General features: G+C 35.7%; 24 protein-coding genes and 1 non-coding gene across 42 annotated transcripts; 11 read left to right on the plus strand and 14 right to left on the minus strand.

Moving 5' to 3' along the window:
• Positions 1-5,435: 5,435 nt before the first annotated feature.
• Positions 5,436-9,526, plus strand: LOC111213936 (extensin-2-like). The gene is made up of 3 exons (XM_048775804.1): positions 5,436-6,817; positions 7,127-9,090; positions 9,179-9,526. Exons 1-2 carry the CDS (start codon positions 5,587-5,589, stop codon positions 9,052-9,054), a joined length of 3,159 nt encoding a protein of 1,052 aa, XP_048631761.1. The 5' UTR covers positions 5,436-5,586; the 3' UTR covers positions 9,055-9,090; positions 9,179-9,526.
• Positions 9,527-15,813: 6,287 nt separating this feature from the next.
• LOC125574859 (clathrin interactor EPSIN 2-like) lies at positions 15,814-21,185 on the plus strand. Of its 3 annotated transcripts, XM_048775807.1 has the most exons (15): positions 15,814-16,010; positions 16,396-16,498; positions 16,567-16,618; positions 16,798-16,877; positions 16,965-17,043; positions 17,146-17,229; positions 17,343-17,488; positions 17,688-17,999; positions 18,195-18,236; positions 18,333-18,431; positions 18,503-18,774; positions 18,971-19,197; positions 19,296-19,418; positions 19,500-20,226; positions 20,329-21,185. In XM_048775807.1, exons 2-15 carry the CDS (start codon positions 16,464-16,466, stop codon positions 20,850-20,852), a joined length of 2,802 nt encoding a protein of 933 aa, XP_048631764.1. In that variant the 5' UTR covers positions 15,814-16,010; positions 16,396-16,463; the 3' UTR covers positions 20,853-21,185. The 3 variants fall into 3 exon arrangements, with proteins under 3 accessions (XP_048631764.1, XP_048631762.1, XP_048631763.1); XM_048775805.1 differs by having other exon boundaries at positions 15,815-16,010; positions 19,296-20,226; XM_048775806.1 differs by having other exon boundaries at positions 15,816-16,010; positions 16,403-16,498; positions 19,296-20,226.
• Positions 21,125-23,413, minus strand: LOC125606864 (2,3-dimethylmalate lyase-like). Its single transcript, XM_048775808.1, has 7 exons — positions 22,999-23,413; positions 22,238-22,716; positions 22,038-22,160; positions 21,823-21,964; positions 21,540-21,745; positions 21,423-21,459; positions 21,125-21,342 (listed from the first exon to the last, which is right to left on the minus strand). Exons 1-7 carry the CDS (start codon positions 23,327-23,329, stop codon positions 21,224-21,226), a joined length of 1,437 nt encoding a protein of 478 aa, XP_048631765.1. The 5' UTR covers positions 23,330-23,413; the 3' UTR covers positions 21,125-21,223.
• A 565-nt stretch (positions 23,414-23,978) lies between these two features.
• On the plus strand, positions 23,979-27,103 carry LOC111198109 (probable serine/threonine-protein kinase PBL8). Its single transcript, XM_048775809.1, has 5 exons — positions 23,979-24,742; positions 24,829-25,242; positions 25,737-25,873; positions 25,951-26,074; positions 26,355-27,103. The coding sequence occupies exons 1-5, from the start codon at positions 24,670-24,672 to the stop codon at positions 26,831-26,833; spliced, it is 1,227 nt and encodes a 408-aa protein (XP_048631766.1). The 5' UTR covers positions 23,979-24,669; the 3' UTR covers positions 26,834-27,103.
• A 754-nt stretch (positions 27,104-27,857) lies between these two features.
• LOC111215391 (probable methyltransferase PMT19) lies at positions 27,858-30,319 on the plus strand. Its single transcript, XM_022718874.2, has 6 exons — positions 27,858-28,633; positions 28,719-28,929; positions 29,001-29,289; positions 29,377-29,739; positions 29,822-29,899; positions 29,990-30,319. Exons 1-6 carry the CDS (start codon positions 27,911-27,913, stop codon positions 30,189-30,191), a joined length of 1,866 nt encoding a protein of 621 aa, XP_022574595.2. The 5' UTR covers positions 27,858-27,910; the 3' UTR covers positions 30,192-30,319.
• Positions 30,320-30,697: 378 nt separating this feature from the next.
• Positions 30,698-32,841, minus strand: LOC111215100. The gene is made up of 6 exons (XM_022718336.2): positions 32,086-32,841; positions 31,840-31,895; positions 31,636-31,745; positions 31,389-31,548; positions 31,209-31,301; positions 30,698-31,098 (listed from the first exon to the last, which is right to left on the minus strand). The coding sequence occupies exons 1-6, from the start codon at positions 32,810-32,812 to the stop codon at positions 30,952-30,954; spliced, it is 1,293 nt and encodes a 430-aa protein (XP_022574057.2). The 5' UTR covers positions 32,813-32,841; the 3' UTR covers positions 30,698-30,951.
• A 138-nt stretch (positions 32,842-32,979) lies between these two features.
• LOC111215101 (CMP-sialic acid transporter 2) lies at positions 32,980-37,869 on the minus strand. 3 transcript variants are annotated; one of them, XM_048775812.1, is made up of 16 exons: positions 37,164-37,869; positions 36,778-37,084; positions 36,412-36,588; positions 36,174-36,290; positions 35,790-35,846; positions 35,400-35,477; positions 34,921-35,025; positions 34,697-34,819; positions 34,492-34,569; positions 34,267-34,336; positions 34,040-34,147; positions 33,770-33,903; positions 33,594-33,673; positions 33,430-33,475; positions 33,254-33,323; positions 32,980-33,171 (listed from the first exon to the last, which is right to left on the minus strand). In XM_048775812.1, exons 3-15 carry the CDS (start codon positions 36,577-36,579, stop codon positions 33,273-33,275), a joined length of 1,215 nt encoding a protein of 404 aa, XP_048631769.1. In that variant the 5' UTR covers positions 36,580-36,588; positions 36,778-37,084; positions 37,164-37,869; the 3' UTR covers positions 32,980-33,171; positions 33,254-33,272. The 3 variants fall into 3 exon arrangements, with proteins under 3 accessions (XP_048631769.1, XP_048631768.1, XP_048631767.1); XM_048775811.1 differs by having other exon boundaries at positions 33,260-33,323; positions 37,164-37,866; XM_048775810.1 differs by having other exon boundaries at positions 33,260-33,323; positions 36,412-36,686; positions 37,164-37,866.
• A 5,298-nt stretch (positions 37,870-43,167) lies between these two features.
• LOC111215099 (calmodulin-like protein 5) lies at positions 43,168-44,261 on the minus strand. Its single transcript, XM_022718335.2, has one exon. It carries the CDS (start codon positions 44,117-44,119, stop codon positions 43,475-43,477), a length of 645 nt encoding a protein of 214 aa, XP_022574056.1. The 5' UTR covers positions 44,120-44,261; the 3' UTR covers positions 43,168-43,474.
• Positions 44,262-51,418: 7,157 nt separating this feature from the next.
• On the minus strand, positions 51,419-51,490 carry TRNAT-UGU. The gene has a single exon. It is a non-coding gene; the product is annotated as a tRNA-Thr (tRNA).
• A 1,123-nt stretch (positions 51,491-52,613) lies between these two features.
• BNAC03G24100D (histidine protein methyltransferase 1) lies at positions 52,614-55,542 on the minus strand. Of its 2 annotated transcripts, XM_013828359.3 has the most exons (9): positions 55,328-55,499; positions 55,096-55,146; positions 54,550-54,719; positions 54,392-54,454; positions 54,089-54,155; positions 53,904-54,004; positions 53,710-53,754; positions 53,153-53,632; positions 52,614-53,032 (listed from the first exon to the last, which is right to left on the minus strand). In XM_013828359.3, exons 3-9 carry the CDS (start codon positions 54,676-54,678, stop codon positions 52,862-52,864), a joined length of 1,056 nt encoding a protein of 351 aa, XP_013683813.3. In that variant the 5' UTR covers positions 54,679-54,719; positions 55,096-55,146; positions 55,328-55,499; the 3' UTR covers positions 52,614-52,861. The 2 variants fall into 2 exon arrangements, with proteins under 2 accessions (XP_013683813.3, XP_013683811.3); XM_013828357.3 differs by lacking the exon at positions 55,096-55,146 and having other exon boundaries at positions 55,328-55,542.
• Positions 55,543-59,979: 4,437 nt separating this feature from the next.
• Positions 59,980-60,979, plus strand: LOC111215098. The gene is made up of 2 exons (XM_022718334.2): positions 59,980-60,615; positions 60,699-60,979. The coding sequence occupies exons 1-2, from the start codon at positions 60,150-60,152 to the stop codon at positions 60,776-60,778; spliced, it is 546 nt and encodes a 181-aa protein (XP_022574055.1). The 5' UTR covers positions 59,980-60,149; the 3' UTR covers positions 60,779-60,979.
• On the minus strand, positions 60,941-62,907 carry LOC111198514 (probable glutathione peroxidase 3, mitochondrial). 4 transcript variants are annotated; one of them, XM_022718332.2, is made up of 7 exons: positions 62,656-62,907; positions 62,152-62,228; positions 61,968-62,029; positions 61,772-61,890; positions 61,507-61,674; positions 61,355-61,407; positions 60,941-61,085 (listed from the first exon to the last, which is right to left on the minus strand). In XM_022718332.2, the coding sequence occupies exons 1-6, from the start codon at positions 62,788-62,790 to the stop codon at positions 61,375-61,377; spliced, it is 594 nt and encodes a 197-aa protein (XP_022574053.1). In that variant the 5' UTR covers positions 62,791-62,907; the 3' UTR covers positions 60,941-61,085; positions 61,355-61,374. The 4 variants fall into 4 exon arrangements, with proteins under 4 accessions (XP_022574053.1, XP_022574052.1, XP_048631770.1 ...); XM_022718331.2 differs by having other exon boundaries at positions 60,941-61,089; XM_048775813.1 differs by having other exon boundaries at positions 60,941-61,148.
• A 72-nt stretch (positions 62,908-62,979) lies between these two features.
• LOC111215097 (biotin synthase, mitochondrial) lies at positions 62,980-65,185 on the minus strand. The gene is made up of 6 exons (XM_022718330.2): positions 64,888-65,185; positions 64,456-64,635; positions 64,122-64,228; positions 63,783-63,988; positions 63,532-63,671; positions 62,980-63,444 (listed from the first exon to the last, which is right to left on the minus strand). Exons 1-6 carry the CDS (start codon positions 65,095-65,097, stop codon positions 63,145-63,147), a joined length of 1,143 nt encoding a protein of 380 aa, XP_022574051.2. The 5' UTR covers positions 65,098-65,185; the 3' UTR covers positions 62,980-63,144.
• Positions 65,186-65,270: 85 nt separating this feature from the next.
• On the plus strand, positions 65,271-67,225 carry LOC111215096 (U11/U12 small nuclear ribonucleoprotein 35 kDa protein). 2 transcript variants are annotated; one of them, XM_022718328.2, is made up of 8 exons: positions 65,272-65,496; positions 65,596-65,693; positions 65,761-65,812; positions 65,894-65,964; positions 66,053-66,143; positions 66,234-66,309; positions 66,432-66,510; positions 66,651-67,225. In XM_022718328.2, the coding sequence occupies exons 1-8, from the start codon at positions 65,349-65,351 to the stop codon at positions 66,999-67,001; spliced, it is 966 nt and encodes a 321-aa protein (XP_022574049.2). In that variant the 5' UTR covers positions 65,272-65,348; the 3' UTR covers positions 67,002-67,225. The 2 variants fall into 2 exon arrangements, with proteins under 2 accessions (XP_022574050.2, XP_022574049.2); XM_022718329.2 differs by lacking the exon at positions 66,432-66,510 and having other exon boundaries at positions 65,271-65,496.
• A 3,352-nt stretch (positions 67,226-70,577) lies between these two features.
• Positions 70,578-73,760, plus strand: LOC111215095. Its single transcript, XM_048775816.1, has one exon. It carries the CDS (start codon positions 70,878-70,880, stop codon positions 71,046-71,048), a length of 171 nt encoding a protein of 56 aa, XP_048631773.1. The 5' UTR covers positions 70,578-70,877; the 3' UTR covers positions 71,049-73,760.
• An 82-nt stretch (positions 73,761-73,842) lies between these two features.
• On the minus strand, positions 73,843-76,492 carry LOC111197781 (hydroxyacylglutathione hydrolase 1, mitochondrial). Of its 2 annotated transcripts, none has more exons than XM_022718326.2 (8): positions 76,153-76,492; positions 75,710-75,892; positions 75,423-75,626; positions 74,964-75,087; positions 74,661-74,761; positions 74,449-74,523; positions 74,253-74,351; positions 73,843-74,179 (listed from the first exon to the last, which is right to left on the minus strand). In XM_022718326.2, the coding sequence occupies exons 1-8, from the start codon at positions 76,210-76,212 to the stop codon at positions 74,033-74,035; spliced, it is 993 nt and encodes a 330-aa protein (XP_022574047.2). In that variant the 5' UTR covers positions 76,213-76,492; the 3' UTR covers positions 73,843-74,032. The 2 variants fall into 2 exon arrangements, with proteins under 2 accessions (XP_022574047.2, XP_048631772.1); XM_048775815.1 differs by having other exon boundaries at positions 76,275-76,415.
• A 703-nt stretch (positions 76,493-77,195) lies between these two features.
• On the minus strand, positions 77,196-78,040 carry LOC106385486 (60S ribosomal protein L38). Its single transcript, XM_013825398.3, has 3 exons — positions 77,918-78,040; positions 77,486-77,669; positions 77,196-77,368 (listed from the first exon to the last, which is right to left on the minus strand). Exons 1-3 carry the CDS (start codon positions 77,918-77,920, stop codon positions 77,346-77,348), a joined length of 210 nt encoding a protein of 69 aa, XP_013680852.1. The 5' UTR covers positions 77,921-78,040; the 3' UTR covers positions 77,196-77,345.
• Positions 78,041-78,603: 563 nt separating this feature from the next.
• On the minus strand, positions 78,604-81,339 carry LOC106384010. 2 transcript variants are annotated; one of them, XM_022718325.2, is made up of 9 exons: positions 81,158-81,324; positions 80,720-80,765; positions 79,937-80,362; positions 79,745-79,847; positions 79,586-79,654; positions 79,385-79,463; positions 79,176-79,279; positions 79,042-79,103; positions 78,645-78,961 (listed from the first exon to the last, which is right to left on the minus strand). In XM_022718325.2, the coding sequence occupies exons 3-9, from the start codon at positions 80,134-80,136 to the stop codon at positions 78,847-78,849; spliced, it is 732 nt and encodes a 243-aa protein (XP_022574046.2). In that variant the 5' UTR covers positions 80,137-80,362; positions 80,720-80,765; positions 81,158-81,324; the 3' UTR covers positions 78,645-78,846. The 2 variants fall into 2 exon arrangements, with proteins under 2 accessions (XP_013679492.3, XP_022574046.2); XM_013824038.3 differs by having other exon boundaries at positions 78,604-78,961; positions 80,720-81,339.
• A 6,849-nt stretch (positions 81,340-88,188) lies between these two features.
• On the plus strand, positions 88,189-93,608 carry LOC125607145. The gene is made up of 6 exons (XM_048776971.1): positions 88,189-89,557; positions 89,705-90,850; positions 90,906-91,382; positions 91,482-93,191; positions 93,264-93,356; positions 93,451-93,608. Exons 1-6 carry the CDS (start codon positions 88,189-88,191, stop codon positions 93,606-93,608), a joined length of 4,953 nt encoding a protein of 1,650 aa, XP_048632928.1.
• A 3,082-nt stretch (positions 93,609-96,690) lies between these two features.
• On the plus strand, positions 96,691-101,158 carry LOC111197782 (protein NLP8). Of its 5 annotated transcripts, XM_022718324.2 has the most exons (8): positions 96,691-96,886; positions 97,318-97,386; positions 97,466-98,431; positions 98,893-98,931; positions 99,028-99,723; positions 99,807-99,927; positions 100,018-100,335; positions 100,415-101,158. In XM_022718324.2, the coding sequence occupies exons 3-8, from the start codon at positions 97,481-97,483 to the stop codon at positions 100,975-100,977; spliced, it is 2,688 nt and encodes an 895-aa protein (XP_022574045.2). In that variant the 5' UTR covers positions 96,691-96,886; positions 97,318-97,386; positions 97,466-97,480; the 3' UTR covers positions 100,978-101,158. The 5 variants fall into 5 exon arrangements, with proteins under 5 accessions (XP_022574045.2, XP_022574041.2, XP_022574043.2 ...); XM_022718320.2 differs by having other exon boundaries at positions 96,699-96,886; positions 99,807-100,335; XM_022718322.2 differs by having other exon boundaries at positions 96,713-96,886; positions 97,504-98,431; positions 99,807-100,335.
• Positions 101,159-102,095: 937 nt separating this feature from the next.
• LOC111215388 (defensin-like protein 193) lies at positions 102,096-102,717 on the plus strand. 2 transcript variants are annotated; one of them, XM_022718872.2, is made up of 2 exons: positions 102,096-102,192; positions 102,328-102,717. In XM_022718872.2, the coding sequence occupies exons 1-2, from the start codon at positions 102,123-102,125 to the stop codon at positions 102,537-102,539; spliced, it is 282 nt and encodes a 93-aa protein (XP_022574593.1). In that variant the 5' UTR covers positions 102,096-102,122; the 3' UTR covers positions 102,540-102,717. The 2 variants fall into 2 exon arrangements, with proteins under 2 accessions (XP_022574593.1, XP_022574591.1); XM_022718870.2 differs by having other exon boundaries at positions 102,117-102,192; positions 102,325-102,717.
• Positions 102,718-103,604: 887 nt separating this feature from the next.
• LOC106386368 (defensin-like protein 2) lies at positions 103,605-104,277 on the plus strand. Its single transcript, XM_022718319.2, has 2 exons — positions 103,605-103,760; positions 103,918-104,277. The coding sequence occupies exons 1-2, from the start codon at positions 103,694-103,696 to the stop codon at positions 104,121-104,123; spliced, it is 273 nt and encodes a 90-aa protein (XP_022574040.2). The 5' UTR covers positions 103,605-103,693; the 3' UTR covers positions 104,124-104,277.
• Positions 104,278-106,546: 2,269 nt separating this feature from the next.
• Positions 106,547-107,885, minus strand: LOC106388327 (endochitinase CHI). The gene is made up of 2 exons (XM_013828377.3): positions 107,399-107,885; positions 106,547-107,127 (listed from the first exon to the last, which is right to left on the minus strand). Exons 1-2 carry the CDS (start codon positions 107,835-107,837, stop codon positions 106,718-106,720), a joined length of 849 nt encoding a protein of 282 aa, XP_013683831.2. The 5' UTR covers positions 107,838-107,885; the 3' UTR covers positions 106,547-106,717.
• Positions 107,886-110,385: 2,500 nt separating this feature from the next.
• LOC111215094 (endochitinase At2g43580) lies at positions 110,386-112,523 on the minus strand. Of its 2 annotated transcripts, none has more exons than XM_022718317.2 (2): positions 111,562-112,523; positions 110,386-110,923 (listed from the first exon to the last, which is right to left on the minus strand). In XM_022718317.2, exons 1-2 carry the CDS (start codon positions 111,815-111,817, stop codon positions 110,520-110,522), a joined length of 660 nt encoding a protein of 219 aa, XP_022574038.1. In that variant the 5' UTR covers positions 111,818-112,523; the 3' UTR covers positions 110,386-110,519. The 2 variants fall into 2 exon arrangements, with proteins under 2 accessions (XP_022574038.1, XP_022574037.1); XM_022718316.2 differs by having other exon boundaries at positions 111,424-112,353.
• A 5,725-nt stretch (positions 112,524-118,248) lies between these two features.
• On the minus strand, positions 118,249-119,812 carry LOC106388328 (basic endochitinase CHB4; the record flags this gene model as incomplete). The annotated part of the gene is given in 2 exon segments (NM_001315926.1): positions 118,249-118,883; positions 119,391-119,812. Coding segments are annotated over 2 exon segments (807 nt in total). The 3' UTR covers positions 118,249-118,479.
• Positions 119,813-121,896: the final 2,084 nt, after the last annotated feature.

Below are 121,896 nucleotides of genomic sequence, written 5' to 3' on the forward strand. Positions count from 1 at the left end.
GCTTTGAAAAAAATATTAGACACTATTTGACATATAAATAAGAGAGTTTTATCTTAAAAAATTGAAACCGTGATTAACGTCATGAGAATATTAAGATACATGTGGTGTTTACTTTTATTCTATTTTTTTTTTGAACACTAAGAAGAATTCTTTTGTCGTTAAGGGTTTTGATTGTAGTTTTTGTCCTTAAAGCAATCATATTATATTCATGTTTATGTTATGGAAAATAGTTTTTAATCTACACAACATTTCCCTTTCTTAATATTAACGACTTTGACTATATGTGTATGTCACATTTAAAGTAAATATTCAAGGAGAAATAATAATTACAAACTTTTCTCCTATTTCCTCTAGTTACTGTAAAAGAGTATATAATACACAATAAATTTATTTCAACTCAAACAAAATGAAATATATTTACTCCACTTTATTCCTTTTCTCATTTTTATTTGTCCTCACATTTTCACCTTTTTTAGTTTCCTTCCATTTACTCCATATTTCGCAATCACATTTGTTATCTTTGGTGATGTGAAATTTATTGATAAGTAAGAAGTTTTTTTGCGGAAGTACAGAAAATTTTAATTTAAGTAAAGAAGAATGATTCATTTACAAGAAGATGATTACCGAATACGGTTCCAATAATGAAGTAGGCCTCCGTATTTACTGACTTCTTCAATGTAGTGCAGGAAAATACTCATTTTAGACAACATTTTCAATATCATTAGTTCCTTTTTGGTAATGTCAAATTTATTGATAAGTAAAGGAAAGTTTAGGTATAGAAAAATTGTGTTATAAATAAAGAATAAGATGATGAACAAATATTATTTGAATAATGACCATTGTTTAATTATAACAGACATTAATTTTGAGTGTGGTCTACTAATATTGAAGAGTTTTGCAAATCTGTATCTTTAATATACATCTTCATTTCAGTAAAAAAGAAATACATCTTAATAAAACTGAATTGTAATTAAAATGACATAAACAAAATAGGGTTGTTGGCACGAACATATTAAATAAACACCACTACTCAATCCCAAAACTACTTTATAACAATACTTAACTATAGAGTTCTTTCGTGGCACGACATTGACTAACGACTAGAGAATCCTAAAACAATTTGGTCCTAATTGTTTTTTTTTACATAATTGGTCCTAATTGTTATAGGGAAGTTAATCTTATTAAAAATGAAAGGGTAATAATACTCTATATTAATACCAATATCTATATATGAAGATACCTAGAACATTTTAGAGTTTGGCCCTTACTGTGGGGTAACTAACTAGCGAATAAAATTACAAAGCAAACATATATGTTAAATAATAATTAATAATATTATCATGGTATCAAATTTTCAACATTAATTTTTCTCTGATGTGACTTTAAACTTACCAACGACGACTAATGCTACCAACGAATCTTTTTTACGAGATATTCATTATAGATTTTACTGAAAAGTGTGTTATATGTACAATTTTACATGAACATTTCTTGATTGATACATGTGAGCAATTATCAGTGCATAGAAAACCCATGATTTAAACGTAAAAGAAGTTTTGAAATTTATTTTGGTCTAGACTTGATTATGGGAATCGTTGGTGTATAACAATTTATCTTTTTGGAAAAGAAGTGTTAATTTCCATGTGCTTTATCGCTAATTCTTTGAAAGTTCTAACCACCCTTCAACTTTAATGAGTTGATGTTGTTAAAATTCTAGAAATATCACACTTTTGCGAATAGAAGAAATCAATAATGTAATTTGTTCAAAATACTAATATATACCGCTGCGGTCAAATATATAAATCGTCCCACTAAAATATATATGATTTTAGTTACATGTGTATTATATACAAGCATTGTTCGAACTAACTATATGAGCTCTAACTAATTGACCAGTCAGTCTATAGCCTTTTATTTAGAAAATTCCAGCATATATATATATATATATATATATATATACTTTTGTAGGGAGAAACAGTGGCGGATGCAGCATTTTGTTTTACTAGGGTCAATTTGACAATAGCTAAATTTTACAGGGGTCAAACATGTTAAATGTGCATAATTCCATTATATTTTAAATGAAATATACAAGTAATTTTTTTTGTAGAAGAATCCATGTGGGTCATGTGACCCCCCTGGTTACAATGTACCTCTGCCACTGGGGAGAAATACATGATACCTAATGATCTGAGAAAGTTTGAAAACACTTTAAAATATAGAGAATTTGTATTTTCTACACACAATTTTCCTTCAATTCAATGGTATCTCACTCTTTTTAGTATATTGAGCTAATTTGCTCTAAAATATATCCAAGATATGGGTCCAAAACATGATTTTTTAAATTAGTATTGTTTCTTTGCATGATTTAATATTTTCAACCTACATTTATGATTACAGTTTCGTAATTACTTCCCCCTTTCTGTTCATATTTACTTCTGTCCATTCTTGTCTTATCTATATAGAAATATGTGTGTTTCTGTGTTACTAATCTTGAATCATGTGGACATCTGGAGTTTTAGCTACTTAAAGGTTCATATAGATGGATTAAATTACAGTAGAAATATCAAACCCTAATTCTTAACTAATAGAATGGTTTGATTCAGTTTCGAATTACCAGTTACGTTACAATTTTATGTATAATATATAAATATACGTACTTTAATGACAAAGAAAATATTACATGTCTGAAAATATATACGTACATTTTTACTTGTGTTGGTAGTTCAGCTCGTGTAGTAAACCGTGATGTGCCATAATGCCATTAAAATAGCTGTAGTTTAAAAAAAACTAGCTGTAGCTTATTATGTATCATTATGGCATGAGTAAAAAGATTCATATTTCGTCAAAAAGGTTCATATTTTTTTGTTTCTTACATATGACCATGTCTAGGTCTCATATTAGTACTCCAACCGCAAGACCAGGAAAAAAACCAGAATGCCACTGAGGTTGATCCCACATGCTATAATTCTCATAATTGAGATCTCACATGCACCCTATAGTTATAATCGTTATGTACACATAATGGATAAATTGTACATACTGTATACATCGACTATTCGAAATAAGGATTAAGAAAAAACAAAAAAGAATGAAGAGGAAACAAAACATACGACATAGAAACTTGCAAAATGATTTAAACGGAAAATAGATATGGATAATATGGATAAATGGAGTAGAATAAGTACTAGTGTCAGATTAGTGCGGTCGAATCAAATAAAATGAATGTGGCATAGTATGATTGCTATTTACGATCAGATTGGATTATTGTTTATTAAAGTCGAGAAGTGTGAAGCTAGTAGACGCGGTTTTATACACCGAGTCACAATACGCACCCTAGCATATATTAAATCGCAGTCTAATATTCAAAGTCGTTCTTGTTAATTTGGTCTATAGTAGTTTAGTTTTTTTGAACTTGGTATCACTCGGTTTCATCTTCAACCAGCTGTCTTCCTATTGATGGCGAAGGGTTCTTATGTCAGCCATTTTAGGACATAATCTGACTTTACTTATAATCATCCTTTTCTATACAAAATTTTTTGCTTGGGAACGTTTTAAATACCTTAATTATATAAATTATCTCTTTCTATATTAAATGTCATTTTATCTTTTAATGTTTGCTTCATTATAAATGTCGTTTTAGATTTCTAATGCATATTTTAAACATTTTTTTTCAAAATTTACCCTTATTTTTATTCATTAATTAATAAAACCAAACAAAAAAATTTATATTAAATACGAATAAAACATAAATTTTTTAAAAATTTATTAATTCGTGTGTAAAAATCTTAAACGATTCTTTTTACTAAAAGGATGGAGTATGTTTTAATTTAGAAACATTAAGTTTTTGTTAATGGTGTGTGGCATTAATTTTTGTTAATGGTGTGTTTTTCAGTTGCATTAATTTTTTGTTAATCCCCTATATATTATTTGAGAAGCATTACAACTTCTTTTTGTAGCCACATGTCATCACTAGGATGATTCTTAGAATTATTAGAGAAATATGTTGGTCCATCTAATTATATAATAAGTTTTTTTTATTAAACTAACAATAAATTCATTATTAATGTACTTCATTATTTCCTTAAATAAAATTTACGAAATTGCCTAATGTGGCTAAAGTATATATGACAATTAATGATTTTCAATAATAAAGATTTGATAAAAATTAGTGTATCTTCTATCATATTTGTTTAATTTTAAACTATTAAATAAATTAAACAACCACAATAACCATATAATAAAAAAATTAGATTTTTTTGTATATGTTATATTTTGAATTTTGAAAAACGACTATAAATTACTAAAACTGTTTAAAGTCTTACATTCAAATGATTACAAAATTATATAAGTGAAAAATATAATTTAATTAATTATTAAGATTGATATATATATATATATATATATATATATATATATATATATATATATATATATATATATATATATCGTTTTAAATTAAACTATAAACCATATAAAATACATAAATCTTTTAGTTTCAAAATTTACTTTGAACAACGTTTTGGTAAAAGTTTTGAACGAACATTGACAACTTATTTTTTTTTAATTATAAATTATTAAAACTATTAATCTCACCATGAAAATTTTGTTATCAGTAATTTAAATTTTTCTCTATAAAAGATACAAATGATCAAAAAAAACTATATGAGTAGAAATCATCATTTAATAGACATTAGTATTAAAAATATACTATGTATGTTAGTATCATTTAAATTTAATTACATATCCTATCAAATATTAAAAAAAAATTGGATTAATAAAATTGATTTATATGTTCACACCAATTTAATTATATATTTAATAGTTACTGACTTTTAATTATTCAATATATATTTATTATTTCATAATATGTAAAAATATTTAATACATAAAATAATTTTTATATATAATGTTCATTCCGCGCAAGGCGCGGATCTTAACCTAGTGTATATTAATATAACTTCCGCTTATATGACATTGAAAAATTTATAAGAACGTTAGAGTATTCTATAATGTATATATGCATGATCGGTGAATACTTAATGGAGTAGTAGCTTTCTTTGACTAAGTAAAATTTACATGACAACATTTACAGAATGTCGGTGGAAAATAAATTATACTTAGGTAGATGTCATTGTGATTAACATAGCTTAACAAGCAACTAATATAATAGCATTTCTTTTAAAGAATGTCTGGTTAAAATTAAAATTGTCAATTCGTATTTTGGATTATTTCAGTCGAGTGGTTGAAGATTAGTTTTCTAGACCGTGGAAAGTTCCAAATCATTTTAATTTTTGATTATAAAAATAACAAAACCAATAATTGCCAGCTAACAACGGAATTTAAAATAACTAAACAATTAGGAGAAAAAACGTAGGTATTTAATCGGTCCCTTATAAGTTATAAACAAAGGCCACCTCAAACGACTAGTTTGTCCACTATAAAAACAACTCTTGTCCATGCAGAAATACAATCAATCACTTCTTCTTCATCTTCTTCAAACACTAACCATTTTCAAGGCTTTTTTCTTTAATAATTTGGACACAAAAGGCCTTAGCAGCCGGTGAAAATTATCCGGTGATCTAAACAATGGCGACTCCTGCATGGAGTCATGCCAGGGGTCAATGGGTAATAGCCATGTTGGCGTTACTCGTTGGCTCGGCAATAGCTACCGAACCTTACTATTATAGCTCTCCTCCACCACCGTATGAGTATAAATCTCCACCGCCTCCGGTTAAGTCTCCTCCACCTCCTTATGAATACAAATCTCCTCCCCCTCCGGTTAAGTCTCCCCCACCACCTTATTACTATCATTCACCGCCGCCGCCGGTGAAATCCCCTCCCCCTCCTTATGTATACCAGTCTCCTCCTCCTCCGGTGAAGTCTCCACCACCACCTTATTACTACCACTCTCCGCCACCACCTGTGAAGTCTCCTCCCCCTCCTTATGTATACAACTCTCCTCCTCCTCCGGTGAAGTCTCCTCCACCACCGTATTATTACCACTCTCCTCCACCACCAGTAAAATCTCCTCCTCCTCCTTACTATTATCATTCTCCACCACCTCCGGTGAAATCTCCGCCACCACCATATTACTATCACTCACCACCTCCTCCAGTGAAGTCTCCCCCACCACCATATTACTACCATTCTCCACCACCACCGGTTAAATCTCCACCACCACCTTACTACTATCATTCTCCACCTCCTCCATTGAAGTCTCCTCCACCACCATACTACTATCACTCTCCTCCTCCTCCAGCCAAGTCTCCACCACCACCATACTACTACTACTACTCTCCTCCTCCTCCAGTCAAGTCTCCTCCACCACCGTACTACTACCACTCTCCTCCTCCTCCGGTCAAGTCTCCTCCACCACCGTACTACTACCACTCTCCTCCTCCTCCGGTAAAGTCTCCACCACCACCGTACTACTACCACTCTCCTCCTCCTCCGGTTAAATCTCCACCACCACCTTACTACTACCACTCTCCTCCTCCTCCGGTTAAATCACCACCACCGCCATACTATTATCACTCTCCACCTCCTCCAGTGAAATCACCACCCCCACCTTATTATTACTCATCCCCACCACCACCAAAGTCTTATCCTCCACCATACTACTACTCATCTCCACCGCCACCACCAAAGTCGTACTCGCCACCGTACTACTACTCATCGCCACCACCTCCGATGTCATACCCTCAACCTCACCCACAGCCACATCCACTTGTCTTCAAAGTTGTTGGTAAAGTGTATTGTTACAGATGTTATGACTGGACTTATCCTAAAAAGTCCCACGATAAGAAGCATCTCAAAGGTAACTATGTCTTCCACGTGTTCAATAATTAATGTTTTAATCTTAGCTAACTTAATTACAGAAAATATGATCCTGATGATTATAGAATGATTAAAGGCTTATAGGATTTAAATAAACTAGCATATGTGTATTGTGAAGTGGTAGTTGCAAGTCTGGATTATTTATTTAGTGGAGAAAAGAAAACGATCAAGTCAAGAAAAAAACAAAAATCTGTTATTGACTAAAACAATCGAGAGAGATAGAACAAGCAAAATCGATTTAAATGACATAAAATGATACTTTAAATTTAAATAATTTGTTGTCATATAGGTGCTGTGGTGGAAGTGACGTGCAAGGCCGGTGACAAGACAGTGAAGGCATACGGGAAGACCAAAATCAACGGTAAATACGCAATAACCGTTAAGGGATACAACTACCGTAAATACGGTGGCGAAGTTTGCACAGCCAAACTCCACTCGCCACCTAAGGGATCGCCGTGTAACATTCCTACAAGTTACCATTTGGGTAACAAAGGTGCTAAACTCCATGTGAAATCAAAGACAAAGTACGAGGTTGTGCTTTATGCTAAGTCCTTTGCTTATGCACCTAAGAAACCTTACGGAGAATGCCACAAGCCGGCTCCTTACCATCCTCCTTACTACTACAAGTCTCCACCACCACCTTCTCCGGTTTACTACTACAAGTCTCCACCACCACCAACTCCAACTTATGTCTATAAATCACCGCCTCCACCAACCCCAGCGTATGTCTACAAATCGCCTCCTCCTCCTACCCCAACATACGTCTATAAATCTCCTCCACCACCAACTCCGACTTACGTCTACAAATCACCACCACCGCCTACTCCAACGTATGTGTATAAGTCTCCGCCTCCACCAACCCCTACGTATGTCTACAAGTCGCCCCCACCACCAACTCCAACCTATGTTTACAAATCACCGCCTCCTCCTACTCCGACCTACGTCTACAAGTCGCCGCCTCCTCCTACCCCAACTTATGTTTACAAGTCGCCACCACCTCCAACACACACTCCTACACCATACTACTACCATTCTCCACCACCACCAGTTAAATCTCCTCCACCTCCATATTATTACCATTCGCCACCACCACCCGTAAAATCTCCACCACCGCCATATTATTATCATTCACCACCCCCTCCGGTGAAATCTCCTCCTCCTCCTTACTACTACCACTCTCCACCCCCTCCGGTGAAGTCTCCTCCTCCACCTTACTACTACCAGTCACCACCCCCTCCCGTAAAGTCACCACCACCACCATATTATTACCATTCACCACCTCCTCCGGTCAAATCTCCTCCTCCACCCTACTATTACCATTCACCTCCTCCACCGATGAAATCTCCACCACCACCATACTACTACCACTCACCACCTCCTCCAGTCAAATCTCCTCCTCCACCGTACTATTACCATTCACCTCCTCTACCGGTGAAATCTCCACCACCACCATACTACTACCATTCACCACCTCCTCCTGTCAAATTTCCTCCTCCACCATACTATTACCACTCACCACCCCCACCGGTCAAATCCCCTCCACCACCTTACTACTACCACTCACCACCCCCACCGGTCAAATCTCCTCCTCCACCATACTACTACCACTCCCCACCCCCACCGGTCAAATCTCCTCCACCACCTTACTACTACCACTCACCACCCCCACCGGTCAAATCTCCTCCACCACCCTATTACTACCACTCACCACCTCCACCGGTGAAGTCGCCACCACCGCCATACTATTACCATTCACCACCCCCACCGGTCAAATCTCCTCCACCACCCTATTACTACCATTCACCACCTCCACCGGTGAAATCGCCACCACCGCCATATTATTACCACTCACCACCCCCACCGGTCAAATCTCCTCCTCCACCATACTACTATCACTCACCGCCCCCTCCAATGAAATCTCCTCCACCACCATATGTTTACCATTCACCACCTCCACCCATGAAATCTCCTCCTCCACCATACTACTATCACTCACCACCTCCACCAGTAAAGTCTCCACCACCACCACCATATTATTACCATTCACCACCTCCTCCAGTAAAATCTCCTCCTCCACCATACTACTACCATTCACCACCTCCTCCGGTGAAGTCTCCACCACCGCCATACCATTACAACTCTCCACCACCACCAGTAAAATCTCCCCCACCTCCAGTATACATCTACGCCTCTCCTCCACCTCCTACCCATTACTAGGCTCATCAAATTCAACCAAATTTCCCCATTATTCAAGTAAAGTCCCAACGCTTCAACATTTTCAATATGCTTCATATCCATATCGATAGAACTTTGTCTCATTATCTCAATTTCTTCTTCGCAGGTTTTCTTTTCAAAAATGAAATAAAGGAAGGGTCAATGTCAAAGAGGAGTGAACCAAATAAGGATTGTCGCGTGGAAACGAGAAACAATGCATCTCTTACAACGATCCACTTCACTTCCTCTTCTTCAATGTCGCTCATCTTCCACTTGTGCATCATCTTCTTTGCGTCTTCATCAAGTCTGTTTCCAAGACCCTTTTAGATCGTATCATACTCTTCTTTGTTCCCTTTTGTTGTTAAGTGAAAGAAATGGTTTTGTTATTTATTGGTTGTGCAATGTGCATACACTTTCAATATTATTTCTGTAATGTAATGAGAGAGTTGTTAGCAAATAAAAAAAGCGTTCATCAGTTTCTTTTTTTTATTAAAATTGTTTGATTCTTTTTAGCAAAAACAAAAGATTGTTTGATTCAGTGACATTTTTCTATTTTTAAAAGTTTGAAAGACAAAAAAAGTTTACATTTTTTTGAGTAGGACATGACATCGTTTAGTTTCTAGCAGAAAGTTATAGCTGCTTCAATGTTTTTTTTTTTTTTTGACATGGAAGTAACAACATGTTTGCGATCTTAAAGGCGGCTTATTGATTAATTGGGTCATGTAACGACATGTATATACTTACAGAACAAAGATTTCAATAAAATCGTTGACAAATTTGATTGCCTCAGTGATGCATAGAGTTAAAAGTAAGTAAATACAGCGCGGATATTGTTTTGCTAAATTTTCATTAAATTATTTGGATGATATCATATGATTTTCAAATTTTTGGTTTATATATTTTGTTTATAATATGTGGATATATATATATATATATATTATTGACATCTATATAATATTTTTTTTTTAAACAGTTGTAGAATTTTTTGGGCTATAATATAGGGATGAGATTTTTAACCAAACTCGCCGAACTAAACCGATCCAAACCAAAATTTGGTTAGTTCGGTGAAAAGTTTGGTTCAATTTAACATGTTTATATAAAACTTTGGTTTTCAGTTCGGTTAGTTGAGTTTTCAAAAAAAAAAAAATTGTGAACCAAATTTCTAATTGAAGTAACCAAAATTTTGAAATGAAGTAACCTTTGTAGGAGTGCTTCTCTTTTAATAAAAAGAGATGTTATCATCAATTTTGAAAAAAAAAGAAGTTATGATCAAATGAAATAGTAAGAAAACGAAGAAGAAACAGGTGAGTGATTTTGGGAGCCTCTCCTTAACATTCTGCGTGTTAGATGCGCTACGCTGTCTTAATTATTCTCTTTATTTTATTTTCATTTATTTATTAATCTATTGAATGGGGAAATTTTACTTTTACACTTTGTTGGATACCACTTTTCAACTTTACCATAAGGCTAAGGACATTTTCAAAAATACCACTTTCATTAGTGAGCAAAAGACAATAATATCCTTACCTTATCTTCTTCTCCACCATCAGTTTCTCTCCCTCTCTCCGAGCCCCGTCGTCTCTCTCTCACCGTCGAGTCACCGTCGTCTCTCTCTCCTTCTGGCGTCTCTCTCTCTCACCGTCTAGTTCCGGTGTGTCTCTCTCACCGTCGATCTCTCTCTCACCGTAGACTTCCGGCGACGAAATCGATTCAAAATCTCCAAGATGTTGACTCCTATACGTGATTCACAACTTGTATGTCTCTAATTTTTGTATTTGTTTGTTCTCTAATTTCTGTATTTTTTGTTTGATTCGATTTTGTGATTTCTCTTATCGAAAAATCAAACAAGGTTTTCTTAGATATCTCATTTAAAGAGGTCGATCTAAGAGAAACTGATTTGATAGTGAAACGTTGAGAGTGAAAACATTGAGTATTTGAAAACTTAAATCTGGTTTTGGAGTCATATTAAGATTGATCTGAATGGTTTCGGCTAAGAAAGAGATTTCCCGATAGTGAAAACTGCATATTAAAGAAGAGATAATTTACGATAGTGAAAACTGAATATTAAAGAATTATAACCCCTTATAAATCTGGGTTTCATGAGATTGTTGATAAATACAACTCAATGATTTATAAGTAAAGAAAAAAGATGCATGAAACAAAAGTCATAGGTACAAAAGTCACAAATCAAGAAGCCATGGCAAACATGAAGACTAAGTTTATGGCTTTATGGGATGGGTTTTCTACTGATCGTAAGTTGAATCCTTCACCTTTCAGATCACTCTAGTGCAGTCTAGAGCATGCTCTACTTGGATACAGTAGTTTTTAAATGAGTATAATGGTTGCTTTGTAGCGAATGCAAGGGTGATGGTACTTGCTGCAACAAACAGACCATCAGAGTTTGATGAACCAATAATGAGGAGTCTTCCTCAAGCCTTTGAGATTGGAATGTCTGAACGTAAGGAGAGAGCTGAGATATTGAAAGTGACGCTGAAGGGAGAGAGGGTGGAGCCTGATATTGACTACGATCACTTAGCTTGTCTATGCGGAGGCTACACCGGATCAGACATCTTTGAGCTCTGCAAGAAAGCAGCTTACTTCCCTATCAGAGAAATCCTAGAGGAAGAGAGAAAATGGAGACCATGTCCTCTAAGTTTCATATGAAAATGTCCAATGCTGTTGCATTCACCAAATTTGCAAGTGTTGATGTTGTGAGTTGCTATCATTTTGTTTGTCAGGTACCTAGGACATTGTCACAGTTGGATTTGGAGAAAGTTCTTGCTACGTCGAAGAAGACGCTAGTTGCAGCAGGCGAGTATTGTGGATTGAGATGGTCAAGGGAACCAGATGAGGTGGAAGCAGCTACTTTGTGTATTTTTTTTGTTTGAAGAAATTCAACGAAGGTAGGTTTAGAACATGTCGATTTAAGGGAAAGAGTTTCAATAGTAAACATTGAATTTTCGAAAAATTATAAACCTTTATAAATCTGGGTTCAAGTAATTTTAGGATTTTCGTTCCTCTGTTATCCAAAAAACAAATAAGGTTGATTTAGACTTGTCATTTGAATAGTTCTAGTTAGAAAAAATATTTTCGGATAGTGAACATTGCATTTTAAAGAATTATAACCTCTTATAAATCTGGGGTTTAGGATATTGTCGATAGTACAACTCAATGCAATACAAGGTTTTATAAATAAAGGTTGTAAACAGGAGTTGATCATATATGTCTATAAAAAACATATAAATGTGTAAATTTGAAAACTCTCGTATTTTATTATTATATATTCTTTGTAAGGCCGTTATCGAAATACATGAACATTATGATTGGATAAGGTATTTTTAGACCGTGATTAAAAGTTAACATCATCTTTTTATTGTGTCTTACAGTTAGATAGCAATGAATTGCACATCTTTGAGATTGCCTCTGAGGATTTATGAAGCTGGAACAGAACCAGTAGACAATTTAAAAGTGATTATCCAATCGATGTCTTTGTCAATAATGAGAAGTGTTTATAAAAGATTATAAATGTAGTTTTATAGGAGTTTATAAAATTATAAGTAGAGACTTATAAAACGTTGTTTATTCTTTGTTACATCTTGTGGTTAATACAGTGTTTGGATTCCCTGAGGAATACAAACATTTCATGAACCCAACACCTCCTGATCTTGATAACATGGATCTTAACAGTGAAGAAAAGCTAATGGGAACAAGGATTTGTGAATTTACATTTTGTAACGTATGATATAAGGCAATAACACATGAAAGAAGATAAAAATGAAAAGCAAAGGAATGATAAAGAGCAAATAAGAGTTTATAAATCATTTATAAAAGTTTATAAAACAATTTGTAAAGTTTATAATCTTTTTATAAAGGTTTATAAAACAATTAATAAAATCTATAAACCATTTATAATTGTTTATAAAAATGTTATGAAAGTTTATAAACAATTTATAAGGGATATGCATACAATTTATAAGGTTTATTGGTTTTTGAATCACTTAGAAAGTCTCTGAAATTATTTATAAGAGGCTATAACAATTTATAAAGACTTGTAAAATAATCTTTATAAGGATATATAAATAATTAATAAGAGTTTATAAATCATTTATAAAATTTTATTAAAAACAATTTATAAATATTATAAACCTTTTATAAAGGTTTACAAATTATTTGTAAGAGTCTATAAACCATCTATAAAGGCTTATAAAACAATTTATAAAGTATATAAACTATTTATAAATGTTTATTACAAAAATTATAAAAGTTTATAAATCATTTATAAGGGGTATGTATATAATTTATAAGGTTTATAGAGGTATATACAGGTTTAGAAATCAATTGGAGATCTTAAATCAATTATAAGAGTCTATAACCATTTGAAAAAGCTTATTAAACAAGTTATAAGAGTTAATAAAATAATTTTCTAGGATTTATAAAGGTATGTAAATAATTTATAAGAGTTTATAAAATATTTATAAAAACAATTTATATGAATATGTTCTAAACAACCGACTTCGTCAACTCTTTAATGTTGTTCAATTCAGTCTTAGAATGTGTGTGAGTTTCTCTCTACAACATTAATCATGCAGTTATTTACTAAAAGTTAAATTTGTTGCAATTTTTTAGACCTTTATAAAATATAAATCTGGATTTCAGGAAATTATCAAAAGTACTACTCGACGATTTATAAGTCTTTATGTTTTTTTTTTCAACAATCTGACGAAAACCTAACCTATGAAAAATGTCAAGCATGTGGTTTGAACCCGGATTTATAAGTCTTTATAAAAAAATTTTAAATAAGATTTCAAGTAATTTTAGGATTTGCTTCCTTCTGTTATCCAAAAAGCAAATAAGGCTTAGTTGGACTTGTTATTTGAATAATTATGGTTAAGATTAAGATTTTCGGATAGTGAACACTGCATTTTTACAGAATTATAATTCTTTATAAATCTGGATTTCAGGATATTGTTAAAAGTACAACTTGACGATTTATAAGTCTTTATAAAGAAGTTTTTAAACAAGAGTTGATCGGATATGTCTATAAAAACATATAAATGTGTGAACTTGAGAAGTCTTGTGAGGAATGCTAGGCAGAATAAGTATAAAGAACTCAAAAATGATTTATAAACGTTTATAAACTGATTTATAATGGCTTACAAGTTAATTTTTCTAAAGTCCCTCAAAAAGATAATCAACACAAAAAGATATATCTGGTGAAAGAGCCACGTCCTTCAGCAAGGGATATACTGCTTCAACCCTCTCTGTAGACTGTACAGCGACCATGCTTGTGATCATAATCAAACAAGCTCATTTCATGGTTTAGTTTTATAAATACTACTACTTACCTTAACTCCTGTGGATGGAGAACAGAATGTGAGAAGCACCAAGATCTCAAGTGAAGGAAGTGGAATCAGCAGTTCGCCCTCCCTAAGAGCTCCATCTACAAGTACTGTCTGAGCCCTTGGACGCGACAGCATCCTAATTAAGAGATGTCTGAAGAAGATGAGAGAGAAGAATGTATTAACAAGCCAACTCTGCAACTTTTATAAAGCGTTATAAATATGTAATTCTTTGATCGCACAAACCACGTTCTTGTTCAGAGTCCCTCTTGCTTCATGAAAACCGCTCACCAACCTCGTCGATCTTCAAAATCTGAACGCAAGCCAATCACATATTATTTCTACGCATCAGCACTAGCTCACTTCCAAAAGCAAGATTCAAAAATAATATGCTTTCGTAACTCAACAAACTCATCTCCATCTCCACTGTTTCTTTAGATATTATACACAAAACAAGACATAAAAAATGAATCTCATACAGTACCAAACATAACTTTACATTACCAAAATACCAGCCTTCTACCTCATATATTGCACATACTAAACTTTGCTAGTCAAACTACAAATAGTAGCATTGTATTACCTCAAGAAAGTGAGGTACTTGATATGCATATCACCATACATATTCTCCACATCATCCTATAAATCCAAAAGCTCACAGCACACCTTTGTAATTCCCTGCAACATTACCAGATCAACCAAGAGAAGAAGTAATCATAGAATAATATTACTCTGAGGTTAGAAATTAAATATATGTTAAGCTCTATGTCTTTTGATTGCTAACAAATCAACAGTAAGATTCTAAAGGACTCAATTTATAAGGTCTTATAAATTTGAGATTTGAAAACTTCATGAGAAATTTTTTGTCTTCCTTTCGAGAAACAGATCGATTTTGATAAACCAACCTACAATTACAGAAAGAGACGAAAATCACCATCGATTATCCTCTTACCTTTGTTAGCGTTTCTTAGACGTAGGGAAAGAGATCGTCTCGTTCGTCTAAGCTTGTAGAGTCTGTCAGCTTTTCGGAGAACTCGTTATCGTTAGATCTCGCCGGAAAACTCGTCGTCAGATCTCGTCGGAAACTCTTCAGTGTTCGTAAATCTCGCCGAGAACTCGTCTTGTTCGTTTGAGCTCATCAGCATCGTCGGATCTCGCTGTACAACTAGTCAGAAATTTTGCCGGAGAACTCCTCAGCGCCGGAGAACTCGTCAACATCGTCTGATTCGTCGGATTTGATTACTGGTATCGTTCATTTTGGATCTGAGATTTGAAGAAATCTTGGAGAAGAAAAGAATAGTTTTAGGTTTAATTAGTTAGGGGTATAATGGTATTTTGCCTATTAAAATTTTAATGGTAAAATTGGTTAGTGTAAAGTTGAAAAGTGGTATTAGAAAAGTGGTATTAGTGGCAATTCCCCTTGAATTTTCCGCTTCTGGCTTCTCTTTCTCTCTCGAAGGATTTGATTGAATCTAAAACGCAGGACGTAGAGAGAGAGAGAGAGATCATAAGCTTCGCGTCTTTGTTGAATCTCTCTCTACATCGGCGTTTCTTCTTCTTCTTCTTCTTCTCCGTCCCTCACAGATTCGCGATCCGATTTCGCATCAAGCGCACATTTCCGTACGTATTATCGCTTAGCGTTCGTTTCGATTTGATTAGATCTATGTGTTTGAGAGATTCTCGCGACGAGCTGGTTCTGATCACTATTCGTGTAGAGGCGATAGATTTGCTTAAGATCTGTGGTAGTTGGCTGCATTTTGAATGTCAATCTTCCCGAATTGATCGATTTTGATTTGATTATAATGTGTTTTTAATGGTTGAATCTGAAGGAAGAAGCAGTCAATCATGTACACGTCATTTTTCCTGATTGATTTGTGTGTCCCATTCCTTGCTCAATTATATGATTTTGATGCATGTTGCTCGCTTACGTCTTGTGTTTTGCTGAAGAACGATTCACTTTGATATTCATCTTCTATTCGTTGTGATATATGTTTGTTTGAAACAGTTGGCAGCAAAGGGTGATCATATAAGTTTTGCAACAGACTTCTTAAAGGGCGTTTAACACATACGCAGATGAAGAAAGTCTTCGGTCAAACTGTCAGAGACCTGTGAGTATTTTATAATCGCTGTGTGAAATATTTTTCTTTTCATTAACCATGTTTGTTTGTTTTTGTAGCAAGAGAGAGGTCAACAAGAAAGTGCTCAAAGTGCCTGGAATAGAACAAAAGGTAAAGGATACTCTTTTAGCTCCTTCTTTTCTGATCTCTTTTGGTTGAGTTTAAGCTTAAAGTAAATAGAGAAGCTTATCTTGGTACAACTCCTCGTCTGGCTAATATGGTTACCAATTTAAAGCAATATATACAACATAGTTTCATGTTGTTTCTCACCTCTGGTTTTTCCTCTTCAGGTTCTAGATTCTACTAGCAACGAGCCATGGGGTCCTCATGGTTCTCTTCTTGCTGATATTGCGCAAGCTTCAAGAAATTAGTAACTACTACCACCTTCCTACTGCTCTGTTTTTTTCTGTGATGAGGATAATGCACAGCAATAACAGAAATGTTACTTCTCCTGCAGCCATGAATACCAGCTGATCATGGGGGTCATATGGAAACGACTTAGCGACACTGGAAAGAACTGGCGGCATGTCTATAAGGTAAAGAAAATAAATCGCTTGTTGGTTTATTTCTTGTTTGTATTGCTGTAGCAAGTGAATGAAACAATTTCCTGTTGGTTTTTCCCCTCCTATCCACTTCAGGCTTTGACAGTTTTGGAGTACATGGTAGGCCATGGGTCAGAACGTGTTATTGAAGAGATTAGAGAGCGTGCATATCAAATTTCGGTAATGACCATGCTGAGTACATTATATTATAAGTATTCAGCATCGAAAGAATCCTTTCGTTCTGTATCTTAGCAGTTGACTATCTGACATTTTATCCATTTTCCATGTGGTAGACATTGTCCGATTTCCAGTATATTGATTCCGGTGGTAGAGATCAAGGAACCAATGTTAGGAAGAAATCACAGAGCCTGGTGGCGTTGGTCAATGACAAAGAGAGAATAGCTGAGGTCAGAGAGAAGGCTTCAGCTAACAGAGATAAGTAAGTTCGCTTGTAATTGTATCTTTGTTTTTTAATTGCTGTAGTTTCCTCTTTATTTTAGCCTCGCTGGACACGTGTTTGATTTCTGGTTGCTAGTGGCCTCACAACTGTTATTATGCCTTCTAGTAGTCTATAAATTTGTAGTTTAAAAATATGCTTCAAGAGCTGAACATATTAACCTGACATATTTTCACTACAGGTATCGCAGCTCAGCACCAGGTGGGATGCATAAGCCTTCAGGAGGATATGGGGACAAATATGATTACGGATCCCGGGATGAAGAGCGAAGTAGTTATGGAAGAGAAAGGGAATATGGTTACAGGGATGATGATAGAAATAGCCGTGATGGAGATCGTCACTCCAGAGACTCTGAAGACCGGTATGGGAGAGATGGTAACAGGGAAGATGATTACAGAGGAAGGAGCAGAAGTGTTGATAACTACCAAAATGGGTCACGAGGCAGGAGTTCAGAAAGGGAACGGACGTTTGAGGATGATGGCCATTCATCAAGGTATGTTGATCTTAAGTTTCAGCTCTCCTTTGAACTTGAGCTAAAAAAGGAGCAGTTTTGAGATTAAATATATACACTGGATAAAATATCTGATTGTGAATAGTAGCTAGCAGTACTTGATGTCAAAAGCATGTTTCGAGCCTCTTCTTAGCCGAGTTCCACTTATACAATGAAACATTCATCTTTATCGTGTAGGGGTAGTGGTGCTCGAGCTGATGACAGTTCTCAGGATGGGAGGTAACTAAGTTCAGGCCTTTTTCTTATTGTATTAAGTTTTGTGGACTTGTGTCAACTCATATGTCTTAACTTCCTTCTTTCGGGATTATATGATAGAGGGCAGCTCCAGAGGAAGTTTTCTGAACAAAATATAGGTGCTCCACCTAGTTATGAAGAAGCTGTCAGTGACTCAAGGAGCCCTGTATATAGTGAAAGGTGATAATTCTCTGCTATGCAGATCCAGAGCTACCTTGGTTTTATTGGTTTTGATGAAACTTATTATGCAGGGATGGTGGGGAGACCCCACAAGCTACTGCTCCAGGAGCTGGTTCTCCTCCTCCCCCACAAGCTGTTGCTCCAGGAGCTGGTTCTCCTCCTCCCCCACAAGCTGTTGCTCCAGGAGGTGGTTCTCCTCCTGCCCCACAAGTAGCTGCTCCAGGGGATGCTTCTCCTCCTGCTGGAAACAGCACAGACAATAAATCAACTGGTTTCGTTAATGAATCTTCTCCTCAGAACTTTCAGGATTTTGATGAATTTGATCCACGCGGTGCGTTTGCAGGTACAGAGTTCTTGAAGTTTGCGATTCTTTTTTCCTAGTTTGTAACATCTTTGGAATTTTCCTTAGTTTTTTTTTTTTTCAAACTCCTCTGCTCCATAGCGATAAATTTTCATTGTTAGTTTGGCTCTTATATTGGTATCCAATAAACCTCTCTGCTCGTTCTGAGTGTGAACGTTGTGCTTCATTTCTTTCCCAGCTGGCCCTCCAGCATATGCATCTGTGGACGGTGTTTCAGCTCCTCCAACAGTGGCTTCTACATCTGCTCCTCCCACTTCAAACAATGTTGAGATGGACTTGCTTGACTCCCTTGCAGACGTATTTTCATCAAACGCATTGGCCGTTGTACCGGCTGAATCTACCTCTGTTGAAACCAATGGACAAGCAAATGCTCCATCGTTTTCTACACCTCAGCCATCAACTCAGGTATTGACAGAGGGCTTAAGCAGTTGTACTTATGGATGCCTTCTTTTTATTTGTAACATTTTGATTATTGCTGACTAAAATCATCACCCATTATACAGCCATTTGACGACCCATTTGGTGAATCTCCTTTCAAAGCCTTCACTTCTAGGGACAGCGACTCAAACCCGCAGCAAAGCTTTGGTGCTCCTTTCCAGCCAACACCACCAGCCTTCACCTCGGAGGTCTCTCATCCTGATACTTCTCATAACTTTGGCTTTGGGGAATCATTTTCCGCCGTTGCTAATCCTGAACCTGGTGTTCAGAATGTGCAGTCTCCATCAAACTCACCAGGTTTTCCTCAAGAGCAGTTCGACACATCTGAGAATGATTTTGATATTCTTGCTGGCATACTCCCACCATCTGGTCCTCAAGTTTCAGTCCCTCAACAATCGAGTGCCTCAGTACCAACATCTCAGTTTCCTCCCAGTGGAAACATGTACGAGGGATATCACCCTCAGCCGGTATCTACAGCTCCAAACATGCCTGGACAAACTCCATTTGGGCAAGCTGTACAACCATATAACATGGTTCCTCATTCACAAAATACGACGGGAGCCACACCGTTTCACAATGGAGGCTTCATGCACCAGCCTGGCTCAGCCGTTTACAATCCTGGAGTTGTCACTTCACACCCTACAAGCGAAAGCTTCCATCCACGGCCAGTTGCTGCCACTTCATCGAGCTCGCAGACCCCTTACTCTACCCCAAGTGGGCCAGCTGGTCAGTTCATGGCGCCTTCTCATGCTCCACAAAGAACTCAATCCGGGCCTGTTACTATGCAAGGGAACAACAATTTCATGGGAGACATGTTTACACAACAAGCTGGACCAACAAGCGCAGTGACTTCATCGTCATCATCCTATTCAGATCTCACACCTATAACAGGAGCGATTGAGATCGTTCCTCCGCCTCAGAAAAAGTTCGAGCCAAAATCATCAGTCTGGGCAGACACATTGAGCAGGGGACTTGTTAACTTTAACATATCTGGACGTAAGATAGATTTCCACCACAACATGTGAATGAAAACAACCAAAAACCCCTGTTTTAAGCAATATTTTCTAACATCTTTTTCTGTTTTCTACTTATGTGCAGCTAAAACAAATCCATTGGCAGACATAGGAGTTGACTTTGAGGCGATCAACAGGAGAGAAAAACGGCTAGAGAAACCGACAAATACACCACCAGCAACATCGACTATCAACATGGGTAAAGCAATGGGATCAGGCACTGGCTTAGGTCGTGCGGGTGCAACTGCTATGAGACCTCCTCCAAATCCAATGGTAGGCTCTGGCATGCCCATGGGCGGTGGTTATGGGGGTATGAACCAAAACCAACACATGGGTATGGGAATGGGACCAGGCATGAACCCAAATCAACCAATGGGTATGGGAATGGGACCAGGAATGAACCAAAACCAACCCATGGGTATGGGAATGGGACCAGGCATGAACATGAACATGAACATGGGAGGAGGATATGGCCAAGGTTATCCGATGCAACCACAAAACCAAGGAATGGTCCCTGGTCCGAACATGCCAGGCAACAACAACTATAATCCAATGATGGGTCAAGGCGGTTATAACCCTCAACAATCCTATGGTGGTGGATACAGGTAAGATCAAGCCAAACCATTACTGACAAGACCCTCCACTTGTAAAATCAAGAAGAGAACACTCTGGTTCCGTACCTCTCTGCTTCTTTTCATTTTTACCTGGGACATGTAATATCTATCAGGCGATAAAATAGTCGGATTGGTCAGCCGCTTCACGGAAGTACTCAGGTTACATTATTCATCTCAGCATCAGGATTTTCTACACTCTTCGTTTCCTTTGTTATATGCGTATAAATTGATATATACTACACAGATTCTATTTTTGAGGGTTTCACGTATTGAATGTGTACAACATTTTCCATTCACGGAACAAATAAAATATTTTGTCTTTCTTGCATGTTCTCGACTTTATATACTTTATTTATATATTCATTGTCATTCCAAAAAGACTTGGATTTTATCACCAGCAGTGTCTTTAAAGTCCAACAGAAGTTTCCCTCCGACTTCATCAGCTGCATCGTCCATCAATTGCTTCAGGTTCACGCCTCCTAAAGCTACAAAAAGGCCCCAGGCTCTGTCATTGTCACTTAAGCAGAAACTGAACAAGCAGACAACGAATAAGACTAACTATTACCTGGTACAATGTTGGTGACACCTTCCAAGAATCCGGCCTGCTCCAACCATAAAGACACGTTTTGCTTACATCAATCAGTTCAGAGAAACACACATTCGGAAAAGTTATTACACGTACCGGGATCCTGACGTCGAGTTTCTCAAACCCATCACGTCCAATGATTTTGATCCTCAGAGACCTTGACCAGATTCTTGAAAAAGGGTTTCTTGATTCATTAGAAACCACTTCAGGTACCATGACTTCAACAACCGGATCCTCCACTCTCTGTTTTGACTCATCTTGCGCTACTCGTTGGTTACCATATACGCTACTACTGCTAGATCCTTAAACATGGTAAAAAAATGATATAGTTACTCTTGACTGATATTTCCTCAAAGATGATATCCTTCATGTTTCTCACCTCTATTTGATGAGGATGATATAGCATACCGCTTCTCTTCCTCACGGTATGTGTCATAGCCAAGAATCCCCTCAATTTCTTCTAAAGACGGCATGCTTCCTGGTGGAGGAATCCTACCACCCTTTATCGCCAATAGAGCGTCCTGCAATGCTTCTACATACTATAAGTCTCTTGGCCAAGACACATTATTGACAAAAATACTGTCACTCACTCACCTGCATTGCTTGAATTGATACCCCAATCAAGGAAAGTGGATATGCAACTAGCTTATATCCAATCTCTTCTATCTCAAGCGGGTTTAGCATCGGAATTTTCCCACCAGTCTCAAGCATATTAGCCTACACAAACAGCACACAAATGTAACTTCATATCAAGACTAGAGTAATCTTTCTAAAGGGGCAAAGTGAAGTGTTACCAGTTTAGGAACTAATGGATAAACATTGCAGAATGATTTCATCTCTTCTCTAGACACAAGAGAATCAACGGAGAGAACATCTGCTCCAGCATCTGTAAAAGCTCTCGCCCTACTAAACGATTCCTCCAGAGACACCGCTTCTCTAGAATCAGTCTGAGCAACAATGACAATGTCTGAACCACACTCTCTACGTGCATCAACCGCAGCTTTAACACGCATCACTGCTTCCTCTCTAGAAACCACTCCTCTCTCGCCGCCACTAGAAACCTGATCGTTGATAATGATTCCAGCAAATCCAGCTCTGATATACCCCTTGACTGTTCTCTTAACATTCATGGCGTTACCAAACCCATTACCACCGTCTCCAATCACCGGAATAGACACAGCCTGAGTGATCTGTTGACCTTGGTCAATCATTTCTCCGTAAGAAATGAGTCCTTTATCAGGTAAACCAACCCTAGCTGCTGAAATTGCGAACCCTAACTTGCATAGAAAGATATATCATCAATACATATATACATAAAAGATCAAAAAGCAAACATCTTTCTTAAATTTTAAGCTAAAGTCTTCAACTTTAAGATTGACTTCGCAATAACCAGTGCTGAAACTGAGAACCCTAACTTGCACAGAAAGTAATCAGCAAAAGCAATACACATACATACATAAAGATCGAAAGCAAACATCTTTCTTAAATTTAGCTAAAGAAAACTGTAAATTCTACAAATTTTAAGAATTGGGTTATCAGATTGATAGATCATTACGAGTGGTGAGGCAGTAAGGAAACCCAGCTCGTTCGACGAGCTTAGCACTAAGAGCATCGAAGCAGCAAGGACCCTGAAGGACACCAGGGGATTGCATGATCTCTCTTAGCTTCTTCGCCGGAGAAGACGGGTTTGAGTTTCCAGAGGAGTCAGAAGCTGCTGCGGTGGCGTTAATGGCGACACGGGATCGTCTCGAGAAAGAGATGGGTTTTGTATATAGCTGTCTGATGGAGGGAGTGGAATCTGGAGGGAAGAGGATTGGTTTAGATTGTTGACGATGGAGAAGGAGAACTCGAGGAGGAAAAGAGGTGTAAGAGCTTAGTGACGCCATCGAAAAGGATTCACTTTGATTCGGAACAAAATGATTTGATTGATTAGAGAAGAAGAAGAGTAGTTGGAACAAACCGAACCGAGAGAAAGTTTTCCACTGACTCCGGTTTACGCGCGTAAGGCTTTAACTCTGTACCGAAGTAGGTTTATTGAACCAAAATCCAAACCGAAAATAAAATAACCTGAATCTTGATCCGTAAAATACCGGAATAGAGGTGCAATTGGTTTTTGAGTCCTTTACCACCTGTCACATTTTAAAAGTTTAAAAGTCTTCAAAATTCTCCTAAAAAGATTTCACAGACTATTTTTTTTTTTTTGATAAATTCTATCAGCTGATCCGGTCGATCCCGGAAAAAACATACTTAGTGCTACAAAATGGATTATCCCAAAAGCATACCACACTGTCTGACCCAAATTTAGAATACTTTCGACTAATGCCAAGGGGTAGACCAATCATCTGTTATGACAATTTTTATTTTGTTATTTTCATTCTATGGTAGTTTTTCTTAAAATCAACAATTTTGTAACTTTAAAATATTTCTATAAACTTGTTTATTATAATTTTAACAAGAAGTTCAAACTTCAAACTAATCACAATTAAATCTTGTAAAACAGTATATCCAAAAATACATAAACATTTAAAAATATCTAAAATATTTGAATATTATCAAAATCTGATATGACCTTGAATACATATCAGAAAAAAAAATTGACAACTAAAACAATAAAACTAAACAAATTTCGAAATCCGATTCCAAATATTAGAATTAGTATCTAAAAACAATATTTGAACTTAAATATTAAATTTCATGTTTATTTTAATATAACATAAATATACATAAAATAAAAATATTATTAAACTCGGATTCAAAAAATTATTTGATAGAGTTGCAAAATTTATTTGAAGTATTATTGACAGAACAGATTCTAAGATATAGTATAAATTTCAAATGTAGCATACATAAACTGAATTCACCCAATTTCAAATTTTTTTTATCCGAACCTAGAACCAGTAACATCCCTGCGTAGACCGAACCAAGTGAAAGCACGCCACGTGAGTGTGTTTAGGGCTCGCGGGGGCGCGTGATCATCTCCTTCTTCTTCTTCCTCAACACCATCATCTCTTCTTACATCGTCCCGACTTCAGACACACCCCCAAACAAAAAAAAAGTAGTATCTTTTTAACCTTGAAGCCGATTATAAACTCACTTGAGTAAGCATCAGTTTTCTCAATCCACATGTGAAGAAGCTTCCTTTTGTCATCTTCTCAAATTGCCAATTAGGGTTAAAAATGTCAGCTTGAAATCTAAAAATGAGATCTTTTCCACTCCTACATTGACAATGGGCAATTGCAACACTAGAGACGAAGCTTCCGTCTTGACTCCTCAAGCTCAAGCTCAAGCTCAAGCTCAAGGTCTCTCTCTCTCTCTCTCTTTCTCCTTCTCTCTCGATCTCTCTAACTTAACTCCCTTGATTCTGATCTATCTTTCCACCTCGCAGCTCAACAGCTACAGAGAAAACACTCACGCTCCGTCTCAGATCTGAGCGATCCATCTACTCCCGACTCTCGCACTCCTCCTTCCGTCATCCCCTTCACCCTCTTCGAGCTCGAGACCATCACCAAGAGCTTCCGACCCGACTACATCCTCGGAGAAGGCGGCTTCGGCACTGTCTACAAAGGCTACATTGATGACAATCTCCGCCTTGGCCTCAAGTCTCTCCCTGTTGCCGTCAAGGTTCTCAACAAGGAAGGTCTCCAGGGACACCGTGAGTGGCTTACCGAAGTCAACTTCCTTGGCCAGCTCCGTCATTACAACCTCGTTAAGCTTATTGGTTACTGCTGTGAGGATGATCATCGTTTGCTTGTTTATGAGTTCATGCTGAGAGGCAGCCTTGAGAATCATCTCTTTCGGAGTAAACCCCATTTCTCTGTTCATATTCTTGTCTAGTTTATAAGGCAGACCATACTGATGATGAGAAACCAGACATGTGTTCTTAGCAATGTCCTAAACATTGGTGCCTAAGCCCTGTTTATGTCTAGGCGCCTACCTAAGGCATTAATCTTCTAATAAAGGTCTAATTGTTGTATAGCGATTTCTTGAACTTTGATTATTAGAGATGTGTCATTCCGTTAGCTCCTCTCTAATCTTGTCTAGTTTATAGGTCAGACCGTACTGATGAGAAACCAGACATGTGTTCTTAGTAATGTCCTAAAACTCGGTCTTAGCATCCTGTTTGTGTGGCAAATCAGTCGTAAACTAAACGGTTTTACTGGTCTAGGTGGGAGCCTAAGCAATGCTCTTTTATAAAACATCTAATTATTGTCTAGCGATTTCTTGAACTATCGTTGGTTACTATCATGGTAGTGTATAATTAACCAAGTTAGTAATCATGGCCTCTCTCTTCAGAAACAACAGCTCCGTTATCTTGGTCTAGAAGGATGATGATTGCTCTTGGGGCTGCAAAGGGCCTTGCTTTTCTCCACAACGCTGAAAGACCGGTTATTTATCGGGATTTCAAGACTTCCAATATACTGCTTGACTCGGTAACTAGTGCTATTCTCTTCTTTCAGTGCTGCAAATACCTTTCCACATCTAATATAAGCTTGTGCTGAACCTGCAGGACTACACAGCCAAGCTTTCGGATTTTGGCTTGGCTAAAGCTGGTCCCCAAGGTGACGAAACCCATGTGTCAACTAGAGTGATGGGTACTTACGGCTATGCTGCCCCTGAATATGTGATGACTGGTATGACATGCATAACCATAGCTAGATGTTTCCCCCTTAAACATGGTCTGTGATGGCAGCAATGCTCAACTGTTTATATAAGTCCTAAAAATAGAGTAGTTGCTTAAGTTGTTAACTAGATGTCATGTGGGAGCTCGCTTGCACCTCTACCTCTCTCTTTCACTAGATTGCTATTGTTTACCACATAGTATGTGGTATGTAAGATGTCGAACCATGCATCTAAAGACTCTCAAGCATTACACAAATACACACTGACTTGATTTTGTTACTAATGAACAAGGACACCTGACGGCCAGAAGTGATGTGTACAGCTTTGGAGTTGTTCTTCTAGAGATGTTGACTGGAAGAAAGTCAGTGGACAAGACGAGACCTAGAAAAGAGCAGAACCTGGTAGATTGGGCACGGCCAAAGCTGAACGATAAAAGAAAACTGCTGCAAATAATAGACCCGAGGCTGGAGAACCAATACTCGGTCAAGGCAGCTCAGAAGGCATGCAGCTTGGCGTATTACTGTCTGAGTCAGAACCCCAAAGCTAGGCCGTTGATGAGTGATGTGGTTGAGACTTTGCAGCCTCTGCAGTGTACAAGCGATTCCCTAATCCCTGGTGCAACAACAGGAGCTGCGTTTGCAATGGGAGGGGTGCCTGACTATAGAATGCACAGAAGGTTTGCAAAGAATGTTGGGCCTGGTGCTATTTGCAGGTCATCACCTAACCAAAGTTGTTCTCCGGGTGGACCTGCAGCGTGCAGAGTGCGGTGATAAGTGTGTGAAGTGTACATAATCTCGGTTCGCAGTGTCTCTCGTCTTTTGGTGTAATTTCTCGCTGAAAATAATGGATACGGTTTGCTTCATGTTGTTTTTGTTGTTGTTGCTGCTGTTTGTTTGTTGCCACCACTTGATCTAATCTAGAATGTTGTATGATTATGATTGAGCGTGGTTCTTTGTTTGTATCCGCTCTCTGATGTAGTGCTTTGTATTAGTCTCTTGACATTTCTCTAATCACTCTTAATGTGAATTTTGTGTGTGTGTGTGTAAGCATTATTGGTTTTCTTGGTATCACCATCACCCGGGAAAACTGTGGAGCCTTTTGTTCTGAATCTCTTTACCTCTCTTATCAATTGATTTCAGACGTTAGAAAAACATGTCAAGTGAGTGTTTCTAGGCTTATCACACATGGTTGGTTCATGATCCCAAAAGACGCTCAATGGATGCTTATCCAACAAAGGCTTGAAAAATATCAGCTTTGTCAACAATAACGCAACTTGTGGTGCTTAAAGATCATACCTACAAAGAGATCAATTACAAAAGGTTTTGTTTTTTGATGGTTGAGTTTAAAACACAGGACTGATTCACTAACTTTTTGCTATTTTGGCTTTGTAGATCCTAAGGATGATGATGTGTTTTGCATATACAAGATTGTTCCATCCGAGTCTTGCTGGTAACCAATGCTAAGGTAAACCACATTGTTCTTCTGAATGGTTTGCTCAATGTGTTTCTTTGCTTTGGTTTTCTAGTGGGAAGAAGAGTAGAGCTGACAAGGTCTTGCATAGTAACCTTCTTCTCATTGTTACTTGGCAAGTACTTTTGAGCAGTGTATGCAAGACCTTGTCAGCTCCACTGTCCTCCATTGTGTATACTGTTATTTTAATGTTTATTAGTGTATGAATTATTGATTCCAAAAATAAATAAATAAATCCATGTTCGTGACCATTAATGAAGACAAAACTACAGTTGAAGATTCCATTTCAGTAAACGAGGTGAGTCTTTGACTTGTTAACTAAATGTTACTCGCACATTTGTCTTCTCTTTTCTTAGAAACCTAAATTGCAGAAGAAGATGAATCCATCACAACTACAGTTACCAAAGCTCTGTTCTAAACGTAGATTCTTCTTCACTCTAGTCTTACTCTTCTCTCTCTATTACATCTTAACCACTATCAGAACCATCACCATCTCTTCTTCTTCTTCTTCCCAAGATCCTCACCCTCATCATCCACAGCTTCAAGAACCTTCCATGCCCCATCATTCCTCTCTTCAAGAACCTTCCATGCCCCATCATTCCTCTCTTCAAGAACCTTCCATGCCCCATCACTCCTCTCCTCCAAAACCTATAGAAAACCAATCATCACCATCATCATCATCAGCATCATTGTCTTACTTTCCACTATGTCCCAAGAACTTCACCAACTACTTGCCCTGCCACGATCCATCTACAGCAAGACAGTACAGCATTGAAAGACACTACCGGAGAGAGAGGCACTGCCCTGACTTATCCCACGAGAAGAAGCTCAGGTGTTTGGTCCCAAAGCCCTCTGGCTACAAAACACCTTTTCATTGGCCTGAGAGTAGAAACTACGCTTGGTTCAAGAATGTTCCGTTCAAGAAGCTCGCTGAGTTTAAAAAGACTCAGAACTGGGTTAGGCTTGAAAGAGACCGCTTTGTTTTCCCCGGAGGTGGGACTTCATTCCCTGGTGGCGTGAAGGACTATGTTGATGTGATTATGAAGGTTTTGCCATTAGCTTCTGGGAGTATAAGGACTGTTCTTGATGTTGGATGTGGAGTGAGTTCACTTACATGAGTAGAAACCGTTACTAGATTATTATTGATATTTGACTGCAGTGTTTATGGATTAATCATTGTGTCAGGTAGCGAGTTTTGGAGCTTTTTTGCTTAACCATAACATCTTGACAATGTCAATAGCACCTAGGGATGTACACGAGGCTCAAGTTCAGTTTGCATTAGAACGTGGACTCCCTGCTATGCTCGGTGTTCTTAGTACTTATAAACTTCCTTACCCATCAAAGTCTTTTGACATGGTTCATTGTTCTAGGTGCCTTGTCAACTGGACTGCCTATGGTAATGTGTTTATAATAACTACGCATCTGTGTCAGTTTACTGTGTGTGTTTTAACCTTTTGGTTGATTCAGATGGGCTTTACTTGATGGAGGTTGATCGTGTTCTACGTCCTGATGGATACTGGGTGCTTTCTGGACCACCTGTGACATCAATGGTTAAAGCCAAGAACCAGAAGAGAGATTTGCAGAAGGAGATGGAGAAACTAAATGATGTTTTCAGAAAACTTTGTTGGGAGAAGATTGCTGAAAGATACCCAGTTGTCATATGGAGAAAGCCTTCTAATCATTTGCAGTGTATAAAAAGACTAAAAGCTCTTAAGTTTCCTGGTCGCTGCTCTTCTGGTGACCCTGACGCTGCATGGTGAGTTTACTTACTAAAAGTATATACCTTCTTCTGCATCTTCAGAAGTTAAAGCTTGACTCAGTTAGATCTTTTTTTTAACAATAGGTACAAAGAGATGGAGCCGTGCATCACTCCTCTTCTAAATGTTAATGACACACACAAAAGGGTTCTTAGAAACTGGCCTGAGAGACTAAATCACGTGCCTGAGCGACATGGAGTGACCATTTCGAGATTTAAAGCTGACACTAACCTGTGGCAGAGAATAGTTGTTTACTATGACACTAAGTTAAAGTTTCTCAGTAATGGAAAATACAGAAACATTATGGATATGAACTCTGGTTTAGGCGGTTTTGCTGCAGCATTGATTAAATATCCAATGTGGGTGATGAATGTGGTGCCGTTTGATCTTGAACCGAACACACTCGGTGTTGTGTTCGACCGTGGCCTCATTGGAACTTACATGAACTGGTAAAAACACTCAAAAACTTGTCGGATGTCATCTACTTGTGATCTCTCTTATACCGTCGTTTTCGTTTTCGGTTTCTTGTAGGTGTGAAGCTTTCTCTACATACCCTAGAACCTATGATCTGATTCATGCCAATGGTTTGTTCAGCTTGTACTTGGACAAGTAAGATCTCTTTCTGTAGCATGAAACTTTGGTTTACATTTCTTGTAATAAATGTGTAATGTGGTATATTTTTGTTGGTTATTGTGATAGATGTGACATTGTTGATATACTATTGGAGATGCAGAGAATTCTTAGACCCGGAGGAGCTGTTATAATTAGAGACGGTTTTGATGTCCTTATGAAAGTGAAGGCTATAACCAATCAGATGAGATGGAATGGTACAATGTATTCAGAAGCAGATAATAGTTTTGACCATGGAACAATACTAATTGTAGATAAATCATTTAAATAAAAATAAAAAAGCTTTTTGGGGGATAAGTTGAACAACCTGACATGGACTAATGCATGGTAGGTTTACTCTTGTTTGTAATTTTCATTCTCAGTTACACTGAAACTGCAATCAAGGTCATTTTTCATTCTTAACATTGTCGTTCTTTTAGTGGTAAGCAATAAGAATATGTCCTAAAGCAGTTTCAAAGGTATAAAAGTTAGAAACTCCCCATTCTATAATCAGTTGAGCATTTTGAAGATAAAACTTGGGTGCTTGATATAAACCTAGCTTGCAGCGTTGTGTGTGAAATATGAAGCAGAGTTTAGACCAAACATGAGCATTGTAGTACAAGCTCTTCAACCGCTATTGAGGTCTTCAGGAACAGCTACTGCACCTCATAGACAAGCTTGATTTTCTTCTTTGTGGTTCTTGCATATTGGAATCATTCATGGCTTCAAACGCTTTTGAAAGAGATGGTGATTTGAGTTATGGAGATGGATCTGCTGATTCATGGAAGACAGTTCGAATGTACACAAACTTATGACAGATCTTTTTGATTCATATGAATTAGTTACAATCCATAATTATACATAATCTTGTAGGCTTTTGTTCTTCAAAGAGTAACTTCAAGACACTATACTAGGACTAAAAAATGTTTCTATAACTTGTGTCATCTGATTAAAAATCACTCTGTTAAGTTGATTAGGACACAAGTATATGAAAAGGGTTGTTTTAAATTGTCACTAAGAAGTTGAAAAAAATGGCGTAGAAGAAGTTTTAACTATGAGGGAATCAAACCAAGAGCTTCAGCAGCACTTCTCTGACTCTCTTCACTGCAACACATTCCAACAAACGTTCTCATTAGAGACTGTCTCTCTTCCAGCTTCATGAGTTTCTCCAGCCCTCTTGCCACCATTTCCATCTCAGCCTGATGGATAAGTAAACAAGCAGAGGAAGTTTAGTGAAAACAGTGGGAAAGTGAAGCAGAGACTGAATGGTTAAAACTACAACAGAAAGAAGAAGAAGAAAAAGACATACAGAGTACTCCTCAGGAGGAAATATGCGATGAATGAGGCATATTTTCGATAGTTCTGCCACCGATTCAGAATGTTTACCCTGTATTTCCAGAGCCTTTGCACAGGACACAAAGTATACTTCAGTGTTTGATTCTGATCATAATACCATCTAAGTTAACTAGAAGAAGGAATAGGAAGCTACCCAAGCTTGTAGAAACCATGAACGTGTGCGTGCAGCAACAGCAGCAGAAACCATCCTAGCAGCATCTATCTTTGCAAGCCCAATGTTCTCAGCAAGCCCAGCTATGAACTCCCGAGCATCTTCACTACAAATCTCCACAGAAGAAGACTCCCAAGGAGCTCTACATAGAGTTTTCAAACACTTTCAGCACCACACCACACAAAAAAAGGAGTAAAATCACCTTAAAAGACCAAAGAGAGTCAGAGACCTGCTGCAAGCATTTAGGACAAAGTCAACAGATGTTCTGTAAAAGGAATCTCGAGTATTTGTTGGCTCAATAGAGACTTTTACTCCAGCAATCCTACATACTCTACGCAGCTGTATATACAAGTAATCTAATCTAGTTAATTCAAGATAGTTATTAGTTACACACAATCTAGTATGAAAAGAAGAAAGTAAACAGATACTAAACTTGAATGATATCATTCTCCGTGATGTCCCTTCCACTGGTTCTGTTATCCACGATTGCTGGAAACTAAAACGATAAGTTACATTTGTAGAATGAAACCATAAACACACAACTCATACTAATACCATTGCAAAATCAAATCTTTCAGCTATTAAAGCTTTCTACCTGAAACAAAACAGACAAAAAGGTTGTCTTTAAGCAAAAGCTTGTCGGGAAAAAAACAAAAAGAGAGGAGTTTAAAGAAGCTACCTCGAACGATTCTGTTGGCTTCTCTCTGGTAATCTTCTTTGTCTACTTCCAAGCTCTGACTAGGCAATGAAGCAGGCCACCATTTCGGCAAATTGTTCTGAGCTCTAAGCTTGAGGTTTCTAGCTACAGAGTTACTTCTAGAAGCCTGACCAGAAGAAGAAGAAGCTATGGAGCTTGAAGAAGATGAACGAATGGTATCAACAGCTACAACCACTTCCTTACCACCAAGACTCCTATCTCTCCTAACTACTAACTTGGGTCTACCTTGTAAACCACCCTTAAAAGCTGTTCCTAAGTGGACAAGAACCTTAATAGCAAAACCAAACACGAGTCCAAGCAAGACAACACCTCCAACGAACTGCATAGTTGATTTCCTGCACGTGACGACGACGCGCTTGTTGTCGTCTAGCGAGACTAGAGTTTGCAAGTCGGAGACGGCGTCTTTCCCTGAATCGAGAAAGAGCTTGAAGCGGGAGGTAGCTAGGGAGGAGATACGGTTGACGTCTAGGGTTAAGCTTAGGCTTTGTTCTTCATAGGAAGAATAAGTGGAGATTGTAAGAAGATTGCTGTCGCTGTAAGTTGAGTCATTGGAGTTTCTGTTACGGCGAGCGGGAGAACGACGGCGTTTTGGAGTTGAGAAGGACGAGAGAGGAGCTTTGTAGAGTTGAGGTTTGGTGGCGAAGAGTCGCGGGGAAGAAGGAGAAGAACACGAAGTGGTCATGTTCATTGTGTGATGTGTTGTTTCGCTTGTGGACAATAATGAATGGAGTTAGTTGAAGAGCTACGGTTTGGTCGGACCAACTGGTTTAAACCGGTTTAGACGCTATTTTTATTTAATTAAAAATATGTATTATAGAGAAACGGAAACAAAAAGGATTACAAAGAGAGATCTTCTTGAAAAAATACGTAACTAATACTATAAAGAGTTGCTTTTTTTGCTTTGTTCTTTGTCTGAAAAAAAAAAGAATACATGTTTTATATATAGAAAAAGAAGTTTATTGCATTGGAACCATGTGGTATACGGTCGGAATTGTCCCCTGATCTCTAAAATAATCTTAGGCTTAAAGAATTCTGTGAAACAAAATCCTGCAACAAGTACAGATGCATGTAAAGATGGGGGATTCCAGAGTATCTAATCTTATGAAGTTGAAGAGGAGATGTTTTTTACTCTTACGGTGAGAGAGTGTTTATCTGGGAAGAAGTGGCTCTCTGTCGTCTGATCCAACACGGTGAGTAGCCTGCTTAAACAAAGAAGAAAGCAAAATATGATTATCAGCTTAAGTCAGAACTATATTTCACTTAAGATGGTAATGTGCATGTGTGTGTGTGTGTGAGCTTCTTCACCTCTTCATTTGCTCCTGCTGCCATGTTGATGAATGAGTCTTTAGCCCTGAAGGAGATAACAGACGACGAAAAAAAAAAAGTTTAGACGCTGCAAATGAATCTCACACGCTTTTAAATGACATGGTATCATAGAAAGAATAATAATCCATCAAGGAAAAACACACCTATGACTATCCTTTGCATTAACTATTTCTACGTTTCCGTTTTGTTGCTCATCTTTCACTTTTGCAAGGGGTGAAAAGAACTGCACAAAATATGAATTAAGAAAAACATTAATGAAAGAAGTTCCTCTCTGTATGTTAATTGATACAATCCGGGAGGGGTTTTGTATGGATTTTACCTGATGCATTGAAATGAAAACTATAGAAATCCCCAGAAGAAAATTCATGGTTAATACATGTCCAAAGAGTGCTGCAGATGCTATGCCAGTAAATATTGTGGCAACCGTGGATGAGTATTTCTTCAATATTGTATCTGAGAACATACAGAAATGAAGACGACTAAATAAATATATAGCAAGAACCAAAATAAAATTCCATATTTGTTAAACCAGCATCTAGAACTAATCCATAAGATAATGTGAAATCAACATAAATTGGTCTTTCTTTACCTGCATATTTGAAGAAAAAGGAAGATAGAATCCCTTGTGCTGCGTTGTTCATTATCAGAAACACGGTAGCCCTAGAATGTCCTTGTAGGATGTCAAAACTGGCAGGACCTGTCGACAGTGGCAAAACCGTTAGCAATGCGTCTAACACGATTTCGAGAAGCTTTCCTGGCATTTAATTTGCTTAAACATTTATAATATTTTTCCCCTCCGAGATAAAATGCACATACCTTTATATATAACAGTTCCTAGTATTCCAAGGAAGTTGAATATTGCACCATACCCATAGAGGAATAAGTTCTGCGCCAGAGGAAATTAATGCTTCACATTCAGAAAACACAAACAAACTATGTATATAGCTACAAGCAACGGTCACCACAAGCCTTCACTATTAGCAGAAACCCCTCAGTTCTCTGACGCTAAATGGAAAAAACTACGTGTGAGCATTAGCTAACCTGAAGATAAATGCTTGTCTCAAACTGGCTCTTTAAAGCATACTCGTTGTAGACAGATGCCAAGGATGGGACCGTAACCTGCAAGATAATGTGCTTAATAAGCCTCTAAAACGAACAACAAATTTTTTAATGCGGCACCAGGTAATGACTTCCATACTACATTTCCAAGAAAAGTAAATGGAAGCACCAAAAAAGTGTAACTTACAAATATAAAGGTGCAAAAGTATGCACCCGTAGCAATTGGAACAGCAATAGTAGTAGCACCTTCAGGAAGAGAACGCAGCTGATTTACACTAATCCCTATCAGCAACAGAGCAAGTGCTTCCCACTACAACACAGTGTCAAAACAAACCCAATTCAACAATAATGTCTGATACCATATGAAAATCATACATACAGAACCAAAAAACAATAATAATTGAACCAGACCTGAATGATGGAAAACCGTCGCTTCATTATCATCTTCAGTAGAACAGCAATTACCAGAACCTTTAGATTGCTGAGCATCTTCACAGTAGCAGGATTGAAATATAGCTGTCACACCAGAAAAGTGAATTTACTAAAATTTTAGAAAGATAGAAAGATGGAACCAAATTGTAGCCGAGATGGCTAGATAAATACAACAGCAGAGCACGGTGTAATTATGTTATTTCAAAGAAATTGTTCAGTGCAGCTTTCACAGCAGACTCTAACATCTACACCAGAAAGCAAACATATTGCAGAATGCCAAGCAGGACTTGGTGAATTTGACGACTAGGGAAAATGATGAGGGAAATAACTTCTACTTAGGAATGATAATATAGCAACATGCATAGGGACCAGTAGGCGTCTAGAAGGGAAGATGTAAAATCGTAAAGTAACAAAATCAAGAACAAATAAATTTGATCAGATAGAGTAACCATGTGTACCTGCATTGTGAACTTCAAATAGTTATTAATGGCATACAACCCTGCTGGAACAGCGAGAAGCACATTGTTCCGAGCTGCCTGCGAAATAAGGGATAGCGTTACTGAAACTTGCACTATAGATAGTAATCAAATAAAATCAGAGGTACTTTGAGTTTAACAGCAGGAAACAGTTTAAGAAAAAACGTATAGTATCAGATAGATCTAGTGATCACATACCATCTACATTTCAAATTATCATGCTTTGACAACCACATGTATAAAATACACAAAAGCTTATTAGACAATGAAGCCCAAGAAACTAACTTTAAACTTGAGACTACGCCATACCACAATCCTAGTACAAAATCTTATACAGTATATCCCAGTCTCTTAATTGCCAGGAAGAGGTACCTGGACAAATGTGGAAAACGATAATAGAGGCTTCTCTCCAACTTTTTGGTGCCTGGCCTACAAAAATTCCACAAAAAAAGTCGAGTATGAAAAGGGGGGCCACTTTCCTACCGAAAAAGCAAAACACACGTGATAGAAACTGCCTATAGGCACACAAATAAAAGAATACGAACCCCACCTCTTTCCGTTACCAGTTAATCAACTAAAAGACGCCTACAATATAGATACATAACAACAAAGGAATTTCTCCAAAAACCCCAGCAATTGCTTTCATGTTTCAATGCAGAGAAGAAACATTTACCAACTAGTTCGGTAGAAATATAAATGACCCACCACAAAGAGAAATGATGATTAACAAGAAGTGAAGTCAATTCAGAAACGTACCTCGATGAGAAGCATGACAAGCGCAAACATAACCTTTGCGATTTCTGTCAAGAAGTTGACGCTAATAGGACTGAAGTTAAACTTCCCATCCACCTTCGACATGTACACCAGTACAGGCTGTAAGAGGCATAAGAAAAAGAAAAAAATGAAATCTTTTAAACAAATTTGAACAATAAATGACGAATTGTAAATGATTAACCACATGGTTGTAATATTGAAATTGAAGGGACTTTATTACCTGAAGACCAACAAGCATGCAGTCACCGACAACCAAAAAGACATTGAGAGCTCGTTGCTTTGATGAAACTCTAATCTTGCGGTTGTCATAAGCCCTGGCTATAGCTTTGCTGCTGGGAGAAACCAACCTTGAACGACACACGCTGCACTCAGCCATCCCGTTCTTCATCCCCCAAAGCTAAACAACACAGACTCATTCATCATTTTAAAAAAAACGAGAAGTGCCAAGAGCTAAAAGGCCAAAGAGTGAATTTTGAATACAACCCAAGTGATATCCTGCGATCAGATCTCAGTTTCCGTAAAACCCCACAAAAATTACAATTGAGCAAAAAATTAGATCTTCGTAACAGAGATGGATCAAACTAACCTCAATCGAGTTCTAAGATGAGCTCAAATGACGACGCATTCCCGAACGAAAACCTCCTCTCCACCTAAACCGCGTTAAGATTCAGACGGAATCTGGATACGGTAATGCCTCAACGTTCCTCTCCGTCGTCGGTGAGATCTCAATTGCAGAGATTCGAAAAGGATCTAGACAACTCTCTTCAGCTCGAGAAGAAATGCAGGGAGAGAGATGAAGAGAAAGAGATCGGTTGATTCAAGTGCGCTCTTATGCTCTCGCACGACCCCCTTCCCCCTTTGCTTTGATTTCACAACACCCTTTTATTGCGTTTCTTTGAAAAAAATAAAATAAAATAAAATAAAACAAAAACAGTCGGAAAATAATATTTTTATTTTGTGTTTCTTTCTTACGGTGACACTTGGCGGTGACTGTGACAGACCAATGAGATTTGAGTATGAGTTGCAGTGAAGCTTTAGTGAGGGTGACGTGTCATGCGGGTGATGGAGGCTTCGTATCGGTGGTGAGAGTTCCCGTATCTATTGGTCGTTTTTTAAGTCTAACTTACGTCATTAACGTAAAAACCAACTTTAATTGATTTTGTTGTTGGGTTGTACGAGATACCTAATGATAAGGTTTCTCTTAATTAATTAAGGACTAGAAGGTTTACGCATTTGTTTTATTAACTAAGAGCTTCATAATTGATTTCGTTGTTGATTTTTCTTATAAAGATTTGATTTTTGTTGTTGTTGTAGGAGAAACCTAACGACAGGAGGTTTCAGTTAATTAATTAATACTAGTAGAAGGTTAACGTATTTGTTTTATTAACTGAGAACTTCATAAACTCATGATTGTGCTGCATTAAACATGAAATTCCCCCAATATATAGTTATGTTTAAATATATATTTTTTTTTTAAATAAGAACATAAGTGAGGGAGGTTAAAAAGGGTCTTATCACCAAAATAACATGAAAAGATCAAAGATAAGTTCGAGATCAAAACTTGTGTACCAGGAAGAAGAAACATACCTTGACATGATAATTTAAGTTTATTCTTTGTGATGAATGAGAATACCTTACAAATGTATGACATGATCGTTATGTCTTTCCCTTAAACAAGATACACACAATTTGCATGCACTTCCTTCAGCCTCGTAATTGTAGACACTAGACAATTTAAAGCAAACACACCGCTTACAATGTATTCCCTCTTCACACTTTATAAATTATCCTGAAATTGTGACAAACTAATTCATTTACAGCATTAAAACACTATGTAAATGTCAAGCGGGACAAACTAATTCATTTACAGCTAAAAGACTTGGTGAAAAAGAAGCGCCACAAAATGAGGGCAAATGCTTTTTGACAATTAGGTCTGAAAACTTGAGAGTTTTTTTTTTTTGTAGAAGCCGCCTAGGTCTAATAGTTTGATCAATGGTTCAATAATGCTTTTACACCAGAAAGTCTGAGTTTCAATTTTCAAAGAATGTGGAATTATGTGAATTGATGGAGAAACGACTTACGAAAGATCTACATTAGTTGCCCATGTCCATATAGCTGCAAAATGGGTGGGCTAACCATTGGTTGCCCATGTCCAAGTATAAATGGGTGTATTTTGGTGACACTCAATTTGTCCATGCCGATTTAAAAAGGACAAGAATCACAAGAATTTTTCTGTTAAAATTTTAATATCGAGTTTTCCCGCCAAAACCGTAAAATCAAATTTTTCCGTCAAAACTGCAAAATTAAGTTTTCCGCCAAAATCACTAAATCGAGTTTTTCCGCCAAAACCATAAAATCAAGTTTTTTTGCTAAAACTTCAAATTGAGTTGTCCGCTAAAACTACAAAATCAAGTTTTTTCGCTAAAACTGCAAATCGAGTTTTTCACCAAAACTATATAATCGAGTTTTTCCGCTAAAACCATAAATTGGGTTTTCTCGCCAACACCGTAAAATCGAGTTTTTTCGTCAAAACCGAAAAATCAAAATTTTCTGCCAAAACTACAAAATCGAGTTTTCCGCCAAAACCGTAAAATCGAGTTTTTTCGTCAAAATTGAAAATCAAAAATCGACTTTTCCCGCTAAAATCTTAATATCGAGTTTTTCGCCAAAACTGCAAAATCAAATTTTTTATGCCAAAATTGCAAAATTAATTTTTTCGCCAAATCGATTTTTTTTGCCAAAATCAAATTTTTCGCAAAAACACAGTTTTCTGCCAAAATCACAAATTGAGGTTTTTTCCGCCAAAACTAAAAAACAAATTTTCCGCCATACCCATAAAATTGAATTTGTAGGATTATAAATTAAAATTTTCTTATATGGTCTATTATGGATCCCATTGCAGCCCATGTAAACATGGGTGTTAGTGGTTTTGGTCCTTAATGGACGTGGTCGTTAATGAACATGATCACACTCTGTCCATAAACAATAAATAAATAAATGGATATGGGCTAATGGATATGGGCTAATGGACGTGGGCTAGCCCATTTTATATTTCCAGGAGGAAAGCTTGGCACTAGCTTGCAAACTGACTTGGGAATTGACACTGTGGGGACTTGTTGCAGGTAATAATGACTCTGAAAAGATAGACACTTGTTCTCCTGACTCTTAGGCTAGGGAAGATTAGCCTGTCAAAATATGAATCTGTTTGCCTAAAAGACCACCCATGTGCTTAAGAACATAAACTTAAAACGATATAGGACTCTTGCTTGTTTCTAACCAAGGTTATTAATACTGCTTTTAATCTGCCTTGTAGTACATGGTTATGGAATATTGCAAGAGGGATCAGTGGGGAAGAAGTGCAAAGCGGTGGAAATGCGAGCAGCATGGTCGTGGTGTGTGGTGCGCTGCGGTTTAGGAGATAGAACTTTATGCATTCTCTAACATTCCTTAAAAAAATCACCATTCATAAGGAATAATTTTTCCTTCTCATTCTCTACCATTCATTTTTTTGTAGAGAAATAAAGAATAAATTAATTACTTGTTAAATATGGGATGGAACAACCATTCTCTTTCATTCCTGTAATTCAATTCCTCTACGTTCTTTTCCTATTCGTTCCTCTTGTTTCCAGAATGGTCACCGGTCGGACCCTAGAAGTTTTTTTGTGTAGGTATAACTTTTATTTAAAACTTTTGGTTTAGTTTGGTTTAGCTTGATATACAGTCATAATTATGTAACCAATTTCAATATATAAAGATTTTAAAATATTTTTATTTGTATATTTTTTAATTTTTTAATAATGCTATGATAGCAATTATTATATGTTATTGTAAGTTATAAACAATTTCAGAATAATGAAATCGCTATCAAAATAATTAATTAACACATAACATATAAACCACTATCTTAAGTGTCGAGGAAAATATAACGGGGGCAGACAAAACACTCACTAGAACACCGCTGTAATAGCGTTTTACGGACGCTATATATCATCTTTTTTTCTTGTAGTGCAGGTTGAATGGAAGTTCATATAGCACCAAGTAAAGCGTTATAGATCAACTTGTCTTATCTTGTCCAGCGAACAAACTCTGGATTCGGGGTGACAGCATCACCACCATTGGTAAGTGTTGTAGTTGTTATGTCCAGAACAGAATCAAGATGGTTTGCGAGAGCATATTTATCTAGCAAAGCATGGACTTGCAAGCTCCACATTAGATATTTAGTGTTAGTGAGCTTGGACACGTTCGACATGTTGATGTGGAGGAGTTGTTGTTGTTGAGGGAGATCAACTCATTTGCATTTGTGTTTGATGAAGAACTCATGGCGGCTAGGCAGCTTGAGATTGGAATTTTTTTAGGTTCTAGGAGTTAAGATCTGATACCATATAGGTTTATGGAAAATATATTCTTATTAGTCTATGATGACTATATATTTACATATAGAGGAGAGGGAGATTAGGTTAAAGTATTTACAAACTAGTCCTTACATCTATACTAATCTATATATAGACTATAGTTACCCCATCAAATTGTGTTGCTATCGACTATAAGCAATCCTCATGTCTTTATGTTAATTTCTTGTTGTCTTACAGTTTTCATGTTTATGTGAAATTGTATGACTAGAAGTTATAGTAATTCTTGACTTTTGATTCATTACACAAATTAAAAAATTAATACAAAATTGTATTATGATATGATTTTATTTTCTCTTAAATATTTTTTAAAAATTATTATTACGTGGATTTAATCAAACTATTTAAATTTATTAATTTTTATTTATTTCAATCTTGATCATATATTAATAAAAACGCATGAAAGCTATTGATGTTATTTTCAAACAAATGTCAATACATTTTATTAGATTATTTTATTTTGAACGCAGACTTATCTGTGACAACAACATTTATACGGTTCACAATGGTCATACTCATAACCCCACTTGTCACAAAACTTTGAGCACCCAAATCGTCCATTTATATCACACGGCGATGAGATCTGGAAGCATACTTTAGTCGCCCAATTTATTCCATAACCTATTTACATGAATAATATAAATAAACCAATAAGTATATTAATCAAAAAGGATAGTACTTCGTACCTATGATTAAAATGTCGTATAAAATAAATTTACCTGGAGTATTAGCAGGGGTAACTGTCGTAGTTGTCGTATGACAATCAACAAAAAATACGATGAAAAAAACCGTAGAAACAAACATAACTAAAGTTTTCATAGTAATAACCATTTTATACGTAAGTTTAAAACTTTATTGTAAGATATTCACTTTAACTTTTCTTGTTTGTTGAGTTTTTCTTTACTCTGTCTGATTATATATATAATGACACATACACATTAGAAGTAAATATTTTCTCGGTCAAAGATATATAAGAGAATATAACAATTCCTTTTATATCTAATATAACAGATTTTTAGTCAAAATATAATCTAAAAAATAACTATAGAGCTGCACAAAAAGAGTATGATAATATATACACTTACATACTAATTAATGTCAAGAGTTGACTGAGTGGAATTTACATAGCACATCCTCTAATTAAGTCTTAAATAAAAGATTTGTATGATAGAAATGGATTTTGCTATAATATATTTTCTTTAAATATCATCTATACTATAAAAACAAAAGTCATGATTTAATTCATGTGTAATTCTTTTATTCAGACCACTCTTTAAAAAATTGTTGTAATTAATATTTACATAAATATTTAAATTATTTGAATTATTCTAAAACGAACAAATCAAATAGATATTCCTATATTTTCTCTGAAATTGTTTCTGAATAAAATATTTTCATATTTTTTATTTACAATATAAATACATATTTCATTTTCATCAAATAAACCTTTTAAACAATTAACTAATTTCGTATTTATTTAAAATATAAATATATATTTCATTTTTCACTTAAACCAAAATTTTAAACATTTAGTAAATTTCGTGTTTATTTAAAAATAAATGTATATTTCATTTTTTTTTACTTTTAAATTTCTAGTTTTTATTCTTAATTATAACTAAACTCATATAAAATTTCATATTAATTTTTGATATTAATTTAATACTCCATCCGTTTCATTTGAATTGTTGTTTTAGAAATGGACACATAGATTAAGAAAATATTTAATTTTTCATATTTTCAAAATAAAAACATCATTACTGATACATCTAACCACATTTTAACCAATAGAAAAATATATTAGAATATAAAGTCAATAAATTTTGCATTTAAATTATAAAACGACACTTATTTTGAAACAGAAATTTTAAAATTTGCAATTAATTGTTGATCCATAACCAATAATATTATTCAATTTAGAACTTTGTATCACATGATTGAAAATATGCTATCATTGACAATTTTAAAAAAGAAATTATTGCATGGAACTATAAAATTGTTGTGTTTTAAAATTTTATATTAAACAGTGAATAATATGGTAAATATTAAAATTATATACAACTAATCATGTAAAAATATTTTTATGTGTAAAAATTAAAATAATCACCCGCAGTTGTGCGGATCAAGATTTAGTTTTATAATTAAAATCGAAAACAGAGGAATATTCTTAGATATAGCGAAAAATAGTTTGTTCAAAAAAAGAGAAAAATATCAATTGATTCGATATATTTCGTTAGGAACGTACACACTAGTTTTTTACCAAAAAAAAAAAACGTACACACTAGCTCTACAGTGTATTATGCAAATACGTTAAGATTTCTATACAGAGTTTCTCTATCTCAAATTGTGTTATTGCAATCTAGATGTTGTTGAATCAAAGATTATGGAATTTAATTTGAGATATTGTGTAACCATAGATTATATAGAGCTTAACATGAATGGTTACATAAAAATCAGGTTTCAGACATGTTAACATGAAATGAATGTTTACATACTAATCAGATTTCGGACATTAAATTTAACATTTGCCTAATACAATTTTAGTTGGTTCAGCTGTTTCCTTGGTGAAGTGGAACTAATATACTCATGTATATATATAATTCATACAGAAACACGTCACATATGGATCTATACTATTTTGATAGCAAACGTTTACAATATACTAAAGAACACTAAACCAGATGGAATGAGAAGGTGAATCTTACAAAACGTACCTCAGAGAAACCCTAGAAAGAAAGAAAAAAGATAACACATCTTGGTCCCGACTACGATGTTTTTGATACATCATCAGAAAAATTATTTACACACAAAAAGAAAACAAACAAATCAATTAAGTAAATACGCACACTCTCTTTTCTGTTAAATCCTAAACAAATATCAACTACTACGGCTAAACCCATCACCTTTCATCATTTGAAGAAACTCTTTGTAATTAACTCTACCATCACCATCAACATCCACTTGCATAATCATCTTCTTGCAACCTTCTAGGGTTTTACCTTGCTTGAGTCCCAAGGAAGACATCACAGATTTCAACTCCTCGACAGTGATAAACCCATCTCCATCCTGGTCAAACACGTTAAACGCTTCTTTCATGTCCTCTTCTTTGGTTTCTCCATCGTTGTGATGCTCATTGACAATGGATCTGTACAGAGACTCGAACTCGTCTATGTCAACGCATCCATCGTGGTTTGTGTCGATGTTGTGGATCATTTGAGTTAGGTCTTTGTCTGGTATGTAGATTCCAAGATTCTCTAGTGAGTCCTTGAGCTCTTGTTTAGTAATACGACCGTCTCCGTTCTTGTCGAACGTCTGAAAAACCCTTTTTAGCTCGGACGGGTCTATCTTTGTCGTCGGCGTGGAGGATGGTGACGGAGAGGGTAACATGGACGGTGACGGTGGTGAGTTCTTGTGGAGAGTTTTGTCGAACCAAGAGAGAGAGAAGAGAGTTCGCAGTTTCTTTGGTACTAAAGAGAGAAGAAAAGAGTTTAATAGATTATAGAGAAGGAATATTCTCACCATAACTTTAGATCCTTTCTCCAAGATCTGAAGAAAACAGAGAGAAGATCTGATAAACAAAGAGCCTAGGAGGTAGAGAAAAACTTCAAAACTGTTGTTTTATAGAGGGAAGAGAATGTGTGCTCCACAAATATCACATTTATATTACCATTTTTCATATTTACACTAAAATATAGTATAGCATACCGAAGTTGTAGGAAAACGCGTGAAGAAGGGTAGTTAAACATATACACATCGCTTTTGATAAATTAAGAAGGAAGTAATGTCAAAAACGCGTTGTCATAATTGTTGATGTTTGGTTCCTGTCTCCATTTGTTTGGTTATTCTAATTTATTTTATGTAAGAAATGTGCCGGTCTTCATTCTATCGTACGTATAGTTTACATCATTCTTTTGCTCAAAATACGTACGTAAAAGACCAGCCTTGGAGAGAACAAGAAAAATAGCAAGTAGCAACAAGACGATTTTGTTTAAATTATCTTTATAACTCTCTAGAATGATGTAAATTATTAAAACAACCCAAGGTTTTAGTCGCTACATCCTAGTATAAGAAATGTGAAAAGACAAACAAAAAATATTAGAAAAAACACAGGAAATTTTGTTTTGGTCATCGATACTATATTGGCTACGTTCACATACATAAATGGCTTTTTTTGGGAACACAAACATACGTAAAGAACTAATTTTACTACTGGAAACAAAAAAGCAGAATTTCAAAATATATTAAGACAAGAAAAAGCAAATATATATATATAACCCTTATCTTAATCCCAGACTATACTACTGGATCTAATTTAAGAATATCTCATATCTTTGAGCCCGGACATTTCTCTGGGACCATCAAAACAAGTGTGTTTGGGAACGTTTTAATGATAAAAATGTAAGGGGTTTTTGCCAAAACTAACCCACAACTTGATTTTAATTCCAAACCTATACCCAAACTTGAATCAAATGCAAAACTAACCTAAAAACCTAGTGAAATTACAGCTCAGCCCCTTGTGACCAAACAAAAAAACAGAAGCCATTTTTACGAATATAGCCCCAGTAAATCGTCTGAGTCGTCTGAGATGTTGGAAGTCGTCTGGACGACTGAAGTATAAGTCGTCTGGACGACTGAAGTGTAAGTCGTCTGGTACCAGTTTATTTTAAAAATAATTTATAAATCTTGTAAAAAAATATTTTGATGCGTAAAAAATAAAAATCAAGTAATTATAAACAGTTTTAACTGATATAAATTAAGATATGATAAAATTGATTTGTTTTGAAGATATATGAGTGGAAGTAGTGAATCATGAAATACTTTGGTTTAGGAGTTTGGCAAACATATGTTGTAGTATTGTATGTATTGTTAGGGTTAGATTTTGGAAAACTAAAATGTTTTTTTCAAAAATTAGTTTTCACCTATATGTGTTTATTTCTGTGTATAGTAAACACTTTTCAAGTTTGATTTGGTTTTATGAAGTGTTTAATTAGATAATTAAGTTTAGGGGTTATGTTTAGGGTGTGGACGACTTATATTTCAGTCGTCTGTTAAATAATTTACCCGGACGACGTATATTTCAGTCGTCCAGACGACTTACTTGTAAGTCGTCTGGAAAGTCTTCTATTTTAGTTTCCCGCTAAAAATATTTAATTTCCCGCTAAAAATATTAAACTCCTCTGGACGACTTACATGTAAGTCGTCTGTTTTAATTTCTTCACCAGACGACTGAAATGTAAGTCGTCCAGGAAGTCGTCTGAGTCAAAAATATTTAATCTAATTGGATTTTTTGTCTCCCTATATAAAGAAAAATTTACACATTCTCTCTCCTCCTCTCAAATGGCTGCAACAAAAATGTAATGTTCATCATTCTAAAACTCTCCAACCTCTCTCTAATCTCTTTGACTTGAAAACACCAAACTTTATATGAATTTTTCAGTTTTGTCTCATGTATTTCTTACTAATCTATCTCTTTTGCAGGTTTTTAATCAAATGGTACTCATCTTCCACTAATTTAGAGGTAGATCTATTAATTTTAGATATGTATTTTTGTGTGTTCTATAAATGTAGATTTATCTAATCTTCCACTCATTTTCTCTATTTTTAAGTCATTTGAACGTTTTTGAATATGCAGGTTTTTCAGATCTGGATTTGATGTGCAGGTTTTTCAGATCTGGAAGACTTCTGGGACGACTTACCTGTTAGTCGTCTGGAAGTCGTCTGGAAGTCATCTGGAAGTCTTCTGACAAAGTCGTCTGGACTTCCAGGAAGTCGTCTGGACTTCCTGGAAGTCGTCTGGACTTCCAGGAAGTCGTCTGGACTTCCAGGAAGTCGTCTGGACTTCCTGGAAGTCGTCTGGACTTCCAGGAAGTCGTCTGGACTTCCAGGAAGTCGTCTGGACTTCCAGGAAGTCGTCTGGATTTCTAGGAAGTCGTCTGGATTTTTCTGAGCGTTTTGGTAAGTTCTTATGTCTGATTTTTCTTCATTTGGTAACTTCTTGTTGTATAAAGTTCTTACTTTTTTCCCAAACTAAAACTCTCCAAACCCACTCTAATCTCTCTGACTTGAAAACACCAAACTTTATATGAATTTTTCAATTTTGTCTCATGTCTTTGTTACTAATCTATTTTTTTTTTGCAGGTTTTTAATTATTTGGTACTCATCTTCCACTAATTTAAAGGTAGATCTATTATTTTTAGATATGTATTTTTGTGTGTTCTGTAAAGGTAGATTTATATAATCTTCCACTCATTTTTTTCTGTTTTTAAGTCATTTGAACGTTTTTGAATATGCAGGTTTTTCAGATCTGGATTTAATATGCAGGTTTTTCAGATCTGGAAAACTTCTGGGACGACTTACTTGTTAGTCGTCTGGAAGTCATCTGGAAGTCGTCTGGAAGTCGTCTGGACTTCCTAAAAGTCGTCTGGACTTCCTGTAAAGTCGTCTGGACTTCCTGTAAAGTCGTCTGGAAGTCGTCTGAACTTCCTAAAAGTCTTCTGGCAAAGTCGTCTGAACTTCCTGGAAGTCGTCTGGACTTCTTAGAAGTCGTCTGAACTTCTTAAAAGTTGTCTGGTCTTGTCTACTCAAGTGGAATCCAAGCTTGTCTTTGTAGATGAATGATCTATAATAGTTTTGTTTGTGATCTGTTTTATGAATTGCATGTATACTCTTTTAGTTGTGAATTTTTTGTAAAATCAGTAATAATGTTTTCCAAGATGTATTAAATGTGCTAACAATGTGTTTACACATTTACAAATCAATGAAATAATAGACTTCAGTAGCCTTTTTCTTATCTTTGGATCTCTCATATGCAATAATAAACTCCAATGGCCTTTTTCTCATCTTAATAAACAAGAATGTTGGTAAGAGATGGAAACAAACAATAGTAACTAGTCAAAGCATATCATATTTTTTATAAGTTTGCATTGAAAAACTTAGTCAAATTTAGTAAAACTAAGGGAGAGAACATATTTTGTAAATATGAGTTTTACATATCTTGAAGTTACTTATCACTCTTAAAAATACAAGTTATTCAAAAACTAACGTAGAAGACTTAAAAACTAGTGGAGAAGACGCGGACGACTTCAATCTAAGTTGTCTAGACGACTAAACTATATGTCGTCTGGTCAACGCAGAGGTTATTTTTGCAATTGACTTTGAAATCTGTTATTTTGGACGACTGAAAGTTAAGTCGTCTACTATTGTTTGGTTAAAAAAAAAACTCCAAAAAAGCTAGACGACTTACATTTCAGTCGTCAGAGGTTAGTTTTGCATTTGACTGGATTATTTCAGAAGTTTGACTTTTTGGACGACTTACGTTTCAGTCGTCTAGTGAAAATTAAAATAATAATATTTTTTTAAAAGTAGACGACTTAAAGTTAAGTCGTCATAGGTTAGTTTTGCAATTGAAAAAAAAAACTTCAAGATTTAATTATATACAGACGACTTATAATTCAGTCGTCCACGAGACGACTGAAATGTAAGTCGTCCAGGATTTACGAGGTTTGACCAGAATCTCGGAAAAAAATCCTGGACGACTTACAATTAAGTCGTGTGGTGGACGACTGAATTATAAATCGTCTGTGTATAATTAAATCTTGAAGTTTTTTTTTTCAATTGCAAAATTAACCTATGACTACTTAATTGTAAGTCGTTTACTTTAAAAAAAATATTATTATTTTAATTTTCGCCAGACGACTGAAATGTAAGTCGTCTGGGGAAGTCAAACTTCTGAAATTATCCAGTCAAATACAAAACTAACCTATGACGACTGAAATGTAAGTCGTCTAGGTTCTTTGGAATTTTTTTTGAAACCAAACAATAGTAGACGACTTAACTTTCAGTCGTCTCAGGTTACAGATTTCAAAGTCAATTGCAAAAATAACCTCTGCGTTGACCAGACGACTTCCAGGTAAGTCGTCTACAGCCAGACGACTGAAAGGTAAGTCGTCTACAGCCAGACGACTTCCCAAGTAAGTCGTCTGACGAACAGATCTGGAAAAAAACTCGATGTCATACCTTAAATTAGTGAGATAAGTTCCTTAGCATACATAAGGCTTCTCCAAGCACACAGAATCACAAACGGAAGTCACCCACCCATAATCGTTAGCTTCTATGACTCTATGAACCATGAAAATTTTAGAATCAAAATCTTGAGTTTTTTTAGCTCATTGTGGAGAGAAAGTGAGAGATATGTTGTGTTTAGGTCACAAGAATGGAAAAAGAAGAAGGGTAAATCGATTTTAGGAGCATTAAGAGCTTCAAATTGGTTGTTCATGGTGGTTGTGGTATTGATGACAATGGCAATCTTGTAATTACTTGAAGATGATGAGGGTGAGAGAGTAAAAATGTCATTTTCGAAAAAAAAAATAAAAAAAAAATGGATGGCATTTTCGTAAATTATATGAACTTGTGGGGTGAATAGGGCAAAACCAATTTTCAAAAAAAAAGGAGGTTAGTTTTGTGTTTGACTTTAAGTTATAGGTCAATTTTGCAAAAATCCCAAAATGTAACGGGTCTCGGAATCAAAAGAAGACACTGGGGACCAAAAAAACGCGCCAAGAATGACGCCAGTTAGTTTATGATTGTTGGATATCCTCACCTCTCGAATGTTGTCGCCTTTCCATTGGTTGGGCATCTTCCACGTGGACCCACTTGCTCAACTACCAGTGTTTCAGTCATTGAAAATATTAACTTATCATATGATTTGAATAACATTTTAGTTAAAAAAAGGAGCTACTAGACTTTTGTAAGAAATAAAGTCAAAGAGTGCTTTGGAAAGTAAATCAAAGAAGAACTAAGTACAACAAGTTTATCCGGATAAGGAAAAACTAGTGTTTAGACCCACAGTCGATTTATTAAAAATATTTTGTTCGTACATATATACAGTACCACCAAAAAAAAACATTTTATATGGTAATTGGTATGAGGATGTATATCAGTAAAGAAAAATCTGCAGGCGAGAATGATAGAAGATTTATGTTGCGTCAGATGTGAAGCTTTAGAGGAATCAATAAACCATGTTTTCTTTGAATGTTCACGAGCGAGACAGGTTTAAGTGTTCTCGAAGATACCATCTAATCCAGCTATTTTTTACACTAGCTTTCTCTTCACAAATATGGATCACATGTTCTGCAGAGTTATCCCATAAATAGATGATCATCATTTTGCATGGATACTTTGGTACATTTGAAAATACATGAATAATAAAATCTTTAGTAATTTGGACACTGATCCCAGAAAACTCTTAAAATTAACCGAAATAAAATCTACACTTTGGGCTGAAACACCGATAGCACGTACACAGAGGGCGGCTCCTAATGTAGAGGCTACGAACTTACCAATAATCTTAGGTCGATGGTGTTTTACAGATAGATCTTGGAAAGGTAAAGAGTTTTTTTCAGGACAAGCCTGATATAGTACACTAGAAAGTTTTGATGGTTTAATGGGGGCGAGAAACGTAAGGGCTAGTTTTTCACCTTTTCATTCGGAGGTAGAAGCACTAATTTGGGCAATGAAATGTATGAAAAATTTGTGTCAGTTTTAGGTCACATTTGCAACGGATTTTTTTCAATTAGTGAAGATGGTTTTAGAACAGAAGAATGCATAGTTTTTGCAAGTTATTTGGAAGATATCAAAACCCTGAAAAAACATTTGTCAACTCAGAGATCATCCATGTTCTCCAAATGCAGAATTTAAAAGTGGATAGTCTAGTACGCAGTACAAGAAACAAGTGTCTTTTATTATTCACATGAATGCAGAATTAACAGTTTGGTTTGCAGAGTCAGTTTAAATCTGTGTACGTTACTGACAAAATAAACATAGAAAAACAATGCGTACTTGCTAAAAAGATATTTGTATTAGAGTAAGCAAACAATAAGTATTAGTTATTAGTTATAGACATGACACATTGGGGTTGCAGGATAATACACATACATTGTGGAATGGAGAAAGCATATCAAAGGGACCACGGTCTTATTATTAATTGACTTCACCCCACTGATTTACCATAACTTTGTTCTGTTTATGGTTTTTCCTTATATCTGCTGCTAGTTGGGAAATTAATTTATATATTTGACATGAATTTTCAAGCTCAAATATCCATCCTTTTAAGAATAATAATACTTAATAACTTGATAAAACTATTTTCACGCAAAACATTTTCACGGACCACGGTCTTATTGACTTCACCCCACTGATGTACCATAACTTTGTTTTTTTTCCTTATATCTGCTAGTTGGGAAAATTTATATTTGACATGAACTTTCAAGCTCAAATATCCATCCTTTGAAAAATAATAATACTTAATAACTTGATAAAACTATTTTCACGCAAAACATTTTCAAGAAATTTCACCCCGAACAGAAGATAAAGTGATTCAGGCTTTACATTTACAGTCATGCTATCTATCCACATAATGGTTTTGATTTTATAGTTAAGTAAACATTTTAACGTACAAATACAATAATAAGCCAAATTCAACCAAGCGCTCGTAGCTTGGTGGTAAAGGAGGTACAGCTGTACTGCCTATCACCCGGGTTCGAGTCTTGGCCACAACAGATTTAATATCCCTTCCGTTGAGGCGCTGGACCCCTTTCAGGGGATAGTTGAGAATGTAGCTGCCCAGATACAGAGTTATCAAAAAAAAAAAAAAGTCAAATTCCCAAAACGTTTCAACAATGAATAAATGATATACAGTTAACTGATTACGATTTACGACAAAAAAAAAACTACTCTCTCTGTATCGATTTTATTGTACTATTTGCTGCTTATACTCTCTCCAGACTAAAAAAAAACAAAAAAAAAAAGTTAGTTTACAAAAACTGCCCACACGCAGGATCGAACTACGGACCTTCAGTTTACAAGACTGACGCTCTACCACTGAGCTATACGGGCTTTTGATTATTATTTCTACTTAAGAGCATACAGAGAAAAACTGAGATAAGAGGGAGGTAATGAGTGTGCCTGTAACTCAGACAACTACTAAGCTAAACAAAAAGATATTGGGAAAATTGCTAAAAGAGAACAAAAAAACAAGGTTGTTGTCCCTTTAGTATAAAACCAACATAAAGTTGTCTCAATAGTATAATTTTTCTCATAATCCCAAAACTAACCCTATATTTAATCTAATTAAACACAATTTAAAAGTTAATTTGAATTTTTTTAAAAAAAGTTAATGGAAAAAAGGTAAAAAACAGTTGAAAGGCAATCGAAAAAAAAAGAGGTATAGATATGCATCATAGAGAACAAGAGTTTGTGAGAAGAATCAAAAGAAAAACTATGGAAAAACCATAGATTGATGAAGAAGAGAAGGAATAATCGTTTTTTTTAAATGTTTTAAGTAAAATCGACCATAACACGTTTTAGAAAGTTAAAATATTTCTAAGAGATTTTTAGAATATTTTATTAACTGAAATTTCATTAATTTTCGCAAAAAATCAAGTATTCTTATCCGTAGAAGGCGACTTCTAAAAGTTTAGAAGAATGATAAAAATTCTGAATACACTTTCTACTTTGAGTAGACGTAAGATTATATTGTAGAAAACACATTCCTCGAAATTTAGAATACTTTATAAAAGTAGAAGATGCATTCGGAAGGAAAGTGGATACCTTTACGATTAGTAGAATGTGCATTCCCCTTTTTTAGAAATTTAGTAAATAGTAAAATGAACGTTCTAAAAGAAGTAGATGAACGTGTTTATTTTAGAAATCGTTTTCTACTATACCATTTTTCATAGAAGACGCATTCTACTTTTAGTAGAACGTATTTTAAAAATCTTATTTACCAAGTTTTTGAGCAAAAAAAAATTACCAGCTTGTGTATATGGATGTTTTATTAATTGTTTATATTTTTAATAATTTTTTTGATTCATAAAATTATTTATTTCATTAGTTTTCAGAAATACAAAGGGTAAAAAGGAGAAAAACTAGACAAAATTAGTTTTATACTAAAGGGACAACAACCTAATTTTTTTGTTCTCTTTTGGCAATTTTCCCAAAGATATTTTACCAAAAGAAATTAAAAAAGAACATTTGTAGCAATGTTCACTTCTATATACAAATGAATTGAGTTAGTTCACAAATAGAAGAGTCAAGTAAAATTACTGCCCAACTTTGATCTAATTTTTGACTCCAAAGTTAAAACGGTAAAATGAAGGGACATGATACTGCATTACATTATACAATATAAGAAAAATGTTTTGCATTTGATTGTTTTCAACTGATGCAGCCGCAGAGTATCTGGTCATGAGTGAGTTCTTCTACACTTTACTTGAGGAAGAACTTCCAGACATCTCTGTCTGTAGTCTCCTTAATCAAATGAGCTCCTAAGATAGTTTCCTCATCCACCAAGTTCCTCAGATGTCTCGCTCCACTGTTGAATCCCACATACTGCTTCTTTGCCGCCAAATACACCACACCATAAGGTGGTCTAAGGCACTGTTTTCACACACACAAAAAGACAACAAAACCATCACTATCACAAGGAGAGAACCACCTATTCAAGAACTAGAGAGAGAGAGAGAGAGAGAGAGAGAGAGAGAAGGATCAAGAACCAACCTTCTTAATGAGAGAATATAGTTTCTTCAGAGAAGTAACCGAGTAAGGGATCTCAGTCATTAGTATAACATCATACCCACATTCTCCTCCTTGCTCTGTCTCATTGGCTCGTTCCCACGCTCTACTTCCAGAGAGCTTCCTTGATCTCCTCGAGGAGAAATCTGGCTGTCCTGTAATGCTCCCTTCTTGGCTGCTACATCCGTCCATGAAGTCTTCCTCTGAGAAACTCAGGTTCATTCCCTGGTTAACTGGTTCAACGACATCGGTTCTTATGATGGATAAAACGGTCGGGAGCTCTTCCCATTCTCCCGCAAAGAAACGGACAGATGAAGAGACGGCTTGTCTTGATGGTGTGAGCAGGACTTCTGGCTGACGGCTTTGCCTGTCCCGAGCTTGATCAAGATTCGCAAGAACGTTTGGGATGGTTGTGCATCTTACTGTTTCTGCGTTGAGGTCTTGAAAGTGGACTGAGGAAGCACCCTTTAAAATCAAGCAAAAGAGATTAGATTATGAGAAATGTGACAGTAACAGCTATCTTTCAGTGTCGGTTTACTTACTTTCAAGCAGGCAAATATCCCAGGAACTCCATAGTTGCAACCTAGCTGCTCATGTCGCCATACAAATATTAGATAGCTTTAGCAAAATTGTTTACAAACTCATTCATACATTTTACTTCATATCTGGAAACTGGATGTTCATTGCAGGATACTGAAGTATCTAAGGAACCGTTCAGTGACATTAGAGGAAGTACCTCGAGGACCCTTTTGCCCCTGAAGCTAAGCTGTCCATCACGGATCTCGTTTTTAAGTACATCAACAAGAACAATAGCACTTTCCCAACTTTTCATAGAACCTACACAATATTTTTTTTATAAAAAAGATATGATTCAGTTTTATTGTGATTCATAAAGAGAGGATAACATTCTGAAGCGCATACCTTCATATTTAAAAGGAGCAGTTTCTGAGCTAGAGAGTCCGATCATATCAGCAACACTTACTTTTCCCTGCAAGAAATTGATGACTGTTTCAACCCAAAGATTTAGGATTCTCTCTGTATGTTCAGAGAAGTGTGTCATGGTCTTTCTGAGTATAATAAGCGCATATATGAAAGCTTTATATCTTTTGATGATAGTATATAAAGTTAGCAAACAATGCAATTCTTGACATAATACTTCTAACATATATCACACATATTAAAGCTTAGAACTAGCTGTTAAACTGTCTTTTATAATAATAGTACCTTGAAAATTGGTAAACCGAGCACATCTAGATTTTCACCTGAGTACCTGTGTTGAGCTGCTGTCTACAAAAAGAAAGAAAGAGATTCAGAATTGCAAATTATACTCCGTACACAAAAATGGAACATCTTATAACGGTAATCGACAGTGAGCAACCAACCTTAGAAGGTAAGATCTCAACAGCTGGTGATGGAAGCTGCAAATCCTTCTCAGAGAGTGCAGACACACCACTACAATCCTGAGGCATCAAACCTGGCCAGCATTGCGCAAGCAAAGATGGTGCCCGCATTCTTTAGCTTCTGAGTTCTCTTTCTCCAATGGTTATCAAATCTAAAAATCATCAAAAGATTTAATCTTTACTGCCACCCTAAAACCTTAAACCTCAAAACAACTAAAAGGCTCTTGACTCTTTTTTTTTTAGTAATGATCCCACAATGGTAACAATCTAAAATGATCAAAAGATCCAATCTTTAGTGATGGGAATGCCACTCTCTGAACAACATCTTTGAACTCTAAAACCCACAAAACCTTAGACTAGGCATCATGATTTTCACCTAACGCCGATGCAATCACGTGATAAAGACTGCAACTTTGAATATATATATGCACGAGTTCAACTTAATGACAAAACCAAACAGGAAACTAGTAGAGAGAAGCTAAGGACAGACATACAGATGTCTGAAAAGTTTACAGATTCAATACCGACCCAACTGCAAGATCTACGCTGACTATTCAATTCCACATCCATGCTACTAAACTAACCAAACATGGATCATAATCAAAACCAGAAACCATCAATGAAAAAAAAAACAATGGAGATGACTTCTTATAGCCAGAATTTTCCAAAGAAAGTAATAGTTTTCGATTCAATTTCATTTCTAAGCGAATGATTACATGATCTATTGAGTATTAAGTAACAGACAATGAAGATTACTTACAAGAGACAAGGCGATCAGTGGAGGAGTTCTTGAAACGAAGAAAGATGAGATTCTTCTCTAACACGGCGAAGATTTAAGGATCAATCAGAAACAAGGTTGAAAATTCAGAGCAAAGACCTCTCTCTCTCTCTCTCTCTCTCTCTCTCTCTCTCTCTCTCTCTCTCTCTCTCTCTCTCTCTCTCTCTCTCTCTCTCTCTCTCTCACACGTTTAAAGTAACAATTTTTTTTTTGGATCAAATTTAAAGTAACAAATTAAAAATCTTTATTACAACAACAAAAAAAAAAATCTAAGAAAGTAAAGAGGGGGAGTTTGGCCAAACTAATCGAAGCTTCTGTTCCGACCAAGCTGGTCCGCTTTTGTAATATCTGTCCTAACTATTTTATAACTCTAGTCCTTATATTATTTGCTAATTAAGAAACTGACCATATTATTATCCCAGTTTGAGAATATTCCCCGGATCCTAAAACTCTTTTCCAATTTTTCTGTTTTTTTTTTCCTTCAATTTTTCTTTTCCAAGCTGATAACTTCCAGTGTTAGTAGTGTGACCCATGAAAGAATGTAAATTTTTTGTAGAAAACTTTTGTAAGCTTTGGTTGGTGCCATGATCGGTGCTGCATCAGGAGGTTTGCTGCTGAAGCTATCGTTATGGCTATCTCTGTTGACGTCTTAGTTCGTTTATGTCCCATGTTGATGTAGTTAAAAATGAAACTGATCATATAAAATGTAAGGTTGTAATGGATGCAAGTGTGGGTTCGTTGTCTAAGAAACTATAGAGAGAAAGTGTAGAAACGTTTTGGCATTTTATTGGTAGCTTGTGGATTCATGAGATTATTGTTGTTCGAAGGTTCCAGGAGCATGCAGATGGATGCTTGGGGTTTCAGGTAACATACATGTCAACTTTTGCAGCCTTGACTGAGATGTTTAAACAGGACTTAAGTGTTTGATGAAAGATAAACATGTCTGCAGGCATTTCAGCAATTCACTGGGATCAATACTGTGTCATGTACTATAGCCCTACGATAGTGCACCATCTGATGGAGGGCTCGCTGTGCTTGGCTTAGCTCTATAACTTGTTTCTTTGCACCGGGAATGGGACCAGTCCCATGGACGGTGAACTCAGAGATATACTTACAACAGTAGCGAGGCATATGTGGAGGCATGTCTCATGTCTGAAACAGTTAACTGGATTAGTAATTTGATTGTGGCACAAACATTCATGTCAATCGCAGAAGCTGCTGGTACAGGAGTGACTTTCTTGATTTTGGTGGGAATAGTGGTTCTAGCTGTTATCTGTGTGATTGTGTTTATCCCTGAGACTCAGGGGCTAACGTTCTCTGTAGTTGAACAGATTTGGAAACACAAGGCTTGGGGAAATAACAGCGGTTGGGCAGTAGCAGTGATAGGGTTACTCGAGCAGGGATCTCGGTCTTAAGTGGTTCATGCTCATACATTGTGGTACCACAGTAACAGGGTAAACCAAGATTGGATCCGGTTTAGATCAGTGATATGTAATGCAATGCTGGAATAGTACAATGTGTTAGGAACTGTGTTGGTTTTAGGGTCCACTTTGGATTCTAGTCTTTTCCATGTCTTATGTTCTAGAGATTTCTTTTGTCTGCAAATCTTATATCTGATGCATGTGTCTATGATCAAAACGTTGCGCATAGAAAAGTCTAACATTAGAAAACTTGACAAGAGCATTCACAAACATAAGACTTGTCATAGGAACTCTGTTCCATTTATCTTCTTGTTCTGTTAAATTATAGTAACAAATATGTCTTTGTCTTCTAGTCACAACGTTAATTGATTTGAGGAAAACAAAGGGAGGTGAAACAGATACATTTATTGTATTTGGACATGGCAATACAATTAGGGACATCAAAGGGCCACCAAGATGTATGATTGGATCTTGTATGATTTATCCTTTGTGTTGCGTTGTCTTATGTGTCACTATACAATGTAGGTTTGTGATTTGGTAATTCAATATTTTTTATGTCACTGGTGATCTATTTACTTTAATAATCTGTCTTCAACTTTTTTTTCTTATCTTTTTGTACTTATCTGATATATACTACCAACTTTTAGACTATCTAGACTGAACTGAGTCCATTATATTTTTTTGCTGACAAAGTTTCTATGATATAATATAGACGTTCTCAATAAAAGTTGAATGCTACCATTTCTTCCGTCGTATATATAATCGAATTTGACTGAACATAATTTTGTAGCCTCTTTTAAACTTACAGTTGAATGCAGTTTTGTTTGGAGTTGGTGAAATGAGAATACATATAACGTTTAAATTTGACTTTGAATTTTGTGACTTATATTTAATTTTTTTTTTGATAATTATACATTGGATTTGTATTTTTAGATATTTTTTATAAAGTTTTGATGTTTAATGTTTTGTTTTATATATTATTATACATATATTATAATGTTAAACAAATATACATGTTTCTTAAATTCTGGCAAATAAGTTTTTTATTTCAATACATTTTGTTTTGTTTTATGTAAGTTTTGATATTTGGATACCTATTCGGATACGGATCAGTTTTTTTGGATATCAAGATTCGAACTTACCCAAAAAAAAATTACCAAAATAACGGTTCAAATCAATTATTTTTACTTAAAGTAAACATAGATATGAATTGGTTTGAGTATTTTATATCCATAAATATTCAAAATAACTAATATATTTGATTTATGATTTTAATTTAAGATATTAATCTTATTATACGTAGAAAACTCAAACGTGGTTAAACAAAATTATTATATGATTTTACTTAAAGTAAACATAGATATGAATTGGTTTAAGTATTTTATATCCATAAATATTCAAAATAACTAATATAAAAGGCGTTATAAACTACAATATATAGCAGTAACTCATATAGTTATACTCTTCTAATTTCTTTATTTTGCATATATACATATTTAATGTGTATATATACATTCTAAAGTGAAGTATTAGACGTTATTTTAAATCACTAAAATAAGTAAAATAAAGTCAATGCAATTAAAATAGAGAAAGCAATTTTGGCAATTTATTTTACTTATATGCATCAATTAATTAGCGGCAGATGCAAATGATTTTGTCTCGATTTGATATCACTAACATTTGTCGATTCAGGCTAAAGAAGATTAAAGAATCACACTTTTTATTTGCTTGCCAATAACTACAAAGTAGGATTAAAAAAAAATGTTCTTGTGGAATCTAAAGTTACTTGTCGTATTAAAAATTGGGGTTTAGTCGATATTGACAGGCCAAGGTGAATTGTTTATAATTAGATTTGCAATAATTAAATGATGTAATAGTTTAGTCTTTCACCTACACAGTTATCTATTAAACTAAGAAACTAATGCATAATTATATATTTTACTGTTTTATAGTTGTTGAGTACAAATGTATTCAGAAAAATAATTGAAGCAACCTAACGAGTTTGCAGCAGCGACTTCTTGTTGCGGCCGCGAGAATTGGATGTGAATTTCTAATGCATATATAATACTGTGACTAACACATGTAATAATATTATACACAAAGCATGATTTTGCAGTTTGATCTTACATGTATGGTCCCAGTAATAACTCAATATACATTCTATTCCCTTTAATGCATGGACCCCTTAACCCTACATATGTATTTTATTTTTGTTACATGATGAAAGAACATCCACATATATTTTATTTTATTTTTTTGAACAAATATATATTTCATTTTACAATGAGAAAAAACTGTGGTTTGATCCTTCGTGACTCAGCCCAATTGATCAAGACATTCGACATTATCTTTTTGTTATTTTGTGGTATTATAGCGTGAGATTCATTTTTCGTTGCATACACATTAAATATATATATAAGATGAGATGATCTTACATTTTAATCAGAAAATGGGATAATCTTGTACAATAATCTTTTTTATATATTTTTTTATTCATGTACAATATTGTGTTCAATAATTTATGATATTTCATTCATACATGCTAAAAAAATAACTAAATATCGAATGATGTATGCATAAATAAATGGTGATACATAGTTTAAACACGCAAGTCAGATCTAGCTTCTAAACTATAATTTGATGGATGAAATATGATATTAGAAAATAATCGGTTCTGGTTATAGCCATATAAAATATTAGTTTAGATTTTCAAAAAAAAAAATTAACATATATATATATAAATAAATATGTCTTCAAATTATTTAGATTTTTATAAAAATTTTACTAAATTGTTTAACTCCAGCAAAATCTCAAAATAGTCCTTGAACATGAAACACATAAATGTCTGATTGGTTTTTGTCCCTTTTTACATATATCAACTCTGTCAATGTTTTATTCAGTGTTTACTTACAAAATATGAGAGAGATAAATAATTATCTAATGGTTTTCACAGCGCCATCTAAAATCAAAACATAGTTCTAAACTAATGCAGTAAACCACCGTAGCAATTGCAAAATATATTAGACCAAATAACATTTTTAAATCACATATTTATAAAGCTTAATCAGTGGGAATATCTGGCCAAAAGGTGCTCTCTGAGAATAATATTCGATGATCTAGATTCTATGCGCACATGGCGGGCCCCGATTTGCCGGCCCACTTTGGACTTACACGTTCATGGTAATCATCATCATCATCATATACAAATAATCACATACATACATACATGGATTAGTAACCGCAACATGATTAAGAAAGAGACAATAAATAGCTGCCGCCCGTTGATAGCTTTATAAGCACCTCTTCACCTTCTTCCTCTCCTCACTTTCTCTCCTCTCTTTCTTCTTAACCTTTCTCTCTGCAAAGAAAAGCAGAAACCAAGAATGTGCGACTCACACTTCCTCTCTCGCTGTTCATCATACGAGGCAGACTTTGATTCTGACTCAGACATCTCTACCTCAAGCTCATGCTCCTCGTACAGTGAATCTGAGGAAGAGATCAACAATGTCTTCAGTTATGAGCTATCAACAAAGAAGTTGGAGAATAAGAAGAAGAAGAAGAGCAATGTGTTGCTTGAAGGGTACGTTCTTGATGCGGTGGTGAATGATGATCTGAAGAGGACCAAGAGTTTAACAGACGACGATCTAGAGGAGCTTAAAGGTTGTGTAGATCTTGGTTTCGGGTTCAACTACGAGGAGATTCCTGAGCTTTGTAATACTTTACCTGCTCTTGAGCTTTGTTACTCGATGAGTCAGAAGTTCATGGATCAAGATCATCACCATACTTCTTCGCCTGAGAAGATTGAATCACCCGTTAGCTCGCTAGCTAGCTGGAAGATCTCTAGTCCTGGTAAGCTCCAGCTTTCAGAATGTTAAACCTTTTCTTGTTTTTTTTTTTCATATTTTCTGATTAAATGAAATGTGTGAAAACAGGCGACAATCCTGATGATGTCAAAGCGAGGTTGAGATTCTGGGCACAAGCTGTGGCATGCACCGTGAGACTATGCACTTGAGAAGAAGAAGTACAACAAACAAAACTTGCAGGAGTGATGTCTCTTTACAAGCTGTTCTGTTTCAGAATTTGAGACTGACCTGCTTGAACCACCCACTTGTTGTATGTACAAACCGATGTATAAAATGATTTTGCTAGAGAAATTTCTTGTAATGCATTCTTATAAGAGCAAAATAAAATAAAATTTTATTCTTTTGATGAAGATTGGTACAAAGAACATGGTTCACACAAGCATACATCTAAAGAGAATCAGTATATAAAAGTGGCTTTCATTCTCAATCTCGGACATGTTCCATGCTTCTTCTCTCCTGTCTTGCACCAAACCGGTCCACATCATAAGTCTATAGAGAAACTATTGCTGTGTTCTTGTTCTTAATTAAAAAATGTACAACTTTCACAAGATTAGGATGCTTCTTTGTTTCCACACAAGAGTTCGGAGTTATTACAACCTAACTGTTCCTAAGAGTTTGGCAAAAGTTGCATCCCAAGTTTCTAACTACAGGTATATGTTCACATTCAACCTATGAATTAGTTTCTTGTCTTAATTCCATAGAGATTATCTAGCACAACAACTCACCTTGAATTTTTTTTTTATGTTCAAGCAGATGCCAACAGCTTCTCTATGTCCTTCTGTGAAAAGAATTAGGACAACACTATAAGGTCAGACAGATCCTGTAGTGGTTATAGCAATGAACATCAATGTGTGTGGGAGGGGAAATGTCTACTGACCTCAATCTCAAGAGGTGATGTTGTAGGAGCATATCGATCCACAACATTCCCTTGTTTGTCTACAAGAAACTTTGCGAAGTTCCACTTGATAGAATCCCCAAACAATCCGCCTTTCTGTTCTTTTAAGAACTTGTATAGAGGTGAAGCATTCTCTCCATTCACTTCAATCTTATCATCAGAAAAAAAAAACAAGTATCAAAATACGCAGAAACAACACCGTGGTGTGATAGAAACTGAGAAACAAGTATCAAGAGTTCAAGAGAACCTTGTCAAAGATGGGAAACTCTCCTTTGAAGGTTGTGCAAATGTTTTCCTTAATCTCCTTGTTGCTACCTGGCTCTTGACCTCCAAATTGGTTGCACGGAAACGCTAAGATCTCAAGCCCTGCGTGTGAAACGAGGCTTCCCTTAATACTTACACATGTTCCATTAATTACAAGCCTAAGAAAGCCAGAGACATACCCTTGGTTTTGTACTTGGCATACAAAATGTTCAGCTCTTTGTAGTTTCCTTGTGTTAAACCACTGCCCAATAAAAGATTAAAAAAACACATTACACACAAAACTTATATTGTTCACTGCATCATAATCACTGAAACATTGTAGAGTTAGCACCACTGATGGGATCTTATACTTAAAACGCTTACCACTTAGAGGCTACGTTGACAATAAGAAGCACCTTTCCAGTGAACTTGCTTAAACTCACATTATTCCCTTCAATGTCCTGCAAATTTTCAATTAGAGACATGAATAACTTTGTAGAGCTCGTTAACTATAAAGATTAACATAAACCAGATAGGTTCTTGAAACATTCACTTTAAACACACACATAAAAATAGCCAATCTTCTCATCTAACAGTCAACATTTGCAATAGTAACCATTAGTAATCAAGAACATTCGTCTAGTGCTACGAAGTTTACATCATATTCCCTGTGATCTACCCTTAAAGATCAAGTCTTTGTACTGAATTAGTAATGATGACAACATAATTAGAAAAAACGAAAGCAATGTCGGATCATAGAGTTGTTAATCATGTCATAAAGTGTACCCAGAAGAACTGAATCAACTAGAACTTAACATGATCTCGGAATAACACAAGGAGGGAGAACAATTAGCTAATGAATTGTCGTGGTTTTAAAGCTGATTATACCTTAACAGAGATGTGGTAGATGGAGCTGTATGATGATTGGTCGACAATAGCTGGAGAAGGCAGGGACATGTACAGGTAGAAGACAAAGGCTAGAGGCAATAAGAGAATTAAGACACAAGTTCTTGATCTAGGCATCGAGACAGATTCTTTTAAAATCTTCTTCTCTATGGTGAAAGAGGACGAGGACGAACAAACAAAAATGTTCCAAGTTTCTAACACAACACAACTCAAGAAGCTTGTTGACTTGGACAATGGACAACTGTTGCCCGGATTCGAAAGTTAAAAACTTTAATGGGCTTTTACATGGGTTTTGATCACAATGCCTTCAGACCAATGAACATTCATCACAACAAGAATATAAAGTCGCATTACGTGACAAGTTTATACTGGTCATTATTGTATCATAATCAACTTTTAAGATGGTAGAGTTAAGCTATGATAGCCTGATACTGTAATGCTACATAGTAAAAAGGGTGGCTACTTCAAACTTTAGTGAGAAGCAGAAGCAACTTTCTCGCAATTTTCTGATTCAGAATCATCTTCGGAGAAGCTTGGGGGTTTAGGAATGAGTCCTAGCGTCTTGAACATGAGTTGGTCGGCGTCAAAGTCATTGTTTGGTGTTGTTAACAGCTTCTCCCCAGTGAAGATAGAGTTTGCACCAGCAAGAAAACACAAGGCTTGCTCTGGCATTGTGAACCGGACTCTGCCAGCAGATAACCTCACCATTGCTTTTGGCATCACAATTCTTGCCGTTCCAATCATCCTGATCATCTCCCATATCTCAACCGGCTGCCAAAAAAACACACACAAGATTTTTTCAAAGCTCTTTTACCACTAAGCAGCGCCTGTGACTTGCATTGTGTGTGTTTCTACTACCTTCTGGTCTTCAAGAGGAGTGCCTTTCACTGCAAGAAGAGCATTGATAGGAACACTCTCAGGGTGAGAAGGAAGTGTTGCCAGCGTGTGCAATAATCCTACTCTGTCCTCCTCTGCCTCTCCAAGCCCTATGATTCCTCCTGTTTTTCGGTTAAAAGAAAAACACTTGAGAACATGTTTGTTCTTCTCAATCAATGTATCTATCGAATCAATGAATACTAAGGATGTTGGTTGTTTCATATCGTAGTTACCTGAACAGACATTGATTCCAGCTTCACGAACATGCTCAAGAGTTTCAAGGCGGTCGTCGTAGCTTCTAGTAGTGATGACGTTTGGGTAGTACTCTCTTGAAGTATCAAGATTGTGGTTATAAGCAGTGAGGCCGGCCTTCTTTAGCTCTAACGCTTGCTGCTTCTCAATCATGCCCAATGTGCAGCAAACCTCCATCCCCATGCCCCTGTTGTAAAGCGAGAGAACATATTCAGCATCATGTTCATTCTTCTCACGGTTAAACCAAGTTCACTTCAGATATCTCACATTTGACATGCACACAAACAGAGATGTTGCCAACAATATAACACACTGTGTACCTTATCTCTTTGATGTAGTCAAGTATCTGGTTGAAATTGGTTTTCCGTCCTATGGTATCTCTCCAGGCAGCACCCATGCAAAAACGTGTGCTACCAGCTTCTTTTGCCTAACAACACATTATATTTGTTAGAATCACATCACAAGAGCTCATTACATTCTTAAAACGCTTCATTAAAACAATCCCAAGATCCTAGATTGTAGGTTTTCATCATCATCATCATCACATAAAGAATCTCTACATTCACTTGAACATTTATTCCTCATGTTTATTACTGCCACATTGTGCTACAGAATCTACTTTGAGCAAAGGAAATCGACAAGGAAACAACAAACCTTCTTTGCTGCGTCAATGACAGCGTCCTTGGACATGAGTTTTTGGGCCTTGACTCCAGTGCTATATCTGGAGGACTGAGGACAATACGAACAGTCCTCACTGCAACCACCAGTCTTTATAGAGAGGAGAGTACACTGCTGCACTTCCCTGAAGTTATGAACATGTCTATGAACCTGAGCCTGAAAGCCCCCACACAAATATCATTACCAAAGTAAAATACAAAGAACAATGAAAACCAGTTGTGCAACCAAATGAACCAATTATTAAAGCAGATGCATTTTAATGAGATCCAAGCTCAACAAAAACCTTCTCTACTCAAACAAACATGTTCAGGGTCAAACTAAAAAATCAATACTTTACAGAAACCAAACTCAACATTCATGAAACAGAGGAGGGACAACTACAAAGAGAGAGAAAGGAGGGAACTTTACGCCATGGAAGAGGAGGTCAACAACAGGAGAATCATAAACAGCCTTGATTTCATCTCTACTCCAGTCATTCCTCGGACCTTCCCGAATCGTCCTTTCAGCTTCAGCTAAGGCTGCTGATGAAGACGAGTAAGGAGAACAGCAAGAAGCAGATTGACGAAATGAGACAGAAGCCCTCAGCTGAGATCGAAATGTAAATCGAGCAAGCATCATTCTTTCTTCTTCTCGAGCTGATGTTTCTGCGCTAATCTTCTTCGTCTTCAGTCATCCTTGCCAGTGAGTGAAGTCACCGTTGGAGTTTCCGCCTCTCGTGACACTAATGGGCCTCTTTTAGACATTCTATTGGGCCGAAAACATGTTCCCAGACGACACCGTTTATCATTAACCGCAACAGTCCTTAAACGACAGCGTTTACGTCCTTAGTGTATTAAACTGGCCGGAGTCGCCGTGATAGAGTAGAGAAGATGAGCGGCGGAGGAAACAACGTCGTGAACAAAGTGTTCTACGCGACGTCGTATCATCCTATCCAAGCCGGAAGTATAGACGGAACCGACGTTGCGCCGCATGATAACGGCGTCCGTCGAGCTCTCCTCTGTTACAACGCCGGTCTATGTAAACTCTCTCTCTCTCTATCGCTCTTTCCAAGTTTATCACTTTGTTTCTGAATACTCAAAGCTCATCGGTTTGTATTTGTTCTGGGTATTTCGAAAGATGATCCCTTTGGCGATTCGAAAGCTGCCGGAGATCCTTACTGTACCTTATTCGTGGGTCGAATCTCTCATCTTACTACAGAGGATACTCTTCGTGAGGTAAAGAGTTTTTGTTTTGTCTTCGTGCTGTGTGTTTAGGACTTTTGACTGAGCATGTTGTCTGCAGGCTATGAGTAAACATGGCAAAGTTAAGAGCTTGCGTTTGGTCAGACACATTGGTAACGTTTTGTTCTTTCTTCCAAGATATTGTCTTTAGCGTAACTGTGTGATCTTCACATTATGTTGTTTCCTTTTTATAGTGACGGGTGCATCACGAGGATATGCTTTTGTGGAGTATGAGACTGAAAAGGAGATGCGTCGTGCTTACGAGGTAACTGCAGTGATGCTTCTTCTTTTTTTTGTTTATGTCTTGCTTTGTTCTGTAAAGCTGTTTGAAATCCATGCATATGGTTTTACAGGATGCTCATCATTCGTTCATTGATGGTAGAGAGATTATTGTTGATTATAATAGGCAGCAACTGATGCCTGGATGGATACCAAGACGATTAGGTTTCCCTATTCTTATGCTCTTTGTCTCTAAACTATAGATTTTCTATTAAGAGTTAGATCTTCATCTCTTTGCTTAATCCTTGGAAGCAGGAGGGGGACTTGGTGGTAGGAAAGAGTCTGGACAACTTCGTTTTGGAGGACGAGAAAGACCATTCCGTGCTCCCTTGTACGGTTTTGTTTTCCTCTTCCTTTTAAGCCCTGTTCCGGTTTTATGTAACTAGCTGGAGATAGTTGTCATGAGCCAGGTTCTTTCAAAATCATATATAACTGTGGATTATGTTGTTATAGGCGGCCAATCCCTCATGAAGATTTGAAGAAGCTTGGGATTCAGCTTCCACCAGAGGGAAGATACATGTCACGTACCCAGGTCTTCACTACTATATGTTTACTGTTATATTGGGTCTTTTGTTCGTGTTTCTTGTGCTAAGAAGTGGCTTATTGATGTGTTGTTTAACGTGTCTAGAATACTAAAGACTTAACACATAATAATTTGCTTGTTGGATGTAGATACCATCACCACCGAGGAGAAAAGGGAGTGTGTCCGATAGAGAGGAAGGATATTATAGGGAAGAAGAGAGGAGCCCTGTCAAGAGAGAAGGGTCTTATCACGGTCACAGGGAAAGCGAGAGGGCTCATAGAAGACACAACAAAGACAAAGAGGAGCGTTCCAGAGTAGAGTCTCGGTCTGACAGAAAAGAGAGGTCACGAGGGAGAGAAGATCGATATGGTGATAAGGAAGATGTTTCTGGCAGCAGAAGATCAAACCATGGAGAAGAACGTCCTCACAAACGTCATAAACACAGGCGTCTCCGTCATCATAGGAGGTCTTCTAGCCGGGATCATCATTCTTCTGATTGAATCTCTTAAGTTTCTGTGAGAGATTCCACCTAGTGTCCCGAGAATCTTCAAACCGCATGATAGTTTGTAGTATAATTTGACAATGGAACATGTTGTTCGTGGGGCTAGTTTCTGTATTTAATAAACCATCAAAACACAAGAGACTAATGACTTCGGGGACACCATAAAGTTCTCAGTGCTATGATACGAAAAACATAGTTGTAGTTATTTTTCTTTTCTTTTCACTTAGCCGGGTATCTGACAAGGAAGAAGCCAGAATTTTATCACAAAATATGATGCAAGCATGAACCGATGCCAAGCAATACTCGAGGTTTGATGCTAACGAAAACAAAACCTACCGTAATAAAAGAGTTAATGTGCTCTTAGGCTGAGAAGAGACAGACTTAGAAACAAAAATCATCTCTGTTTCTTTCTGTTGTCAGAACTTTGCTGTCATTACTTGAATGGACTTAAACTCCTAGTGTTCAATAGAAACACAGCTCTTTCTCTTTGTGCAATCAAGTCAATTAGTCAACCAACGTATTGACAAGACGTAGAATATAGAGTACAATGGTATGTACTTTCTATAAATCGACAATAATTGTTAAACTTGTAAAATTTCACGATTTTTGTAAAATATTTGCAGAGCAGGAATATAGAAACCAGTTCCAAAAACCAATAAGTTCAGTAGTTACTAAGGTTTACTCCTTGATGAAGAGGAAAATAGAAAGACACCAATATGAGAAAAGGATTTCGTGTGGGAAGAGAGGTAGGCCTGGGATTTATAACCGGAACCGGAAAACCGGACCGGAACCGACCCGATTTTGCCCGGTTCGGATTGACTTCGGTACAGCCAAAAATAACCAATGGATAATAATATAAAAATCCATGGGTAACGGGTCGGATCCGGGTTTTACCCGAGCCAAATCGGATATCCGATATATCTAGACTTTAAGTCCCGACATAACCGTTACACGCGTGGGTATGATACATCATACACAGTGTATCAGCTCGAGACAAACCCCAATTCCCAAAATACGAACCCTAGCTTTTCGATTCATCTTCTCCATTATAGCAATCGAGAATTGTGAAGGTTTATATACAAATAGAGCAACTGGTGTTATCAGAAATATTAAAGCTGGAAACATTAGTCGATTCTCTTCTCTCTCCACCGTCTGCATCTTCGAGAATTCATTCGGAGGTGAGCAACGATTTCGAATCTTCGATTGTTTGATACTTTGATCGATTAAGCTATATTGATTGTTTGATAAATGATAACTTTGATTCCTCAATCGTATTTGATAGCTTTTGATCTGATAATGTCGAATGTTGATGTTTGATAATTCTTAGACTCTTAGTCGAGTATGATTACAGTTTTGATGTTTGATTGCTACAACTTATTTATTCAAAATTTGTATCAGTTCTTAACTTGTTCTTGTATGTACTATGTAGATGGATTCTTCTCCAACTCATGAACAAGATGAAGTCAACCATCAACTAATGGATGAAGAAATATCTTCAGATGAAGATGTACAAACACCGGGTTCGGGAAAAAGGAACGAGAGAGAAGAAGATGATGGTTCTAGGTCAAAGAAAAAGACGAGGTCTGATGTCTGGAACCATTACAGCAGGCTGCCAACCAACTACAACAGATGCAAATGCCGCTATTGTAAGAAAGAGTTTAGCTGTCCAACCAAGTCTGGGACCTCTAATCTGAGGAAGCACAAGAGCGGTTGTAGGGCATACATGGCGTGGAAGGCTGCAAATAAGTCCAGAGATCAGTCACAGATAAATGTCGATGAAGAAGGTAACGTGAGTCTGTCTAAGGTGTCTGAGGAAGTGTTCAAAGAAGCTACCAATGAGATGATAGTCTTAGGCGAGTTGCCGTTATCCACTTTCTTGTCATCTTTTACAATTCAACTCTGATGCTCTCGGCTACTAAGGGCATTACGTCGCACAAGATCTACAATGAGATTGTCACGATCACTAGGAATGTCAGCAAGATAAGCTCTGCGCCTGGTCCTGATGAAACACTGCGGGTCAATGCTTTGACGATGATGGGGAAAATAAGGAAGTACTGGAATCCATTTACGGAAGAATCTGAGTCTGAGAGCAGTAAGTCTAAGAGCTGTAAGATGAACAAGCTTTTGATTGTTGCTACTGTCTTTGATCCAAGAAAGAAGATGAATTTTGCTAACCTCTGCTTTGAGAAGCTCTATGGAAAAGAAAGCATCGAGTATACTCTGCTTTCTGACTCAATTATGGAGATCATGAAGCGCTTATATGAAGAGTACACTCTTGGATACAGCACAAGTGGTGGAGGATCAGGTGGTTCACAGTCGCAAGGAGGATCGTCTTCTCAAACCCAAACTCAAGACAGTGGTGCTGGTGCAGTTTTCCAGAGTCAAGTTATAGGCAGTGGTATCGGATATGAAAGAATGGATAATCTCTATGAGGAGCTTGTACAAGAAACAGGTACAGAAGATTCTAGTAATGAGTTAGAAGTTTATTTGAGAGAGAAAGTAGAGGTTTCAAAGGGTGGTACTGGACTTGGGACCGAGTTTGATGTTTTATCGTGGTGGAGAAGAAACAGTGTGAAGTTCCCGATCTTGTCTCAGATAGCTGCTGATATTCTTGCGGTTCAAGCATCATCTGTAGCATCAGAGAGTGCATTTAGCACTAGTGGGAGAGTCTTAGACCCATACAGGAGCTGCTTAACACACTTCATGGTCGAGGTGTTAGTGTGCACAGAACAATGGTTGAAATCCGAGATTCACATCAATGAGAAAGGCATTCTTACAATAGAGCAGATACTTTCAGATGTGGAAACTCAAGATGATCTTATGAGAGGTATGATTCACTTCTTCTAAACTCTTTACATTTATAGTATAGCTTTGAATCTTGAAAACTTGAAGTTTTGAACACTTATACGTTTCTGTTTTTGTTTTCATAGAGTTTGAAGCTGGATGCAATTTAGACTAAGGAGTGGCTATGGAGTATGGAGTGTGGACGACAAAGAGTGACTGTGTCATTTGTGATCATTTGCTTCGTTTCGTTTTTTTTTCTTGTTTAAGACATCAACTTCTTTATGTTTCTGTTGTGAACTTGTGATTTGCTTGATTTGCTTTCAGTTTTTGTTCTTGTTTCAGACATCAAGTATGTTATATTCTTGTTCTTGTTTGGTTTCAAAATTGGTTTTACATGTTTCAGTCTTCAGACATGATGTACGCCATGAGTTTGGTTTCAAAATCGGTTTTATTTCGGTTACTAATTTGATTTTGGTACGGTTTTAACCGAACCGTTTTGTACCCAATTGGTTTCGGGTAAAAGTTTGGATATTTTTTAAACCGAAAAATTGGGTACCCATTTTTTTGGATTGAATATGGTTACTTTTATCGAAAGACCGAACCGACCCGGAACCGCTCGTACCCGATCCGAAACCGAACCGTAAGTGTTCCAAGTACTCATTGGATACATTTATTAAATAACCGAAAACCCGGACCCGAACGGTTCTTATCCGGAACCGACCCGAATACCCGAAATCCCAGGCCTAAAGAGAGGTATGAGACCGACCGAACTGTGGCAACTCATTGACGGCTATGTCGCATCCAAGGTCTTTGACTACTTTGTATCAAATTGTTTCTTGTTAACGAAGTTTTATATATCCAAGCTTCGTCTATACCAAAGACCTAGTCCACAAATATTTCTATGAGAATAACGAAGTTTCGCTAAATACCATCCACCAGAAAAATCCATTCAAAGTGTCTAGATTAGTAATTTACTATTTTTAGAAACTTGCTTAAACATATAAATACACTAATAGCTAGCCCCATAATCAATCACCAACCAGAAAATTTGAAAGGAAAAAAAAAGCAAAAAAAAAATTACTAAGAAAAAATGGCGTTTGAAAGGAAAACTGCGATTTTGTCAATCGCTATAATTTTAATGATCATAGCAGTGACCGCAACAGAAGCTGATGGCCAATTTAATATCCGAAGGAGCTTAAATGATTTTGGTGGAGCTTGCTGCAATGTGTTCATTCATACATGTTGTTTTCCTCATCATTAACTTTACTACATTTAGTAACGTACTCTCTAATAATTCCTTCCAATATTTTCCTTTTCTACCAGGATGATTGATCATCTACCTACATATCTTATTAAGTGGACCATTGAACATAATGTTTGATTAGCAATGTATCTAAATTACATGTATGTATTTTTATAGAGACTTTTAATTTAATAAACCATATACTGTAATTCTTAACCTTCTTTTTCATGAAATATAAAAGACATCCGCAAGAAAATTGATCAATGAAAACAGTATTATGTAATATATATGGAGCATCACTTTATTAAAAGAAATGAATGACTATTTATGGTCAATGTTAAAGCTAGTTACAATTTCACTTCCATTCATGATTCCAAATTTATAATTATATTTATACATAGTTACAAGAAAATATATAGGTTTGTATGATTGTTAACATAATATATATTGTTTTGTCAATATGACTACTAGTCGTTGTTGGTGTATAAGTTCAATACATAATTTAAATTAAATTATTTAAAACAATTATTTATTTATTACATTTTTCTTCATTAATAATGATAAACATTCAAACAATCAATACAATAACAGTCGTTATGGCCAAGTCTCTGATTATTAGTATTATGTGCTTCAAATGCAAGAAAATGACTTGTTACTGATTGCTTGAATATGACATTTGCTTTTAGAGATAAAAATTGAAAAATGATTGATGAAACATCTATTTTGGGGCAGCTAAGATTCAACTAACCTCTCATAACTTCGGTGCAATATGTCCTGCATGAGACATAAGAATAATTCAGATTAGATTTTAAATATACATATATGACATGAAGTTATAATCTATTCTAGTATAAAACTAAAGATAAACATAAAACTAAACAACTGATTTTGAGTGACTGACACATTTGTAATTGCCACCATGCTTCTTATTGTGTATATACATGAAATTACATCAATGTACACTCATTGTTCAATCTTTTTATTACTTTATGACATTATCATTGTGTATTAATTATCATTTTATGATTGTAGAGCTATTGTGAAAATTATTTGTTATCAACTGTTGGTTTTTTATTTGTTTGCTTATTTTTATTCACAATTGAGGATTATTGCTGATCTTTTAATTTATTTTGTATTTATGTGTTTCTATATTGTGGGAAATTTGTTGATCGTGATCTTTGGTTTTAAAATTGTTGTTGAGACATTAAACCTTTTAGAAAAAAGTCGCTTGATTTAATCATTTCATTGTTACTCAGATCTTTTCATCATGATCTTTGCTTTTAAAATGGTGGTTGAGCTATATTGTGGGGTGCCGCAGTAACAATCTCTGGCGGCGAGGATTTTCCGGCGGGTTTTGCCGGATTTTTGAAAACTGAGATGCAACTCTACGAACCTGTTCGATTCCAGTAACGATCTCCATTGTTTTGACACGGTTTTGAATCTTCCTAGAGATTTTGGTGGAAGCCTGAGGCGTATTAGTTTTACTACATCTGCAGAGACATACATCGGGTTAGTGTTTGGTTCTTGCATCGTGTCTGTTCTTTCACAGAAAGTAATTAACGTCGCATCTTTTGTTTTTACCCGACAGTTTATATATATAAAGACTGATCAAAAGTTTTTTGATTTTTTTTTTCAGTTTCTTTTGTACTCTCTGGATTATTTTCCTATTTATAAATAGATTTGGTAGTGGAAACACCGTAGCCTATTTTATAAAGTCAATAGACATAATTTCTGAAAACAAATACATACTATTATCTGATAAACGAATTTGCTTACCAGTCATTCTCCATGATATTAGTGAAATTGATTACTTGTTATTTTTTTCTATGATTTTAGGATAAGTCATCAGTTTAATTAATAATATTTATTTAAAAATTCATTTTAATATATAAATTTATCATAATATTTAAAATAATTAATAAACATTAATATATTCTACCTATATATAGTATTATTTTTAAAAATTAGAATTTGCTTACTTGTCATCTTCACTATGATCTTAGTGAATTTACTTATTTGTCATCTTCTACATGATTTTAGAATAAATCATCAGTTTAATCAATAATATTATCTAAAAATATTTTAATATATAAATTTATCATAATATTTAAGATAATTAATAAACAATAACATATTCTACTTATATATATACTACTATTTTTAAAAAAAAAATTATCATATATAATTATCATGATATTTAGAACATTTTTTGTCATCATATTTAGAACATTTAATTAAATATATATATTTTATTTAGTAATATTCTATTGATATTAACAATATCTATAGATAATATTATAATTATGTTTATCCTGTATTTAGTTTATGATTTTATTGAGTAATATAAGCTATAAATCTTATCTCAAAATATTTTAAATAGTTTTTTGGATTTTTTTTTACATTTTTGACAAAATTAAAACTTTATTTATCTTTAAACATAAAAACAGGATACAAATTATAAAATCGCCAAAAATGAAGTTAATAGACGTAAAATATGTATATTAAAGGGATTGGGCAATATAAAACTTTAGTGTTTGAATAAAATTATTTTAAAAGTAAATCCTTGGAAGATGATTAGAGAACATAGATTATTAATGCCACATCATGGCCCAAGAGGAACTTTACATTTCCCATCAGAATAATGAACCTCAGAAGTATTGGTGGTTGCCACTCTGCTTTTAAACAGGTTTCATCATTTTCAAGGTGGTGAATGTTCATGTAAAGATTTCTGGTGATTCCATGTCTCAAAAGGTATGTCAAAGATGAAGAAGATCCAAACATAGAGTTACAATTGCATATATTACACTTTAAATTCATAATTTAGTAACTGAGCCCAACTAAATATTTATATAACTGTTTCTGTTTTGAATACTTTTTTTTAATACATCAAATTCAATTGGTCACTGAAATAAAACACTAAACCATATAATATATATTGATCTTTGCAGACGATGACTTCCAACTATATATACACAATAAGGAAGATAACCCCCAAAGCTTCTTTAGAAACGATCTCTGGCTCTGTGAATACAACGCAGTGCTTCGGCTTCGTTTGCCGAGTCTGGAATGCTTAAAGATCTACGGATTTCTTTGCTGAATGTTCTGAGAAACGGGTTACACGCTTTCTCTACCTTAACAGTCGTTGGAATCTACAAACAAAACATCGCAAATGAAATAAAGAAAGAGGTTAACAGATAGAGAGGAGAAGAGAAGATAGTTTACCGAAGGGAGTCCCTGGCTGCGAAGATGGGCGACTCGGGTTGCATAAGAGTGAAGAGTTTCATTCTTTGGTTCTATAGATAGTGCAAACTTGATATTGCCCTGTATCATGGAAGACATGTAAATAGTTTGTTTCTCCGAGTCACTGAGAGTTGAATAATGTGAGATAAGAGTGCAATGTTTATGTGTGCAAACTTACTGCTGTGTTTTCGCGACCGCAATATATATTTGTATCATCTGGTAAAGACACGATCTTTTGGAGTGATGAAAGCATCTGAGACAGGCAGAAAAAAAAGGTATTATCGTTAAAACTTAAAAGAGAACAGAGCACAGTAAATTTGCTTCTGTGAAAAACGATGAAAGTTAAGGTTATTAGAGTACATACTCTACTGGTTATTCGATTAATGTTACCTGCTCGGGGGTTCCTTCTGAGAGGGTACCACAAGATAAGCTATGTATCAGGTCTCCTGTGAATATTGTGGCTGACCCGGGAAAGTAAAAGCTAATATGGCCTGCTTGAGAGAAAAAAACAGTTAAAAAGAGAGTAAAACATGCAACAGCGTAGGGAAGAAGTTACTAGTTTTTCTAAAGGATGAAGAAGGAGAGCAGTTTCACAGTGTGTATGGTGAATATCATTTTAAGTTAACTAAGAAACGTTTCTAAGGTTGGCAATATTTGATTGTAGAGATATGTTTCAACTGTAGAGGTACAAACCTTGTGTGTGACCAGGAGTGTCAATTACCCGAACCTCATGCCCAGCAAACATCCACTTATCACTATCCTTGAGAAGTATGTCAATTCCAGGAATCCGATCCTTATCCACAGCTGAGCCAATCACCTGTCGGAAACATAAGTCACATAAAAACACTTTAGAATATATCACCAAAGCAACGAAGAAAAGAACAACAAAACAAAATAGCCACAATAGAGCTCACTAGCAAAGTAGAAGTCAACTATAATTTTCTTTTTTCAAATCATGTGAGAGCACTAAAGGCCATAAAGCCATTATTTCTGTTAACACTAACACCTTACAACCTCTTAAAGCCAAACCATTATATCGTAGAGCTCTATGTCCCATAGCTATCGGGATAGGGCTAAGTTGCGCAGAGAGCATAACGAAACTAAATAAAACAAAAGATATAAATTTTAAAACCGAAGATAGTATCCCCTCACCTTTGCGCCATACCTAGCTTTCAGCTCAGCATTCCCCGCTATGTGATCGTCATGATGATGAGTATTCAATATATAAGTTAAGTTCCAATTCTTCCTGCTCAAGGCATCAATAACAGGCGCAGCCTCAGAAGGATCAACGACTCCAACCGTCCCAGTGTCTTCATCGTGCAAAAGATACGCATAGCTGTCCTTACTACATGACACCTGAAACATCACCAAAATTTTTAGAAAGAAGAAGTAGAATGAAGCTGCAAAGTGATAATAAGGTAAAGCATATACAAACAAACCAGTTCGATTTTTAAAGAAGAGGGCATGTTGGAGATGCTACAAAAGTGAGTAACTTTAAGCGTTTTTCTAGCTCCACGAAGAGTTTTGAGGGGCATGGAGAATAACCACATAACTCCGTATAACAAGCTTTTCCTGAGGCAAATATGTCTCAATCCAGGCCACACACAAAGCTGACCTCCAATCTATTCAATAAAAAAAAAAGCAGAGCTTAGCTAATTCAATCACAATCTTCCTCTAACAAGCCGACACATACAACTTCAGCTTATTAGCCTTAGAAATGAATCGATACAACACTAAACACAAACAAGGAACTTTCCAAACGAAGTTGAGAATCTGATGAGCTAACGAGATCTTAGGTATGTTATATGGATCCGAATTATCAAAGGTTTTGAGCAGGGAATGAATCAAAGGTAACAGTAAGAAGAGGGGGAGAGAGATAAACCCTAGAAGAAGAAGGAATCGACGAATTGGTGGAGGTAGATGAAGAAGCTTTGGAGATCATTGGAATCTTCTACCTCTACCTCTCAGATAGAAACGAGAGGGAGATGAATCGATCGATTATACCTTCTCGAAAGACTTCCTTACAGAGCAGGCAGAGTATCGCCGGAGGAGCTGTGAGGAAGACGAGTCTGCGACTTGAAGAGAAAAGACGTCAGAGCCAGAGACAGCTTTTTTTAATACTACTTTTTATATATTTAATTTAATTTTGGTTATAAGTCAAACTTATATAGCCCACCTACCACCATCTCCTTTTAATGAATTGTTCCGTGTTTATCTATCATTATTCGTTTTTTCTTTCGAATTTGGGCTTTTAAGGTTACAATGCAAAGAAAAGCACGCCTCTGTTTTCATTATTCATTTTACTTAATTCCACCATCAGGATATAGTTTTATTAGTTAGTGTTTAACATGGTAAATCATTTTTTATATGTTGTTGTTGGTAGATTAGATTTTCTTTTGTAAAAAAGCTTTTTTGATGAATAAAATTTAACATTCATTCAAAAAAAAAAAGGAACAAACATTCCCTTTTTGGCCGTCTCTTACAAATGACACAAAGCAAATAATTCCATTTGGTCAATTATTCAATCGTTTGCTGGTTTTGTTTTGAAACCACGATTCGACGATACAAGAAGTTGAGAAGAGAGCTTAAAAACTACAACATGGTTTACAAATGAAATAAAACATGAAGTTTAGACTAACTCATTCCCCAAATTCCAAGTAAATCAACCCCGGATGAAGATGTAATTTCTAATCAAAAAGAGCAGGGAAACTAACACACTCCAGCCCATAAACATTAGTTGAGCTTCAAAAGCAGAATCATAAACTCCAGAAATAGTAAAGATAATGAAACCACACCGCAGATAGGTCTGGTCTGCCTGGATATGTGTGTACAAAATAACAGGTTTTATGTGCTACAATTAATCATGTCCAGTGCTAGGATCAAGGACAAAATCATCTACAGATCGTATGTACTTAACCGTAGAAGTATGGAATCAGTAGTATGTAACTAAAGAAATTTTGAATCCAGAGATTGTATTCCAAAAACATTCATACTCGAAAAGTTTGAAAAATAACTAAACAAAAACATATTCTCATATGGATTCATCATAACAAGGAGGGCTTCATCATCTCATCTTCAAAGGTCTTGCACACTCAAACCTGAATAACAGTTTGCAACAGCAAACATATATACTGTGTCAGCATTGCCAATCATAAACATTGTTACAGAATAAAACAACTCATGTAAAACTATGCTTAGGAAAAATATAAACAAACCTGGAGGAAGAGACTGCTTAAGCTTGTCGGCTTTCTCTTGATCAAACACGCAGAGCGTGTAGAGGTACTTAGAGCATCTGACCTTGAACTTGACAATGTCCTTGCTTCTCTTGATCTTCACAGACCGAGCATCTTTCCTTCTTGCTGTAAGAAGGAAGTCCTTGATCTCATGGATTTGCTTAGGCTGCACACATTGTACCAATCATCATCATCATCAATGAGTTCTCAGACGAATACATCAAAACAACATTTAGAAGATCAAGTTACTGTAACCTACAAGTTTTACTACATCCTAATCAAAAGTAACAACAGAAGACATTTAAAGCTAAAATGATACAAGAATCGACATTTTAAGCTACGGAAACAACGATACTACACTAAAATTGAGTGCAAAACTAGACGCATTACGAAATAGAAAGACAGACAACGTACCATTGTCGGATCTGTTGTTTTAACCTAGACGCCGTCCACGCAGAGAGCAAGAACCAATACGTTAAAGCACCGTCCGCAAGATATAAGGAGTCGCTTCTAAAAACCCTAAGACTTATATATGAAATACCAGATTTACCCTTTAGCCCATCTATAAAACAATTTTCATATTGGGCTTTAGTTTCTCACATTAACAATTTCACTTTAGCCCATCCATTGGTAAGTTTCTCACATTACCAACTTTTCCCCAATTTTGTGATATATATATATTTTTTTTCTCAAACGAACCGATTCTCCAATGAGCATTTTGGTCTGGCCGGATCTTGTCTATATGGAAAAAAATAAAGCCTCTGATCCTTGCTTCTTTTGCTAACGCGTCCACCCGACCATTCTTATTTCGAGGAATATGAGACATTGTCACATCCCCGAAATCTTCTTGTAATCTCTGGAACACATCGAAATCCTCTTACATTTAGGTATTTATTAATTTCGTTTTTACTATTTACATACCCAAATTTTTACTTGTTATACAGTAATCTAGTTTGTGTTTAAAAAAAAAGATACAGTAATCTAGTTTAGTTTGGGAAACATGATTAACCACAAAAATCCTTTAGGATCATTACTTAGCATTGTGTGCATGCGACTTGAATTGAGGGACATGATCTGTTGTATATGTTTTGATCCACCACTTTTTATATCAAGAATATCGGTGCCCTTGGCTCCACTAATCTTGACATTTAACAAAGGAAATGCTTTTGCATCAAATGTACTTTGTTTGATACACTTCAACTAGTTACAAAGAGCTAAACTTCTGCTCTAAGCTAGGGCTTCTACTGGGAGAAAACCTAATAACTGAAGTCCGATTTAAAACATAATAAAAAAGAATGTCCTGAAGAGCTGAATTGCAAAGAAAGAAAAATAGAAAGAGAAGTTCATTGTTGATGTGAGGGAGGAAGGATTGAATCAAGTAGCTGATCATGATCATCTCTCAATTTCTCCGGCCATGGTGGCATATGCTTCATCTGCTCCGGGGCATTCTCACTCAAACTGTAAGATCAAAAGAACTAATTACACTGAATATAACAACATAGACGATACATTTTGCAGAATTAGTGATTTTTACGTACTTTGTGAGAAGTTTCCTGATGTTGTCTCTGCTCTTGCAAAAGAGAGTCAAGTTTTCTGTTAACTGTTAAAAAAAAAAAATAAGTAAAAATAAAATTGTCCCTCAGTTTAAGTTGGTAAGGCATCTATACTTTACCCTCAAGGATGTGACATTTGTAGAAATCTGATTGCAATTTGTGAGATTTGCAGAAATCTGACTGAGGAGTTGTTGATTCTGTTTAAGAAGCTCACTATTGATCCCTGCATACGATTAAACGAATCTTTATTGATATTTCCTTATCTATTTCCTTAAGATAAAATCTTGAAGCATCCTTAAGAATAATTGGATCAAAGATATATACTTACCATCTTCTTCTCTAAGAAGATGTGATGATGCAAACATATGTGTAGCTGAGTTTGAAGCCACCACCATATCAACAATCTCCTGAAGTTATCAAACATGAAACAGAGATTACATCATATGCAGTTTAAACCTGAAAATTTTAGACAACAACAAAAAGACCAGCTGATAAAAACCGAACAGAGTTAGATTGTATTTTGAAAAACCTTATTGTCAACCCTGGCTCTTCCCGACATATTGTGGTCTTCTTTTCTTCTCTTGTTATTTTCTTTCGTCTGCCACATAAACAAGAACCCCAAGGAAACGAATAAGAAACAGAGAAACAACATAACTTGTGGAAGGTATAATTAAGAAGACTTTTTTACATGCATCCATCTGCAACGCGTAGCTACGTCTCTAATGGTCTTCTTGTTCTGAAGCTCTAACGCTATTTTCGCGTAACGTGAAATACTCGGTTCCGACGAATATCTTTGTGAAAAAATAAATAATCAATTAATCATCACAACAAAAAATCAAGAAACTGGGAAAACTAGTATTGATTGAGAGAAGTCAGTAACCTAGCAAGACCATCTTCGAGAATTGCTTGTTCTTCGGAGCTCCAATACATGGTAGATCCCGAGTGGTGTCTCATCTCTGAGCTTTCAGGCGACATTATGGAGTTTCTGAAGTACGCATTCGGGTGATTCCAATCGCCGCTTAACCATGAATGATTCGCCATTGAACACACCAAAAATTCACACCAAAAATGCATAACCATAGTTAAATTCCATAGTTAAGCGGCGATTGGAATCTTGTGATTGTGGGCATTGGCTGTAAGAATGCACTTGTAGCACACAAAAATGGAAAATGCCAACCATTCATGCACAGAATGAGAAATCGTACAGGCGGATCCAGTGTACTAATTATTAATTAGGAGTTTCCAGCTGTTTCAATGCATATCAATATATGACATCCTCTCATGCCGCAGTGTCTTTTTTTCTTTTCTGTATACAATTAAGAGATTATAGATTATGAATCATACTGTTTCAGTATCCTCAAAACAACTATTACATTTACTGTATAACGTTTTCCGGACAGTGACCAAAACATGTTAAATAATGAACTATTAACAAATTGCAAGTAGGACCAATCATGAACATAACAGACTGAAACATTTGTTTTTTTTTTGAAACTTTGAAACATTTGTTTTAGTTTCTAATTGTTTTTAAAGTTAATACACATTAATTTTACGACCTAACAATTATGAAAAAATATAATTAAAAATTTATACTAATATGTTTTTTTTTTGAAACATACTAATATGTTTACAACTAAAATTTCATATACGGATCAACTTTCACCTCGAACAGGAGCATCTGGAACGTTGTATCGCTCTTTGCTTGATTCCTGCAAAAAGAAAGGAAGCAGTTTTTGAACACTGGAAGCTTATGTTTCTATAACCATTAATATGAGAAATATATTGTTTCACAGAGACTTGCATAAACAATACAACATGAGGTCTGAGCAAATGAATACATGAATCATTCAAATCAATTAACGGATAAAGTACATGGTTTTGAACAAAAAAATCAAAGCTCTGACTAGACCCATGAACAAAAACAATTCACATAACCTAACAAAGATTCTGACTTTCAGAAAAAGATGTGAAATTAAAGGCTGAAAGATAAAGGAAGGAAAAGAAAGAGGTGGAATTTGAAAGGAAGGATGGAGTTGGCGAAGAGATCTAAGTGGAATTAGCCTTCATGTGGTTGACAGTGATGTAAGTTAACCAAGCCTACTTCTTTATAAGTGTCATGGAAATATATCATGGGAATGAAAGCAGAAGAAGGACCCAAAGCGAAAGCGACACAGCTGAGATGGAGGAGAGGGATGCAGAAGATGAACATGAAATCAAGAGGAAGTCTCTCTCTCTCTCTCTCTCTCTCTCTCTCTCTCTCTCTCTCTCTCTCTCTCTCTCTCTCTCTCTCTCTCTCTCTCTCTCTCTCTCTCTCTCTCTCTCTCTCTCTCTCTCTCTCTCTCTCTCTCTCTCTCTCTCTCTCTCTCTCTCTCTCTCTCTCTAACGGTTGTAATGATTGAGATTGAATTTTAAATTTTATTTGTACTCTTGTTTTAATAGTTTTGATCGGCTATGCTGTGATAGTTATATCACAAGTAAATTACATATTCTTATTTATATAATTTAAAAACGTGTTAAAGTCTTATTATTTTCTCTATTGACCTTTGCTTCTTACATGTCACATAAAATCTTCATACACAAACCATCAAAAACTCTTAATTCTTAAACCCAAATTAAAGTTTAAATTCGACAGTTTTTTTTATATTTCATCTCCCTTTTTATATGTAGATAATGTTGCGTAACCTGATAGGAACATCAATTCTTTTTGTCAAATATTTTTTACTGGAAATTATAATAAACAACAATCTCAAATTAATAAAATAAAGTGTAAACAATAATTGTTATTGTTATAGGCTTTTATAGGACCGATAAAAAGTTCGTGCCATAATTCAGTTGAGATCAAACTACTATAAGTGTCCATGTTTACAATGAACAAGATCTGAGCGTTTGCAATGTGTTATACTATATGATATTAAATATCGACCGGAAAGTTTGCTATTCCAATGTAGTGTTCTTTTATCTTTTTGAGAAATTGGGAATGGGCCTTTAGGATCCTTGTTGGGTTTCCATGATCTTTATTAGGCCTAGATAGTTAAAATACTTTTCATCAAAAAGTAAAACATTTTGTGGGTTTTGTTTAGGAGATCGTTTACTCACAGAAAAAAGGACTCTTGTATTAGAAATTTATAGTAAGGGAGGTCTGAAGAGTTAAAATTACAGAGTTGTTATTATTAATCTTTCATGCTGAAATTGATCCATCGTCTAGATGTCCTATACTTAAAAGTGAAAAGGACTATATCTATTCTTGGATAATTAATAAGTTAAAATCTTTGTGGCATACGATCCACTAAGATTTTATTCATCATACTGCTAATGCTTGAAAGAATAGTACAACTTTTTAGTCTTTTGTTTTCTAATCACCACTTTGAAGATTTAAAGTACAACAACAAATATATTCGTTAAATAGTAATTACCAAATATTAACACACGTAACAGAAAGATAAAATGTTGGTTGATCTATCTGATATTTGATGATAGAAAGCGACCAACGAGACAATTTTGACATTACTTGCAAAACAATATTGATTTGATGTTTATAAACTCATATTAAGTTTGGATCTAATGCACATATAACTGATCCAAAAGATTCTTTTTTCATACTTGTCCCGACAATGAGCGAATCCTGCTACAATTAACATTAGACAACAAATAAATATTAATTGCATGCAACGCCAGTCTCCCAAGTTTCATTTCCTTTTCACCCTAGAACAGTATTCGATCGGAAATGACTTATGGCTCATATATATAATAAGTTATAGCGTTCGAATTTATAAAAAGAACAAATAATTAGTTCTTATCTTCAATATTTTGATTCTCACCCTAGTAAATTACTTATATTTAACTACTTGCAATTCGAAGCTTAAAAGTATATCTTTAATTTTCATTTTCACGGAAAAAAGCTATTAGTCACCTTCGCTAACTAACGTCTGTTAGACATAAATTTGACCATATGAAAGTGGGACAAATTATTAATGAAACTAGAGTTGTTTAAGTCTAAAACTTAGTTTGCTAGCCCAAGTGGATTAAAAGTAAGCATCACCAGTTACACGACAGTTCCGTGTATTCTAGATGTTTCTTCTAGGTCGTCTAGTGCAATTCTACAGTTTTTATTTTGTCATCTAATTATAGTACATCATAATATATATACAAACATCCCTTATATATTAAAAGAGAAGCATTGTAATAAATGCATTCACATTATAATAGACACGTGGCAGCCTCACAATGATTTGATAATAAATATGTTAACGCGTTCACACTATAGTCATAAATGTGTTCACACTATGTACTTTGTGATTTTTTTAATATAAAACTCACATACATAGTTCCAATAAAACTCTGGATTTTTCGGTTCGAATAAAAATAGATAACGAATCAAAAGCCAAACTATATATATATTATTTTTATTGTTTACGGATAAAATTGAGCAAAATATTCATAAATTTTGATTCGATTTGTTATCCGTTTTGATTTGAACCAAAAAATCTTGATATTTGAAACTTTACGAAACAAATCAAATACTAAAATACAATATCCAAAAAAGAAGCAAATCACTAATACCAATATTTTTAGGAACATATATCTAATTCGATATGTTATATGCATATATACATATATGAAAAGAATTATATATATTATACTTTATATCAGTTTTACAATATAAATTTATTATATTAGGTACTAGAATTAAAAGGTTATATAATGTTTTATTTTTGTAATAAAATGTTATTATTAAATTATTTTTAAAATTTTATTTTATTTACGAATCAAATCGGATATTCTTTAAAATTCTAAAACATTTCGGATATCGGAGTCACCGAATATCTAGGTGGCTAAAGATCGAATTGACAAGAATGCTTCCAAATATCCAGATACATGATATGTGTCCACCCCTATTTACGAATATAATTTTATTTTCTTTTGATGAAAAAATGACTAATGTCAAGGTCTTTTTTATTTTAAATAAATTTTAATTTTATCTTTCATGTATTATTCTGAACAAAAATGTCATTTAATATTAATTAACAATATCTTTATATATTTTTCAATTATTTTTATATACTTTTTACATAAACATACATGTGCACCTTGATGTGAGCATCTTATAACTAAGTATTCACCACAGCTGAAGTATCTAATTTTTTTGAAAGTTGAAATATTTTTTCTTAATGTTTCTTTCACTACCGACCAAATTGTAGTGAAATGATTTGTCTTAATAATTTTCTTTTCTTTTTCTTAAACTATCATCTGTTTAAAAACTATAATATGAAACTATTGGTTCGACATGACAACTATCTAAACTTCATAATATGAAAATAAACATATAATATTAATTTTAGGTTTTTATCCGAAAAAACCAAAAAATCAAATGTTTTAACCGAATAAACTAAAATGAATATTAATTTAAAATAATGGTTATATTTTAGAAGATTAAAAACAAAAAAACGTAAAACCTAACCAATATCCAGATTAAACAGATTTATTGTCTTTTTTATTAAAAATAACGAAACTAATAATCACATCCTGCGCAAGGCGCGGGTTATTACCTAGTCTCTAAATAAGTAGGCTGCCAAAGTAAGTTATAGATATTTTACAATCATACGTCATATATTCTCAATAAAAGATGGAAACGAATTTAAAAGATTAATTACAACAAATAGGGGAACATGCAAAGTCTTGCAAGTACATAGCATAGCTGTATACTATTGAAGATTCCACGCTTGAAGAATCTTGAAAGGTAATTCGAATATCGAAAGGAGAATCTAATCGGGAGATCGAGATTCTTGGTATAGTACCAAGCTTTCGTCATATTTATATATGAAGAATATTATAATGTAAGAGGAGAGGAAGTGGGTCATTCGTGACATCAGCAGAACAATAAAATATAATTAGACAAGGATGTTATAACGTGCAGTGATGGTTTAAGGCTAAATAAATCAATATAAAAATCTCATGCATCTTTTGTTGATCTTCCTAAACCTAAAATAAGATTAAGAAAACGATAATGTACAATTAGGGCTTTAACAAGTCGGATATATAGTGTGTTTTCTTTTTCAAAAAAAGTCGGAGATAATCTATTATTGACTCATAGAAACCGATGTGAGTACCATTTGAGGATGACTGTATTATCGGCAATCTGACCACAATCTGTACTGTCGGTCAATACAATGAAAAGAATTACATGTTTGCATACATAAAACATATATAAGACAATTCTCTTAAAACACACAAAAAATATTATAAAGCCCTACTAATATCTATTGCAAAACGATACGTTTTGATTTTCACGGTAAGAATAAAACAAGATATTTCCAAAACGCTGCGTCTCTTACATTTTTTTTGTTTCAGCGCTCTCTCTTCTCCGCCGTAGCAGTTCTAGGGTTTTGCTCTGTTTGTTCATCTTCTTCCTATCGATTCAGAGCTCAATCGGTTACGGATTCAATCATTTTAAATACCTTCTTAAATCCATCGCACACAATCTATCTTCAATGACGCCTTTGCTCTTCAGGGGCGGTGGATGTTCGAGTATAAAAAGGTATGCATCCCTACGCTCTGAGTCATCCTATCAATCATTTAGAACATATAAATCTACTGATTTACTGAAAAATGGCTAACTCTTGAGTTTTCTTTTCCGATTTGAAGTCCGGCAGAAGTTCTTCCACGGTTGAGGTGAGACTACTGCGTTTCTGGGAGGCGAGGAATATCAGATGCGCTGATGAGCTGCTTTTGGTTGATACAAATGTGAGTTTTGTTTTAGGGTTTCTTCGGTATTCTTGAAGTTTATTTTCACGTTTTATAAGAATTTGCATTGACCATTAATGATCCGTTTAATGAATATGACGATTTCCATAAACGTTTCAGGCGACTCTTGTGCCAGCCACCGTTGGGGTTAACTGAACCGAACCCAGTTCTCCACACCCTGAAGAATGCTTTCCATTCCGTAGTCAAAGCGAGATGCTTGCTCTAGCAAACACTAGCAGTCAGCTCCCTGGTAATTCTCTTACGTTTTTCATTGTAACAGGTGACAGCACCGTTCTTGCTAAGGTTGAAACTGGGGGTAGCAGTCAGCAGGCATGACCAGATGCTGGAGCAGCCCCTAATGGTGGAGATCCACTGAAGCCTTCAGCCAGAGCAACTTCAAAGATGGTGAAGAAGTCCGTCTCGCTTAATTCTTTATCATCTGAGATACTTTTTGTAACGACCCAATTCCCAGCCCAATCACTTTGGCCCGTCAGAGCCCGTTAGTGTTGCAGGAAACCCTTGGTGAGTCCAATATATAAACCATTATTGCCATTATTTTATTCTCCAGAAACCCTAAGCGTTGTAACTCTACAGAGATTGAGCCGTCACTCACATCTGAGATCGTACCGCCGCCACCACCACGCCCAGAGCCGAGATCGACCAGTTCACCGCCGATCCCAGCCGAAGGTAACCGGAAATCGTCCTTTCCGATTTGTTTTTAAAACGGCCGTTCATTCAATCGATCATAACTCACTAACCATTTGGAATCTCGTGATTTCAAGACCACCATCGTGATCGTGACGTCGAGACGAGTCCGGAGCAGGAAGATCAGCCGGAGATTCGCCCAGACGCGCCGTCACGCGCATCTTTTGTGCCGCGGCGTTCCGCGCGTGTATCCCACGCGCCACCGCAACCCGCCGTCGTCCATCGCCGCCGTTGATTCCGGTAAGCCGCCGTCCTTTTACCGCCGCGGGTGACCGCCGCCGGTGACTCGGCCGGTGACTCGGCAACTCGGCCGAGTCGACTCGGTGAGTCAACGCGGATCCGGTCAACCGGTTAGGTTAATTGATTTCGTTTTGGTTTAGGTTAACCGGTTATTTATTAAATCGATTTCTGGTTAAAATTGATTTAATTTCGGTTACGGAAAACCGATTTGGTCTAATTGAAATTGATTTTTCAATTCGATTTCATTTGGTCAATGGTTGACCGGCTTGGGTCAGAGTTGACTGGGTTGACCTTTGACCAGCGGGTTGACTGTTTGACCAAGTCGCCAGTTATCCGTTCTTAACCGTTCGAAGGGCGTTCTGACTCGATTTTTCGCCCCGATTTCAGATTTGGAGTCTGTTTGAGCAGTTGGAGTTCATAGCTACTACTTTTCCACGTTGCTAAGGTGAGGGTCTTTTCTCGAGCTTCTCTTACACGGCTTAGGACCTCGAATAAGTATAATTTATTTCTAATGTGTTTCCGTTTGCGTGAAATTGAGTCTGTCATTGTTTTGCTTAGTTTTAGGTTCTTTGCTTAACCGGAACTAGGGTGTTAGATGATTCAACAATGTTTGTTCATTTGTAATTGATAATATATATATATATATATATATATATAGTATATTGATGTGATTTGGTTGATAGCCGACTATGGATATTTCGGCTGGAGACAGTACATTGGGTGTGGTGTTTGCTGCGGCACAGCGTAGTCGACCTGTTGTGCCAAGGCGTGGAGGTCGATAAATCGTCTACGGGCGTGTGTTACCGAGCACATATTCGGTGGTGTTTTGGCCTGTTAGTGGGCAGCTTGTTTGATCTCTGGGTACTTTAGGTACCGTGTTTTGCAACGTGTTAGGATTAAATTATATTTATTCGGAGTGCTCTGTCCGGGTCCATGGACTTCGGGTTTAGTATCCCATACCTCACTGGGTAACTCCCCTGTTACTCACCCCTCATTTGCCCCATGCAGGTGAGACTGACGACTAGGAGATTGATCGGACAGCTGGTGCTTTTAGGCGTTTTTCTTTATTTTATTTCTCAGACTTATATCTATTATTTCGACGATTATTTCAGTATTTCGACTATGGGATTTATGGATTTATTTCGGTATTTATATGAAAGTCGACTTTCAGACTTTTTTTACGGATTTGAGATATAAGTTGTTGATTAGTAGCACGCCGGGCTCGAGTGTTAAAGAGACGGGTGTTACAATTTGGTATCAGAGCGGGGTTGTGTCTCGGCTTTGACCCGGGACGCCGGTTAGGGGACCTGATTTTCAAAGATTTTGTTTTAGTTTTCGACGTTTTTTTTTTAAAACTTAGAAGCACCTTTTTGTTTGGTTATTTTTCAGTAATCGTTAATGTTCTGATTTAACAGAAATTAATCGTTCCGTCCATCATGTTTTCAGATGCCGCCAAAAAAAGGAACTAAGCGTACTCGCACAGTTAGGGTCAGAGCTGATGCTCGTGAAGTTGTGGATGAGCAGGGTGCTGCAGGAGATGTTCAGGGGAATGGTGTTCAGGCAGAGGGTGTGCAGCCTGTAGTCCCACCGTTTGATCAGGCTGCGCTCATGCAGATGGTTCAGCAGGCAGCTACCCAGGCTGCCCAGGTTGCTATTCAGCAGGTTACGCAGGAAGCTGCTCGTGTAGCTGCACAAGAAGCTGCCCGTGTAGCTGCACAGGAGGTTGCCCGTCAGTTGGCTGCTGGTCAGCAGATTCCAGCTCAACAGATTCCACCGCAGCAGATTCCAGCTCAGCAGATTCCACCGCAGCAGATTCCACCTCCGCAGATTCCACCACAGCAGATTCCACCGCAGCAGATTCCACCTCAGGTTCCTGTGCAGGGGGTTCCAGAACAGCAGCTTCCTCAGGGTTTACAGCAGCCACCACTACCACCACCTCCACCTTTACCGGTTTACCGGGTATATGATGAGAGATTTTACAGACTCACGACTCAGATGCGGAACATGGACATGGAGCATTTTGGGGGAACAGTGGATGCTACAGTTGCTTATGATTGGAAGCTTGGTCTGCAACGAAAATTGGAGATTATTGAGTGTCCACCAGAGGTTTCTCTTAGGTTGGCTATGCAGTACCTACGTGAAGATGCACTTGTGTGGTGGGAGGGAGTACGATTGGGCCATCGTGGGCCTGATCCGCTTACCTTTACAGATTTTATCCGGGAGTTCGATAGGAAGTACTTTCCAAAAGAAGCTATGGTTAAGAAGAAGAGTGACTTCGAGCATGTGAGCCAGAGTGGCATGACAATCAGGGAGTATGAGGTTGAGTTCAACCGACTTCGCAGGTTTGCAGGAGGTGGTATTACTGAGGATGACCTGATTAGGAAGTTTTTGAGTGGGATGCAAGTCGACATTCGCAACAGATGTCGTGTCGTCACTTACCAGAGATTGGGAGATTTGGTGGAGAAAGCTGCTGAGCAGGAAGCAGGTTTGGCAGAGGAGCAGAAGTTCCTCAAATCATCTCAAACTAAGTCTGGAAAGACTGATGAGACTCAGAAGAGGACCAGGGACCAGTCAGAAGCACCGTATTGTGCTCGATGTCGTCGTCACCACGACGGAGAGTGTCTCAAGTGTTTTACTTGCGGAAGGTGGGGACATTTGTCAACGCATTGTCGGATGAAACCAGCAGATGCGACTTCGGCCAGTCAGATCGCAACACCTACAGCGGCAATCAGGATTTGTTACAGTTGTTATGAGCCCGGTCATATTGCTAGAGATTGCCCAAAGAAGGGGCAACCAACGCTTCCACCAGCTAAGCGTTAAGCCGTCGCTCCACGTGTGTATGCCCTAGGAGAGGCCAATGGAGCTGAGCCGACAGCCGGTACGTATCTTTGCCCCACTCGTTTCTCTTGAGAGCTATTGTGGTTGTGATTACTATGTATAGTTAAAAAAAAATTATGTGTAGGATCGGTTTCTGTTGGAGGTGAGGTAGCTCACACTCTTTTCGATACGGGAGCTTCTCACAGCTTCGTGAGTTCGCGACTAGTCAAGTTTTGGCCTTTTCAGGGTGTCTTTGAGCCTAAGACCAAGCAGATTCGGACAGTCGGCACAGAGAGAATTGGAGCCACTGGCGTGCATCGAGACGTACCTATTTTACTTGAAGGGTTCGTTTTCACCGGAGACTTAGCAGAGATGGAGCTGGATTACTACGATGTTATACTTGGGATGGATTGGCTGACACGGCATCGAGTGGTGTTAGATTGCCCGAAGGCAAGGGTTCATATTCCTAGAGAAGAGGGGAAGATCACATTCCAGTGTGTTCAAGCTCACCGGGGAATCTCTATTGTCTCGATGATGCATGCTGAGGAATTATTGGAGAAAGGAGTTGAGGGGTTTCTGGCGTCTATCTCGATGGTTAAGAACGACGGACATCACGAGTTGCAGGACATTCCGGTGGTTGAGGAGTTCGAGGATGTATTTGAGGCCTTACAAGGGCCACCACCAGCGAGAGGAGATGCTCTCACTATTGAGTTGGAGCCAGGGACAGCACCGGTTTCACGGGCCCCATACCGACTAGCACCAGCAGAGATGGCTGAACTAAAAAAACAATTGGAGGAGCTATTGGGTAAGGGTTTCATCAGACCCAGTACGTCACCGTGGGGAGCACCAGTATTGTTTGTGAAGAAGAAAGATGGGAGTTTTAGGCTTTGTATTGATTACAGAGGTCTAAACAAGGTGACCATAAAGAATAAGTATCCACTTCCGCGTATTGATGAATTGTTGGATCAGCTACAGGGAGCTTCATGGTTCTCTAAGATTGACTTGGCATCAGGTTATCACCAGATTGCGATAGCAGGGGAGGATGTGCGGAAGACGGCTTTCCGTACACGCTATGGACATTACGAATTTGTAGTGATGCCATTTGGGTTGACGAATGCACCTGCAGCGTTCATGAAACTTATGAATGATGTTTTTCGCGAGTACTTAGATAAGTGTGTAATCGTCTTCATCGACGATATTCTGATTTATTCTCGGAGCAGAGAAGAGCATGCTGAGCATTTACGGATTGTGTTGGAGAAGCTCAGGGAGCATCAGCTATTTGCTAAGCTGAGTAAGCTTCTGGCAGAGGAAGATTGGATTTTTGGGTCATGTGGTTTCTGAGGCAGGAGTTGCTGTAGATCCAGAGAAGATTATCGCAATTACAGAGTGGCCGACACCTAAGAGTGCTACAGAGATCCGCATTTTTCTGGGTTTAGCAGGTTATTACAGGAAATTCGTCAAGGGATTTGCTAGTATCGCCAAACCGATGACTCAGTTGACAGGCAAAGATGTTAAGTTTGTGTGGACAGACGAGTGCTCGAAGAGTCTCACAGAATTGAAGCGACAACTCACGGACACGCCAGTTTTGGTACTACCGAGGCCAGGGATACCTTATGAGGTTTACACGGATGCGTCAGGTACTGGTTTGGGTTGTGTACTGATGCAGGATGGTCATGTTATTGCTTATGCATCACGTCAGTTGAGGCCTCACGAGGTCAACTACCCTACCCCTGATTTGGAGTTAGCAGCAGTTGTTTTTGCGCTAAAAATCTGGAGGTCATATCTGTATGGAGAGAAAGTTCAGATCCTCACAGATCACCAAAGTCTTAAGTATATCTTTACTCAAGCGGACCTGAATTTGAGACAGCGTAGATGGATGGAGTTGTTAGCGGATTACAACTAGGATATTACCTATCATCCAGGTAAGGCCAACCATGTGGCAGACGCCTTGAGTAGACGCAGGAGTGATGTTTCAGGAACCAAGGAGGTTCAGGAGCTGACTGGCACAATTGCTAGTCTCAGATTGTGTGCAATCACTTCGGATGGGGAGACAGCTGGTCTTGATGTTTTGGAACAAGCAGATTTACTATGGAGGATACGCAGAGTTCAGGATGATGATGAGGCTTTGGTTAAGCAGATTGAAATCGAGAGTATTGGATATCACACAGCTTTGAGCGGGATGTACATGTACCGAAACCGAGTTTGTGTGCCAGATGATAAACTGCTACGGAAGGAAATTTTACAGCAAGCACACAACTCACGTTTTTCTATCCACCCAGGGAATACCAAGATGTACAGAGATTTGAAGCGTTATTACCATTGGACTGGTATGAAGAAAGATGTTGCTACGTTTGTATCGCAGTGCCAGACATGTCAGATGGTTAAGGCTGAACATCAAGTGCCTAGCGGATTATTGCAGAACTTGCCATTGCCAGAATGGAAATGGGACATGGTTACTATGGATTTTGTGACTGGACTCCCGACAACCTTAGGAGGGAGGAATGCTATTTGGGTGATTGTGGATAGACTCACCAAGTCTGCTCATTTCATAGCGATTAAGAAAACAGATGGAGCTGATCAGTTGGCGCAGATTTACCTTAGAGAGATTGTGAGATTGCACGGAGTTCCTGTGAGCATTGTATCGGATCGAGATACAAAGTTTACATCTGCTTTTTGGAGGGCCTTTCAGAAGGCTCTTGGGACAAAAGTCCATATGAGTACAGCTTATCATCCGCAGACAGATGGGCAGTCAGAGAGGACTATTCAGACTTTGGAAGATATGCTCAGGGCTTGTGTTTTGGATTGGGAAGGAAATTGGGGAAAGTATCTACCTCTAGCGGAGTTTGCATACAACAACAGCTATCATTCGAGTATTGAAATGGCACCATATGAGGCGCTTTATGGTAGGCCTTGTCGTACACCACTTTGCTGGACAGAAGTGGGGGAGAGACGAGATTTAGAACCTGCAATGGTTCAGGAGACAGTAGAACAGGTGGAGATGCTCAAGTCTCGACTTAGGGAAGCTCATGACCGACAGAAGAGTTATGCGGATAAGCGCCGTAAGGATTTAGAATTTCAGGTGGGCGACCTGGTATATCTAAAAATGAGAACATTTCAGGGAGGATCTAAGACTCGAAAGCTAAAGAAGCTTAAACCGAGATTCATGGGCCCGTACCCTATTTTGGAGCGGATAGGAGCAGTTGCTTACAGATTGGGACTATCAGCAGAGTTATCAGACTTTCATGATGTGTTTCATGTGTCAGTTTTGAGAAAAGTCGTGAGAGAGCCAGAGCTCATTCTGCAACAGCCACCAAGTGACCTTGGTAAAAACTTGTCTGCACTTTGTCAGCCAGTACAGATTTTGGATCGGCAAGTGAAAGCGGTTCAGGGCATGATGACTAGTTTTGTCAGAGTTCGTTGGGAGAGAGATGGGATCCATGAGGAGACATGGGAGACCGAGACTCAGATGAGGATTGATTACCCAGAACTTTTTGAGGATGGTATTGGACAGTTGGTTCAGGAGCCGAATTCGGGGTCGAATTCTTTACTAGTGGGGGAGAATTGTAACGACCCAATTCCCAGCCCAATCACTTTGGCCCGTCAGAGCCCGTTAGTGTTGCAGGAAACCCTTGGTGAGTCCAATATATAAACCATTATTGCCATTATTTTATTCTCCAGAAACCCTAAGCGTTGTAACTCTACAGAGATTGAGCCGTCACTCACATCTGAGATCGTACCGCCGCCACCACCACGCCCAGAGCCGAGATCGACCAGTTCACCGCCGATCCCAGCCGAAGGTAACCGGAAATCGCCCTTTCCGATTTGTTTTTAAACGGCCGTTCATTCAATCGATCATAACTCACTAACCATTTGGAATCTCGTGATTTCAAGACCACCATCGTGATCGTGACGTCGAGACGAGTCCGGAGCAGGAAGATCAGCCGGAGATTCGCCCAGACGCGCCGTCACGCGCATCTTTTGTGCCGCGGCGTTCCGAGCGTGTATCCCACGCGCCAGCGCAACCCGCCGTCGTCCATCGCCGCCGTTGATTCCGGTAAGCCGCCGCCCTTTTACCGCCGCGGGTGACCGCCGCCGGTGACTCGGCCGGTGACTCGGCAACTCGGCCGAGTCGACTCGGTGAGTCAACGCGGATCCGGTCAACCGGTTAGGTTAATTGATTTCGTTTTGGTTTAGGTTAACCGGTTATTTATTAAATCGATTTCTGGTTAAAATTGATTTAATTTCGGTTACGGAAAACCGATTTGGTCTAATTGAAATTGATTTTGGTTTGGGTAAACCGATTGGTTCAATTCGATTTCATTTGGTCAATGGTTGACCGGCTTGGGTCAGAGTTGACCTTTGACCAGCGGGTTGACTGTTTGACCAAGTCGCCAGTTATCCGTTTTTAACCGTTCGAAGGGCGTTCTGACTCGATTTTTCGCCCCGATTTCAGATTTGGAGTCTGTTTGAGCAGTTGGAGTTCATAGCTACTACTTTTCCACGTTGCTAAGGTGAGGGTCTTTTCCCGAGCTTCTCTTACACGGCTTAGGACCTCGAATAAGTATAATTTATTTCTAATGTGTTTCCGTTTGCGTGAAATTGAGTCTGTCATTGTTTTGCTTAGTTTTAGGTTCTTTGCTTAACCGGAACTAGGGTGTTAGATGATTCAACAATGTTTGTTCATTTGTAATTGATAATATATATATATATATATAGTATATTGATGTGATTTGGTTGATAGCCGACTATGGATATTTCGGCTGGAGAAAGTACATTGGGTGTGGTGTTTGCTGCGGCACAGCGTAGTCGACCTGTTGTGCCAAGGCGTGGAGGTCGATAAATCGTCTACGGGCGTGTGTTACCGAGCACATATTCGGTGGTGTTTTGGCCTGTTAGTGGGCAGCTTGTTTGATCTCTGGGTACTTTAGGTACCGTGTTTTGCAACGTGTTAGGATTAAATTATATTTATTCGGAGTGCTCTGTCCGGGTCCATGGACTTCGGGTTTAGTATCCCATACTTCACTGGGTAACTCCCCTGTTACTCACCCCTCATTTGCCCCATGCAGGTGAGACTGACGACTAGGAGATTGATCGGACAGCTGGTGCTTTTAGGCGTTTTTCTTTATTTTATTTCTCAGACTTATATCTATTATTTCGACGATTATTTCAGTATTTCGACTATGGGATTTATGGATTTATTTCGGTATTTATATGAAAGTCGACTTTCAGACTTTTTTTACGGATTTGAGATATAAGTTGTTGATTAGTAGCACGCCGGGCTCGAGTGTTAAAGAGACGGGTGTTACACTTTTACTCCATAATGCTATGGCATCAATGTTGTTTTTTTTTTATTAAGGGTGTGGTGTCTGCTTCTGGTTTTTTATCTTTCTGAACAATCTGCATTTTCTGAAATTTCTATAAAATCATGTTTTGGTTTAAATATTTGTACTATTGGTATAAATTTATGCAAACCTTAATGTTTTCCCCACAGTTATTTTCATATTATAATACATTGTTTGGTCCGTCTCGATCATTATTTTGGCCCACGACTACATTTAGGTAAATCGTAAGTGATTTTAAAAGCCATGAAAATGGGTCGCAAGGTCTTAGTGCTGAAAAGAAGCTAATTATGTAAAATATTATCCACACGTGCTTTTGATGCAACACCCTACCAATTCAAAAAATTCGTGTAAATAAATTAGTGTTTTACAATTACTATATCACCAACAATGCTCAGTAAAAAATATGGGATTTCCAACTTTCACATTTATCGTACGATCTTATTTTAAACAGTTATTAAGTAGATATTTGCCACAACAGATTTTACTACATTAACCTAACATTGTATAGAATTCGGTAAAAAAACCGTTTTATAATTTTAAACAATTATGAACTTGCACCTACGTGGTTTGGATATTATATACCACAATTTTTTAAAGAAAAAGTTTAGTAACCTATTGTGTTATTTAAAGAAAAAAGGACGTAAGTTTTGAAAAAAACAAGTTGCTAAAAACATGGTATTTTAATATGACAATAATAAATTAATAAATATAATGGGCCAACAAAAAATAGCAATCCTTCTGCAAGCATAGTTACAATTTTTTTAAAAAATAACAAAGGAACATAATCATTCACAGACACAAAACTTCTTTATATAAACTGAATAGATGTACACTTATCTAATTATTTTAAAATATAAAAAGCGTTACTGACCACGACAAAATATAACCACCAATCAGCTAGCCATTATATATAACAAAGTCAGTCTGGTGAAAAAGGGACAAAAAGCCATAATCAATTTTGAAAACAAAAAAAGTACGGGCATTGAGGATGAACTGTTTTTTTAACAAAAAAAAATGGGAGTTATTTGGATGCTAGATCTCCTTTTGTCACTAAATACTTTAATAGATATAAGCACATTAACAATTTTACCATACCGATTTTTTTTTCAAAAAGGATTATTAACGGCAACAATAGTAGGGTAGAAAAAACTTCAACCCCGTGACATGAGTTTTAACTATATTCTGATTGGGCCTCCTAATTGATTTGCTAGATTATTCACTTATCTGCGCAATTTTAACCAATCAGATGGGTTATGCAATGGTACAATGATGGTGGTAACACAGATCATGACCGAAAAAGATGTTGGGGAACGGGTTCTAATCCCTAGGATTCAGCTGACCTCCATAGATACCATGTATCCTTCCACATTTCGTCGACGCCAGTATCAAGAGATCAATGGATTGTTTGATGCAATAATTGTTGTTTCAGAACCAAAATGGTCGTCCAAGTTAATAGTCGAAATAATAACACTCATAAACTGGTGTAAACATGACTAACCAGTAAAATTTATCACACTATCAAACAAATGAACATACAAAAATTCATTGAGAAAATATATATCTTAATTCTTAGTCATTAGACAATATATCACATCCCGCCCGTAGGCCCGGGCGGACCGACCCTAGTATTTATATATTTTATTAACAATAGTAATTGTCGGTTCTGTAAAACATACACTGACATATGAGAAGACACCGCGTCCAAGGATTCCCAAATTAAAAGGTTTATCTAATTTTGGATAAAAAAAGAAATATCAGTCCCAGTTCCTTTCACGTCGTCACACGTGGATAACTCTTATCAAAACGCATCGTTCTGTTGCTTACGCAAGCACACAAGCTCTCAAGATACAGAGAGAGAGAGAGAGAGAGCGATTCGATTCAAAAGTCTATTCTTTTCGTTGCAAAGCTTACGAGTATTCCATTAAATGTAAGCGGCCATATATCACTCTGCTGATGTAGTAGTATCTTCCTCCACTGCTTAAAGCGTAAGTCTTTTCCCCCGCAATATCTGTTAATGGCAACAAACCGAACCTTCTACTTTTAGCTTAAAAAGCTCTGTTTTTTTTTTTAATCTCTCGCCGTAATTTCTCTTCATGGAAGACCACTCGTGGTAGTGTCGTCTCCCTTTTGAGTTCGAAAACTCAGAACTTTGGTCTCTTACTAAAGTGCAAGTTTGGACACTTGCAATTAGGTGTTGTCTGCTAAGAAATGTGGTGCTGATTTTCGCTTTTTTGTTGAATTTTGGGCTTTTTTTTTTTCTTATTTGCTGCGGTGACTTTTGTCCTCTTTGAAAGTTTTCCCCTTTTTAAGATTTAAAAAAAAAAGTTTGAGGCTTTCATGCCAGTTTCAAAGTTCTTTTGTGTACTTATTGGGAACAGTTTCTTGAATTGATTTTGTGACGTCTTCTATGTTGTAGGGTACTGATGGAGGTTTGATTTACTAAAGTTGCTACGTGAGGGCGTTTTCAAGAATCCTTCTTTGCTTTGTAAGATTCAATTGAAAGATCCTTTCTTTGAATATTTTGAATAAAGATCAATACTTGTTGTTGTTGTTGTTTTGGTCAGCTAATCATCAACGTTATGGAACAACCTTTTTCTTCCAGAGACAAGGTGTTTGGTTATCAAGATATCTCACCAGAAGAGATGGATGGTTTCAGCTTTGGTTCTGGTGTTAGGAGCTTGATCTCTGACGATATGTTTAACTCATCTTCCAACTCTGAGCTTGTGAATTTCGACTCTTTCTCCACATGGTGTAACAGCCCTTCCGTGAGTGATGTCTTGTTCGCCCAATATGGTCTGTCGACCTCTCAGTCTATGCCTTTTGGAGCTATCACTTCAGCTCATGCACCCGAGCTGAGAGCTGCTACTTTACCAGGTCTTACTCGTTCATTTCATGATATGGAAAGCTCTTACTATGGTGAAGAAAGACCGTCACTACAGGAAATGATCTCTCAGTTTGATCACTCCTTAGATAGCGTTCAGTTAAGTGGTAAACGGCGCAGGGTGGCTAACCAGAAGAATGGTTTTCCCAACTTGATGAACTGTACTATCCCTAGGTCTTTGAGCCACTCACTAGATGAGAAGATGCTCAAGGCACTAAGCTTGTTTTTAGAGTCCTCAGGTTCAGGAGAGGGCATTTTAGCTCAAGTCTGGACTCCTATTAAGATAGGAGACCAGCACGTGCTCAGTACATGTGATCAGGCCTATTTGCTTGACCCGAGGCTGTCTCAGTACCGTGAAGTCTCGAGGAAATTCACTTTTGCCTCTGAAGCAAATCAGTGTTCTTTCCCGGGTCTTCCTGGCCGTGTCTTCATCTCCGGAGTACCTGAGTGGACGTCAAACGTTGTGTATTACAAGACGGATGAGTATCTGCGTATGAAGCATGCAATAGATAATGAAGTCCGTGGTTCCATTGCTATACCTATCCTTGAAGCTTCTGGGACAACTTGTTGTGCCGTCATGGAGCTCGTCACTTCCAAGGAAAAGCCTAATTTTGATACGGAGATGGACTCTGTCTGCCGTGCTCTCCAGGTTGATTCATATTCCCTCTCTTTACTTATATGTATTTTTGCTTTCACTGAACATTATTTTCATCAGATCAACACATGTTAGCTAGTAGAAGTCCCAAGTCAAAAGCAAAAAGAGTAGATTTAATTTGGTTGAGTTCTAGGCTCTTCCAAACATTCTAGGGAAAACCATTTGAAAATAGATAACTTGTGTCAGTCTTGTCTTAAACAATCTGGATGTTGATGTCTTTTGCAGCAAGTGCATAAAACAACTTTTAAACTTTATGCAAGTTTGATTTAGGGTCTGACAAATCTTTGTTGGCTTAAGAACTGCCCGAGTCTTCTGCCTTTGTCATTGAAAGCTTCCAGGGCAGCTCTGTAGACAGTATGTTGTGGCTGGTTGCGACCTGAGGTTACAAAATACAGTTACTGATTCCCTGTATTAGCAGAGAGATTCATGTTTTCTTTTTTTTTTTTACTTTTCAGGCTGTAAACTTACGGACATCAGCGAGCCCTCGCCCTCAGGTAACATCTGAACCAAACAATAGCTTACTATGTAAAATACAACCCATTATTTATCGTCACTTTATGCCTCAATCTAATGGTATGTCTGCTTTTCAGTTCCTCTCCAGTAATCAAAGAGACGCTTTAGCTGAAATACAAGATGTTCTCCGAGCAGTATGTCACGCACACAGGCTGCCTTTAGCTCTAGCCTGGATTCCTTGTAGTTACGGCAAGGGGGGAAAGAATCAATCAGGTGAAAGTTGTGTTCTTTGCGTAGAGGAAACAGCTTGTTATGTGAATGATACGGAGATGGAAGGCTTTGTGCACGTTTGTTTGGAGCATTGTCTAAGAGAAAAAGAAGGAATTGTTGGCAGAGCTTTCGTATCAAACAAGCCGTTATTTTCTTCTGATGTGAAGGCTTATGACATCAGTGAGTACCCTCTTGTTCAGCATGCTCGAAAGTACGGTCTGAATGCTGCTGTTGCTATAAAACTGAGGAGCACTTACACTGGTGAAGATGATTACATACTTGAACTGTTCTTGCCTGTAAGTATGAAAGGGAGCTTGGAGCAACAGCTTCTATTAGACAGCCTTTCCGGTACTATGCAGAGAATTTGTCGAACTCTTAGAACCGTTTCAGATATAGGGGAAGCTAAAAAAGAAGTGAGTAAAACTGGAGTTCTGACTGCATGTTCAGGAAACTTCCAGACAATGTTATCAGATTCAGAACTTAACTCTACTAGAAATATATTTTCGGATATGTCCTCTGATAAAGATAGCAGTGGTACAGGCTCTCAAGGCACTTATGAGCAGGTATGTGATGCAATTTGGTTATTCTATAGATATTGTGAACTGAGCTTACTAAATTGAGCACTGAGTTTTTTTTTTGTTTGTAGGAAATGAGCAAAGCTAGAACACCAGAGAAGAAGAAAAGTACAACAGAGAAGAATGTGAGCTTAAGTGTTCTCCAACAACATTTTTCTGGGAGTCTTAAGGATGCTGCAAAAAGCCTTGGTGGTGAGATTTCCACAGTTTCTCTCAGGATGGATGCGTTTCCATTACCAGACAAACGTTTTCTAACGCTCGACTTTGAATCTAATCTTGCAGTTTGTCCCACTACACTGAAACGGATATGCAGACAACATGGGATCATGAGGTGGCCATCTCGCAAGATAAACAAAGTGAACAGGTCACTAAGGAAAATACAGACGGTGCTTGACTCTGTCCAAGGTGTGGAAGGAGGACTGAAATTTGACTCGACCACAGGCGAGTTCGTTGCAGTTTGCCCTTTTATCAAAGAACTTGATACCCAGAAGGATCCTGTTAGAGGTCAGGAAGATACGGCTCAAGATACTTCGTTTGAGCTCTTGGAAGCTAAATCAGTCGACAATGCAATCAAGTTAGAGGAGGATATCATCGCAAACGGTAACAAAATCTCTATACCATAAGCTTTAGATGGAGAGACTACAAGTCTACAATCTGAAGCCACTTTCTGGTTGTGCAGGATCATTCGTGGAGGTTGATGCTAGTGGTCAGCAATGGGCTTGGATGGCCGAACAGTCTGGCTTTAATGGCAACTTAAGCTCTCAGGCAATCAGATGCAGTGGCAGTATCAACGAACCTAACCAGTCCATGTCATGCAGCATGTCAGGTTCATCAAATGGCTCAGGTGCAGTTATGCTACGAAGCTCATCTACTTCCATGGACGATAGTAACCAAGTTAGAACACAGAAAAGCAACAGCAGCGAGAGTGGATCAACAACGCTCACTGTAAAAGCTACTTACAGAGAAGACACAATACGTTTCAAGTTCGAGCCGTCGCTTGGGTGTTCTCAGCTGTACAAAGAAGTTAGGAAACGGTTTAAACTGCAAGAAGAGTCGTTTCAACTCAAGTACTTAGACGATGAAGAAGAATGGGTGATGCTGGTTACAGATTCTGATCTCCAAGAGTGCTTGGAGATATTATATGGTATGGGAAAACACACGGTGAAGTTCCTGGTCCGTGATCTGCCTGCGCCTATAGGTAGTTCTGCCGGCAGCAACTGTTACCTAGGAACAGGCTTATAGCATCTACTGCTCAGTTATGTTATCCCTTGTGAAAGAATGTTTTTTATTTCTCCATATATTAGTTTGCTTATAAGAAAAGGTATGAGGGATAAAGACAGTTTTGGCATAGTGGAGTCAGGATACTGTATATGTTTGTCCTTTTATATAAACCAGAGAATAAGAAGTTTGATGTCTAAGGCAAGTTACTGATGTTGTACTCTTGGAAAATTAGTTTTGGTGTGTTTCGGTTCTATATCACTAAGCAAAACGGTTTGGTTCTAAAGATACATAGCATAGCACCAACACCAAGTGTTCAACTACATATGAAAAGACAAACCAAAAGTGAGACACAGAGAAAATGGCAAAGGCGATAAATCATAAAACCCGTTACCATCTTTGTTGTCTTCTTAGTTATCTCTGGTATAGTGGTAAGTTTATTAACAGAGATTTTGTTAGTAATTAACTTCATATTACACTTTGTTTTCTGTTTACTAACTCTCTGTGATCAGAGCAAATTTATGCTATGTTCTTTTCTTATTAACAGACGTGCCAGAGGTAGAAGCGCAAGATGGGGAGTGCTTGTTATATAAGATGTCGTCACAAAAAAGGGGCTAAAGGTGGAAGATGCCGTTGGGGAGAAGGCAGTAATGCTAAGTGCTTACGTGACTTCTGCAACGATCAATCCTAGTCACAGTTTCTAAGCGATCACTAAAACACTGATGGCCGCAATGTTTGAATACTCTTTTGTTATGCTCTTGCACAAGTTTTAGTCCTGGTTTGGGTAATAGTGAATGTGAAATGAGTATAACGATAAAGTAAGTGTAATATGAAAGTATGACTTCTGTAATAACATAAGCTTTGGTGATACTTTGACTAAGAGAGAAGCAAACGTGCGCCTTTTTTAATGTGCTAAGATCATATTTGTTACTTGCCCTCCGTGTCAATCCCAAGTCGACTCAGCTCTCCCAGTCATGCACGCTTTTGTTTTGTTTTTCACGATGACAGCTAATGTGACTCGTGGTTTTTTCATGACAATTTTCTTTCATGTTGTCCCCACAATCAAAGATTAATAACACAGCACCACGACAAGATAGCATGGATCCATTTATACATACGTTAAATCCAACGTGAAACAATAACGTAAAGAGAGAGAGAGAGAGAGAGAGATGATGGCCATGGCAACTAAGTCAGTTTCTTCCTTCGCCATACTTTTCATCCTCTTTCTAGTTATCATAGGTAAAAACTATTTAAGGACGTTTGGTTCATAGAGTTCAGATGATATGTATATTAGTGATCGCATGCAAGTTCGGACCTTCGGTTATATGTACTGATAATATTTACTTAAAAGTTTCTTTTATATGAATTAAGCAGAGTTGCCGGAGACAAAAGCACAGGATAGAAAATGTCTTCAAGAATACGGCGGCGACGTGGGTTTCCGTTTCTGTGCGCCTCTGATATATCCGTCGTTTTGTTATCGAAGATGCCGTGAGAACAAGGGAGCCAAAGGTGGAAGATGCCAATCAGGAGCGGCCGGCGCTGGTAGTATGAAGTGCTTATGCGATTTCTGCAGCGACAAGCCTTAATAAAACTCTCAAGCGATCGTTACATATACTTTGGCCGTAGACGCAGACGCCTTGTGTCTGAAACTTATGTGTCATGTCATGGTTTGTTTAATAATACGGGTCAATGGTCCAAGTAAGCAATGTAACTAATGAATTTAGTGAAATGAAATAAAGAGACGTACGACTTTGTTTTCTGTAACTATACTTTGAAATCAATTAGTTGTAAAAAAAAAAAGAAGAGTTGTTTGAATTAATGTAGTTTAGTTGTTCGTAATTCGAATAATGTATCTACTTGTTGTTTTGTCGGCACAACAGATATAATTTTCTTACAAATATTTATTAATTATGTCATATTAATTCAAAAACTAGCATAATAAATTATTATTTATGTTTTCAAAAAATTTAAATCAAACATCAAATTATTTATGTATGATAAAAAATTTTATGCTTATTATTGTGTTAAAATTTTTAAACACTCAGTATTAAAATTTTTAGCAATATCTTTATACAAAAAATGTTTGATTAATATTTAATTATAAATTGTTTTATATATGATTTAGTCACGAAGATTTTATTTAGTCTAAAAATGCCTAAGATCAATGTATTCTTAAATTCGTTGAGAACATCAATGTTATAACCGAAAACAAAGAATAAAGAGAGAACTCTAAATTTTTCTTAATCAAATTATAAAAACTGAATACAAATTTCAGTCTAGACCGCTATACATAATAAAATCATAAAACCTTAAAATAATAAAGATAATGATCTAAATTTAGTATAATTAATAAAATAAACAATAAGGTATTAATACTTATCTGCATCAACATCTGATGTGTCTATCCCACATAATGCCGGCTCCTCTCCGTTGCCACCCACAAGAATCAAAATATTTCCTCTCTCCAGTCCCCTATAATGATCTGATGGGTCACTTGCCCTCCGAGTCAATCCCAAGTTGACTCAGTCCTCCGAGCCACGCTATTGTTTTGTTTTTTTCATGATGACAGACAGCTAACGTGACTCGTGTCTTAGCATGCCATTTTTTTCATTACAACCTCAAAATAAATACAAATAGCATATCACCACGACAAGTGCAGAGTATGAGCATATTTATACATACGTTTAAGTCCGGAGAAAAAAAGTGAAATAGTGTAAAGCGAGAGAGTAGAGAGAGATAGATGGCCATGACAACGAAGTCAGTTTCTTCCCTCGCCATATTTTTCATCCTCTGTCTGGTTATCTTTGGTAAATTACTAACTTTGTATTTTTCATTTTGTAAAAAAAAAAAAAAACTGGTTCATTGGATTCATGGTGCCCTCTTGGTGATCGCATGCAATATTTCGTTATACTATATCAATATGTAACGTATATTTTCTTAAGTATCTTTATATGAAATGAGCAGAAGTGCCCGAGACAGAAGCGCAGGATAGAAAATGTCTTAAAGAATACGGAGGCGACGTGGGTTTCAGCTTCTGCGCGCCTCGGATATATCCGTCGTTCTGTTATCAGAGATGCCGTCAGAACAAGGGAGCGAAAGGTGGAAAATGCCGTTCAGAGGCCGGCACTGGTATGAAATGCTTATGCGATTTCTGCAGCAACACGCCTTAAATCAAATTCTAAGCGATCGTTACATACTTTGGCCGAAGACGCAGACGCCTTGTGTTTGAATCTTGTATGTATCATGGTTTGTGTAATAATAAAGGCCAATGGTCCAAGTAGTAACTTAATTAATAAGGGAAATAAATAAAATAAATAAAGAGAACTACTACGACTTACACTAATTAGTTTTCTGTAATTATACTTTAACATCAGTTAACAGTAAAAAAACTCAAAAGAGTTGTTTGAATCTTGTATGCATCATGAATTGATGTTGTTTGGTTTGTTCTGTCAAATGTTCGGTCTCCTTATATACGTTTGATATTTCTGAAAAATTAAATACATTATGGGATCTACAGTCGGATAAAATTTGGAGTAATTGAAAATGATTTAAACCAGGATTCTTAAAATGGAATTCTTAGCGAAAGTTAAAAAACTGTTTCTTAACTTTTAATTTTTAACTAAAAATGCTAAGAACCGGTTCTTAAAAGCCTAGTGGGTTTGAAGGTCTTTAAAAGATGAATAGCACGACAAGTACTGTAGACGCCACTTAGACATAACAGCATAACTTCGAGTGAGAGACATATCTGAATAGAGAGAAAATGGGAAAGACAACAAAGTCAGTGTTCATCATCGCTGTCTTCTTCTTCGTTATCTCCAGTGAGTTTAATCCATATTTTACTAAGATTTTGAGATTGGATATATAGCTGTACTAGTTGTGCTTGTTTCTAATAAAAAGTTTTTCTTTACCAAAGAAGGGCAAAGAGTTGGTATAGTGATTAAAACTTTTATCTTTTTTTAATGTATTCATTATTTTTACAAGGTTATCAAAACTTTAAAAGAAAAAAAAAAGATAAAAAATCCAATAACATATATACCACTAGTGAGTTCGTCTAAGCAAAATTACCTGATAAAAATATAAGAATCCAAATTTAACATGGTCTGATCTTTGCACTAAGGGATGAAAGGGCCTAGGAACACAACCTCTTTACTTATTTAACATGGTCTGATCTTTACTTATTCAAAAACAAGTTTTTCCTTTGTTAGTGACAATATTAGTTAAATCCACTTCTGAATTATTGTTTGTTGCGTTTAGTTTCTGTAGTCATCGACATGTTCATATAATCATATGTGATATTGACATGAATTCGCTTCAGTTTGCGATAAGAACACAAAATATCAAATGATTTCATGTGTTGCTGTATTGTGTCTACAACGAAACAAATATATAAGAGGAGAACCATACTAGTTTCCTAAATTACTAGTATCTTGATGAGAACTTACAGGCCTGGAATGTAGAGTCTGTGTTTGCCACCAGCTTTCATTTCTCAAGATTCCTTCATCAAGTCCGTTGATTACCTGTTAAACAGTATCACAAAATTACTTTTGGCCCCTATGTAGATAGAAGCAGTTTGATGATTACCTGTCCAGACGACCCAACGCGAGACAGATACGGTAGACCTTTCTCCAGAGAACTGCAATTGGGTGAATGTGACCAGTTGATTATAGTAGATCCATTCAGCTAATATTATTCCAGGACTGAGAAAGCCTAACGACAATTTTCCCTGATGGAACAAGCCACATAGTTAGCAGCAACCTGCGACATTTGAAACGTTTTAACAATATCTCAGAAACGAGGATGACAATATGTTATTTTTCTTCTAATTTTATTAATTTTAAAACCGTTACACGCTATAACCGAAATCATACAATTCAACAAGTTATAACAAAAACAACTGAATCATGAAAGAACCAGAAACAGTTGAATCATCATTTTCGGTTGACTTTAGTGGTAGAAGAAGAATACACCTAGCTGCTTCCAACTCTGTTTCCGCATCCGTGATCTCCTTGTCCGCGACCCTTGATTCCTTGAACTATGAATTTATCTCTCTAGACTTTGCAGACGTCTTTCTTTAAGGAATCTTTTTTCAGAAGGTCTTATAAAATCCATCGAACTCATCAAAGGCCGATGGATATATTTCAACTATATATTTCCATCTTTCAGTTCCTTACCTGAAAACCAACCGGTACCGACTTTGATATCTTTATACTGAAGCCCTGACACTGTGGTCATCATTGGAACCTTCATTCAAAAAAGCAGGAGAAGGCTCCAAAGGTTGGTACAATAAGGCAGAGTCAGTCCACAATGTCATGAACTCAAAGATTGACAATCCCGACACGCCGAGTAGCAACAGTATTGTTTCTCGACGGCTAGTGAGATTATTGATTTTACAGCTTTTGTTACTTGTTTCTGAAGCTATAATGACTCTTGTAGCCATACATCTTGATGTATTTTGATTCTTGATGGTTGGACCATTTTTAGATGTTGAATCTAGATTCATAACAAGAATCAATCTCAAATTCCCAAAAGCCAACAGAAGTAAAATATGTGTTCCTTAAAATTGTTACCATATTAAAATTTTATAACTAAAACATGGAATAATATAGTACGTATTATATTTTGCGCCAAAAATCGACGCATTTAGTTAAAATCATCCATCGTTTCATTACATTACTAATACAACAATAGTATCATATGATAACGTTTCTCTTATTTTATCACTTTTATTATATTTCGAACATTTGTTTCTTTAGTGAGACAAAGCTTAACAAGAGAGGTTATCTCCAGGTTCAACTCCAAGCTTACCACAATAGTCACGGAAATATCCAATCCTTTTCTCGACCGTTGCAGGATTTCTTCCGCTACACTCCATACCATTTATAGCTCTAATGGTCGCTCCAAAGCCCTGGTTAAATTTCCCCTTAACATTAGTGGTCCAGAACCAGAAAGCGGTTTTGAAAGCAAGAGCTGGGTCTTGAGCCACTTTCTCTGGGGAAGCCAATATGTTCTCGTTTAGGTCCCTGCCACATTGACCGTAGTTGTAGTTCCAGGAGAGCTGGATCGGACCACGACCATAGTAGCCCTTTCCTGGTGCACATGGGAAGTCTGTGTTCTCTTTGTCGCAATAGTCTTCAGCCTTGGCAGGTCCATCTATTTCCTCAATGTAGCACATGACTGCAACGAGGTATAACCAAATGGGTTACAAAAACGAATTCTATTAGTGGCATACAAGCTGAACCAAATATAAATAAATTAGATCCAACCAAAGTTATATATGTATTATAAACCAATTAAATCAAGATAAACTAAAGCTAAAAGAGCTTTATTAATTTTAAATAAATATTTTATATTTTATATCCAAAAATAAATAAAACAACTGTTTTGGAAATGAAATAACCGAACCAACAAATAACTGAATGTCTAAAACCCTATGAGATTTACTTACATTCTGTTTCATGAGTGACGTGAGCAAAGAACGCAGCGATCTCTCGTTTTGATATGGAAGAACCGAAGCTCGGATAGGAGTTAGCTGCGGCAATGAAGGCGTTGTGAGAGTAAAACCCTTTACCTGCACAACCATCTCTTGCTTGGCTTATTATAGAGTTAAAGAATTCTGGTGTCACCGTTTCTTCAAGCGAAACGGCGTCTCCGCCTCCACCGCCATTGTTTCCGCCACCGCCGCCTTGGCAAGGGCCTTCACGACAGCCGTCGCCGCAGTAGTCCTCTGTCTGACCACAGTAACCCCATTTGCTGCAGCAGAAGTCAGAGGCACACCCGCAGTTTTGGGAGGTCACTGGTTTGGAAACGGTTAGGATCAAGACAGAGAGAGTTGTGAGAAGGACTAATGGGTGTTTTTTTGTTGTGGATTTGGCGTTATTCGCCATTGTTTTTGATGTTGTTTGTATGTGTTTGGGACTTAGAGATGTATATTAGGTTGGTGTTTTATAGTGGACAATGGCACATCAAGCTGGTTGGGACAATGAGGGAGAGTAAAGACCATTGTTGGATCCGTGAAGTAGACGTTGTGGGAGACAACTGTTTCTTGCTTTCCAAGTCAAGGTCAACTCATGTAGACTTTTTGGTTTATAGACCATTTCGTTACGTAAGGAAATTTCCACACAAACATCAAAACTGTTGATAAGTATTCTTCCTTTGTTTTGCCTATAGATTTTTGTAAGTAAAATTTGTAAATAAAAAGCATCCGTAATAGCATGATGGGGAAGAAATTAAAGATAAAAGCATAATAAAAAATTAGGACTCAATAAATTATCTGTAAATTGTGATTCAATTCGTTATTCATTTTGATTTGAACAGATATCCATAACTCTACTAAACAAATTAAATATTAATATGCAATATTAGGCATGGGCATTCGGGATCTCAATCAGGTTTCGTTTTATCCATTCGGGTTTCGATATTTTGGGTTTATCAAAATCAGCTCCATTCGGATTATATGAAATTTCAGTTTGGGACCGGTTCGGGTTCTATCATGTTTGGGTTGGGATTAGTAAATCTTCAAAGAATCGGTATAACCCATTGTACTATCGGGTTCGGGTCCCAATCGGTTCTTCGGTTTAAAAATACATGATTAGTACCTATTTTGCAAGAAAAACATAAGTAAAATCGGTTATTTGGATTTAAACCGCATAATTTGTACCTATTTTAATAGCCAAAACATAAGTAAAATTGGTTCGAAAAGAACATCAAACGTGATCATTCAAAATCAAATAAAAGATAAACATAGTTATTTATAGAAAAAAAACAAAAATAAATGAAAGCATAAAACAAAAACTAAGTTCTCATGAAATAAAAAACATTATTCAATGAAAACAAAACCAAAATCTAAAAACTTTAAGCTTCAACCGCCACATTCAACCATCAACCTTCATGTAATAGATAATTATTTTAGAAGTTCAATAATATCTTAAAGTATTTTGGATAGATATTAGGAATTAAGATCATATTTGGTAGAAGTTCTTTTTGTGATTTTAAATGTTTCGGGTTCTATCGGATGTTCATTTAGGTATGGGTTTGGTTTGGATAATACTCATAACCCAAAATACCACAAAACAAGATCCATTTGGTATATATGTCGGGTTCGGTTCTATTCGGGTTCATTTTTATCGGATTGGGTTCGGTTCAGATTTTCGGGTTCGGTTTATTTGCCCAGCCCTACGCAATATCCGTAGAAAACAACGCAAATCAAAAATACAAATATTTCTAGAAACAAGGATCCGATCTGATCTTACATGCATATATATACATATATTTAAAGAATTTTATGTACAACTTATATAAATATTATATATTGCATTTTAAAAATGTTTTTATTTATGAAATTTGTTATATTAATTATTAGAAATTTTTAAAAGTAAATGTTTTATTATTTTGTAATAAATAGTATTATTTCATATTATTTTAGATTTTTTTAGATTTTTTAAATTGTATGTATCGAATCAGATTTCTGATTAAAAATCTAAATTTTTTTAGATATCCATGACATCAAATTGTTCAAATCAAATAATCGATTATTCATATGAAACATATCGGGTCATGAATACTTCTAAAAATACGAATATTTGATCTGTGCTCACTTTTATATTAATCATATATTTGTTAATTAGAGAAGCTGCTAAAATATGGTTTTCAGTTTTTATGTTTTCTAAAAATATGGCCTCACTTGAGTTTTACAGATTATTGATTTTTATTAGTATAGTCGTTTAATATAATCCATATTTAAATATGTTAATGTGTGTGTGGGTTAGATATGACAAAATATGTTTTTTTTCTTTGAGAAAGAAATTAAAACATCTTAACCAGAACAATAAAATAAATATTAAAGATGACATAAATATAATTACGGATTTATGATCCCCAAATGAAAATAGTTACAGCTAGATCAAATCACTACTAAAAATTCACTGCCAAAAGTTCGTTGTCAGATAATCGTCGTCATCTCACAATCCAAAGACATTTTATCTTATGTTTAATTACTTCTAGAAGGTTACGTGTCTTATGACTACCGCACTGTTTACTATTCTCCTTAAAAAAAATCTGACAACGCACCGTTTCGTTTACTATCAAATGCAATTTTCTTGCGTTTAAAAATACAATCTTTTTGTACCAAGATATCAACTCTTGCGAACATACCAGGGCGTCTCAAATTAATTTTAGATCCTATTTTAAAAAATTATTAATTGTACATTTTATCAAGTAATTTTAAAATTTAATAATTTTTTCTAATTTTTTAATTATAAGTTTTAAACTTAACATTATATTTAAAATTTTAAAGTTTCTTACCATAATTTATCTATATATTTTTTTTAAAAAATTAAACTTTTATTTTTATATTTCGAGTCCTGTTCGACCGTTTCACTTGCGCGTGCTGTTATACGGTCCTGGAATATACCTAGGCTAAGCAGATACCGTATATGTAAGAAAACAAATCTTTATTTTACTTTATAATTCGATTCATTTTCACAAGATAATTACATGTTTAATAACTTCTTTTTTATTTCACCTAAAACACTCACTTGTCACACATCTCGTCTATGTTCGAAGACTTTTCAACAAGTGACATTGGCACCAGAATCTACACCAAGCTGCCCACAATAGTCTCTATAGTACCTAATCCTTGCATTTACTGCACCTAAGTTCCTACCGTTACACTCCAAACTGCTGATAGCTCTTATGGTGGCTCCAAATCCCTGGTTCAGCACAGGCCTCACGCTCTTCATCCAAAACCACATAGCCGCCCTGAAGGCCACAACTGGGTTACTACTGACCAGCTCAGGCTGGAGTAAAAGGTCGAGGCCGAGACTCTGGCCACACGGTCCGTAGTTATAGTTCCATGATAGTAGGAGCGGACCACGACCATGGTAGCTCTTTCCCGGTGCACATGGATATTGCCTGTTGCTCTGGTCGCAAAATGAACGTGACGCTCCGTTTATCTCCTCTATATAGCAGAAGTCTATGCAATATAGATATGCAAACGAAACATAGTGGTTAGTTTAGGAACAAACGGACCAACTGAGATCAAATCAAATGCTCAATTTTTATAATATCCAAGATTTGTGGTATGCATGAATCTCTTACATCTAGATAATGATTGTCACAAACTTTTGTATGCTATAGTAGTTTAATAATAATGTGTACATTTCAAACACCATTGTAAATGCAAACGTAAAGAATAATTGTTGCCATAGTCTTTAGTCTACTATTGTATCTTGCCACTCTTGGTCATCCGAACTGGTCATAGGTAACATTGGCCTATTACCTCTCAAATTTATAAAATAGTTTACATAAATATAAGCTCTCAAAATTAATTTCTTTTCTAACTTTTTCGTAAATTACCTATCCCCCAAAATCAGGACGTACCGATGTTGGTCATCAAAATAGAAGTATAAATTTAACCCAAGAAAATTCTTGATATATAAAAAAAAGGACATAGAACCAGAAAAAGATTCTTACGTCCAGTCTGGTAAGTGAAATGAGCAAACATGGTTGCAATTTCACGCTTAGTAATAGAATTAGCAAAGCTAGGGAAAGTAGTGGTGGCGTTAATGAAAGAGTCACGGGTATAGAATCTTTTTCCGGCGCAACCATTACCGGCTTGGTTAATGATGCCGTCAAAGAATCCTTGTGTCACAATGTTACCAACAGCATCAGCACCAGATGAGGTTCCACTGCCTCTACAAGGACCTGATCGGCATGTAGGACTACAGTGAGCGGCTGTGGTACCGCAATAACCGAACTGACTGCAACAGACGTTTGGGGGGCAGTTACAGTTTTGAGACTTGACGATTTCAGAGTAGAAACTTAAGAGGGAGAGGAGAAGGGTTAAGGAGATTTTTTTGGAAACCATTTTTTAGGTAGTTGTTGCCGTGAGAGAGTTTCTATATAGGGAAAGATATTGGGTAGATTGGTCATTTCAGGGAGTAATACATAGTGATTTTTTTCATTTATTTTATTTTATCCTTAACAATTTGGATCGATATAGTCTAACTTTTTATATAAGTTTCTGGAAAAAATATATTAAATAAAGTATTTTTTAAAAATAACATAGTATAGAGTCAAATATAACTATAAATAGTATAAATGTATAAAAATATTTTTTAAAAAAATATAGCGATGTGTACTAAAATATGATATATAGAAAGTTATTTATACATACATATATATATATATATATAATTGTAGAGACTAAATGAGAAAGTAAATAATGTTTTGAGGGGTAAGTAGTACTTCACAAATTCAAAGGTGTACTACTTACCTTCTCAAAATTTAATGGAATAAGAATCTACCTCTCAAAAAATAATGGGATGAAAAATTATTGGAATTTTTTTAAGTAAGCTCCAGTCAACTTCCTAACATCCAGCCCTAAGAAAAACAATCAAATATAAAATATGTATGGGAATCTCTCATCTCTCTACTTTATCTGTACTATTTCTCCAAAGCCGCCCTTATAAGATGAATTCGCACAATGCACATGCATGTCTTGATAATTTTTGGCACCATGTGAAGCGTTGGGTCCATTATCGTGCCGTACTTCGATGCATTTCTATTTTAACTCCACAAGAAGTGGCTCTTCATGGGCCAGTACCATTATTTTGACTCTCTTGATTAGTAGTTAACTTCTTCAACCCTTCTCATCGTTTAAAGGCTGCAATGAACCAATGCTACTACGGTGATGCATTCTCTCTCCGAATATGAAATTTTCTTGGCCTGTGGATTTAAGGTTGATTGGTTGCAAGTTGCAACTAAGAATTTCAAGCTTCAACTTAATTAATTAAAAAAAATTAAAATGGCAGAAATATAATGTCCTGATAGCAAAAAGGACCCCTGAAAGTTTTTAGTAAAACAATAGATTATGGAGAGAAGTTCAAAGTCTATGTGTAGGTTTAAGAAAAAAATGACTTTTCAATTTACTTGGGTCAAAGTACGTAATCTCATATCTAGAAAGAGAATGAAAGCAAGTGATGTAGAACAAAACACAAACATCATCTTGGAAGTTGGAACAAAGTTCCAAAGATCACCCCTAAGAACAAGAAAAGGTAACCCGAGATAGCAGCCTCAAAACCATCCCAATTAAAGGAAAGGTCATAACGTTTACACGCATTCCTTTTCTTTATGTTTGTTCATACAGATGGCATGATTGGCATCCATGGGACCATGGCAGAAAGGGATAAACTTAGAATGCTAAGGCATGTATGTACTGATGTACATAACAAGACGTCAAAGCATACGGCTCCTAGTACCATATTTATATAAACGGATATTTTATGCTTGAGTTTTTTCATACTTTCTATAAAAATTCGTATTTAAATCAAGAAGACTAGTCAATTGTAATTTGAAGGATGAATCAAATTTGAACCAACAAGAATGGCATCTACACATGATCCTACCTCTAGGTAGTGATGAATTTTAGTGGAAATTACTAGATTACGTATTTGTTGACTTCATGAATAATTAACATTAAAAATGTCATGAATATTTGAATCATTTAAAATGCCAATGAAATCATAAATTTACAATATGGTTATTAGAAATAGGAGTGCGCACCATTTTGTTTTCATAAGTAACCAATTACCATTTCTCCAATAAAAGCAATGGCATGAAAATAGTATGGACTAAGTTAGGCAGCATCCCTTAATAGAGCATGATAATCGGTAGTCACAGTTTCTGAAAGAAAAAAAATTAGTATTATAATTATGTATTTGATGTCAAAAAAATAAAAATAATTATGTACTTATCTTTGAATTTTCTTTATATAATAGAACTAATAATCAAATGAAAATATGTATTATGAAAACTTTTCTCTTTTCTTTCTATCAGTTTCCATTTATTTTTTATTTTATTTTGAGATAGTGTGTTAAGAACTTGCCAATGGGCAAACACGCGTGTTGTCTCCGTCAGTGGCCTAACAATGCATGACTTTCCATTGACGATTCCTAGTACCAATTAATAATATTTGTATAATTTCCTTAGTTATATTTTTATAGAGTTTTTCTGCACTATTTTCAATATTAATTTTTAAAAAATTAGATCATATTAATTTTTTTAATATTGTAAATTTTATTATTTTATCAATATTTTAATATAAATTAAATTTAATTAAACATAAAAATGATTTTACTTATTTTAAATTATATTTAAGAATATATGTAATTATGTATATATTCTAAATTATGATCTTAGATATATTTTTATCTATTTCTGTTGGTTAAATATATTAAATTAATTTGTATAAAATTAATAAAATTGATATTAAATTATATAATTATCGTTGACAAAAAAAAATTATATAATTATCAAAAAAATTAAAACAAAACAGTTTTTACAACATTTGTATACATATAAAAGTTACCGATGGTTTTACGATTAAAAAAATATATTTAAAACAATTGTAAAATTTTTTAAAATTGTTAGTGGTAAAATTGTATGATTCTGAAAAATAATAAATAATATTTCAAAATTTTAATGTAATATTTGATATTTTTATTTTAATGATCATGCATGAGTTATTACATATTTTCTAAGAAATTACAAAATGTATAAATTAACTTTAAATGTAACAGAAATTCTCTTTGATAGTAATTTTTAGTTTATTTTTACAAAAATAGATTTATAAAGAGAAAAATAACCAAAATAAATTTTATTTTAAAGGATAATTATGCATTTATACTTTTAGAGTTAACTAATTTAAAACTTAGGGTTTAAAGTTAATGAGTTGGGTTTTGGGGATGAACTAAAAATTTTAAAAATAAAAAAAAATATTAAATTTTCAAAATAAAAATGACTATTTTGGTCATTTTATTTTTTGAGGGTCATTTTATGATAAAAACTTAAAAATGACAGTTTGAAAGAATTGCCCTAAATATAATGTATGAATTATTATCATATTCTAAAAAAATTACTAAAAATATAAATCAACATTAAATGTAATTGTTTATGTCATATTTAATCATAAAATGTGTCATCATTTTAGTAGTCATATCCGTTTTGTGCGAGAAAATAATAGTAAAAAAAAATGCTAATCCCTTTTCGAATAATGTCTAGGAATTAACTAATTTTCAAAGTTAATAGGCGGATGTCATCGACATTTACTGCACTTACACGTTACAACTGAAATGGTTAAATTCGCAGCAAAGACATTGGAATTTTTTTTTAATCGAAATCCACATTATGAATTATTTTTGACCACTATGGTTGACTGTTTTATGATTATGCTTTTAAATCCACAAGACTATTGTTTTTTATTTTAAAACCAACAAGACTAGTCAATCCCTTATACATAAATCAATTTTTTTAATTATTCGATGTAAAATGGATTTAAAGTTAAAAATAAATGTCGTACAAATTCGTTTTGACTTTCATATCTCCTATATATTATTTGAGAAGCATTGCAACATTTTTTTGTAGCCACGTGTCATCACTAGAATGATTCTTAGAATCCTTAGAGAAATAGGTTGGTCCATCTAAATATATAATAAGCTTTTTATTAAACCACAATAAATACATTATTAATGTGCTTCATTATTTCCTTAAATAAGATTTCGAAATTGCCTAATGTGGCTAAAGTATATATGACAATTAATGATTTTGAATAATAAAGATTTGATAAAAATAAGTGTGTATTATAATTATATTTGTTTAATTTTAAGCTATTAAAATAAATTAAACAATCATAGTAACTATATAATAAAAATTAAAAAGATTATTTATATATTATATTTTGAATTTTTATAAAAGAGTATAAATTACTAAAACTATTCAAAGTTTCACATTCAAATTTTGTGATCTATGATTTAAAACTTTTGTAACGATATGATACAAATAATTAAAAAATAATATAAGTTGAAAGTCTCATTTAATAAGTATCAAAAATAAAAGATATATAAATATATGTATTATTTTAAATTAAACTATATGCCATATAAAAATACATAAATATCTTAATTTTGAAATTTACTTTGAACATTTTTTTGATAAAAAATTTGAAAAAATATTGACAACTTAATTTTTAAAAATATTATAAATTACTTAAACCATTAATTCCACTGTGAAAATTTTGTTATCACTAAGTTAGACTTTTTGCTATAACAGATAAAAATGATAAAAAAATATGAGCAAAAAGCATCATCTAACAAATATTAATATCAAAATTATACCATATATATGTTACTATCATTTAAATTTAATTATATATCATATCAAATAGAAAAAATATTTTTTCGATTTATAAAATTTATTTATATGTTCGCACCAATTTAATTATATAAGTAGTATATAATGACTTTTTAATTATTTAATATATATTTATTATTTCATAATATGTTATAAACATATAATATATAAAATAATATATATATATATATAATGTTCATCCCGCGCAAGGCGCGGGTCTTAACCTAGTTTATTTTAAATAACAGTAAAATTTAAATCTTTAAACTATATTACAGTGTTGATGTAACTTATGTAACTTTTTCATGTTAGTAAATTTTTTTCTTTTTACATGGAAATCTGTTTAGTTGTATCATTATTTTATATAGAAAAATTGTTTGAAATAACATAAATTAGCTATCATTTTTTAAAATAAATTCAATCCAAAATACTCTAATATTTAGGTTAAGTGTTTTATAATTATATTTTTGAGGTTTAGTACTTAGGAATTTAGATTGAGTTTATAAACTTCTATATATGTTTTTTAAATTATTCTTAAACATTTATCATTTTATAGATAATTTAGTAGGGTTAATTTAGTCCCTTTATCACAAATATAAAATATTCATAAAAGTGGTTAGCCTTTAAAGATAAATTTAGAAGATAATATTTAATGTATGGTAAAATTAAAAAAAATCTTCTATATATTTGCGATTCAATTTTGTTTCATACTAAAGATCCAGAAATTTATTTGTATTATCCGATATAAATAATTATAAACTGCACTTCTTAAATTCCAATACAAAATTTTTGATATAGAAATATTAATGAATTTTTAAAAAGGACTTTAAACTCATATAACTTGTTTGATATTTGAAAGTATTTTCCCAAAACTTACAACCTTGCCACTGAAGAGTAGACAAACTAACATTGAGCCTGGTCTCATCCATCCTACACATTATTTATTGGCGTAATAAAACACACATCATTTTGACTTTAAAAAATGCACACATCATCATTACAGTGTAAACGGTAAAACACTCTTTCCAATTTAGAGGTATATAAGACTCTAGCAAGCCTCCTTATTTTAGAGAGAAACATCTTTCAAAACCAGGAGATAATCAACAATCATCCTTAAATTTACTTTAAAAAGAATTAGTAATTTTTATTTTAGTCTATAACATTATTAATAATTAAGTATAATTATGATAGATTCATAAATTAATAAACATAGTATCCAAAAGATATTAAATATAATATTTGTAAGAAATACAATAATATAAAGTAAAATATAATTATAAATATTATAAAAATCACCTTAAAATAATTTAATCAAAATAGTTTTAAAAGAATATAACGATAAATACTAAAATATAATATATAAAAAAGTTATTCATACAACTGTGAAACATGCATAATTGCCGCTTTAAAATGTTTTATGAATAAAATGTGAAACATGCATACATCTTTCAATTTGATTGTAGGAAAAAATGAATATTTCTTTTCTTTACAATAAAATCAAATTTAATTTTTCTAAACACTTTCAAATATTTTAGTGTTAGTTTTCTCATTCTAAACCTACATTTAGTCTACATTTAAGGGGTGGATTGGTTGTAACAATAGATGATCTAGAAATCCAAAATTTTATCTAAAACCATATTATATCAACCAGTTAACTTTTTTTTTCTTAAAATAACTATAGCCAAAAATATTTTATAAAATTAAAATATGACTGTATAAAAATTTAATTTCTAGAGCAAAACACATAGTTCTTTACAACAAATAAATATATTAATTAAATTCTACATCCATAATCATAAAGTTACACCGCATTCTAATAACCCCCTAAAACACATAGTTTCTTAACATCATATAACCGAATAAAAAATTTGTATTTATAAAATAAATCAATATATATACCTTAAAATTAATCTTTCTTCTTATTTGATATAAAGTCATAATTGAAAAATATATAAATCTAAAATATTTTTTCTATAAATTAATAAAATATCATAATTCTAATATTATTAATTTATAGACTTTTTACTGAATATCCCTAACACCACTGTTATTTTACAGATGCACCATTCTAAAATTATACCAATCATTCTTAACTAAAATCACTGTTATTTTTGGCATCTATTAATGTTGCATTCACTTCGCAGTACATTTAAAAGAAAATCACTTTCACAACATTATTACAACTACTTATTGCTTGTGACGCAGGGAACACTAAGACCCAACATAGCCACATAGGAGCATATATATGAGATTTAACTTTATTGTCTCATTTATTATTTCATAACTTCAACTTTCTCCATCACTTCCCACGTCACGTGTGTGCGTGTTTGTTCGAATAACTCTTTAGCAGCTAAGGTTAGGACCAGGATCCACACCAAGCTGTCCACAATAGTCTCTATAGTACCTAATCCTTGCATTGACCGCACCTGAGTTCCCACCGTTACACTCCATTCCATTGATGGCTCTAATGGTGGCTCCAAACCCTTGGTTTAGTACCGGTCTTACGCTATTCATCCAAAACCACAGACCCGTCCTGAAAGCGACAGTTGGGTTGCTACTCACTAGCTCGGGCTGGCCTAAGAGGTTAAGGTTGAGACTCTGGCCACAAGCTCCGTAGTTGTAGTTCCATGATAGTTGAATCGGACCACGACCGAAGTAGCCTTTGCCTGGTGCACATGGGTACTGCCTGTTGTTCTCGTCGCAGTAGTCACGTGAAGCTCCGTTTATTTCTTCTATGTAGCAGAAATCTATAGTGGATAAAGATAAACATGAAACGAATTGCTTTAGGATACTTGTCAAAATAAATTGCTTTAGGATCACTCCAACTAATTGAGATCACGTCATATCAGTTTCATTTTATTATATCGAAGGTTTATTATTCTTTTCTTTCAATAATCGAGGGTTTATTCTTATGTCTTATACTGGTTTTACGTGTTATATAATCAGCATCTTTTTTTTTTTTTTAAACGAACGTTTAGAGATTATCCATGCCTAAGATTTTGACAATATGTAGAGTATTCTATTTGTATTTTCTTGTTTAAAAATTAGAATCGGCGATTACGGAGACTAGATGTATATACACAAATTTTGTTATTTCTATAAGATTTTTTTTTTTTTTCCATTGCTCATAAACTTAAAACTAAATTTTAGTTTTGGTCGGTAAAATATATTATTCTGAGGAACGGTTATATCTGACCATGTTTTGTTTACATGGCTAATATATTAAGGAAGCGAAGAGAGAAAGTGATTCTTACGTCCAGTCTCGTGGGTGAAATGAGCAAACATGGTTGCAATTTCACGTCTAGTAACCGAATTGGCAAAGTTTGGGAAAGTATTTGCGGCGTTAATGAAAGAATCACGGGTGTAGAAATTCTTCCCGGCGCAACCACCACCGGCTTGATTGATAATACCGTTAAAGAAAGCTTGTGTCACAATGCTACCAACTGATCCACCACCAGGGGGAGAAGGGGTTCCACCAGGGCTTCTGCAAGGGCCTGATCGGCAACCAGTACCACAATAAGCGTCGGTGGAACCGCAGTAACCGAACTGACTGCAACACAGGTTTGGGGCACAACCGCAGTTTTGAGACTTGACGGTTTCTGAGTATAAACCTAAGAAGCAAAGAAAAAGAACCAAGGATAATTTTGTGAGAGCCATGTTTTGTGTAATTGTATTGTAGATGGGAAGGAAGAGGGTGTGAGCTATATATAGGGATAAATGTTGGGTAGTTTTGTCATTTACTTTTGTAAATAAAAAGTTGTTTTATCTATAATAGCATTTTTAAATATATATTTATGTATTTGTAAAACGAGTTTGACGCGCGTTTAGTCTTGCTCTTGCCCAAGATAAATACTTTGGATTTGGTCTATGAATGAGAGAACTCAATTTTCTTTTACAAACAAGATAGTTATGTATTACAGTATTACTGTTTCTCACTTTTGTTTTATAATTTACAAAATTAAATATCTTTTGTTTTGATAACTTATTTGATTTTGCATATGATGGAACAATATAAGTTGCTTTAAAAAATGATCGAACAATATAAGTTGATGTATTATTAATCTATTTAATTCATGTTTGTACGAACTCTATAGAGCAAATAGCCGACACAAATCTGAACTGGTTCTCGAGACTCTGTACTGGGCAAAGTGGCAGAACACCTACCTCTTCTTGCAATTTTGAGCACTAGGATTTGATGTCATCTTCCTTCTGAGACAAGGGAGCCATTAATTAGGTGAAAACACAATAAACTGTAATTTTGGTCTTTTTCTTTGTAAGAACCTATCAATCTTTTTTTGAAACTCTCATATTATATGTACAATTTAGTTTAATTTCAATTTAAAGGTTGTTTTGTATAGTTTTCAGCCGAATGAACGAACGATTTAGGTATTACAAAGAAGTGCCTTTTTAATTGTACTAAATTTCAATTTAAAGGTTGTTTTATATAGTTTTCAGCCGAATGAACGAACGATTTGTCATTCTTCTAACAAATAGCATGATAACAAAAAAAGGAGCTAGATTTTGTTAAAAATCCAGTTTTTTCAGAAAAAGTTGAAGAAATATTTCCACTTTTTCAGTTACAAAAAAAAAAATTCCACTTTTTCGTTTAAATGGTAATATTCAGAAGAATGCCAAATTCTATCAATTTTATTCATCGACTTATGATGCAACCATTTGCTTCACGTTTTGACATTTTAACTTGGTACATTAGTAAACGTTTAAAAAGTAGTTTACGTTTCACAATTTTTTTGAACTTAACGTTACACAAAAAAATTAGCTTATCTTGTTACTTGACCAGTAGCTAACTCGTCTAGGGTTTCCTAAAGGCGGCCCTAAGAAGTGAAGTCGCATATGTCACATAAGTCTTGGCACCATGTGAGCCAAGGCGGCCCTGAAGAAGAAAAGTCGCATATTTCACTATAAATATTGGTACCATGTGAGCCATTGGTTGGGTCCACTATCTGGCTATTCAAATTCGATTAATATAAATCTAAGTTTAAGTTTACGATTCAATTCCAGCCATTTTGATATTTCTTCTCCATAGATGTATTACATTTTTCTTAATCCTATACACAAATCATAAATATATTTAGCAAATAAATAAGTACTAGTAATACATATTCATGTCTCACAGACCATGTGTAGCTAATTTCCTAAGAAGGATATAAATTGAAATAATATGCAATTCATAAAATAAAAACTAAAGGAGAAATAATATATCTTTTTATAAGAAAATAAAAAATCTTACAGTCGATGGGTTTATGGAAATAAACATACGATCAATCAATATGTGTAAAAATAATGGGTTACACGAAGATTGCGAACGAATCATCCACCATAATATAACCAAAATATATTTTTATAAGAAAATAAAAAATCTTACAGTCGATGGGTTTATGGAAATAAACATGCGATCAATCAATATGTGTAAAAATAATGGGTTACACGAAGATTGCGAACGAGTCATCCACCATAATATAACCAAAAAGATTGTTGAGATCATAAGCAGTACAGTTATGATGGTTAACTCTCTGGATTGTGAATGATTAACTCTCTGGATTGTACTTTGTCAAAAAAACTCTATGGATTGTATGACTTCATCCTGTTTTGATTTTTTTGGATCTTTCAAAACTTTATAGCTCTTTTTTGATAAAAAATGGTTTCACCTCTTTGTGAGAATCCAAAAATTATAAATAGTTTTTTCTAACATGAATTGAATCCGGCCGACAGCAGAAGGCTACTAGCAGTCTCTTTGTCACT

The sequence above is a fragment of the Brassica napus genome, chromosome A3, assembly GCF_020379485.1.
Source record: "Brassica napus cultivar Da-Ae chromosome A3, Da-Ae, whole genome shotgun sequence".
In the NCBI taxonomy this organism is placed as follows: Eukaryota; Viridiplantae; Streptophyta; class Magnoliopsida; order Brassicales; family Brassicaceae; genus Brassica; species Brassica napus.

What these genes read in the sequence shown, in the direction of transcription:
- LOC111213936 (XM_048775804.1), top strand. Translation starts at nt 5,587, where the DNA reads ATGGCGACTCCTGCATGGAGTCATGCCAGGGGTCAATGGGTAATAGCC. An exon ending in CGATAAGAAGCATCTCAAAG is followed by an intron (nt 6,818 to 7,126) that starts GTAACTATGTCT and finishes GTTGTCATATAG; the next exon opens with GTGCTGTGGTGGAAGTGACG.
- LOC125574859 (XM_048775805.1), top strand. Translation starts at nt 16,464, where the DNA reads ATGAAGAAAGTCTTCGGTCAAACTGTCAGAGACCT. An exon ending in TGCCTGGAATAGAACAAAAG is followed by an intron (nt 16,619 to 16,797) that starts GTAAAGGATACT and finishes TTTCCTCTTCAG; the next exon opens with GTTCTAGATTCTACTAGCAA. An exon ending in TAACTTTAACATATCTGGAC is followed by an intron (nt 20,227 to 20,328) that starts GTAAGATAGATT and finishes ACTTATGTGCAG; the next exon opens with CTAAAACAAATCCATTGGCA.
- LOC125606864 (XM_048775808.1), bottom strand. Translation starts at nt 23,329, where the DNA reads ATGGCGTCACTAAGCTCTTACACCTCTTTTCCTCCTCGAGTTCTCCTT. An exon ending in TATCAATTCAAGCAATGCAG is followed by an intron (nt 21,965 to 22,037) that starts GTGAGTGAGTGA and finishes GAAGCATTGCAG; the next exon opens with GACGCTCTATTGGCGATAAA. An exon ending in TGTCACCAACATTGTACCAG is followed by an intron (nt 21,343 to 21,422) that starts GTAATAGTTAGT and finishes GCCTTTTTGTAG; the next exon opens with CTTTAGGAGGCGTGAACCTG.
- LOC111198109 (XM_048775809.1), top strand. Translation starts at nt 24,670, where the DNA reads ATGGGCAATTGCAACACTAGAGACGAAGCTTCCGTCTTGACTCCTCAA. An exon ending in TGAGAATCATCTCTTTCGGA is followed by an intron (nt 25,243 to 25,736) that starts GTAAACCCCATT and finishes CTCTCTCTTCAG; the next exon opens with AAACAACAGCTCCGTTATCT. An exon ending in CCAATATACTGCTTGACTCG is followed by an intron (nt 25,874 to 25,950) that starts GTAACTAGTGCT and finishes CTGAACCTGCAG; the next exon opens with GACTACACAGCCAAGCTTTC.
- LOC111215391 (XM_022718874.2), top strand. Translation starts at nt 27,911, where the DNA reads ATGAATCCATCACAACTACAGTTACCAAAGCTCTGTTCTAAACGTAGA. An exon ending in GGTGACCCTGACGCTGCATG is followed by an intron (nt 29,290 to 29,376) that starts GTGAGTTTACTT and finishes TTTTAACAATAG; the next exon opens with GTACAAAGAGATGGAGCCGT. An exon ending in TTCAGCTTGTACTTGGACAA is followed by an intron (nt 29,900 to 29,989) that starts GTAAGATCTCTT and finishes TTATTGTGATAG; the next exon opens with ATGTGACATTGTTGATATAC.
- LOC111215100 (XM_022718336.2), bottom strand. Translation starts at nt 32,812, where the DNA reads ATGAACATGACCACTTCGTGTTCTTCTCCTTCTTCCCCGCGACTCTTC. An exon ending in AGCCAACAGAATCGTTCGAG is followed by an intron (nt 31,896 to 32,085) that starts GTAGCTTCTTTA and finishes TTTAGTTTCCAG; the next exon opens with CAATCGTGGATAACAGAACC. An exon ending in CGGAGAATGATATCATTCAA is followed by an intron (nt 31,746 to 31,839) that starts GTTTAGTATCTG and finishes TTGTATATACAG; the next exon opens with CTGCGTAGAGTATGTAGGAT.
- LOC111215101 (XM_048775812.1), bottom strand. Translation starts at nt 36,579, where the DNA reads ATGAAGAACGGGATGGCTGAGTGCAGCGTGTGTCGTTCAAGGTTGGTT. An exon ending in GACGGTTTTCCATCATTCAG is followed by an intron (nt 34,820 to 34,920) that starts GTCTGGTTCAAT and finishes ACTGTGTTGTAG; the next exon opens with TGGGAAGCACTTGCTCTGTT. An exon ending in CAGCAGGAGCAAATGAAGAG is followed by an intron (nt 33,324 to 33,429) that starts GTGAAGAAGCTC and finishes TTGTTTAAGCAG; the next exon opens with GCTACTCACCGTGTTGGATC.
- LOC111215099 (XM_022718335.2), bottom strand. Translation starts at nt 44,119, where the DNA reads ATGGTGAGAATATTCCTTCTCTATAATCTATTAAACTCTTTTCTTCTC.
- BNAC03G24100D (XM_013828357.3), bottom strand. Translation starts at nt 54,678, where the DNA reads ATGCGGGCACCATCTTTGCTTGCGCAATGCTGGCCAGGTTTGATGCCT. An exon ending in TTGAGATCTTACCTTCTAAG is followed by an intron (nt 54,455 to 54,549) that starts GTTGGTTGCTCA and finishes TTCTTTTTGTAG; the next exon opens with ACAGCAGCTCAACACAGGTA. An exon ending in TATATTCTCTCATTAAGAAG is followed by an intron (nt 53,033 to 53,152) that starts GTTGGTTCTTGA and finishes GTGTGAAAACAG; the next exon opens with TGCCTTAGACCACCTTATGG.
- LOC111215098 (XM_022718334.2), top strand. Translation starts at nt 60,150, where the DNA reads ATGTGCGACTCACACTTCCTCTCTCGCTGTTCATCATACGAGGCAGAC. An exon ending in CTGGAAGATCTCTAGTCCTG is followed by an intron (nt 60,616 to 60,698) that starts GTAAGCTCCAGC and finishes GTGTGAAAACAG; the next exon opens with GCGACAATCCTGATGATGTC.
- LOC111198514 (XM_022718332.2), bottom strand. Translation starts at nt 62,790, where the DNA reads ATGCCTAGATCAAGAACTTGTGTCTTAATTCTCTTATTGCCTCTAGCC. An exon ending in TCTACCACATCTCTGTTAAG is followed by an intron (nt 62,229 to 62,655) that starts GTATAATCAGCT and finishes GAAAATTTGCAG; the next exon opens with GACATTGAAGGGAATAATGT. An exon ending in TGCCAAGTACAAAACCAAGG is followed by an intron (nt 61,891 to 61,967) that starts GTATGTCTCTGG and finishes TTTCACACGCAG; the next exon opens with GGCTTGAGATCTTAGCGTTT.
- LOC111215097 (XM_022718330.2), bottom strand. Translation starts at nt 65,097, where the DNA reads ATGATGCTTGCTCGATTTACATTTCGATCTCAGCTGAGGGCTTCTGTC. An exon ending in TTGACCTCCTCTTCCATGGC is followed by an intron (nt 64,636 to 64,887) that starts GTAAAGTTCCCT and finishes GGGGGCTTTCAG; the next exon opens with GCTCAGGTTCATAGACATGT. An exon ending in CTCCTCTTGAAGACCAGAAG is followed by an intron (nt 63,445 to 63,531) that starts GTAGTAGAAACA and finishes TTTTTTTGGCAG; the next exon opens with CCGGTTGAGATATGGGAGAT.
- LOC111215096 (XM_022718328.2), top strand. Translation starts at nt 65,349, where the DNA reads ATGAGCGGCGGAGGAAACAACGTCGTGAACAAAGTGTTCTACGCGACG. An exon ending in ATGGATACCAAGACGATTAG is followed by an intron (nt 66,144 to 66,233) that starts GTTTCCCTATTC and finishes CCTTGGAAGCAG; the next exon opens with GAGGGGGACTTGGTGGTAGG. An exon ending in GATACATGTCACGTACCCAG is followed by an intron (nt 66,511 to 66,650) that starts GTCTTCACTACT and finishes TGTTGGATGTAG; the next exon opens with ATACCATCACCACCGAGGAG.
- LOC111215095 (XM_048775816.1), top strand. Translation starts at nt 70,878, where the DNA reads ATGGCGTTTGAAAGGAAAACTGCGATTTTGTCAATCGCTATAATTTTA.
- LOC111197781 (XM_022718326.2), bottom strand. Translation starts at nt 76,212, where the DNA reads ATGATCTCCAAAGCTTCTTCATCTACCTCCACCAATTCGTCGATTCCT. An exon ending in CTTCTTTAAAAATCGAACTG is followed by an intron (nt 75,627 to 75,709) that starts GTTTGTTTGTAT and finishes GTGATGTTTCAG; the next exon opens with GTGTCATGTAGTAAGGACAG. An exon ending in CACTCCTGGTCACACACAAG is followed by an intron (nt 74,762 to 74,963) that starts GTTTGTACCTCT and finishes TCTCTCAAGCAG; the next exon opens with GCCATATTAGCTTTTACTTT.
- LOC106385486 (XM_013825398.3), bottom strand. An exon ending in TAAGCAGTCTCTTCCTCCAG is followed by an intron (nt 77,369 to 77,485) that starts GTTTGTTTATAT and finishes ACTGTTATTCAG; the next exon opens with GTTTGAGTGTGCAAGACCTT.
- LOC106384010 (XM_013824038.3), bottom strand. Translation starts at nt 80,136, where the DNA reads ATGGTTATGCATTTTTGGTGTGAATTTTTGGTGTGTTCAATGGCGAAT. An exon ending in GAGCCAGGGTTGACAATAAG is followed by an intron (nt 79,464 to 79,585) that starts GTTTTTCAAAAT and finishes TGATAACTTCAG; the next exon opens with GAGATTGTTGATATGGTGGT. An exon ending in TCTTCTTAGAGAAGAAGATG is followed by an intron (nt 79,280 to 79,384) that starts GTAAGTATATAT and finishes AATCGTATGCAG; the next exon opens with GGATCAATAGTGAGCTTCTT.
- LOC125607145 (XM_048776971.1), top strand. Translation starts at nt 88,189, where the DNA reads ATGCCGCCAAAAAAAGGAACTAAGCGTACTCGCACAGTTAGGGTCAGA. An exon ending in GATCCTCACAGATCACCAAA is followed by an intron (nt 91,383 to 91,481) that starts GTCTTAAGTATA and finishes CCTATCATCCAG; the next exon opens with GTAAGGCCAACCATGTGGCA. An exon ending in AGTGTTGCAGGAAACCCTTG is followed by an intron (nt 93,192 to 93,263) that starts GTGAGTCCAATA and finishes GTAACTCTACAG; the next exon opens with AGATTGAGCCGTCACTCACA.
- LOC111197782 (XM_022718320.2), top strand. Translation starts at nt 97,481, where the DNA reads ATGGAACAACCTTTTTCTTCCAGAGACAAGGTGTTTGGTTATCAAGAT. An exon ending in CTGTCTGCCGTGCTCTCCAG is followed by an intron (nt 98,432 to 98,892) that starts GTTGATTCATAT and finishes TTTACTTTTCAG; the next exon opens with GCTGTAAACTTACGGACATC. An exon ending in CTCAAGGCACTTATGAGCAG is followed by an intron (nt 99,724 to 99,806) that starts GTATGTGATGCA and finishes TTTTGTTTGTAG; the next exon opens with GAAATGAGCAAAGCTAGAAC.
- LOC111215388 (XM_022718870.2), top strand. Translation starts at nt 102,123, where the DNA reads ATGATGGCCATGGCAACTAAGTCAGTTTCTTCCTTCGCCATACTTTTC. An exon ending in CCTCTTTCTAGTTATCATAG is followed by an intron (nt 102,193 to 102,324) that starts GTAAAAACTATT and finishes ATATGAATTAAG; the next exon opens with CAGAGTTGCCGGAGACAAAA.
- LOC106386368 (XM_022718319.2), top strand. Translation starts at nt 103,694, where the DNA reads ATGGCCATGACAACGAAGTCAGTTTCTTCCCTCGCCATATTTTTCATC. An exon ending in CCTCTGTCTGGTTATCTTTG is followed by an intron (nt 103,761 to 103,917) that starts GTAAATTACTAA and finishes TGAAATGAGCAG; the next exon opens with AAGTGCCCGAGACAGAAGCG.
- LOC106388327 (XM_013828377.3), bottom strand. Translation starts at nt 107,837, where the DNA reads ATGGCGAATAACGCCAAATCCACAACAAAAAAACACCCATTAGTCCTT. An exon ending in CGTCACTCATGAAACAGAAT is followed by an intron (nt 107,128 to 107,398) that starts GTAAGTAAATCT and finishes ACCTCGTTGCAG; the next exon opens with TCATGTGCTACATTGAGGAA.
- LOC111215094 (XM_022718316.2), bottom strand. Translation starts at nt 111,817, where the DNA reads ATGGTTTCCAAAAAAATCTCCTTAACCCTTCTCCTCTCCCTCTTAAGT. An exon ending in TTTCACTTACCAGACTGGAC is followed by an intron (nt 110,924 to 111,423) that starts GTAAGAATCTTT and finishes TATATTGCATAG; the next exon opens with ACTTCTGCTATATAGAGGAG.